Source organism: Notamacropus eugenii, chromosome 3 (assembly GCF_028372415.1).
Source record: "Notamacropus eugenii isolate mMacEug1 chromosome 3, mMacEug1.pri_v2, whole genome shotgun sequence".
NCBI classification, from domain to species: Eukaryota; Metazoa; Chordata; class Mammalia; order Diprotodontia; family Macropodidae; genus Notamacropus; species Notamacropus eugenii.
In genome coordinates, this window is record NC_092874.1 from 298,239,674 (window position 1) to 298,382,569 (window position 142,896).

The following is a 142,896-nucleotide window of genomic DNA, read 5'->3' on the forward strand; positions in this document are numbered from 1 at the left end:
CAGACACTCCCAGACAGGTTGTCTTGGTATCAAGGCCAAAGCCATGAACATAACTTGATTTAACTGGCTATGGCCAATGGCATACAGAACAGCTCTGACATGTCATCCCTAGACATTCCTCTTCCTTACATGATTGTCACAAAGGCTTTATCTTTAAAGAAGGGGAAGAAAAAAGTCCATACTCTAGACACCCAAGTTCTGAATTCTGCTGTCACCATGGCAACAAGGCATGGCATTATTGATAGAGCTCTTGACCCAGAGCTCTTGCTGACGTCATCAGCTGTTACCAGGGCAACTCAGACTTCTGCTGGTTCCAGCTGAATAACGACTGAAACGTCACCGGGTCCTTGGGGAGGGTGACTGTAATCAGGTGGTGGAGAAGGGAGGAAAGGATTGTTTTCTGCTCTTGAAATTCAAATGTGCTGGTTGGAGAAAGGACTGTGGAGCCTGGGGGCCTTGGAACAATAACTCCTATGAAATAAGAAATGGCAGTGCCAAGTCTCTGACTGGGGGCCAGAAGGAAGATGAGATTGGGAGAGGCCAAGAGATGGGAAGAGGAACAACAAAGAAGGCTAGGTTTTGTAATGCAACTTGTAATTAGTCAAAGTGCAGTCAGCCCCTCAGGAGGTATTCCTCTGTGTCAGGATCCCTGGGTTCAATCATTCCATCTGTATTATGTGTTGCTCCCCATCAATGCCTCAGTTTCCCTTGTGCCATGGAGATGTTTCCTAGTGGGGGTGGGTGCCAAGGCTGGGGGTTATACTAGAAATACATATGTTCCTGTTGCTAGGCACTCTGGTTTCTTAAGATCATCATTCATCCAAAGCCCCAAAGTCCACACAACTTCATGTGTGGGAAAGGGAACTGGCCAGGTAAGCAGTTAGTTTGAGTGTGAGCCCTGATATAGCCCCAACTCACTGTTAGCCCTCAGATGATTTAACTTTTTTGGCTTCAGTTTCCCTTCTGTAAGGCAAAGAATGAAATTCCCCAACTAGCTTGCTTGATTCCCTTGAGGGGCCAGCCCCAAGTGAGACCACAAGACTAGATATCCTGGGAGATCCCCATCACCTCCAAGATTCTAATGGGGGATTTATGTTCTCTACAATCTAGTTCTAACATATCTTTGTACCCTTACCTCATACTACTTCCCCTTACTCATGCCAGCTCAGATTATTGACCAGCCTACAAACTCATCTTGTACTTTCTCTGTGCCTTTGTCCATTTTGTTCCCTCTGCCTAGAATACCACCTCTTCACCTCAACCTTTACTTGCTGAAATCCCCTCTATCCTACAAGGCCCAGCTCAGATACTATCTCTGATCAATGTTCCTAGCACTTATTCAGCTCCATCTGACAAACATTTATGAGGTCCCTGCTGTGTGCAAGACACCAGGGGCACAAAGCCAAATCAAAAGGTGATTTCTGCCCTCAATAACTTGGTAATGCTTCCTTTATTACAGTTCACATAGTTTGCTTTGCAGTTAGAGTTATTTGCATATATATGTATGTGTGTGTGTGTGTGTGTGTTTTCCTCCTTCTAGACTCTATCCTCCATGAAGACAGGACATCTTATCTTTAGAGTTTCTTCCATACTTAACAGCACATTGTGAATAGCAGGTTTTAATCAATGTTGACTGAACAGATGGATTTTTCTACAGCATAGTGATGAGGTCTGGTAGATGGGGCTGAGGCTTCTTCAACACCAGTACAGAAACAATGGGATTGACCTGGAGCTGAGAAGATAGAATAGATGCTAGCCTTAGAAATAGCATTGCCCCCTGGAGCTGTCCACGGTACTGGACAGCCTCTACCTCTGCCTCTGGACACAGTGACCTGGGTTCTCTATCTCATAGCCAATTCTCAAACCTCTGTCCACCTAGAAGCCTCCTCTTTTGACTCTGACAGCTCCCTAAATTAAGTCCTACTGATAGTATCTGATAGATCTTTGTGTTGTAAGTGTGAAAGTTTTATGAAGGTAGAATCTGTCTTATCTAATCTTCAAATCCAGACTTTGTATGCTTTATGAAGGCAAAGCAGACAGACAAACAAACCTCCTAACTGTCCCTTGTCCCTGAAGAGAAATGAGAAGGCTCCTCTTCTTTGTAGAAATGGTGGTGGGGGACTGTGCATACACTGTCAGACTTGGTTTTGCCTTACGATTTTACACTTTTTAATTCTTCGTTAGAAGGCATGACTCTCTGGATGGGGAAGGAGGGATATATTGGGAAATGAAGGTGATATAAAACAAAAGATGAAGGATTTTTTAAAAGTTTGTCCTCCTTCTGCCTGATCAACATTTTCTATACCAACATTGCCTGCCCTGACCTCTGTGACCACTCGCTGCTATAACTTGCTCCTGCTTTGCTCTGACAAGCTCTGTAACAGTAGATTTCATTTCCAACTGGGTTCTTTAAAGCTGGTTCTGAGGAAATTATAGGATATAGAAACACATTAACACTAGTTCAAGGGCTAGAAATTCCCCACATCCAGAAAGATGCCTGCCATCTGTATCTCTTGAAATGAACTGAATTGTATGTTACTTCATGGAGGCTGAGCACCAGTGGAGAAAGGCCCTATCTCTGACCTGCCTGTGAAGTCTGATGGAGCACTTGAAAAAGAGGGAGTAGGTAAGTTGTGGTAATGTGGTGACTGCCAGTGTAAATGAACATCCACAAATGAACATCCCCTGCTCTTGTCCTCTGGGACATCTCCGAAGCAAAAGAGTTTGTTAAGCTAAAACTTCAAGGTGGTTAAAAACTCATTATTCGTAATGTGATGAGTTTAAGTAGCTTCACAGTCACCATCACCATTACCCTCACCATTGTGCCTTCAGGTCTTTACAATGCATTCTCTGTTGTCCAGCACTTCAAGTCTGATGTTTCTCATCATTCCCTTAAATATCCATCCCAATGACAACTGTCATCACAGGCTGGCATGTCAACAAAATTCTGGAATCTTGGATCAGTCACCCCAGATTCTGACAGATTGGTTAGACTAAAGCCCCCAAGGATTGTTTCTGTATCCTCATCTATTCAATGAGGGTTGAATTACCTTTCACCTGCTTAAGAAGTTGTCATTTCAGAGCTTATTTAGTGCTGTTGGATTTGGAGTCAAGAGGGAAATGAATTTATTCTCTTTCACTCTCCTTCTCCCTGTGTCCCTCTCTGTCTCTGCTTCTCTCCTAATTCTTTGACTATAGTCAAATCCCTTAAACTGCTCTAAGCCTCAGTTTCCTCATCTGTAAAATGGAGTTAATACCCAAAGTAAATATGTACCTTCTAGAGAGACTGTGAGGATCAAATGTATTCATTTATGTAAAGCCCCTGGTGAAACTTAAAGCCTTAAATATTAATTGTCCTTAGCTCAGAGATGCATTTCTATTAAATGGGCACTTGTAGCCTCTTGCTTAAACAGAGGCAAGAATGCTTCCTAGTGGATTGTTTCCTTGCCCCATGGTCCATATCTCACCTCCTAATCCAGCATTGAATGATCCAGTGGACTTCATCCAAGTAAAGAAACAGACCTTTGAGGAGCCACAAGACAGGGATGTCAGCAACCACCACACCTGGTGGTTACACCAAAAAGCTGGCACCCTTTCCTATGACTTCACTGCCTTCTGTATGTTTGTCCAAGGACTGGAAAGAGCTAGCCCTGAGTGACCAAATATGGCAAGGGTTGGGTGATCCCATTCAGGTGAGCTTTGTAAAACACAGGCTAATTTGATAGATCATTGTCTTTGAACTGAGGAACAGCATCACCCTAAGGATAAGACTTCATGGTAGGGCGTTGTTTGTTGACCTTACCTTCCCATGCAGGGAGCCCAAGCTAAAGACTTGGGAAGTGGCCACTCCAGACTGATCCCAGTGAAGGATACATTTCCAAGCCAATGTTTGATCATCCTGTGGTCTACTTGGCTTCATATATACCATTGCCCAATTAAATAAAGGTCCACCTTTAGCCAACATGAAAACTCACTAGTTTTTCTGAAGAAGGAATCACCAGAGATTTGGACCTGGACAGTAAGGCTATCCCTCCTCCAGTCATCAAAATATTAGTGTGTAGGCCATAGTGAGTTCTGTGACTTTAGGAAACATTATGGACCGCAGTTTTGTAACACAAACCAACATACCTATATGGGCAAAGGAAAAGCCAATAACTGAGGAAATATTAATAACCAGCCAATAGCCTTTAGGTCAGATATCTTAGTGCCTGTTGGGAGTGGGCACAATCTTATTATTCATTGAGTAGAATTTAAACTCCTTTGTCTGGCATTTAAAATTCCATACCACCTGATGCCACCAAACTTTTCCATCCTAACCTCATAACACTTTCCTCCACATACTCGATGCTTCTGCCAATTTCATTGGTGCTCCATTTCTTATATATGGTAATCATCTTTATACCTGAAATTTCCTCCTTCCTCCTCTAAATCCATTGAGTTCCTGACCATCTTCTGAGACCTAACTCACATGCCAACTACAGTGCTTTATTTTGTCCCTTTCTGTTGCACTTGACAGCTGATACTATGTATCACAGTTATCTGTGAGTCTCATTTCCCTATTAGACTATAAACCCCATCAGGACTCCCAATGACACATAGCACTGTTGGCAGGAACTTAATAGGCCTTTATGGGACTGAATTGAATGTGACTCTCTTAGCCTAGTTTTCTGTCATCTTGCATGTCCAGTGGTCAAAACTATGGCATCCACCACCTGTGTCCCTCTTCATCAATGGTGGGGTTTCAGGTGATCATCACCACCTTAAGTTCATCCTTCCTACAGCTGCTCAAATAATCTTCCTATAGCCTGGGTCTGATGGTATTACTCCCTAGCTCAAAAATATTGTGTTTCAGAATAAAATATAAGCTACTTAGCCAGATAGCCTTGACCCTCCACAGTCACATCTACCCTTCTGGTTTTATTTCACACCATTCCCCTTCATGTACTCTACATTCCAGCCAGACTGGAGTTGGAGGAATTCGCCAAATCAGACAAGCTGTCTTTCATCTCCATGCATCTACACAAGACGGTAGATGGGGGTGAATTTTCTCTTAATCTTTGTCCTTTTTCTTTCATATCCCTTGTTCTTCAAGGACTATCTCAGGCACCAGCACTTACATGAAGCTATCTCCAATGCTCTCAGATGAAAGCATCCTCCCCCTTCTCAAATGCTCTTAGATCACTTTGTCAAGAGAGATGATGATGATGATAATGGCAACCACTCCAAGGTCATGCCAACTGACCAGCAGAAGGACAAATGCCCTGCATTTCTCAGAACGACCAAATCACTTCTAGATCTACTGGGTCCCTCTTCTTTCTTGTGTTCATTTCGAGAGTCCTCAGAACTCCAGGTGCTAAAAACTGGAGAGCCAATGCCCACCCGGCTTTATAAATAATTTGGCCTCGAAGGAGGATGACCCTTAGCCTTCTCATTCTCTGTAAGAATTTTTGCCTAGTACATCCTTGGGAAAATAGCTGCCTCCTTCTGGGCCCTAGTTTCCTGCTATATCAAATGAAGAGGGCATTGCATCCATTCTTTGTATTCATATCCCCAGTGCCTGACACATAATAGGCACTTAATACTTAAGATTGATAGATAAATAGATAGATGGTCTAAGGCCTGAGGCAGCTTACATCTTGGTTACTTAATTGAAGGAAAGTGGCAAAAAGATCTCTTCAACTTGGGAAAGATTCAAGTCTACCATTAAGCAAATGCCCATCCCCTCTTTGGCTCAAAATGGGCTTCCCATAAGACAGGTTTATAGACACAAGACCCTGCTCAGACATCCCTGGGGATCCTGGCTGCTCTAGGTCATGGACCTGGATCTCAGCAGCATGCCTTTGACCTGTGTCTGGTCCAAGATCCTCTATGTGACAGCCTGCGATGCATGGTGGCTTAGTAAATGGAAGGATGACTCATACATGAGTCAGATATGGCGTAGATAAATGCTTACTTATGTGATTTCAGGGTCACTATGAAGAGAACAGAGATCTGCACTACCCTGGCTGAGTGATGTTTGAAATCCTTTAGAGTTATGATCTAGTAAGAAGACAAATCTGCCCAGGATGGGTACAGAAGGAAAAGGGATTTGGTCAAGGTTACAGAAAATCCCTGGACCCTGATGCACCAATGGCCTGTTCCTATAAACGTTAGGTCCAGTGGAAGGCTGCATCTGTTGGCAGTGCTCAGGGGAGCTCATGGTAATGAGCTCCTTGGGAACAGAGGGATGAGTAGAGATGGGCCCTCCAGTGCTTGGGGTAACATTGACCCTGGCACCACACATCTGATGGTGCCCAGACACTGTCTGAGGCCTTGTGTTGGGGTAGTTGACAAATGGATGGAGGACCAGAGAAGAGGCAGATGGATATGGAGTCACAGAAGACTTGGGCTCAAATTCTGGCTTTGCCACTTACTATGTGGGCAGTAATTTAACCTCTCTGGGACACAGATTCCATTTGTCAAATGAAGAATGTGAACCAGATATCAAAGTCACTTCTAGACCTGAATCTATGACCCTATGTTCAATCATTTCAGCCATGTCTGACTCTCCATGACCCCCATTTGGGGTTTTCTTGGCAAAGATACTAGAGTACTTTGCCATTCCCTTCTCCAGTGTTCCCCCATTTTACAGATGAAGAAACGGAGGTAAACAGAGTTAAGTGACTTGTTTAGGTTTACACAGTATCTGAGCCCAGATATGAGCTCAGGTTTTCCTGACTCCAGGCTCAGTGCTCCATTCACTGAGCCACCTAGTTGACTCTATGATCTTAGGACACATGATTTTGTCAGGGGGTGAACTTGAGTAAGTCACTTAAATTCTTTCGGCCTTAGTTCCCACATCTCTAAAATGAAGAGATTCCAGTCGATGACCCTAAAGTCCCTTCTGTCTCTACATCTATGCCTTTGTTAGACTGGTGAGCTCAAGCAAGTCACTTAAATGTTCTGGGCCTCAGTTTCCCCACTGGTAAAAAGAGAGGGGATTAGAGTAGATGGGCTCTAAATTCCCTTTAGTTGTGGTCTAAGCCTCCATTCTGGTCAGTTGTTAAGTAGAGATAGTTAGAAACATGCCCAGGATGAGTGGGCCTGGCAGTGGGCCCCTCCTCCTGCCCACATTTCCCCAAGACTCACCCTGCGCTTGACAGAACAAGCCACAGTTGCTGAGAATCACCAGATGTCTCTCCTCATTACCTGGAGAACATGGTAAAGTGGAGGAGGAGGGGGAAAGGAGGGAAGCAATGATGTCTAGAGTCTAGCAGGGAAGGGTTGGAGGGGTGGGGGTGGGGTGAAGGGAAGAGATACTGCCCACCTTGTGCTCCTCTGGGGAATGGCCTAGGAAGGAGGAGGGGGAGGCTGGGGCTGCTGGCCCTCCTCCAAGCCTCATGCCTTGGCCTTAGCCTTGGCCTTGCTCTTGCAGGAGTCAAAGGGCATCTTGGCCGCACCCCCAAAAGCCTCTACCAGCTTGTCATCCCAGGGGATAATGTTGCCCAACAGGGGGGAGGTGCAGTTGGCAATGCCCAGGATCTGGGCTGGAGTCAGGATGTGGTCCCACAGGTTGAACTGGGCGATCTCGCCCACAAAAGCCTGGGTGGCATCAAACCGGCCGCCCAGTGTGTCCTGGTCAGAGGACGAAGGGGGAAATGAAGAAAGGAAGGGAGAAGCAGGGTGAGGGAGGAGAGAGACAGATACAAATTCAGTTAATACAGCACTGTCCTTGGTGCCAGCTTTTCTGGAGTGAGCAGCAGGGCTTTGTGGGAAGGGCCCAAAGTCAGAAACTGAAAGACCTGGGTTCTGGTGTCAGCTCTGTTACTAACCCATTGTATGAACATAGGGAAATGACCCCCTCCCCACGTGTGTCTTACTTTTCTCATCTGTAAAATGAGGCTGTTAGACTATAACGTCCAGGGCCTCTTTCAGCTCCGACTTTAGACATCCTAAGGGCTTTTCCCCGATCTAACATTCCCTGTTCTGAACCCCTCCCAGCCCTGACACTCCTTGTTCTAAGACTGCTCTCAGTTCAGACACTGCATGTTCTAAGAACCCTCCTAGCTCTGACATCTTCATGTGGCTCCACAAAAATGGTGTGTACATCATCTAATAAATAAGTCAGAGTACTTGGAAAACCTTAGAAGGGCAACTAAGCTTGGAAGAATCATCACCGCCATTATTTATTATTTTAATAACACAGAGGTTTCCAAGGCTTAGTCCCTGCTGCTCCTTTCTCCAAAAAGGCCTCTCCTTCTTTCCTCCCTTTCCCTCCTCTCCTTCCCCACTTTCTTCCCCCCTTCCTCCCTCTTTCTTTTTTCCCTCCCTCCCTCCCTTCCTTTCTTCCTTCCTCCTTCCCCTTCTTCCTTCCTCCCTCTCCCTTCTCCCCTGACTCTCTTTCCTTCCTTTATCCCTTTCCCCCTCCCTTCCCTCCCTTATTTCCTTCCTTCCCTCCTTCCTTCCCTCTGCATTTCCAAGGACCTAAGTTCTCCTCACCTGTTCCTGCCCCAGGATGATGACCCCATGAGGCTTAATGGGATGCCAAGAAGCCAGGTTGTCACTGGAGCCACGTAGCTGGCCATCCTGGTAAGCTGACCACAGGCCATCCCTCGTGGTCCATGAGATGCAGATGTGGTGCCAATGCCCATCCTTCAGATTCAGTGGTAGCTGGGCTACCTGGGAATGGACACAAAAGATCCCTCCATTAACAGAGGCTCCTGCCCATGGCTGATACTCAGGTGTTGACCAATTGACTTCAGCACTTCATTGAAAACCTCAGAGCTAATGAGGACGTTGGAGGACATCTATTCCTCCTCACATCAGAACTAGTCCTCTCTATGACATCCCTGATGGGTGGTCATCTAGCCTCCAGTGATGGGGAACTCACCACCTGTACAGGCAGCTCATGTCTATTTAGGGCAGTTCTATTTCTTAGGAAGTTTTTCATCATATCAGGAACTGATTTCAAGAAACATCTACTGAGTACTTACTTGTGAGGGACCAGGCATGGTCGGGGGGTGGGGGTGGGGTGGATTCTATTTGTTCGTCCTTCCTTGCTGAAGAAGACCATGCCATCAGAGAAATGATGACATGACTTGCACTTGACTTTGTTTTGAGTGAGAGAGGGCTGTGCAGGTCACCAGCCTCACTTCTCCCCCAGGGCCATCTGAATACAGTGACCAGATATTCATCAAGATGACTGGAGATGACCCAGGATGAGGCAATTGGAGTTAAGTGACTTGCCCAAGGTCACACAGCTAGTGAGTGTCAAATGTCTGAGGTGAGATTTGAACTCAGGTCCTCCTGATTCCTGCACCAGTGCTCTATCCACTGCACCACCTAGCTGCCCCTTGGTGGGGTTCTATTGCTATGGGAAACTCTTAGTATAAAGTTTCGTTCCACTGATGATTTACCCCAGGCAGTAAATAGAGAACTTGTACTGCATCCATCCTAAGTACTGTGGAAAGAGTCACAGATTTTGATTCTGAGAACATGGGTTCAGATCCTGGTCCTATGTGACCCTGGGCAAGTCCCTTTCCCTCTCCAGGTTCAAGTTTCCACGTCTATAAAATGAGGAGGTTGGCTTGGAAGGACTCTGGGGGGAAAGTTCTAGGGGAAAGTGCTTTGGAAGCTGTGTAGCATTAAGGAAACGTGGGTGGTTGGTTGAAAGCCCCGGGTCAGAGATCAGCCCAGTTAATTAGCATAAATCCATCCCCTGCCCTAGCCCTGATACCGCCCCTCCCCCGGGAGAGCAGATGTACTCCAATGTCTGAAGCTAACCAGCCAGACTCCATGGGGTACCAGGAGACTTCAGTAAGGAGAGACAGTGTGAGTAGCTGGCTTTTTGCTCCTCTTCCCCCACTCTTCTTAACCACTGAGGACTCCCTGTTCAGCATGAATATAAAACATCCTTCCTCCATCCTTCCCAACACTATCCTGCCCACCCCCCCCTTCCCCCACCACACACAGCCAGACTGCCCTGCTGGAGAGGAAATAATCCTGCCTTCCTTGGGGCAAAGGAGATGACAACTCTTGAAGAAACTGGAGGCTTCTGTTAGTCACCTCCCCCACATGCTTCCCTGGGAACAAGAGGAGAGCAGGGGTCTGCTCTAAAAATGGGTATCAGATCTGGCAGAGAAAAGAGAGAGGCAGTGGAATAGGAGATGTCCAGGTAGTTGGCTGGAGGTGAATGGCAGAGAAGAGGACCCTTCCTCTCTCTTCTCTTGGTCTCTTTCCCCCCAAACCCCTTTCTTCTCTGGTCCTTTCCTTTCCTGTCTCCCTTAGGTACCTATCATGGTGAATAGAACTCTGGACTTAAAAGTCAGGAGAGATCTGGCTTTGAATCCTGGCTCTAAAACTAGTTAATTTTGTGACCCAGATAAAGATAGCTTGAGCCTTGGTTTTCTCATCTGCATGCTAGGGATGCCACTACCTGCCTTATGGGACAGTTGTAAGGAAATCACTTATGTCCTCTGGAGTGATAAACTTACCTGAGCTCATCTGGGTCCTTCTCCTCTCCAACTCCTTTCCTCCTTGGCTCCTGGTCCCCTCCTTCCTCAGCCTTCTCCACACCTAATCCTTTTCGGAGGACCTCCTCTACTGAGTGCTCTTTTCCTTCAGCCCCAACCCTTCCAGCCCCTCTTCCTTCCTCAATCTCTAGCTACGTTTCTTTTCTCATAGGCTGTCTTCCAAGCCTAGAATGCACTCCTTTCTCATGACTGCCTCTCGGAAACCCTGGCATCATTCAAGTCTCCCCCCAAATACCATCGTCTCCACTCTGCTTCCTTTGGTCCCCTCGGATGCTAATTCTCTCACCACCAAATGACTATGATTTTCCTTTGTATAGATGTTGTGCTTACTGATTTGTGTGTATATCTTCCTTATAGAATGAAATCTCCTTGGAAGCAGGGCTTATTTCACTTTTTTTGCATCTCCAGTGCCTAATATACAGTTGACTTTTGATAAATGCTGACTGAACTCCATTCCACTCCCCAGCTCCTCACCTTGTCATTGATGAGCATCTCCATGGGATCATGCCCTGCCTCCATCAGTACCATCTCATTGGACTGGCCAGGCACTGAGTAGGAGAAGGGCGTGCCTATCCCCATCCCCCCAGACTTGGACTTCAGCCACATGCAGATGGTAAAGGCGTATAGCTCTGGCAGGGTCCTGCGCACACGGGCATACATGTAATTATTCTTCACCGGGATGTTGATCTTGAAGGCATCTGGGGGGCTGTAGGCTGATGCCCCTGAGAACCAAAGGGGAGGGCACAAGAAGCAAAGAGAAATCAGGAGGAGGAGATGGTGGGTCACAGGGGAAGTGACAGAGGCAGACTCATCCTGACCATCCTCCAAGCGATTGGATACAAGGAGTTTGTCCATAAATTGAGGATGCCATGATTCTAAGACTCTATTTGGTCAAACAATCACAGACTCCTAGGAGCTCCAAGCTGGATGGGACCTCAGAGTTATCTCTAGATAAGACCAAGAGCTAAACTAGAATCTCCTTTCACAACACCTTCCACAACCAGTTTTATCTAGTCAAAATCCTAGATGATCTAGGATTATAGGATTCTAGTTACCTATGTAAAACTAGAATGTTTCTAGAGGTACTTAGTGAGCTAATAATAATAATATCTAGAATTTGCTTAATGTTTTAAAGTTTGCAAAACACTGTACATTATATGTTATCTTAATATGTTTTATATATTCTGTTAAATATTTCCCATTTACATGTAAATAATTTTAACATTCATTTTTACAAGTTTTGAGTTCCAAATTTTCTCCCCATCTTGAGAGGGGCAACAATTTGATACTGATCCTACACATGAAGTCATACAAAACATATTTCCATATTATCCAATGTATATGTTATATGTTTATATATTACATATATTAAGTGAATTGGTTCTATAAACATAAGCTCCTTGAGGCCAGGCTTTCACTTTTGTCTCTGCATTCCCAAGCACAGTGCATGGCACATAATAAGGATTTAATTATGGATTGATTGATTAACTTTCCACTGTCTTGTTAGCTCCCCCAACTCTATTTAACCCCAGACATCTGGATATTATCATTCTCCTTCCAACTGGAGAAAATCATGAAAACTGTGCTGGCTGTGTTCACTATGAGTTCATGTCGGCCAACCTCAAGTGGGTCCTCACTGCTACATGTCAACCCTTTTACTGGTCTGTTTCTTTAATGTTACACTGTTATTAATTGTGTTTTATGCTCTCTTGTTGACTCACTTGCACATTCCCCATAGCAACTGCTCCAAATATCCTTCTTAAAGTCCTTTCTCAGTGGATGGTCCTGCTTCCTACTTTACTGAGAAGCTCCAGACCATCTGTCATTATCTCTCCTCCTACAGATACCAAAACCTGTTTGTCTTCTATCTTCTCCTTTCCTTCAGCATCTGGGAAAGAGGTGGAAGAACCTTGACAAGACTAGCCCTTCTAACGTGTCCCAGATCCATTTCCTTTCTACTCCTCCAGGACGAGACTCCAAATAGCAACCACCTTCCCCAGTACCATTTAAAGTCTCTCCCTCAGCAAGGGCTGTTTGCTTCCTTCCTACAGATACTCAGAGGTCTCCTCAGTCCTTGCCCTGCCTCATTCCCCTCTAGGAAAAAAAAACAAGACAAAACCCTTTCCTTGGTCCTGGGCCTCCTCTCAGGTTCCTAGTTCTGGAGCTGGCCAGCCATTCAGCCCAACTCCTTCCTTTACCAATGAGGAAACTGAAACCCAGAGAAGATCATAGATTTCAAGCTGTAAAAAGCCTCAGAGGCCATCTAGCCCAACCCCCTTTACAAATGAGGAAACTGAGGTCCATGGAGTTTAGCAACTTGCTCAATCACATAGCTAGCATCTAAGGTGGGTTTTGAACTTTGACCTTCCTGATTCCAAATTCAAATGCCCTCAAAGTTCCCCTTCCCCACCTCCACCTTCTTGATTGAAACTACTCTTTCCATGAGCTCCTGACCAGAAGATCCTAGGATTTAGAACTGTAAGTGATTCTGCTCATCACCTAGTCTTACCCACCTCCCACCCCCAATTTTGCAGATGAATTAACTGAAGCCCTGGGAAATGGCTTGCTTAAGGTCATACAACTAGTAAACATCAGAGACAGAATTTGAACCCGGGTCTTTGACTTCAGAGCTCTCTCCTCAGTAGCCTGTTGCCTCCCAATGACCTTTACCCAGTCCTCTTTCTCGTCAATATTTTGGCAGCATTCATCACTTGGCCAGCATCTCCTCCTGGCTAATTTATCTCTCTTTCCTTGCCTTCTGGTCTCTCTTGGTTTTCTTCTTCATCAGTCATCTTCAATGCTGCTTCTTTCTCCCATCAGTAAGTGTGGCTATCTATCTCCCAAGACACTAGCTTTTTCTCTTTCCTCTCCTTAGGCAATCTCATCTAATTTCATGACTTCAAGGATCACCTCTATGAGGATGTCTCCCACACTATAGCTCCAGTCCTGACTTCTTCCCTGAGCTATAAATCTGAAATCTCACCCGACTGTTGGACAGTTCCACCTGGACAGCACCTCAAACTCAACATATCCCAAAAGTAAACTCATCATCTTCATTTGAAAAACAAATGTATATTACTAATACTTTATGCATTTATGTCATTGCCATTTACCCATCATGCCCTTCTTTTTGACCCCCAGCCCCAACTGAGCAAAAACAGAGACCCAACCTCCTGACACTGTATACTTTATCCTGTCCCAGTAGTCCACTACCTCTCTGCTGTGGGTATGGGAGGAGGCACGTTTCATTATCCCTTCTCCCCAGCTTTTCCATTACTCAATAAATTTATCCTCTTTCCCCAAAATCCTTTTTCCCCATCTTCCTACCTGCCCTAGCTCTGTTGAGGTTACTGCTATTCTTGAGGTCACTCAGGTTTGAATCCTTGGAATCATCTCTGACTTCTCTCCTACTCATTCTCTATCTCACCAGTTGCCAAATCTCCATTTTATCTCCACAACATCTCTTCCATGTCTCTTCTCTCCACTCATGTCACCATTATTATAGATCATGCCTTTATCACCTGGAGTATTGCATTAGCTTTCTAAGTATACTAGGCTATATCCATCATCCTGAATCTCCTCTCTTCACATAATTGCCAAAGCAATCTATTTAAAACACAAGAAAAAGCCCTGACTCTGTGGTCAATTGGACCTGGTTCAAATCCTCCCTCTGCCCCTTCCCCTCCCTAGGCCTCAGTTTCCTCATCTGTAAAATAAGGGGTTTGGAGATGGTCCTCTAGGTCTCTTCCAACTCCTTGAGGATTGATTTTTACCATTCTTTGTATCACCAGTGCTTAGCACAGAGCCTGTAACACAGTAGGCACTTCATAAATGCTTATTGACTAACAGACTGACCATTCAACACCAGACATCCCCTTGGCAAGACTGGCCACTTGCTACATGTCTGCCTAGACAACTCCATTTTAAAGTTGGGAAAACTGAGGCCCAGGGAGGATAAGTGACGAAGCTGTGGTTCATACTCCATCCCTCTGTCTTTTTGCTAGACTGAATCATTCCCTTTCCTGCCCACCAGCACCTAGAACATCAATCCATCTTTGTGAAGCCTCCCTTCCCCCTTGCCATCTCTACTTTGCTCCTGACATCAGACATCCCCACACCAGTCCATGGCTACCCAAGCAGCCTGGGACCTAGCCAGTGCTTGCTGCTCCCTGCCCCCAATATCCATCCTTGGTAGTTTCCCTCCAAGTCTCACCATGTTCCAGCTCTGCCACCCGGTCCTGCAAAGCACTCAGCTCCTTCTCTACTGCCTGCTGCTGCTTGTGATTGCTGTTACTCAGAGAAGAACGCTCCTTCTCCAGGGCCATGACCTTGGACAGCAGCTGAGCCTCCAGGGTCTCCATCTGGGTGTGGAGAGGGTCCTGAGCTGGGAGGGGCCGGGCTGTAGTGGTGGAAACGTTCCCATGGACTGGTAGCTCCTGCTGTATGGGAGGAGAAAGAGACAGGAGGGAAAGTCATTGAGAGCCCACTTAACAACCTCTGTTCTGACATCATTACCTTCTTCATCATCATCATCATCGCTCTCTTTTGACAAATTTGCAAAACATTTTACCTTCGACCAGTGGTACGATATCTAGAGCCTCATCCCTTCAGTCATAAAGTCCTGAGCTGGGTCTTACCTTGGACATTTACATGCTGTGAGACCTTGAACAAGTCACCTAAACTCTGGCTGGTTGTTTCCTTATTGGCCAAATGGGAATAACAGCCCCTCCCTCCCCAGAGTTGTTGAGAGGATCTAACGAGATATTTGTAAAATCCTTTCAACACTATAGAAATTCTGGCTCTTATTAACGTTATTTTATCCTCACAACAGCTCTGCGAGGTAGGTATTATTGATATATATATATATATATTTAAAATGGTTATATTATGATACATATATATCATCTGTCGCATTACTTCAGCGTCTTTTTAAAACACTTTATTGACATCTTTTGATTTTACATCATTATTATTTCTGACTATATTCTTTAACTGTCCATTATATAAAAAAATAAAAAAAAGAAAGAAGGAAAAAAGTAATTTTTCAGAACTCACCAGTATATCAATGGGGTATGAGAGTTTACACACAGTATTCCATGCCCATAGCCCTCACCCTCTTCTCTAGTATCTTTTTCTTTCTAACTTTTCCAAATCCCTTTCACTGACACTTGAGTTCTCTAAGTATTCCTGTGAGGTGGATGGCTTAGGGAAGATTTTAACCATTTTACAGATAAGCAAACTGAGGTCTGGAAAGCAGAGTGATTTGTCAAAGATGGCAAAACCCAGCCCAGAGGCCAGGTTTCCTGAGCCTTTGTCAAAGGCTTTTTGCACTAATTCAGGTCCTGGGCCACCAAACACTTGTTTAACCCTTGAGGAGCTCCATCAGCAACCCTTTCATCCTAATGCAGGGATAGCTACTACCTGAGCAGCTTCTGTCAGACTGGGGGGAGAGGGAGGCAGAATGAGGACAATGATTCTAAGTGTTTGGACTAGGAAGGCCCTTTCCAGCTTTAATGATCTATGGTTCTTATAACTCACATTTATGTGCTGAATTATGGGCAATAGAAAGACAGCTTCTCCAGTGGCAGTCACAGAGCCTCTGCTTGATGGGAGATCTACCCCCTTCTGTAGTCAGTGTAGGGACAATCACCCTAGAGCTGGCTTTCTCCCTTCCTTCCTTGATTCCTTCTCTCCCTCCCTTCTTTCTTTCTTTCTCTCTTCCTCCATTCTTCCTTCTTTCCTTGCATATTTCTGTGCTGGAATTTGATACCAGGCACTCTTTCTACTGTACCATATAGATTCTTCTCCTCTTCTCCCAAACATGGCAGACTAGAACTAGTAACCTATATGTGCCTGGCATTCACTTCCTTCTTAACCCCCATTTCTCAGTAGTCAGTAGTTTACTTCAAAGCTTTCTGTCCCTCTCCCTCCCCTTTCCCTCTCTCTCTCTCTCTCTCTCTCTCTCTCTCTCTCTCTCTCTCTCTCTCTCTCTCTCTCTCTCTCTCCCTCTCTCTTCCTTTCTCTTCCTGTCCTTCTATCTCCCTCATCCTCTTACTTTCATCCTCCCTCCCTTACTTTCCTCTCTCCCTCCCCCTCTGTTCCTCTCCCTCTCTCCCTTTATTTATTCTCCCCACTTCCTCTTCTCTTCCCCTTCTCTCCTCTCTCCTTCCCTCCATGATTTCTACCTCTTTTTGAAGGCATAGAGGGCTCATTATCAGCCAGAATCATTAAGAGGATGCTTAATAATTCAGCACACTTCTCAGAGACTAAGAAATCCTTTCTGTGTCTTTCCATCCTTCCTTCCCTCCCCCCACTCCCTATGGGTCCAATGTACTTTCTGGTCCCCAATTTATTCCTAGTTTCCAGCAGGCTGGTAGAACTGACATTGCTCCAGTAATTCTGACCAGCTGGTGTCTCCCTGATGGAGCCTCTTGTCCCAGCTCCAGCCTTGAGACCATGTAGGCAGTCCCAAGTCAGGAACTCAAGGTGGGAGGGAGGATGGTACTGTACAACAGAGGGCAGGACACTGATTACTTCTTGCCCCTTGTGATGCCAAGAACAGATGGGAGGGAGGAGAAACTGAAGTAGACAGAATGAAATTTTCCTCAGTCTTCTTGCCCAGGCAGAGTTCAGAGCTCTCTCTACTGGGAGCCACAAAAGTAAACAAATAAACAAAATACACTCAGGCAGGGGCAAGACTAGACCCCAAAGGACAGGGTTCTAGGCACAGTTCCATCGAGACAGAAAATCTCAGATCATTGCATTTGAGGGCTAAGAATTCAAAATCCTATGTAGATGAAGTTAGGGGTGGGGGTGGGGGGGTGGAGAGTTCATTTCATTCACCAGAGGCAGCAAGACAGAGTACAAAGTGGTCTGGGAGGAGGGGTTACTAAACCTGGGTACTATCTTTCTAAGACATAATTTACTGTGACATCTGGGCAAATTATCCTGTTTCTCCTTATCTGTGAAATGGTGATAAGAGTCCCTCCCCCACCTCCTTCCCAAGCATATTATGGGAGGGGAGGAGAGTAATTGTAGAATCCAAGATCTGAATGTGGAAGAAGCCAACCTCCCCGCTGTGTCACAGTTTAGAAAGCTGCTTCCCAGAGAGGTGAGATGATGGATTATTTAGGACTTGGATCTAGACCTACAGGGAACCTCAGAGGCCCCTGGGCCCCTGTTACAACTTTCCACCCTCATTTTACAGAGAAGGAAGGAAACTGAGGCATAGAGAGAGGAAGAGACTGAGAATCATAGATATACAGCTGGAAAGACCTCAGAGGCTATCTAATCTACCCTCCTCATTCTACAAATGAGGAAAGTGAGGCCCAAAGTGGGGGTAACTCACTTGAGCTCATACAGGAAAGAATGATCAGATGTGGGATTTGGACCTGATTGCTCTGGTTCCAGAGCCAAGACTCCCTTTAACACTGTGCCCTGCCTTGTGTGAGAGCACATAAACTGTAAGCATCATACACCTGTGAGGGGTGATCGCTCCCTTTCATGGGACTGCTACTGAACCATCTGGAGCTATGCCCAAAGAGCTAGAAACTGTGCATCCCCTTTGACCCAGCAATGTCACTGCCAAGTCTGGATCTCAGAGAGATCAAAGGAAAGGGAAAAGGACCTGTTTGTATAAGGGGATTTGTAGCAGCTCTTTTTGTGATGGCTAAATATTGGAAATAGGGGGGGATGCCTATCCATTGGGAAATGGCTGAAGAAGTTATGGTGCATAAATGTGATGGAATACGATTGTGCTATCAGAAATGACAAGCATAAAAAAACCTGGAAAGACGTATGTGAACTGATGCAAAGTGATAAATAGTAACCACAATATTGTAAACATGATCAACTATGGAAGACTTAGCTACTCACATTCAAGTTAATTTCAAAGGCTCCATGACGAAACTTCCTATTCACCTCCAGAGAGAACTGATGAACTCTGAAGGCAGGTTGAAGTAAACATATTTTTCTTTGCTTTTCTTTTTGCAACATGGCTAATATGGACATATGTTTTGCATGACTTCACATGTATAACTGATATAATATTGTTGGCCTTCTCAATGGATGGGGAAGAAGTAAGACAGGGAGAGAATTTGGGATTCAAATGTTTAAAAATGAATGTTAAAACAATTAATTTTTAAAACGGATTCCTATCAGCTCACATGTATAGATGTACACCCCTTTGTGTAAAAGATACATTCCTAAAAAGATTGGGTGAATCAAATCTGCTTCAAAGGCTCTTTGTTGGCATGCATTCTTAGAATTAGAGAATCCTGGAGTTGGAAGGGACAGGAGAACCCATCTAGTTTCATTCCTGTCTTCAGGTATGAAGCAAAAATCTTCTCTGTAGTAACCCTGACAGAAGGACTGATCTGGCCATTTCTTGAACATCTCCAGAAATGGGGACATCACTAATTTCACAAGTTAATGCTATTGCATTGTGAACTGGTTTGAACTGTTGCAAAGTTTCTCTTAATAGTATGCTGAAATATCTTTCTTGTCATTCCCCCACTTCGAGCCTTCACTTCTGAGATGATTTTCCATCCACATATCTTGTAGGTATATTTTTGCATTGTTCTTTTTTCCTACCCCCTACTAAGCTGTGAGCAACTTGAGAGCAGAGACCATGCTTTATATCCCAGTGCTTGGCACAATGCCTGACATATAGTAAGTAAATACTTAGCAAATGCTTTACCTGTCCAAAATTTAAACTCCTGATATGTTCCTCAACTGGGCAATGGCAGAACAAGTTATGAATGCGATGGAATGCTATGGTGCTGGAAGAAATAAGGAAGGGGAAGTTTTCAGAGAAACCTCGGAAGACATATATGATGAAGAAGGAAGGGATCAGAACCAGGAAAACAATTTCCCTAGTAACAGCAATATTGTAAAGATCAACAGCTCTGAAAGCCTGATGGTCAATGCAATGTCCAACCAATGTCCCAGAGAACAGACAATAAAGTCTGCTTCCGATCTCCTGATGTTCTCTACGTGGTGCTTGACTAGGCGTGTTTCACATAAAGGTTTTGTTTTTCTTTTCTAATGGGAGGGGAGGAGGGGAGGAGGAAAAATGAACGCTTGTTAATTGAAAAAAAGATGATACAGGCTATAAGCTCCTTGAGATAGAGGCTTTCATTTTTGTATTAATATCCACAAAACCTAGCACGGTACCTGGAATAAATGTTTTGTCTCTAACACTTGTGCTAGTCTTGAGAGTCAGATTAAAGGAATCCCTCCTCTTAATGGGGAGAAGGGAAGTGTCTTCTCTTTCCTCTTCCCCTATACCCAAGAATACGATTCCTGTCTTTTCTTAATTTATTTTATTTGTTTTTTATTGTTATTGGATTAGTAGACCTGCCTAATATCCTTATTTGTTGCTACAAAAACCTAATGAAATGCACCCTCATTTGAAAGGAGGGGCATAGTTCTACGAGGGGTTGGAAACAGAGCCCCAAAAGGAGCTTAGCTTAGCCTACCATCAGGTAACTTTCTGGCTTAGCTAGTTATTGTGACTAACTCAGTGCTAATGTTTCTATGTTGACAATTTGCCACAGGTGCTGTCAACTTCCCTAGTGCCCTGGGGAGGCAGTCCCTATTGTCCTACCCTGGTTACAGCTCTTCCCTCAGAGCATAGAGCTCTCACAGAATTTTGTTTGGGTGTCTCTGATGCTTAGACAGTAATATCCAGAAGCAGAAAATCTCTAAGCTAAAAGGGACCTTTAGGGTCCTCTAGTCTAAACTCCTCCTTTTATAGATGAGGAGACTGAGGCCGCAGGTCACATGAGATTTGAAGTCAGGTCCTTTGACTCCAAAATCCAGGGCACTTTGCAATTTGCCACAATGTCTCAATAGTAGATATTAGCAGTAAATAGTCTTTAAAAGTTGTTGAAGACAAAAAAAAAAATCAATCTTCCTGCTGCCATCCTGGTGATGAACTTCTTTAAATATAGCTAGATGGAGTATGGGATAACCCACATCTAGGCCTAGGACCATAGAACCTTCTGGATTGTCTCAACGCCATGAGAAAGCTTCAAAGCACTACCTGAGTGAATGACACCTGCAATCTGTGATTGCTTGGAAGCCAGAGGATCCAGATTCAAGTCCTACCCTGGACTCTTGTTCCCTTGTCATTTTCAATTGTGAGATGTTACTTGGATTAGATGGTCAGCTCTAGACCTTTCCTGAGGAGGCATTTATCTGTAAAATGAGGGGGCTTGGACTAGATGACCCTCAGGTCCCTTCTAGCTGTACAGCTAGGGTTCCATGAGCCTGTCGTCCTCCATGAGAGGGGTACCTCCACCAATGCAGATTGAAACCTACCTTTGTCTACTCATCATTAATAGCATTCATCCATGATTTCGCCCCATGATACCACTACTAATAATTAGCTTACATTTATATAACACTTGGCTGTTACAAATTGTGCTATATAAATGTCAATTATTAGCATGATGATTAGTCTCATGCTGGTAATATAAGCAGGAGAGGCTCTGGCGTAGGGGTGGAGGGAGAAAAAGTGGCTAGCTGGAGCACACCATGCTCCTAACTGTGGTAAACTGAGGGAGAAGCCCTTGGGTCCCTGGTAATTTCCCCTGAGACCATAGGACCTATTCATCAACTAAATGCATCCTGTCTGAGAGAATCTGGCTGATGCCTGCTTTGGCTTTGTGTGTCTCACTCTGGGCCATCTGTTTAGAGCAGGGGTCTTTAATCTGGGGTTCATGGATGGATTTCAGGGGGTCCAAGAACTAAGATGGAAAAAATTACATCTTTATTTTCACTGGACTCTAATTGGAATTCAGCATTTCTTCCAATTATGAATGTCGGCAACAAACCAAAATAATGCCAGTGGTGTCTGGGACCTTGTCACCAAGAGAAACCACAGATCTTTTCTGGTCATACTGTAGCTTACTGAGACCTTTGAACATCACATATGCTATTGTTACCACTCCTTTGAAATTACTGCAGTTATGAAACCCTCTGTCAGATTAAATAACATTAAGTTACAAGTTTGTTTTTTAAATATTTTGACAACTGTATTTTGATATAATTTGTTTCCTCTGCAATCTGATTTACTTCATAATTTAAAAACACAATTCTGAGAAGAGGTCCATAGGTTTCCTCAGACTGACTGCCAGAGGGGTCCAGGACATGAAAGAGGTTAAGAATGTATATGTATGTATGTATATAAATGTATATGTAGAACCTATATCAAATTGCATGAAATCTTGGGGTGGAGGGAAGGGAAAGAAAGGGAGAAAATTTGGATCTCAAAATCTTGTGGAAGTAAATGTTGAAAATTAAAAATAAATAACACTTTTAAAATCTAAAAAGAAAGAAGAAAGTTCTCAATATTAAACAATATATACTGACCGCTTTAGAGTTTTAAAAAAAAAAAAGATCCCTGGGTCACAGATCATCTCTAAGGTTCCTTCCATCAATCACTCCTGGGTTCTAAGGACCTTCCAGCTCAGAACTCTCTGTTCCAGAATTGAATGAAATATTATTTGTAAAGTGTTTAGCACAGTGCTTGGCACATAGTAGGCAGCTAATTAATGCTTATTCTATTTCCTTCCCTGAGGTTCCTCCCATTTCTGACATTCTCTCTGAGATTATAGGACTCAGAGCTGAAAGGGACCCTTTTGTTTAACACTTCTGCTTTACACCAACAGGTATGAAGGAATAAAGCAACTTCACTGGATAAGTGCATTGGAGAAAGCAAACACCAGGTGAGAGGACCAAGGGTGAAGAAGCCATTTCTAATGGAGCAATCAGGGAAGGCTTCCTGCAGGAGAGGATTTAAAGGCTGGGCAGGAATTCAGCAAAGGAAGATGGAGAGAAAGGGACAAGCATTTTGGGTCTTGCAACAAGGTGAGTGAAAGCAAAAGCAGACCAGCTATGAAACAAGGGCATTAGCAAGCCCCCATGAGAAATTGGCTGGAATGATGATGATGATGAAGATGAAGATGAAGATGGTGATGATGATGATGATGAAGATGAAGAGGATGAAGATGAAGATGGTGATGATGAGAGAATTTTCACAGACATGATGTCATCGGATCTTCATAACAGCAAAGGAAGGGAGATGGTGCAGGGATGGTTGTCTCCTTGTTTTGAGAGGAGGACCCCAAGAAGGTTTAAGTAGCTTGTTCGAAATCACAGAATCACAACATTTTAGAGCTGGGAGGAGCCTTAGAACATGGAATATCAGAGCTAGGAGGGAACTTAGAAGTGGCTATTGGTTAGATCTGGGAGGAACCTTAGAAACTGCAGAATTGTTCCCATCCCTGATTTTATAGGGGAGAAGTGAGACCTGGTGCCTTTTTCAAGGTCACAGAGAGATTCAAGGTAAGAACTGAGACTTTCCCAGAATCAATGACTTTCAGAGCTGGAAAGGGACCTCAGAAGAACCACCCTGTTCCTGAAGTCCAGATGCCCTCTGTTATGCCCCAGAAAAATGTAGGCAACTGTTTTTGTAAGACCGAGATTCTAAGTGTTCTAGGTTCCATCTCGGATATAACTTTGCTTGAACCAGATCTTCTCACTCCTCACCCCCTTTGAACCAAGGCTGGCCTCTGCCCAAGCCAGTCTGGAAGCCTGGTCACTATAAAGCTGAATCAAATCCCCAACTCAATGGAAAAGCCCACAACCCACTCAGGTTAGTGAAGGTGCAGAGATGGTTCAGCAGCTGCTGTTGGGAATGTGTCTGACTTGTGAAGTCTGTTAATTTCCCTCTTGAGGACCTGACCGTCTGCAGCATCCATTGATCTGGAAATCTCACCCACCTTGCTGCATGTAGCTGATGGCTACAGAATCCTTACTTCCTTTCTGAGCACCAGATCAGCCTTGCCAATTCCCTACAAAAAATCTCCCTCTGCCTGGATCTCCTTCTCAAAACTCAGGCTCAGTCCACAGAACCTCAGCTTCTTAGCTGCTTCCTAATTCCCATGCTGATGTAGAGTCTGGAAGACCTCAATTTGAAATCTGTCTCAGACACTGTGTGACCCTGGGCAAGCCACTCTACCTCACTGATCCTCATTTCCCCCATCTGTAAAATGAAGATAATAATCCCTATAATGCCTGCTCTATACAGTGGTGTTAGGCTTGAAGGAGATGTCTCCAAAGTCTTGGTGCTGTTTGAGCTACTAAAGATTGTGCTTAAGTCTCTTGTGTTCACACCCCCTGGGATCCCTTTATTGTTCAGAGACTAAAAGGTATGTGAAGGGGTTTCCACTGGACCAGAGGTTTCCAAGGTCTCTTTCAGCTCTATCACAGAGAGGTTTTAATGTCCTTCCTAACTCAGGTTCCTTCTCTAAGCTCTATCCAGGCACTAATGTTCCATGTTCTAAGTACCATCCCAACTCTGACCTTCTGTGTGCTACCAGCTTTTTCGGCTCTGACATTTCAGCTTAAAAGCTCCTTCTCAGCTCTGACATTCCCTTTTTAGGGTTCTAGGGTCCCTCCAAGCTTTTATACTCTAGGTTCTAAACCCCCTCTGACATCTGACATTTCCTGTTCCAAGATACCTCCTAGCTCTGACATTCCCTGTTCTAAGCTCCCTCTCAGCCCTGATATTCCCTGTTCTAAGGCACCTCCCAGTTCTGGCATTCCATGATTCCAATTCCTCTTGCAAGGATTTAACTGAATGTATGCTCACATAAGAGGTCTGCAAAGACAACCTATCATTTCTGACACACACAGAACCCAGCTCTCCTCTCCCTAGCATATCACTCCATCAGTCACTCCACTCTCACTCATGGGGAGAAACAAAGAAGCAGTAAAGGCAGGGCTGTTGGCTGTTCAGGAGTTGGCTATTTTGTTCCTACCACCTGCCAAGGTGGGCTGGGAAGATTTGTCTGGGGAGGAGGTGGGAATGGGGGGTTGGGGTTGCTGGAGGCAGGTGGCATTTGGCCAAACCAGCCTGGGAAGGCAAACTCATCAGATCCCATTCCCCTGATCCAAAATCTTGGCATCTGGAGGGGAACATGGCACGGGACCTCTCCCCCACCCCCTGCCAAATTCCCCATCTGCCATCCCAGTCTGATGCTCACCAGGGTGGAGGAACTGACTGTCTTCCAGAAGAACCCACTCAGAGTTTATGAAAAGATGAGAGGGGGTGGATGGAGAAGAAGGGAGGAGAAAAAAAACAACACTTTCTCACCACGCACCTACTAATGGATTGGAAAATCTGGTTCTGCTTGGCTTCTTCCTGGACTCCTCCAACTCCTTCCAGCCTCCCTTCTTTCCCCCTAGCAAGGGACCAATGTACAGATCGAACATCTTCCCAGTTCAGAGTTTGGGAAGCTCCCATGTGTGGCCAAGCTGGGAGTCAGGAGACTTGGGGACAAAGGGTCAAATCCCAGATCTGCCACTTACTGCCCACATGACCTTGGGCAAGTAACTCTGCCACCTTGGACCTCAGTTTCCCCATTTTTAAAATAAGAGTTGGACTATCAGGGGTTCCTTACATGGATTTCATAGACTGTGGACAGACTTCAGGGGACCTGTGAACTTGAATGGAAAAAAAATAGATCTTGATGTCCACTAACTGAAATTTAATTTTTCTTTTTATTATGTACGTAAGCAACAAACTTGATTCTGAGAAAGGGCTCTCAGGCATCCCCAGGCTGACTGCCCAAAGGGTCCAGCACACAACAAAAGCTAAGAGCCCCTGGTTTACTAGATGTCCACAGAGGTCCCTCATAGTTCTCCATCTAGTATTCTCTGATCAAATGTTTGGAAAAGATCTGAGTCTGAATACTAACCTTGACATGTCTTACCCGGCAACCACAGGCACGCTAATTTACTGATCTGAGCCTTAGTTTACTCATTTGCAAAATGGGGATAATAATCCTTGTAGCCCTTGAAGTACTGCTGAACTAGGAGTGGCAATCCTGTCACTACATATGACCTTGGGTAAGTCACTTACCCTCATTGGGCCTCAGTTTCCTCATCTGTAAAAATAGGAGAATTGGATTAAGGAATCATCTGTGAGGCAGGAAGGTACCCCAAAGACAAGGAAACATTAGGACTAAAAAAGAGAATATACATACACTGGCTACAATAATGGGGATGAAATAAAAGGGAGGTAAACTGTGAGTTACCCAGCAATGATCCTGGAGACCAGTTAATGAAAGCACAGCCCCTGCTCTCAGTAGAGCATGAGTCTTGAGGGTGGGGTGCTCTATCCACTGTCCCACCAGCTCAAACTATAACAGTGTGCTTTTGTTTCACTGTTTTTCTTTGTTACAAGGACAGGTTCGATCTGGAAGAGAGAAATGGGAGGTTGGATTTCCAGGAATGATAATGATCCAAGAACAAAAAAGGATCAATGAAATGTATTTTTAAAAATGGAAGTGGGAGACACGGACAAGAGGTAGATTTAAACTGGTATGGTTTTAATACTGATGCCAGATGCAGCTATAGCAGGTCCCACCCTCTTCTCATTGTCTCTGATTTAAGGTCACCCCTGGGGGACCTTCCCCCACATCCCACCCCCAGTTCTGACATTCAATGCTCTAGAGCAGTGGTACCAGATTCAAATAGAAATAGATCCTGCAGGTTGCATATTGATTTAGAAAATTCAAATTAACTTGGTGTGTACTGTATTTTTATTTATTTTATTAAACATTTCCCAATTACATTTTAATCTGGTTCTACTGTAAGTCTGACCCCCTGAGCTCTGCTCTGCTCTGATACTCAATACTCTAGGATGGCTCTCCTATTCCCATCCCTACCTCTGAGATGCTATTGCCTATTCTGAGGTCTCCTCTAACCCTGGTATTCTCTATTCTAAGTTCCCTCTCAACTCTGACATCCCCTGTTCTAAGCTCTCTTCCACCTCTGGATCTATGATCTTATGATCTTACATATAAGACCTTTGGCAAGAAAGGATAGATGTTCTTATTCCTGGTTTACAGATAAAGAAACTGAGGCCCAAATGCCTCACATGGTCACTAAGCAGCAGATCCAGAACTTCCTAGATCAATGACCAAAAGCGGCTGCCTCTTAAGGTAGTGAGTGCTTGAGTGGCAAATGGACATCCCATTTGTTGTGGGCCTGTGATTCCTGCTCAGATACAGGTTGAGTTTGACACCCTCCCACGTTCTTTCCAGCTCAGGCATTGTTGATTCTCATATGCTTTTAGGCATTTGGATGGCTGCCTGTAATTCTTTACTAGGCTGGACCTCTCCTGGCAGAAGCCCTGGGGCTAGAGACTTTTCTAAGAAAGACAAACAGAACCCTTGGGAATGGACTGTAGTGAGGAAGGGAGAGGAGAGTTAGCAGTAGCAGCAGCTTCCTAAAGTACTTTCAAACTTCCAAGCTCTTCCCTCCTAACTGCTATGGGAGTCAGGGGATACAAGTCTTCTTAATTCTCTTGGACAGATAAGGAGACCTACCCAGGGCTTCCCAGTCCCAGTCCAGGGTTCTTTTAGCACCAAGCTTCCAGATTTAGGAACAAAGGATGTCAGAGATGGGAGGAAACTTAGAGATCATGAAGTATAAACCCCTCATTTTGCAGGGGAAAGGACTAAGACACAGATTGGGGAAATAACCCATTTGGGTAGCGACAAAGCTAGCCTCCTCATATCAAGATGGACGTTTTCCAGGAGTTCTAAGGAGATTTACTCTATTCAGATCAGAGATTCGTAGACTGAGAGCTGAAAGGGAGACCTTAGAAAATAAAGTGACTTGCCCAAGGTCAAACAAGTAGGAAGTAACAAAGTTGGGATTTGAAGCCAGGTCCTTTTAGTCCAAACCCAGTTAGTTTACTTCCTAGTGTCCAACATTACCCAGGTCATAGATAACTCCCCAAGTTAACAAGAAAACTCAGCATCTCGTACTCTTCCCCCCTCCATACCTACCTCCCTTTTCCTTTCCTGGTTGGAAGCTCTGGGCTTCTGGCCTCAATCTAATCAAGGTTGGGAAGGGGGAGGGAGGAAAGGGGAACAGAGAGGGCTGGATTGATTTCCCCTGCCTCATCACCCAATTCCAATTTGGAACTGTAATTAAAAGAAGATGAATGGGGCCTCCCAGAGCCCAGGTCTAGCCAGCTCAGGATAAATGGATGGGTGAGAGCTATGGAACAGTGGTGGTAGGGAGGATGGGGCAGAATCCAGCTAATGCATAAGAAAGGCAGCTACATCAGCTGTTGGGACAGAGGCAAAGAGGCCTCAGACACCCCACCCCTTATGTGCACACAGGGCTTTCTGGAGGGTATCAGAATGTCTGATTTTAGAAGGCAAGTCCAACTCCATCATCTCAGATGAGGGGAAACTGAGACTTCAGGAGGGAGAAGTGACTGATCTTATGGACTCACAAGTTAGTGGCAGAAAAGCAGGTCTCTTAGCACCTTCCCTGGTATTTCTCCCCTTCATAGTAATTTTCCCTCATTGGCTTCCCCAAATTCTCATCCAGCCCCTCCCATAAATTGATGAGGACTAATTTATTCCCTTTTCCTTCAGTTGCTACCTCTGGAAGGTCAGGGTTAAACTCACTGGAAAAACAGGTAATAATGCAAGAGGAAGAAAAAGAAAGAAAAGAGGACTGGAGAGTGGACAAACCCCTGTTGGCTAGTTCCCCTAGTGGTCCATGCCAATGGACAGTGTTTGGGGGGGGTGGTCAGGCTGTGGCAACATGGTGTGGTGGACTTGGATGTTCATTGTGGTCAGTAAGTCACCTCATCTCCCTGGGCCTCAGTTTTCTCATCTGTAAAACAGGACAGTAACTGTCCTTAAACCAAATTCTCCCAAAATCATTGTGGAGCTCAAATAAGAGAATGCATATTCACAATTCATTTGGCAAACTTTAAAGCTCCATAAAATGTTAGTTGTTGTTATTACAGACAAGATCCTAGAGCTGGAATATCTGATCCAAGCTTCTTTTTTACAAATAAGGAAACAGGTTCAGAGAGGTTAATGATTTGACGAGCTTGACAACCCTCCTAAGCAGCAGAGCTGATAGATGAGTCTAAGTTCTCTAAAGTCCAGAGATCCCTCCACACTGCCTCTCCTGGGATTTAGAGATCAAAGGTAGCTCATTTTACATACAAAGAAACTGAGGCCCAGAGAGTCAAATGGAAAAACCTAGGATTCAACCCCAGATCTCTCACCTTTTCCTACTTTGCGTTGCTCACTCCCTACTCAGAAGGGACAAAGGGGCAGAATCCATCTGCTTCCATCCTCATCATCACTCAAGATGAATATGGCACCATCCCATTCCATGAAGTGAGCATCAGTGCAGCCCAGTCCCTGGCTCTGTTCCTTCCCTGGCAACAATCTCCTCCCCTTTTGCAGCAAATTTTGAAAAATAAATCAAAGTAAAATCAATGGATCTCAGAAAAGACTCCTCTAAACCCCCTTATTGGCTCAGCTCCTCTTCAGATTTACCTGAGTTCTGGGAGAGCCTGGGGGAGAGAAATACCCTTGTGATTTATCCTGTGGCCCCAGTCCTCCAGAGTTATCTCTGCAGGAGACACACTGACCAAAACATAATTATAGTCAAGAGCCAGATGTTAAGGGAATTGTTACAGTCAAAAAATGCAGAACTTCAGGAAAACAGAAAGTCAGAGGATGGAGGGCCCTCAGATGCTACAGAGGGAGCATAGTATAGGGTTGAGTTTGGAATCACAGGCCATGGATTCAAAACCTAGCTCTGCTATTTAAAACTTGTCATTTCTCTGAGCCTCAATTTCCCTATTGCTAAAATGAAGGGACTAGACTCTTGGACCTCTAAGTTCTAAGTCTGTGATCCTGTAAATGTGGAACATCACTGCTGGGAAGAGCCTTAGAACAGGGGATGTCAGAGCTGGGAGGAGCCTCAGAACAGAATCTCAGAGCTTTGAGGGCTTTTAGAGATCCTCCAGCCCAATACCCTGATTTTACAGATAAGAAATAAGCCCTAAGGGGGCCAGGGGTTTGCCCAGAATTGCACAACTATCCTTTCTTTTCTGTTATATCAGCAAAGCTTTCCTACTTCAAGGTTAAAAGTTAGAGAATGTCCAAACCTCAGAGAAGAAGGGGACGCCAGAGACGCTCTGATACTGAGCAGGGCTCTCACTAAAATCACCAAAGGGCCATGAAAGGATAAGCACCTCCTCCCATGTCAGTCCCTTCTCCTTTGGGTCACCTGCTCAAGACACCTCCATTCTAGTACCAGCTCTGTGCCTCACTAGTCATGTATGCTTGGCTAAGTTAGGTCGTTTTTCTCTGAGTCTCAATTTCCACATCTGTAAAATGGAAATAACAATATCTGCCTTTCCTGCTTCAAGGGATAGGGCATGTTAGATGATCCTGCCTTCAGAAATTATTTGTGAGCAGCAAATGGGTGGAAGGGGTTGGTATTGTTAATGACATTAATTCTCTTACCCAGTTTCTTTTTTAGAGCAGAACTAAACACTATGCTCTGGTGAATAGAGGTACCCAGAGCTGGAAATAGGAAGTGTTGTCTCCTGCCAGGGTCATAGACTTAGGACTGGAATTAGGATTAGGGGTCCATGGCCTCTTTCACTGAGTCTAATCACCTCATTTTACACATAAGGAAACTGAGGTTCAGCGACATTAAGTTACTCTCCTAACTTGTGAGATTCTGAGGCAGAATTCAGAGCCAGGTCTTCCTGACTCTAAGCCCTACTCACCACACCATGATTCCCAACCTAGAACCTATCTGGGATTATTCCTTTCACACTCTATCCGGGCAAAAATCTGAATCATGACACAGAGATAGGGGTGTCCTGAGCACAGTATATCCCACCAAATCCTGGGCTTCATGATCTATCTCCAAGGCTTGTGTTCCCAATAGAGAAGAGAAACAGATTTCAAGAAGCAGCTTGGAATGGTCAGAAAGAAGCCTAGACTTAGAACCTGAGGACCTGGGTTGAAATATGGTCTCTGCTATTTGCTATCTGTGTGTTCTTGGGTGGATAATTTCCCCTCCCTAGGCCTCAATTTCCTTTCAAGGTTCCTTTCAGCTCAATGATCCTTCCATGCTTCATGAGGATTTAGGACCCTGGGGGCCATCATGACATAGGGAGATTTAGGCCCAAAGTCTCCACCCAGAGTTTCCTTCAGAAACAAAGTCCAAGAGTCCTGTTTCCAGCATTATCTCTATGTACCCACTTTCTGATTCTGCCAGTTACTAGCTCTCTATGTCTCTTCTCTCACCCTCACCTCTTAGGACAAGAAACCTGCCTCACACTTTCAGAAGGTATCAGGCCTGGGGAAGGAAGGAGAGAAAAGCCAAGTCCTCTTGTAAGGAGGTAACATTGAGGCCCAAGGTTGGCCAAAGTCCACCATGATCATCTACCTGAAGTGATGTGACATAGGTAGCAGGTCCTGCTGGGAGGGCCTTTCCAAGCCAAATCCTGGAGGCATTGCCAAGTGTAGGCTGGGAATGAAGCCAACCCCTTTCCGGCTCCATTATCTTGGGATGCCCAGGAAGGCAGGAGAGCCAGGAGCAACCCACCAGTACCATCTGCATGCTGCATGTGCTGTGGGAAGTGGGGAGGAGGAGAAGGAGAGGAAAAAACCTATTCTTGGTCTCCCTTTCCTTCCACTTGGAAATTGGGTGCAGCTCAAATTTCCAAAGAGGCATCCAAGCTTTCAGTGGTATCCACTCATGTAGGAACTTTGGCAGGACCAGTACTACACATTGATGGAGTAGAAAGCCACTTGCTGAATATGTAGAAACACAGAAAATCCCATGAATCTTGTCCCCACCTGCTCCATCTGGTGACAAAGCTTTTCACTCTACAGTGAGAGAGCTAAGGAAGGGCCATCTCTAGATATCTGTCCCCCTGGCATGTCCATGCTGTTCCTGGAATATTCTCTTTCCTCACCTTGTAGAGTCCTAACCGCCTCCCAAGGTTCAGTTCAGGGTGACCTCCTGAATGAGGCCCTTCCTCATTCCACTACCTATTTTTAATGTTTTAATGTTTTCCTCTCCTCCTCCTTCTCCTCTCTCATGTTTCCCATCGCCCTTTCCTCTTTCTCCTCCTCCTCCATATTACTTTGTACTGACTTATCTGTGTACATATGATATCCCCACAGTAAAATATAAGCATCTGGAGGGCAGATACTGTCTCCCTTTTATAACTGTATCTCTAGCACCTAGCACTTTTATTGTCAGGCACAGTAAGGTCCCAGAGGGAAGGGGTTGTGTTTATGTCTTGGTATCTTTAGCACCTAGCAGCACATACCTACTCTATATCTAAAAAATGCTTGTTAAATATCAGTCTAGTGGACTTAATTCCCTTCTGTGCTTAAAACTGGAAGGACCCATAGAGATCACTTAATAATAGCTCACATTTTTCTAGGGATTTAAGGTTTGCAAAGCATTGAAAATACGATCTCATTTGATCCTCCCAGCAACCCTGAGAAGCTAGGTGTCATTATTATTTTCATTTTATAATTGAGGAAACTTTGGCAGGCAGAGATTGAAGGCCTTGCCCAGGATCCCACAGATGAGAAGTATCTGAGATCAGATCTGAACTCAGGCCTTCCTGACTCCAGGTCCAGTGCTTTACTCACTGTAATACCTAGTTGCTTCTGAGCCAGAAACGTTATCTGTAAAACAGGGATAAATCATCTCCTTTCAAAGTTCAGTGCCTTGCACAAAGGAAGAGCTTAATAAATGTTTGTTAAATTTCGAAGCTTTGATTCCCCAGCCTCCAGCCTGCCTACCTATAAAAATGTAAGGAATTAGAGGAGGCTTAAATTGCAAATCCTCTATTTAACCCTGAAGGCAGGGACTTCTTCTATAACACAGAGATTTCTTTGTGTGAGGCTAGTGATTTCCTAAAAGTTCAATGAAATGAATCACAGAAAGATAGATTTAGAGTTGGAAGCAATCTTAGAGGTCATCCATTCTAAGCTTTTAAAAGGTGGAAACTGAGGCCCACAGTGACTTGTCCCAAGTGACTTGCATGATGTCCCTAAGGTGTCAGAGTCAGGATTGGGATCTGAATCCTCTGGCTCCAATTCCCATTCCTGACCTTTGAACCCACTCAACTGAGAAGGAGGCCTGATGGGACAGAGAACACTGGGAGCTTGGGGGAGAGGAGGAGTGAGGGAGGAGTGGAAGGAGGCAGTCAAAGACAGGGGCTGTACAACTTTGCATCAGGTATCAAAGACCTGCAAGATGCCTGGAATAGGAGGAACCAAGTCCAACCCCCACTTCATATAGATGAGGAAACTGAGGCCCAGAGAGGCAAATCACTTACTTAAGGTCACACAGATTGTGGCAGAGCAAAACCCAGGTTTTAGGGTTTGTTTTTTTTTTTTGTTCATTTTCCCTACTCTACCAAGATACACCACGGCAAGGTAGGTGTGTCTCTTCATCTGTAACTTGATAATAAGACTATTATTTGAGATAGTCTGATGTTCCGTGGCTGCTGTGACCACTCCTTAAATGCTCTCTACATAAATGGCAGTTCTTTCTCTTTCATTCCCCTCCAGGTGAAGGTTGTGCCGTATCTTTTTTTTTTAACCGTCTCTCTTTTCCCTGAGAGGCCATTCTGCGCGCACAGAGAGAGGAAATGGGGAGGGAAGTCCATTGTCCAGAGGCAGGAGGCTGGAGGCAGCAGTCCCTGTGAAATCCCGGGCACAGAGCCCAGTATTTCTCGCTCTTAGCTCCTTCTCCCTAGGGGAGGCAAGGGTAGTGGCTGGCTCTGAGATCATTCAAGACCAAATTCTCAGCCCTGCCCCTCTGGGGAACTAGCAGGAGCCCCGAGAGGGGACCTCTTGGGCTCTGCCAGCTTTCCCTAAACCTTAGTCTGCTCTCCAAGGCAGCCTCTGGTCCCTCTGGCCCCACTAGGGAGGGCAAACAGGGAAGGATGGAGGAAAGGGATTTCTATATGGAGGCTGTCCTTGGGGTCTTCTAACAGACTCAGTCCTGCGCCAGCTCTCTTCCACGAGAAGGGAGTTAGCAGGAGAAGACCCTGGACATCCCAAGGCCTCCCTCTAGTCCTTGGGGGATCCCGAAGCTATGAGGATTTAGAACTAGCCCAGACCTTAGAGATCTCGCCCAGGCCCTTGCATTTTACAGAGAAGGAAAGTGAGGCGTAGATAGCGAGGAGGGGACTTGCCCAAGGTCACACAGCGGTGAGAAGACTAGAACCCTATTCTTTCCCTCCAACCCTCTTTTCACTCCACAACCCGAGCTTAGTTCTGGCACCCCTGAAATGCGTTTGCATGGCAACCCTGCGGGGCTGCGGAGAGGCGAGCGCTCTGCAGACCTTGGAGAGCTCAAGCAATTCATCAACCAACTGGCGCTGAGGAGGCCCCTCCTCCTCCTCCGAGTGGGGCTCAGCGCTGGGCGCGTGGGATACAAAGACGCGAAGGCGCCTGCAGTCCCTGGCCTCCGGGAGGGAGCTCCGGGTCTGCGGCTTCTAAGCACGCGATTCTCCCCGGGTCCCTAAGCCCGAAGGGGCGGCCGCTCACCTCGATCTTCTCGATCCTTTCCTTGAGGGCGCGCACGGCCTCCTCCAGCTCGCGGACCACGGCCGGGGAGTCCCAGGCGGGGCCGTCGCTCATGGTGTCCTGGCGGCCCGAGGGCCCAGTGTCCTGGAAGGGCAGCTGCAGTCCGCTCTCGCAGCGGCCCAGCTTGCCCGTGAGCTCGCGGATGGCTTCCTGGTCGGCCCGGATCCGCGCCTTCTGCTGCAGCGCAGTCTGCCGCAGCTGCTCCGCCGTGCTCTGGAGGGCCAGCAGCTCCTCCTCGCGCTGCCGCTGCTGCTGCTGCTGTCCCGCGCCCGGCCCGTCGCCCTGCACCGCCGCCCCGTCCGACGGCGTCGGGCACTCGGTGGCCAGCGGCGTGCACAGGAAGCGGCTGAAGAGCAGCGGGTGCTGCAGGGGCCGGGCGCTGGCCAGCAGCTCGCCGCCGCCGCCGGGCAGGGGGAGCTCTTGGGGCCCGGCCGAGCCGCCGGGCCCGTGCAGCGCGCTCAGGCTCTGCTCCGGCCCGGGGGGCAGCAGCGCCGCGGCTCCGGCGCTCGAGTCATTGTCGGCTGCCGCCCCGGAGGGCGCCCGGGCCGGGCTGGCCGCCGGGTGCACGCTGGCGATGATGCACACGATGGCACCGAGGAAGGCCAGCATGCCCGCGGCCAGCAGCACGGCCAGGAACTTCAGGGTGGCGCGGGCGGCGGGGGGGCCGCACGGCCCCGTACACGCGGGCTGGGGAGTGAGGGGGGAGACGGACTAAAGGACGGACGCGAAGGGACGTACAGGAAGCCCGGCACGCGGCTGGAGCTGCTGCTACTTCTGCTGGTGCCGCTGCTGCCGCTGCTGCCGCTGCTGTCGCCACTGCGCTGCTACCGCCGCCGCAGCTCTGAGCTCGGCTCTGGCTCTGAAAGGGAGTGGGAGACTGCGCCAGCCCCGCCCCTCTCCTCCCCGCCCCTCCCCTCCACAGCCCCGTCCTGCCCCACCTGCCAGGCCCACCAGCCTCGAGCTAGCGGCCTTGCGCCCCCGCCGCAGAGAGCCTCGCTGGTCTCTGCAATGGGAGGAGGGACCCCCACCAGAGAAAGGGGGACTCAAGGGCACCCCAGAGAACCCTCTCCTCCCTATCCAAGCCCAGGTATCCCTTTCCGGACTACAAAGGGAAAGGTGACATCCAGTCTTCTCCAAGCTTTGGTCCTCCCCCTCCACATAACACAGTAGGGGTTCTTTGGCACCTTGCTCTGCACAATTCACCCCATCCCTCTCCGTCAGCACGAAAGAGGAAACGGGGACTTTCATGCATCTTCAGAGATTTCCTTCCCTTCTACCCAATGCCAGCTCTCCTTTCCCTTTCCTTGGGCATAGTCCTGGCTTCTCTTCCATTCTCCCCAGGGTCAGAGATTTAAAGTCGGAAGGGATATTAGAGACCACCCATCCAATCTCCCCATCCTTGGCGAGGGTCACAGAGTTAAAGTGTCTAATTCAGGGTATGAACTCGTGGTTTCCTGACTTCAAATCCAGTCCATCATTATACTAGGTTACATTGTCTATAATTCACTCTCTTCTCCCCCTGTGGGCACATCCAAAGGGAGAAGGGTCTTCAGGGACCACGATGTCCTGATCCTAGCTCCCCACCTTTCCATAACACAGGGGCAGGAGTGGGGGGGCACATTCCTATGGTCTCAGGAATGCCTCTCTCTCTACGTTCTACTCTCACTCCCTTTGGGCCCCTAATTCTGGCAGAAATTCAACCATCATGTGTCCTCAGGGCACCCTCCTTCCTCCACTCTAATCCCTTCTCCTTCTGTTCAAAAAGACAAGAAAGAGAATGCTCATTTAAGCTGTTGAGAAGGGGGAGAGTCCTGCCCCCCTCTATTCCACAATTTCTTTTACTGGTGACATCTTTACTCATTTCCCTGAATCCTTCCCCCTAAGCCACCCCCCCACTCACTCCTCCCCCACCCTCCACACTACTTCAGGACTTGTATAAATGGTGGCCCAGAGAGTTGGGGACCACTCCATAACTCCACTGTGCCCATGTAGGCTGGCAGCCAACTATTCCCTTCTGGGGAAAGGAAAAGGAAGGCCTCTGTGAAAATCCTCCTCCTTCCTTCAAGGCCCAGATCAATTTATTTCACTAGGAAGACCTTTGCCAACCTAAAACAATAGAACTTTCAGAGCAGGAAGGGCCCTTCTAACAAGCATTCCAACTCCTTCATTTTGCAGGTGGGGAAACTTGCTTAGAGGAGGTTAAGAGACCATACTGGTTCCCCCTAGACTCTGGGAGCCAACAAGAAAAACTGATGAAGCTGATGGAGATTGGGTTCAAGTTCATTCCATCAGTGATTTGCTGTGTGATCTTGGGCAATTATTTCCCTTCCCTGAGCCTCAGTTTCCTTCTCTGTAAAATAAAGGGATTGGATTGGATGGCCTACAAGATCCCACTTAGCCCTGAGAATCTCTATCCTATGAATCATGATTGTCATGCAGTCGCTTCTCATTGTGTGCTGGACACATAAAAATCCCTTCATAAATGTTGACTGACATTCCAGGGGAAAATGAGATTGATCCATATAAATATTAAAATACAGACATGTGTAAACTGAAGCAGAACAAAAACCTTGGAAAAGAGTATACACAGTGAGTACAACAATTTATGTGGAAAGAACACTGAACTGAAGCTGATGGCTATGTCTCTGTAGTGCCCAATCCTGACAAGATGAGGGTATTAATTTCCTTTCATTAGCTGGAGAGGTGGAGGACTATGGTTGCATAATACTGTATACACTCTCAAATTCAGTCACTGTATTGGCTAGTTTTGCTTACCTGATTTTCTTTGTTATATGAGAAGGCTCACTGGGTGAGTGAGGTATATTCAAAAATGGTTATGTTGTAAAAACTAAAGACATCAATAAAACTTTTACAAAAAGAATAGTACAAGACAGTCCAAGAAATACTGCAGACAGCAGACAGTTCAGTATTACATGAGGACCTCAGACATTCTATTTATAGCTCAGAGGAGAGAGAGCTCAGCTCAGGCTGGGGTCATTAGCAAGGCTCCTTGGAGGGGTCTGCATTAGTGCTGATACTTGAAGGATTGGAAGACTCTGGATTGGGGCTCAGAGGGAAGATGATATACTAAGAATCTGCAAAACAGTAATTCTAAAATAGCTTTGCTATTCTGAAAATGCTTTGCTTTCTGAAGTAGTTTCAAGAGTACCCAGCAACCTTGCTTATAGTATTGATTCATATGAGAAGGATCCAGGATTCTGGGCAAGGAACTCCTAGTGTGGGAATTACCTTCAACAAGTGCCTCACAACCTGTCTCAGTAAATTAGTAAACAGAGTCTGGTGATCTGCCTTAGACACACCGAGGTTATGTGATGTGCCCTGGGTTACAGGGCTCTTACATGTATTGAATGAGATTTGAACCCGGGTCTTCTTGACTTGAAGCACAGCATCCTATCCCCTTGCACCATGCAATTCACTCAGTCTAACCACCCCCCTCCCCCCATGCACACACACTCTCCTTCCCCAGAGTTCTACCATAAACTTCAACCTATCACTTGGCTCAATGGCCAAAGTGATGTCTAGATAACTTACCTCGTCATTGAAGCACAGATGACTGGATTTGGAAGGGACTTCAGCAGGCATCTAATCCAACCAGTCGATACCTGAATGGGAATCCCCTCTACAACTTCCTGTCAAGTAATCCTCTAGTCTTTTCTTGCTGACCTCCAGTGACAGGAAACTCACTACCTATCAAAGCATCTCATTCCACTTTGGAATGGCTTCAATTGCTAGAAAGCTTTTCATTACATTAAACTCAAGTCAGCTGGTAGCAACATCATCCCATACTGTTCCTTGCTCTGCCCTCTGGGGTCCAAGAGAACAGTTCACCTCTCTCCCTCCTTATAAAAGCCTTTCAAATAAGTGAAAATTGCAGTCATGTTCTCTGGTCTTTTCTTCTGGATAACCATCCTCGATTCTTTCATTGAACCACATTTGGCAAGATCTCCAGCCTCTTTCCCATCCTTGCTCTTCTCTGCATTCACCCCAGCTTAACAACTTTTTTTGGTGGGAGGTGAAGCCCCCCCCCCCCCCTAGGAATACCGATGGACGACGGATCCAAACCTTACAGACGCAGAGTTACTTGAGACACTGAGACTTAGTGTCAGATGCAAGACTGGAATTCAAGTCTTCTTGATTCCAAGGCAAGCCTCTCCAGCATGCTGCCCATATCATTCCAGAAACAGGTGGCAAGAACTGAACAGAATATTCCAGATGGAACCTGCACAGGGCAGAGCACATTTTATTTTTAACATCATGTGTGTCTCAATGCAAATTACAATTGTGTTTTGCCTTTTCTGGTAAGGGATCACTGTCTACTTGTAATGAGCTTGTGGCCTACTAAAACCTTCAAAGCTTTTTCAGACAAACTGTTATCTAGCCATGCCTCCCCCATGTTATATCATTACAATGCTCATTAACAGCAAGGGACTGTTTCGGCTTATTTGTATCCCCAGCACTTGGCTCAATGCAAGCATAGCACATAGTAAGTGGTTAATAAATGCTTACTGACTGATTATATGTGATTATGGAGTTGATTTATGAATCTAAATTTGAGACTTTACATTCATCCCAGTAAAATCTGATCTTATTAGATTCTGCCACTCATTCTTTTTTTTTTGAATGTAAAATTTTTATTTATTTTATTTTTTTTATTTTTATTTTATTTTTATTTTTTAATGTTTAACAATCACTGCCATACAATTGAGATTTTATTCCCCCCCCCACCTACCCCCCATTACCCCCCTCCCTCCCCACGACTGCATACAATTCTGTATAGATTCTACATATACTTTCCTATTGAGTATATCTGCCACTCATTCTTAACTGCTTTTGGTGTCCTGGCCCCCTCTGGCAGTCAGTCTGGTGAAGTCTATGGACCCATTCTAAGAAACATGTTAGTAAATGCATAAAATAAAATACATTAGGTTATAAAGGAAATGGATCATATTTTTAATAAGTTTTATTGAAAATGATCATATTAAATTAGAATTATCCGAGTAAAAAAAACAAGTTTATAGACCTCCAAGGTCAAGAGTCCCTGTTTATATAGCCCAGGAGAGGCAATTTTGTGAATCTTCATTTTGTTACTCAATGTTTCAGCCACTCCTCACAGCTTTGTGACATCTGCAAATTTGCTAAGCATTTCAGAGCAGCACTTGGAGGCAAGGGGAACAAGCAAGTGTAGCAATCAGGGGTCATAATACCAGAGTAAGGGAGAGAGATCGAAGGATCAGAAAGTCCAAGCTGGAAAGAACCTTGGAGTTGTTACATTTCCTGAAGATCCAAAAGCAAGGTCCACAGTTGTGATGTTCAAAGTCAGTCATGGGGAATCTCTGTTGTTCCATCACACCTAGTTGATGTAGTCACAGTATTTATTGCTAACATCCTGCCTGCATTAGAGGTCAAAGGACAAATGCCCTAAAAATTGTCTGAAGCTCCTGAGGATGTTGGCACCACAAGCCAGGGGATCCTCAGCTGGTCCTCAAAACTCTGTTTCCACCAACTTGCCCAGCACTGGGCAAGTGGAGCTTTGTGCCTGGGGGGAGGGAGTGGATTTAGAGGGTACTAAAAGCAGGGTCCTGAGGGTATTTCTCCCCCTACCTGCCACTTCCATGCTTCAATAGGCTCAATTTCCTTACCCTTTGGTAGCATCCTAAGACTCCCTCCCCACCTTGTCTCAGTGCAGAAATTCCCCCTATGGCCATGGAGATGAGTAGAAGTCAGTGTTCAAATCCCACTTCCCACATTCATTACCCATGTGACCTAATGAAAGTCACATAATCACTGTAGGATTCAGTTTCCTCATCTGTAACGTGAGTAGGGGTGGGGTAGGTTAGTTGGCCCCTGAAGTCCCTTCCAGATCTGGAGCTATGCTTCTATGAACTCTCTGGGCCTTGGTTTCCTCATCTGTAAAATGAGGTGGCAGTTGGGCTAGATGCCCCCTGGATCATCTTCCAGCTCTGCAGCTAGAATTGGATTTTTTGGTGACTTCAGCACTTAGTACAAATCTACAGCACACTGAACCCTCCTATCACTCACTCTGGCCAACAAAGGCCTATCTGAACCTCCACATCTTTGGTCCCTGTGATGCCATGGGACTGCCTCTGCCAGCCCTCCCTGGGAGGGTTCTGACCCCCATTTCTACCTCCTAGAAGAATGGGCTCATGCATCCTTCAGAGGAAACCTGGCCTTAATATCTTCCATATGCCTTCGTGTAGAATATTAATAATACCAGCTCAGTACAAAATGTTCCGCTGCTTTTCTCCAGGGGAATAGGCCTTGTATCCAGGAGACTGACAAGAGGCATTGAGCAGCCCTGCATCAGGCAATCTTTCAAAGAATGGTAGCTTTAAAGAAGGCTAAATAGAAGCCAGCATGTCGTGAGGGTTGTGGAGAGAACACGAGGTCGGAAATCGGTATAGCAGGGTTCTGGGCAGGGCCAGCACTGTATGTGACTGCTGAGAGCAGATGCCTGCAGGATGGAATAGCAGGCCCCCTGCCCACAGTCTCTCTCCACTGGCCTGCCTCCATGCCTGGCAGTCCCCCATTAGTCTTGCCTCCCTTTGGACTAAGGCGCTCAGGTCCCCAGGCATTCTCTGGGAAAATGAGGGTGGAAGGTTTGTTAAGTAGGAGGCTGAAAGATGAGAAAGGCTTTGGGAAGGCTAGAATGCTGGCAGAGGCAAAGGGTGCTCATTAGTGAGATATCTCCTGTGGTCTCTGACAGCCTCTTCTGGCTAGATAGATTTCTCTTCTGTGCAATGGTGGCCAGAGGGAGGGCTGCCCTCATTTCACATATTCTCTCTCTCTCTCTCTCTCTCTCTCTCTCTCTCTCTCTCTCTCTCTCTCTCTCTCTCTCTCTCTCTCTCTCTCTCTCTCTCTTTCTCTTCCATGCTGACCTTTTCCTATGGCTTTATGGATGATCAAACCTGCATCTCCATCCTGACTTCTCCCAAGCTCCAGATTCATGTCTCCAACTACCCACAGGTCATGGACTAGCTGCTCTCCAGGGTGTCTCAAAATCCTATGAACTGTACCTAGAATGGTTCCCCAAATGGATTCATCATCTCCCTTTTCCCCCATAAAATGTCTCTTCCCACTCAATTTTCTCATATATTCTTTGTCTTTATGTCCCATTCCAATGTCTGGCATATAATAAGTACTTAATAAATGCTCATTGAAAGCCTGGCCCCACAGAACAGGTATGTGAAGATGACCCTTCCTAATCCTCTATAAAGGTGAGGGAAAGGGGTCCATGGGAGCAGAGCTTTGGATATCTTGTCAGATTTTTCTTGATATATTGATCAGTTTTACTGATATTTTTTCCTTTTTAAAAATTTAATTTAATTTAAATTTTTGAATTTCCTCTTTTTAAAAAAACTGTTATGTGGGATAGTTGTGGGAGGGAATAGGGACACAGGAAAATGTAGGTGATGTAAAACCAAAAATATAAATGAAAATGTATTTTAAAATGCATGTTGATTGATTTATTCTTCCTCTCCACCACTCAGATTTGAAATGTCACAATACAACCTTTTCCCTGAAACTCCATCCCCACTCCACTGTGGTCTCTGGTATGCCTCTTCATAGGCAACAAACTAGCTTTCATCTGAAACCTTGTTCTTCCATTCCTTCCACCTTCTAATACTCCTGGATCCCTGACTCCTTCCTGGTAGCACAGTCTCCTTGGCTGTGACTTTGAGCACTTGTCCAGCATTTCCTCATCTTCTCTCCTCCCCCTCCCCACCATCATGGTGAGGGAACTGGAATTCCTTGCTCCTCATTGGAACTTCTAGGCTTTCCCTCTACCATCATCACTTAGTAACATCTTCTCTTCTGAGCTTCACTCAATTCATATTTATCATCCAGTCAAGATTCCAAAAACTCTAGTCTACCAACCTCCAGGCATCATTCCTCCTTTTCCTACTCCGTCTCCTCCTTGTTCTCCTTCTCTTTCTACTTCTTCCCCTTCTTCTCCTTCTCCTTCTTTCTTCTTCTTCTTCTTCTTCTTCCTTTTTCTTCTTCTTCTTCTTCCTCTCCTCCTCCTCCAAATTCTCCTCCTCCTTCTTCTCAGGATTAAGTGACTTGCCCAGGGTCACACTGTCAATAAGTACCCAAGGTCAGATTTGAGTCACAGCCTCCTGACTCCAGGGCTAGTGCTCTATGCACTGTGTCACCTACTTGCTCCCTGGCTTTCTTTCTTCAATGAATTCAGTGTCTGTCTTAAGACCACAGGGGAAAAATGAGGCCATTCACCTAGAGATCCTTCCTATCCCCTCCTCTTTATCTCACATCATTCAGATGCCTTCTGCTACTATCTACTCTTTCATTCCTGTCTCACATGAAGACATAACTCTTCTCCTTGCCAAGACAAATCCCTCTCCATACACAAGTGATCTCATTCCATCTCATCTTTTCTAACAGATCCCTCCCTCCTCCTCATCTCGGTTTTCTTACTAATTTTCAGTTCTCTCTCTCTCTCTCTCTCTCTCTCTCTCTCTCTCTCTCTCTCTCTCTCTCTCTCTCTCTCTCTCTCTCTCTCTCGTCTCCTATTGCTAAAAACACACCCCTGTTACTCCCATCTTCAAAACATCCTCATTGATCTGTCCATCTCCCTGGCTATCATCCGTTATCTCTTCTTCATCTCCATCTCATGGCTATACTTCTGGAGAAGGCTGTCTACAGTGGGTGCCTCCACTTCTTTTCTTCTCACTCTCTCTGCAGTCCAGCTTTCAACCTCGTCATTCAACTGAAACTGCTCTCTCCAAAATTACTAATGATCTCTTCATTGTCTTTTCTCAGTACTCATCATTCTTGATCTCTCTGTAGTTTTCAATGCTGCTGATCACACACTTCTCCTTGATTCTCCTCTCTCCAGGTTTCTGAGACACCATACTCTCCTGGTTCTCTTTCTATCTGACTGTTCCTACTCTGTCTCCCTTTTTGGATCTTTATCCAGGTCACATGGGCTGGCTGAAGGCTCTGTTTCATATCCTCTTCTCTCTCTCTATTTTCACTTGGTCAACTCATCAGCTCCCCTGGATTCAATGATCACCTCTATGGTGATTCTCACAACTAACTTTTCTTCTGATCTACAATTTTTCATCTTCGAATATCTATGGAACATCTCAAACTAGATGTCCATAGACATCTTAAACCCAACATTCCAATACTGAGCTTGTGATCTCTCCCTATTGCCCAACTTTCCTATTACCATGAAGGGTACCAACATCGACCCAGTCACCTAGGCTTAGGTGTTATCCTTGACTCCTAACTCTCTCACAATCACCCCCATAACCAATTAATTACCAAGTCCTACAGTTTCAGCTTTCCTAACAACTTTGCTGTATGACTCCTTCTCTGCTCTGACAATGTCACTATCCTGCAAGCCCTCATTACTTCCCTCCTGATTACTGCATTAGCCTGCTGACTGGTCTACCTGCCACAAGTCCTTCCCCCCTCTAGTCTATCCTCCCCTCTGTAATTAAAGTGATTTTCCTAAAGTTCAAGTCTACACACACACACACACACACACACACACACACACACACACACACACACACACACACCCATTCCATAAACTCCAGTGGATCCCTATTTCTTCTAGGATCAAATATAAAACATTGGCATATAAAGCCCTTCATAATCTGCCCCTTTACACATCTCTCTGGTCTTCTTACACCTTACAACCTCCCCCGCCCCACCCCTTTGTACTCTGGATAGTTCAATACTGGTCTCCTGGCTGTTCTTTGCACAAGACACTATCTCCTGACACATGGCCATCCGTCATGCATGGAATTGTCTCTCTCTTCATTTCTGTCTCCTGCCTTCCTTCAAGTCCAAGATAAAATCTCACCTTCCATAGGAAGTCTATCCCTACCCATTCTTAATTTTAAGGCCTTCTCTGGAGTGTCCCCTATATATAGCTTGTACATATATTAGACTTGGAGCTCCTTTTGAACAGGCACTTTTTTTGGTCTTTCTTTGTATCCCTAGTGGTTAGCACAGTAGCTGAGCACTAAGTAGGTGCTTAATAATGCTTGTTGACTGACTGACATTAGGAAAACAACGTCCAGAGAGAAAAACAAAGATAATCTTTTCCCTGTCTACTTTTGAAGAAAGACCAGAAGAGACCATGTAAAAGGATCCTAAGAGCTGAAACAGGATATAAGGTGTTACTGTGACCCTGGATCAGGTCCTCAATGATGATGGCAGAGGAGAGAAAGGCACTAACTTCATCAATGATCTGCAAATGACATGATTTATTGTATGACTGAGAAATCAGGGTTCCTATCCCTTATCTTTGTATCTTTTGTGGAAATCTCTAAATGTGCCATTTGTGTTGGGATTTAGGTCTGTGTTCAAGCCTCTCATTTTACAGATGGGGAAACTGAGACTCAAAAGGGGAAGTTACTTAGCCCCATCATACAATCACTGGAGTGCAAGGTCTGGAAGGGAAGCCATCTAGTTCAACTGACTCATTTTACAGATGAGGAAACTGAGTCTCAGGGAGGTTGCCACTTGTTCAAGGTCTCTCTTTGCTTTAGAGCAAAAACCCATCCATCAATGTTGGCCATCTTTTTCACACAAAGGTCCAGAAAGCCAAATAATTTAATCTAGATAGGGTTGAAAGGGACTTTATGGATCCTTCATTCATTCCTGCTCACTTACAGATGAGGAAACTGAGGCCCATTGAAGTTATTTGAGTTGTGCAAATTAGTTATTAGAGCTAGAATTCAAACCCAGGTCCTCTGACTAAACTGTGTACTTTCTACGATTTGCCCTTGTTCTAAGCTCCCTCCCAGCTCTGACATCCCCTGTTCTAAGCTCCCTCCCAGTCCTGATATCCCCTGTTCTAAGCTCCCTCCCAGCTCTGACATTCTAGGTCCTAATAGTCTCCTTGACTGGCATCTTCTATTCAATGTTCTAGTTAAGGAAAGAGAGGAGTCTGCAATCCATAGTCTGAGCAGGGTAGACCATAAAGGAAGGAAGCCAAAGTTGGGACTGATGTTGGTGCAGTCTCCTGGCTTGGGGTCCATCCATACCTTCACAGGTATCATGGTGCTTACTCCCAAGATCAGAATGGAACCATTAAGATGAAATCGAGTCAAGGAGCATTTATTAAGGTGCCTACTATGTGCCAGGCACCAGGATCTGTAGAGATGGGAGACCCCAGTAAGTCCACCCTTCAGAAAGAAAGGAAGCCAGAGACAGGCCAGCAGCCAAGGCTGGGGCCAGAGGAAGCTGGAGCTTTGGAATGTAACAATTTATTGGGGGGCAAAAATAGGCTTTTAACTCCCCATTCCTGGCATTGATACAATACGGAAGAGCAGCAGGAAAAACAAAATGTACAATACAAGAGTAATTAGCACAAAACAACCAGGAAAAAACCCCAACAGAACCAAAAAAAAAGTCCCCAACCCCAAGACCAACCAGCTTTTCCACCCAAAACATCAGCTGGGCAAGGGAGGGTGTGGCAGCTGAGGTGCAAAGCGGACAAAGGCAGGGAGGTAGGTCAGGAGTGGGCAGGGGCTCCCTCTCCTCCCCTGGCCCCAGTCACTGGGGGAGGGGGCAAGTTTAGCCAGCTGGGAGCTGGATGTTCAAACATCGAACACAGGAAACCAAGCCAACACACTCCATTTTGGAAATGAAAAGATGACAGGACCACCTCCCAAAATATATAGAGAGATATGTATGTGTATATATTTATATATAGAATTCATTCGTGCACAATGCTTTTCATTAAATGCGTTTTTCTTTAAAAATCTAAAAAAAATTATAAGATACATTATTCCTTTTAAGGGTTGTTTCTTTTTTTGTTTGTTTTGTTTTGTTTCAGCTTTTAAAAATGAAAGCAAAGCCTCCACCTGGGCTGGGCCTGCCCGGGTCCCTCAGGAGCTCACCTGGATGGAGGGTGTTGGCACACAGGAAGGACCAGGCTGGGAGGTGGGCCTCATGTCCACCTCCTCATCTCCTCCCTGGTTCTCCCTGCCCAGCCCTCCCCCAGGCCTTGCTCCTAAATCCCAGGAACAATCAGAAAAGGGGAGGACTGGAGTGGGGGAAGCCTCAGCTTTTCCCTTAGTACCAAGCTTCAGGAGGACGGAGAGGGACGGTTTTCATCAGAAATCCAGGTGGAGAAGTTCCTTCCCTTACAAGGTTCCTCCCAAGGTGGGGGTTTGGAGCACACTGTGGGGCTCCAAGAGCCCCAGGGACGTGACCTTGGGCCAGTGCATGAGAACTGGGAATAACATGGGGTGGAATCAGACCAGTTGGGTCTCTCCAAGGCAAGAAGTGCAAAATGGTGGAAGGGATGGGGGTGGGGTGAGATTGGACTAGAAGAGGCACAGGCCTCAAGCCTGATCCGGTCTGCCATAGAGAATGGGGACAGGCCCTGCCCTGGAGAGAGGCACCACCCCTGGTCACAGTCAAAATGGACAGATCCCCTGGGGCCCGCAGCTTCCTTCATCCATCTCTTCCTAGCAACCCCCTCTGAGGAGGCAGACAAGAGGGTAAATGAAGGCAGAACAGCCCAAGTCCATCACTGGATGCCCCGAGAGCTGACTGGCAAACCCCAGGGCTGATCGCCTCCAGTGCCCAGAGGAGTAGGTGGAATAAGGGTGTCTACCCTCAAAGCCCACTCTGTCTCCTCCCCTTCCCAGACCTCCTTTCTTTTTCCCCTCAAAGAGCAGCACAAGGTAGGGCAAAGAGTCCCCGACTTGGGAGCCAGAAGCCCCAGGTTCAAATCCCAAATCTGCTATTTACCATGTGGTCCTGGGTAAGGTGCTTTCTATCTCTGGGCCATAGTCTCCCTCACCTTAAAAACATTTTTGGGGGACTGCATCTTGATTTCAATGATGTAGGGAACTAGAGCTGAGGAAACCAGCACAGAATACTGAGCATCCTGGTCTTAGAGGGTTAGGTAACTTGCCCAGGGTCACACAGCCAGGGTGTGTAAGAGTTGGGACTCGAACCCAGGTCTTCCTGACTCCGAGGTAGCCTCTCTATCTGCTATACCAGGCTGCCTATCAATTTTAAAATAGTAGTAACAACACCTGCCTCCGCAGGACTGAAAGAGGCAACAGATGGGGAAAGTGCTTTGAAAATTGTAAAGCGCTAAAAAGAATTATAGGGATAGGGCTGCCCCAGGTCCTCCGCTGCTCCTTCCTTGTCCCGGTGGCAACAGCTGCAGGCTGGGGTTGCTGGATAGCGCATGGGAGCAGGATCAGGTCCCCAGCAGGGATGGCCCAGTGATGATCCCTTCCTCTGCCCAGTCTTGGGCCCCTGGATATCCCAGCTCCCACCTCCCATTTACTGCTTTTGAAAAACACATTTCCCCCAAACCAGTTCAGAGATGGGGAAAAGAGAGAAGGCGATCTGGGGGATATGGGAGGGAGTCACACAGTTTGGATAGGAACAGTCTCGCACATAAGACCAGACCTTGGTATCTATGACAAGTGCGGACGGGAGAAGAGGAACCCAAAAGGCTCTCGTGACAAAATCAGGCTTGGGAAAATGGGGTTTGGGGGAGTTGGCGTACAAAAATAAAGAGAAGTGGGCTGCAGCTTCTGCCTGGTTATGGGGCAAAGGGAAAAGCTACTGAGGCCTAGGGGGACAGAGCACCCCTCTTCTCAGAGCCACCCTAGGAGAGGAGGTATTCAGTCCCGCCAGGGGCACTAGGGACCTGAGACCCAGAAAGGTTCTGCTTTTGGGCCTAGAGGGTTTGGGTGGATGGGCATCAAACCATGTAGGCCATGGGTGGGCATCTCCCTATTTGAGGAGAGCAGAGAGAAATTGACATGACCTACCTCTAATGCCTATCCTCCTCCCTGGACCTCTTCTACTGTGGTCCTTCAGGGGTTTGGGGGGGGTCTCTCTCCCCTGAAGCATGGGACTCTGCTATTCAGGGGGCTGCAAAGATGCCACACCCACCCTGATCCTCATGCCCTGGGCTCTTGTTCCTGCTCTCTACAGCCCCTTTCTACCTTCTGGGGCACGGCCAGGTTAAGGGTCCCTCATCAAGGTCTAGCCTACAGAGGAAATCACCCACCGTCTCCCCTTCACTCATAAACTCTGGCCTTCTCAAGCCAGCCCCCTACTCAGCACCATACAGCTTATTCACCCATGTCCTACCTTCAGAGGATAAAGTAGGGAGGAAGACCTTGGGGACTATGTCCTATCATGGGTGAACATTGTAGGACACTGAACTTTCTCCCCTTGGCCCAGGATGGGGATAGTTTGTGGACCTCTTAGGGTTCCACACTAGCCTCTAGTCAAGCTGAGAGAACAGGAGAGTGATGAGCAGCATGACCCATAATGGGTTCCCCACCCACTCTGGAGATCAACAATGTTATCCTCCCATCTCCTGGCTTTCCCTCCACAAGGCTGGCTGACAGCCCCACCATTGTGCAATCACAATTAGTAGTATTATTTTTTTTAAATATCTCTTTCTTCCCCGTCCCTGTAGGAATTCCATAATATTTTTTCTTTTTTTTCTTTTCTTGTAAAACTAGTTCTTTCACTCTCCCATCATAAAATCACCTTTGAAAACACAACTTTCCCCCCCACCCCCACCCTTTTTTAAGAAAAAGAAAAAAATTTCACGAATGACAGACTCTCAGAAAACACATTTCTAGTGTCCCCGGGAAACAGCCAGATTTGGATGCCCAGGTGAACTTTCATCAGAGGGGTGGGGAAGGAGGCCAGCTCTTCCAAGAGGGACAGCCAACCGGCACTTGGACGGCCAACCAGCCAATGGAGGGTTCTGGTCCTTTTCACCAGGGGAAAGAAAGGAAGGGCCCATGTGTCCCATGCCCCAAGAACCACTGTCCCCTGACCCTCACAGGCCAGTGGCCCTTACTTCTAGCAAGTCCTGAGGAGGGCCAGTGGGCACTACTGGGATGGCCCTGAGGGTGGGGACAGATGAGAGTTTCCTATTTGGGTTCTCTTTCCATTTCTCTGTTTCACTTTCTATTTTCTAGAGTCATTCTATCCCTACCCACACATGTACACACACACACACACACACACACACACACACACACACACACACACACACACCTCAAACCTAGAATCAAACAACAGCCATCTTGGACGAGACACATCTACTCCCCCAAACAATTACCCTCTAACCAAGCACAGTATATTATCTGGAAAAAACATGAGCCCCCCTTTGCTGGCTCCCCCTTCTTGGGAGCTCTATCTTCCCCACCCCCCACCCTCAGATAAGCCACTTGAAAGAGGAAGGCCTAGGGTCTGCTCCTGCCCATGGAGAGTGGAAGGGACTTGGGGAGCAGAAAAGATCAGGATTCCTGGGGGAAAGTGAAGATTTGGGGTCTCTGTCCTCCTGGAAGGAGGCCAAGCTCTGGGGCCAGCTCTCTGGGTCTTAGAACCAGAGAGATTGAGGAAAAGACCATGATGGTCCCAACAGGCCGCCAAGCATGCAGGAGGACTGGATGAGAAGACCAAAGATCTCCAGCGACCTTGGGCTGGGGGCGGGGATGGGTTGGGGGGTGGGGCAGGCCCCATGGGATGCTGGAAGATTTGCTACAGGCAGAACTGCTCCACAGCCAATGACGGTCAAGTAGAATGAAGCACTAGCCTTCTACACACAGAGACTGAAGCACCAAGACAGGGTGTGCGGGCAGCAGCGGGGAGGGCTAGGAAGGAGGGGGAATGGCCCGCACCCCACAGTACACACGTACACACAGGCACATACACGCCAAGATGCAACAGACACACACAGGAAAAACAGTGTCCCCAGAAGGCTCGGCTAGCACCTTTGGTTGGCGAACTCTAGGAGCCCACTTTGAATCCTGGGTGTCTTTGGAGGGGAAGGAAACCCTCTCAGTCCATCTCCCCCAAAGAGGAACTAGGAAGGAGGCAGTCTAGCAGGGGATAAAAGGTGGGCCCTGGTCCCCAGTCTGGATGTGGACAGCAGGCTGAGGGGGTATCCCTGCCACACAGGGACCAGAAGTTGGACCCACTATTGATGCTCAGGCTGGGGACCACACTAGCGATCAGAGCCTTGAACCCTGGAGCCTCAGGTCACAGATGCTGGGGACAGGGACAGCCGCAGCCTCCATATCTACCCACAGCAAAGGGAGGTGGGACCCTGAATGGGTGGGAAGAAATTGCTCCCCCATTCCCAAATCTAGGAATGGAGGGTAGCGAGGAGGACGGAGTTAGCACCTGGGGTAAGGGGAAGAGAGGAGAGGTCTCAAGAGCACCCCTTCAGCTGCCAAGTTAGCACCTAGAGTGAACAGATAGGAGCTCTGGGTACCCAGGTCCTGGCGGTGGGGGAAGGGCAGAAGAGAGGGCCAGACCTAGACCCTCAAGGAGGACTTGGCCAGACCTGATGTGGCCAGGACAGGTGACATGTCAGAGGCAGCAGCCCTGGACAGGGTGGGACCCAGGAAAAGGCCTGAGCCAGGAGCCAGGAAGAACAGGGAGCCTCTTCCTCATTTCCACCCATCCTCCCACCCACAGAATCTTGCTAGTCCTGTGCCCACCCGTGCACACTCAGCTAAGGCAGCCCTAGTGTGTCTCAGGCAAGCCCTGCCCCATCCTTCCTGTTCCCTCCTAGGGTTGGGGGTAGGGGTGGATCAGAGAGAAGTGGGGTACCTGTGAGCCAAACAAAATCAGCAAAGGACAGGCAGGGGGTGTGCACAGGTGCAGGAGGGAGCAGAGATCAAAACAATAGTGAATGTGGGCATGAGAGGATCCCCAACCCATGCCCAACGCAACCCTCCCCTCTGGGTGGAGACCACCGACTCCCTTCATTTGCTCCCCCCGCTGTTTCCCCCACCCCCACCCACAGCCGCCTGTGCCACCTTCTCAAAATCCTCAGGGTTGCAGAATTCCTTGATGGTGACGGTCAGGAGGTTGCTGGTGACATCTGTGACCACCACATTGGAGCAGGGAGACATCTCGGGACGCCAGTCCCCAGCCTCCTGCTCGGGGTCGGAAGAGGAGCGTGGGGGCGAGGATGAAGAGGGAGTTTGGCCCCCTTCCCCCCCTCCGGGGGGTGACCGCTTGCTGGTGGCTGCAGACTCAGGAGGGATGGACAGGTCGAGGACCTCGGACTCGCGCCAGTCGGGGACCGCAGGGCTGAGGGTCTCCGGCAGAAGCTTGGGAGGCGAGTCGTCCGGATCGGAAGACGAGTGCGGGGTCGGGGAGGGGCATCCTGAGGAGCTGGAGCTACGGATGTCGTAGGGGGCAGCGGCCAGGCTGAGCCCCCGGGGTGGCGGGACGGGGCCCTGGGAGGACCCAGCCTCGGGCTTGCCGGCGGGCACAGGGGGTGGGGTGGGGCTTGGAGAGGGCTTGTTGTAGATGGAGAAGGCCCCAAACTTCATGTGGCGGATCTGGGTGCGCAAGATGCTCTCGCTGAATTTCTTGCTCTTGCCAATAACCCGGTTGCGGGAGGGGATCTTGGGGCGAGCCAGGGCCCCGCTGCCGGCGCTGCCTGCAGTGCCTTTGGCACCCTTGTCGATGACCTTCAGATTGAGAATGATGCGGCTTCTCTTGGGCTCCCTGGGCTTCACCTTGCGGTTGATGATCCTTACGGTCTCGGAGAAGGGCGAGATGGGTGGCCTCATACCTGGGCCGGCCCCCGGGCCTCCGCCGCTCTGCGGGTCTGGGCGGGGTAGGGGGCGCCGGGACATGCGGTGGCAGCGGCGGATGTCCTTCTTGAGACGATGCACTGCGGCGCTGGAGTGCAGCTTGGGGGAGGTCGAGCTGGAGCCGGGCTTGACAGAGAAGTGGACGTCGCCGATGCGCAGGGCCTCAGCCTGGGCGCGGGCCTGCGGGTAGGCAGAGGGGGGGACACGTGGGGGAAAGGTGAGAAACCCCCTCTGGGGAGCAGAGCCAGGAGGGGGGAGGGAGGAGGCCAGGGTTCTGGAGGCGCCGGCTCTGCCTCAACCTCCCCTTCTGTAAAACAGAGGAAGGGAAGGGAAGACCTCCCTTCAGCCTCTGGCAGTGACCAGGTGAGGTCCAGGCTTCTGGAAGAAGTCGGAGACTGCCTCACCTGGCTCTCGGCTGCCCTCTGGTGGAAAATCCGGGCGATCTTCCCTTCCTGACTTCAAGCTTGGAGGGGGCCCCCACTGTGAATGGTTCTGTCCCTCCTGCGGGTGGGACAGCATCTCCCCTCCAGCCTCGGGCTCTCTCACCCCTTCCCCCACAAGCCCACTCATCTCTAATTAGACAGCTCTCCTCGCCCAACAGTAATAATAGAGAGCTGGTGTTTTTATAGCGCTGTAAGATTTGCAAAACCCTCAAACAGCCCTGGGAAGCAGGGGCTACCATTTTACAGATGAGGGAACTAAGGTCGATAGAGGTTAAGGGACTTGCCCAGGGCCACACTGCTAGGAAGTATCTGAGTTCTGGCTTCTCAGGAGTCTCAGCTCCTGCAAAAAAGCTAATTAATTTTAATGGTGCTTTCTTCCTGGGACAACCTCCACCCCCAATTTCTCTTGTTTGTACATAGTTCTTTTCAGGGTCAAGTAAAATCATATCCCACCCTCCCCCCCCCCCCCACAGGAACTTCCTTTGTATCTCTGGGAGCTAAAACAGGACCTGACACTTTAAGCAGGTGCTGAAGAAATGCCTGATCAATACCTTGGACAGGTCCCTTCCCTACTCATAGGGCCCCAGTTTTCTCATTTGTGAAACATAAAGGTGGAATAAGATGTCCTTACGATTCCTGTCAGTCAGAATGGTCTCTGGTCACAGGACCACAGACCTAGGGCTCAAAAGCCATCTAGCCCTTCATTTTACAGATGAAGAAATTGAGGCCCAGAGGGAGGAAATTACTTAGGATTATAGCTTGGAAATTACAAGAAACTTTAAAGATCTTTCAATTCAAGCCCCTCAGTTTTACAGATGACAAAACTAAGGCCAGGGACATGATAGGATCATAGAAAGCTGGAAGGGACTTCAAAAACTATCAGATTCAACCCCTTAATTTTACAGATGAGGAAACTGAGGCACAGAGAATCTAAGGGACTTGCCCAAAGTCACATAGCTCATAAACATCAGAGTCAAGATTTGAACTCAGGTCTTCGGAGGACCCCAGAGCTGGGACTCTGTGCTCTGCTGCCCCCCAGTTCTGATATTCTATGATCCTGCAGAGACAGTGACAAAGTGGAGGAAAGTCCAGATGGGAAAGGGGGTGAGGGGCAGGTACCCAAAGGTGGCAGCCGACTCTCTCCCCCTCTGAGCCTGTGCCCCATCAGTGCGCAGCGGGCCCCAGGCCAGGCTACCAAGGGCTTGGGAAGGAGCGATCATAACAACCGCTGGCATTCATGGGAGGCGTCACCCAGACTGGGCAGACTTGCAAAACACGTCACTCTGAGAACCAGCCAAAGGCAAAGATAAACTACCCCAGGAATTTGGCCCCCACCCCCAGCTTTGTTCTAGGACCAATGGGGAGAGATTCTTGACTGGTCCAGTTCACCGTGACCATGCCCCCTCTGGCTTCCAGCAACATTGACTGACTAGGGCCATCACTAGACAATAAAAAGAAATCAAGGAATGTCAGAGCTGGGAAGAGCCTTACAACTGGGAACCTCAGAGCTCAGATGAGGCTTAGAACACGGGATGTCAGAAGTAGGAGGGGCCTCAGAAAAGGGGAGGTCAGGGCTGGGAGGGACCTTAGAACAGGGGATGTCAGGACTGGGAAGGAGCTTAGAACAGGGAGATGTCAGAGCTGGGAGGGAACTTAGAACAAGGAATGTCAGAGCTGGGAGGGAGCTTAGAACGTGGAGTTGTGGGATCTTAAAGCTGGATGGGGCCTCAGAGACTATCTAAACCCCCTCATTTTACTGAGGAGACTCAGAGAGTCTCAGGAAGGGGCCTATCTCAGGCCAGGTGGGCTGCCTGGCAGAGCTGACCCTTGAGGCCAGGTCCTCTGATTCCCTGACCAGGAACTTGCCAGGGCTGCACAGGCTGCTGAATGCTGGGTCAGGACATGACATCAGGATGTCTGGGGGCAGCCTGAGACCAAGCTCCTCTAAGGAGTGGTCAGAGGAAGGCCAGGGTGACTCCTCCATGGAAGAGAGGTGCTCACCCCACCCCCTAGAAAGGTCCTGGTGACACAGAGCCCACAACTAGTTCAACCCCCTCATTTTACAGATGGGGAAGCTGAGGCTCATCCCAGGTGAGCAGGGGCTGATTACTTTTTAAGTGCCAGAGCCTGGAGCCTAAGAAGGTCTTCTCCCTGCCTTGCTCCACTCCCCCTACAAGGATCATCAGGGAAGGCTCAGGGCTGGGTATGGGCTTCCCTTCTCCCCCACCCCTATCCCAACGCTTCCCTTTGCAATTATCCTGCTGGCCACATGGTGGCGCCAGATGCCCCACTGGCAGCCAGTCCTTATCAAGGAGTCTGTGCCATCTACACAATCCAGATCCTCTCTAGCGCCTGCACTGTCATAGGGAGGACAACAAGGAGGGGAGAATGAGAGAGGGGGGAGGGGAGAGGAGGAGACAGGAGAAATAGGAATGGGGAGGGGAAGAGAGAAAGGGGAAGAGGAGGGAGGAGGGAAAAGGGAGAAGAGGAGGAAGAAGGGGGAAGAGGAAGGGAGAAGGGAGAGGGGAGAGGGAGGAGGGAGGAGAAGAGGAAAGAGGGAGGAGGAGAGGGAGGAGGGGGAATAGGGAACGAGAATGGAGAAGATGGAGGGAGGAGGGGGAAGAGGGAAAGGAACAGGTCCCATTGCTAAATGCCCATTTACAAAGTGTCTCTCAATGCTTGTTAGATGGGGGTGGGGGGGGGTGGGCAGCTAATGTTAGAAACAGAAGAGACCCTCAAGTCTCTCATAATGTGTTCTCCCACTTCTCAGTGAAGAGATCACTGAGACTCCAACCGAAGGAGGGGCTTCTGCTAGATTTGGGAGTCCTGGATTCCAATCCGAGCTCAGATGCCAGTGACAGAACAGGGTCTGTTTTTGCCTTTCTTGCAATCCTTCATATCTAGCCCAGAGCCTGGCATGCTGTAAGTGCTTAATGAATGCTTGTGGATTGATTATGAACTATGAATTACCCTCTGTGGACCTCCCTCAGCTTCCTCTTCTAGAGATAAGACCCATGATACTGGCCCCCCAGGAGATGAGGTCTTTATATCTGCTATCACCATCATCGTCGTCAGTCCCAGTGTAATGTGATGGGAGAGACTCTGTGAACTCTGTGCTCCCCAACTCTGAGCCTCAATTTGACCACCTGTAAAATGGGTGCTTTGCAGGTAGATGAGAAGAAAACTTGTAAACAGTGAGAGCTCTAAGCATCATTCCTATTTTACAATAGAGGAAACTGAGCTCTCAAAAGCTGGGTGACAAAAGCCTGGGGCCACAAAGCCAGGAAGTGACAGAACTAGATTGTTTTTTCTACCCCCAATCGGACCGCCTGTGTCCCTTAGACCCAGGGATGTAAATACAACACATCCAACATTTATTAAGTGCCTACTACAGAATTCCATGTTCAGGGTCAGGGGAGATAGGTGAGATGCTGTTCCTACCCTCATGACACACACAATCAGCCATTCAACAAACATTTATTAAGCACCTACTGTATTCAGAGGGCCCCATCTCTGGAGCTGGACAGAATAGGAGCTTAATAAAGAATATTGTTGGTTGACCAAGTGATGGCATGAAACTATACATCTGAGGGAAGGAAAAGGGAGGGAGCAAACTCCGCCCTCTCCCTTACTTTCCCAGGCTGATTCTGGGTTCCCCTAGCTCACTAGGATGTAGAGGGAGAAACCCTGGCTTCTGGTACCACTGACATCTGGGTGAATATGAGCAAGCCAGTGGCTCTCTCTGGGCCTCAGTTTCTTTTTCCGTAAAATGGAAGGGTTCAGTACAATGATCTCTGAAGTCTCTACCTACTCAAGCATTCACTGTCTTCAACAAACATTAATCACGTTCTACTTGTGCGCTTAGTAACCTGGTCCCAAAGATCTTTCCAACCTCATTCTTCATCATTCCCCTTTTCATCTTGTGTGGTCTAGCCCAACTAACATTCTTACTGTTGCTTTCATGTGGCGCACCTTTCTCCATGCCTTTGCCCAGGCAGTCTCTCCTGCCTGGAATGCCCCCCCCCACCTCTGTCTCTTAGAATCCACTATTTTTCAGAACTCCGCTCAAGCACCAGCCCTCTCTGATTCTCTCTCCTATTCCAACTGTTAGTGTCCTCTCCCAAACTGTCTAGTATTTATTCTGCATTTTAATAGAGATACATGCTGTCTCTCCATAGAACATACACTTCCTGAGGGCGGAGACAGTTTAATTTTTGTCTTGTAACCTCTGGCACACAGTAGGTGCCTAATAAATGCTTGTTGGACAACAACAGGTTGCCTGATGCTTAAGGGATACAAAGACATAAGAAATGCTGTATCTGTCCTCTCCCTGTAACCAATACTCAAGACAGAATGTGCTAAGGGCCTCAGGAGGAAGGAATTCTGGTTCAGGGCTTCCTGGAAGAGGTGATTTGAAGGAAGCATAGTTTCCATAGGAAATGTTTGTTACGTCTGAGTTGTGGGTGGGGACAGGGTGACTCCAAGGCTCCTACAACCAGCTCATGACACCACTTAGAGGATCAAGGGAAGGGCCCTCAAAAGACACCCCATTCATCTCCATTTTACAAAGGGGGAAAGTAAGGTGCAGAGAAGGGAAAAGGACTAGTACAGGAGCTAGATCTCCCAAGGCTCTTGGGTCATCTCATCCAACCCTCCACTTTACAAATGAGAAAGTAACATGCTCTGGTTCAAACAACCATCAAGTGTCAGTGGTGGGATCTGAATGCAGGTCTTGCCAACTGCAAGTCAGCCTACAGATCTAGAGCCTAAAGGGGCCTTGGAGGGCAGAGACCAATGACAGTTCACATTTTTATAACTCTTTAAGGCTCAATAATAATAAATAATAATAACTAAGATATTGATAGCCATTTAAAACTTGGGAGATCCCTTTACAAATATTTTTTCATTGGATCTTCACACCAAAACATGTAAGGAAGGCATTATTAATTATTCCCATTTTACAGATGAGGAAATTAAGGCTGAGAGGTGATTTGCCTATGGTCACACAGGTGGTAGGGATGGGCAGAGGCAGCATTTGAACCTAGGTCCTATGGTTCTTTCAGACCCTCATCCAAGTCTTGAGATGGGAGAAGTCTCTTTTTTCCCCCAGAAATCATGCTCCCAGAGACAGTTTGGCTCCATCCATGATGGCTTTGCCCCTTCACCAGGTAGTTGCAAAAGTGTTGGTTTTGGATTCAGAGGACCTAGGTTCAAATGCTAGCTCTTGTGCCCTTGATCAAGTCCCTTCCTCACTCTGACCTACAGTCTCCTCCTGTGTAAAATTATAGTTGGGCTAGATGACCTCTGAGGTCTCTTCAGGCTCTGGGATAGCAATGATCTAAGTCACTTTCCCTTCCACTCTGACCCTCAGTTTCTTCCTCTATAAAATGAGGGGGCTAGGCTAGATGGCATCTGAGGTCCCTTCTGGATGTCCAACTAGAATCCTAATTCCAGGGATCTTTTCCCATTTCCCAGCCCTGGTCTGAAAAGACAAGAAAACTTTGGATCTTGTTCTTGTGAAAGCCCCAAGGAAGCCCCTCCCCAGCTCAGGCCCCAGGGGCTGGCCTTTCAGTCCCAGGTTATCTGACCAGGGATGGTCACAGCCTTGTTATCTACCACACCTCTCTTTTCATGAAAAACAGGTTTGGGACTAAAGGGCTGGGCATGCCCTGGGGAGGGCTTGCAGGTGAGAAGGATCCCACCACTCAGCAGCTCTGAGATATGTAAGTCTGGTCCTTTTCTGATTCGACTGACCGGCCTGAAAACTGGGAAGAAGAACCGGACCTGGGTTTGTCTTACCAACTAGGAAACTGGACCAAAGGTTACCTGAGAGCAGAAGCTGTGAGACTCAGCATCTGAACTCTGCAGCCAGAGGGGGCCTGAGAGATTTTTACAGATGGGGAAACTGAGTCTCCAATCAGGGCAGTTACTTAGGCTCACCATTCTAGAGCTGAAAGGACTTTGGAGGTCAACAATCCAACCCAATTCAGAGGTGGAAATGGGGCCCAAAAAGATCAAATGCCCGCAGCTAGGAAGTGGGAGGGCTGGGATTTCAATTCATGACCTCTGTCTCCAAAGCCATCCCCCTTTTTGCTGGACCACACCAGAGAGATTCTCAGGACAAAATTAGTGCGTGTGCCTTTTCACTTAAAGAGACAGATACATGCTGAGGAGTCCCTTAGGGAGAGCAGTGCCTCCTCCCCTGCCCCCAAAAGGAGGCTGGGAGACACTACTAGAAAGAGAGTCACGAAACCCCAGAAAGGGACCTTAGGGTTTGTCTGAGACATCTCATCTAATGCAAGAATCTCCAACTACAGCATCCCACATTGGGGGAGTGGGGATAGGAGCAGTCACCTAGTCTTTGCTTGAACACTTGCAGTGATGGGGAGCTTACTACCTCATAAAGCGGCCAGGTCCATAGCTGGACAGCGGCCTTCTTCCCCAGGACAGACAGGTAACATGCTGCTTTCCCAGTCAGCTTTCTCCAAGAAGGACCATCATGTCTCACTCAGGTTCTTAATTCAGTCTTGGGTAAAACACCCAAAAAAGGGACCTCAAATTTTGGTATGGTGGAAAGTGTGCTGGCCTTGGAATTGGGAAGCCTGGCTTTTCCTTGGGCACTGACATTTGCATCTGTGTGGTGGTGAGAAAGTCAACCTTTCTGAGCCTCACTTTCCTTCTGGGGATAGGGTTGAAATAAAAGCATTGTCTGATTGAAAAAGAAAAAAAAAGGGCTAGACTTGATGGCCTCTTTCTGCCTCTAAATCTATGATCCACTGCTCTGGATCTCAGTTTCCTCCCCTGTAAAATAAGGGTGGGGCGGTTTGGAACATAATGGGTGTTTGATAGATGCCTACTCTCTCCTCTCCTCAAACCATGAATAAAGCCCAGGTTCTGATCTCTACACTCTCTCCCTCACTTCCCTCTTTGAGGTACTAACCTACTTCTATCTCTGTGTACCAGTTGCCATGGGCATCCCTTACCTCTGCCAGGGCAGAGACCACGTTACTCCCCCCCAACCTTCTGTGTACCTTGTATTACAGCAGAGCACTGGACAGGAGTGGGGAGGCCCAACTCAGCAATAGAATAGCTGTGACTTCCTCCCTGCAACTCTTTCCTCATCTGTAAAATGGTTCTGAGGCTGTCTGGATGACCCAACTTACTGGGCAGGGCATTCACGGCTGAGGCAAACCGTGCATACCATAAGCACTAAATAAATACAGAATTGCTTCCAAACCCAGACTTTCCTTTGATACTCAGATGGGTCTTTATTAACCCTATTTTTCAGACTTGGAAAGTGAGGCCAAGTGAAGCCTGAGGTTGTGGCCAACTATGGCAGAGTTAGGGCTCCAAACTCATTCTACTGCACCATAACTGGGGTGCCTTCCACACAGCCATGATCCCTGCTCACACCCCTCCTCCTGTACCTTCCATAGCTCCAAGAACTTACTCTGGAGCTGGGGGGTGGGGGTGGCCCTCCGGGCCTCTTCCTGTGTTCTCCCCCAAAAGGCAGGACCTCTGAAGGAGGGATTCCTGAACCAGTGATTTCCCTAGAGAGGAGTCTAGAAATAGTCACCTAACGTCAGCACCATCATGGACCTTGAAACAGATTATTATAGCACAGAGCCAGCTGAGAACGTCAGAGCTGGGAGGGGCCTCAGAACAGGGAATGTCAGAACTGGGAGGGGCCTTGGAACTGGGGATATCAGAGCTGAGAGTTAGAACAGGGAATGTCAGGGCTGGGAGTGGCCTTAGAAGAGGGAATGCCAGGGCTGGGAGGGGCCTGAGAACAGGGGATGTCAGAAGTGGGAGGGGCCTTAGAAGAGAGAATGTCAGGGCTGGGAGGGGCCTGAGAATGTCAGAGCTGGAACAGAACCTTAGCACAGGGGATGTGAGAGCCAGGGTGAGGAGGAGTTTAAGTCTTTCGAGTTGACTTAATTCAGAACTTAGGTGAAGGAATGAAGGCGTGTTAGGAGGTCTTGCTTCCAGGGTCATGCAGAGTGTAAAAGGCAGAAGGGGACATGAGGGGCCTGACTCGGGTCTTCTCTACAAGCTCAGCGTCCGTTCCTCTAACCATGCTTTCTCCCATGGAAGCACAAGTCAACCCAAGCCAGACCCTGTTCAGCCCCGGGCCAGAGGGAGTGGGTGGGTCTGTGCGGATGTGCCAGAGGGAGGGGGATGAGCAGGGGTCTCGAAGTGGACCAGAAGGAGGGACAGCTCCCAGAGCCTTCCAGAGGCTGCCCTCTACCTTCCGGCGGGGGAAGCCGCCTCCTCACAGGTGGACAGCCCCATCTGTCACTGACCTCCTGACGGCTCCCTGGCTAGGGGTGCCGCTTTCTCCCCGGTTCTCTGGGGTTTCCAGAGCTGCCCCCTCCAGTCCTCACAACTCTGTCCTACGCAGTCTCTCTCCTTTACCTCTCCTAGACCCTCCTCCTCTCTTTGCTCCCCTGCAGCCTTTAGGACCCCCCAGACCGTCCTTGATGACGTGCCTCCAGCCTCCTTCCCGGGGACTCCCTGTACCGAACACCATAGTTGTTGCACGATCTGGCTAAGGGCCAAGGTCGAGCCTGGGCCATATGGGAGGGTCTCTTCGCCCAGGACTGCCCCAAGTTCCCACAAGAAACTTTGTTTCCGATGTTCACCTACCCCCACCCCCCTTTCCTGAAGAGCCTCAGAGGGATCGAGCCAGGTTGCAGTCCTGGAGTCCCGGAGGAGGGGTCGTGGGCAGGAGACAGAGGGACCCTAGGAGGGTGTTGGGCCGCATTACCTTCAGCAGGAAAGTTTTCGGCTTGGGTCCTCTCTTCTTCGGCCCATAGAGCTCCCGCTCCCTCTCCCTGGAGAGGAGAGACCCGGACATGAATTGAGAGACCCCCCGACCACCTCTCTCTCCTTCCACGGATCCTAGTGCCACGCTACTCCGGCCTCTCCCCTCCCCCCTACTCCCACCCCCCAACTCACTTCTGCTCGAAAGCTGCGATCAGCCTGGAGTCCAGGATGTTCTCCTCGGGTTCCCAAGTGCTGTACCTGCGAAAACACACGCAAAAAGAGGGGGGGCAGTGGGAGAGGCGCGCACAGCAGGCCAAAAGCAGAGCGAGCCCCCGAGGCTCGCAAGAGACCCCCTGGAGCGCGGGCAGCCAGCAGCCAGTGCAGAGCTGGCCAGAAGGGCACTGGGCACAGGGCTGCTGCTGCTGCTGCAGGAGGGAGGAAGGGAGGGAGGAAGATGGAAAGAAGGATGAGAGGAAGGCTGGGAGGGAGGACCGGTAGCTTTGCAACGAGCGGACCCCGCGACACTCACTTGATCGCCCAACCTTTCCATTTCACCAGGTACTCGATGCGTCCCTGAAAAACAGAGAGCAAGCAGATGAGGAAGAGGAGGAGGAGGGAGGGCGCAGCAGGGAGGGAGACAGGCAGCGCCGGGCAGCTCAGCGTCCGGCTTGCAAGGCACTGCCCCGACCCCCACTGCACGGGCCCGGGCCCGGGGCCGGGGTGGGGGCGGGGCGGCCGCTCACCTTGCGGATCCGCCGCTTGATGATGGATTCGGCCGCAAACACCCGCTCTCCCACTGCAGACAGCTCCATCTTGTTCAGCAGCGCCCACAGCCCATAATACTTGAGCTCCCTCCTCCCGCGGCCGCTGCTGCACCGCTCGCGCACGCGCGCCCCGAGCACCCAGACCCAGACACGCTCCAGCCCCGGGCCCCCGCCGCTCCCCGGCTCGCCTTCAGTGGCTCACGCGGCCGCGCGGGCACCACGTGACCGGCACCGTTACCAGGGCCTACACCTCCCCGGGGGCGGTTGCTAGGGAAAGGGAAGAGCGCGCGCTGGCTCTTAAAGGGATCCCGCCCCCGAGAAGACTTGGGGGGGAGGAGGAGAGAGAGGAGGAGGTACGACCCGAGGAGGGAAAGCAAGGAGGAGGGAGAGGAAGAAGGAAGAAGAGGAGAGGGGTGGGGGAAGAAAGGAGGGAAGGAAGGAGAAGAGAAGAAAAAGGAGGGAAAGGGGAGAGGAAGAGGAAGGAAAGAGGGGAGGGAAAGGCAGAGAGAAGGAACCAGAAGGATGGGGAGAAGGGAGAAGTCAGAGGAAGGTGGAGAGGGGAAGGCAGGAGGGGGAGCAAGAGATGGGACTCCCTGGCCTTTGCCAAGGACCCCGGGCTGCAATGCTGCAGTATAAACAGGTCTCCCAGCCCCAGCCCGACCCTCCCCAGGCTGCAAACCTCCGCCTCGGGCCGCCTTGCCTTTGAGCAGCCGGGGCCTCGAGCCAGGGAGTCTGGGAAGGCAGCGGGGTTTCCGGGCCCCTCGGTGGGGCTGAAAAAGGAGAAAAGCCTCCAGCCCACGTTTGCAAACGGGGACCAGCGAGGCAGCCAACATGCCTGCCGATTTTCCAGCTGCTCTTTTAACATCTGCATTTATTTATGTATCAGTAGAGAAAGGGGATGCGGCCAGTGCAGACGCATTAAAAAAAACACCCCACCAAATCCATACCCTGCACCTCTGCCCTGGGAAGGAAGGGAGCAGGGAGAGAGTGCTTAACTAGGCACGATCGGAGGACATGTCATGTCGGCGCCTTAACCCTTCGGCTTCCGGGAGTCCACTGACTTGCCCTGCCAACGGTACACAGGCCTAGGCACTGAAGCTCAACGGACCCCTCCCAGCAATCCCAGCCTGGGCCTTCTCCTCGTTTTTCACCATCAAACCTCATAAGACGACTGAGAGGGAAGCAGAATGGGGAAACTGAGGCCCAACCACGATGACTTGCCTAGGGTCCCATAATGATAGAGCCAGGTCTTTGGACTTCTCGTTCAGCACCCTCTTCATACAGAGGAGAGGGACCTAATTCGAGTCATAGGGAGGACCCAATTAGAATTTAAGCTCAGAGCAGGGCTTCATAACCTGCAGATTTTAGAGTAGATTTTAGAGGGTTCATCAACTTGGATGGGAAAAAATTGCGTCTTTATTTCAATATAATTGGTTTCCTTTGTAAGCTTATGTACTTATGCATCCATAGACATTATTCATAAGCCTCACCACACTGCCAACAGAGGTTCCCCAACCCAGAAAAGGTTAGAACATGGGAGGCAATAAATGCTTACTGTGTCCTAAATGCTGGGGGTACAAAGAAAGACCAGAACATTGCCCCACCTCCAAGGAACACACAAGATACATATAAGACATAAAATACTGAGCACACAGAAGATAATCTCAAAGGGGGGGAGGTAGGGGATGGGACTAAAGGGCTCCTGTAGAAGTAGGAATTGGAGGTGAGTCTTGAAGTCAGAGACAATGGTCAGAGGGGGAGGGAGAGTATTCTCCGTGTGAGGGACAGTGGATTTGAATACAGGGAGAGGGGAATGCCATGTTCTAGAAGCAGCAAAAAGCCCAGGTCAGTGGATTGTAGCATATTTGGGGAAGGAAAGGGACAGATAGGAAGAATTCTGCAAAGGTAGGAAGGGCCTAGGTTGTAAAAGCAACCTTTGGGGTGTATTGAGCAGAGGTGAGGGAGATGTGGTCAGATCTGGGCTTTAGTGAAATCCCTTGGAGGGTGGAGTGGGGACAGATTTGAGAGTTAGGGAGCTCAATTAGAAGGCATCACTGATGAGGGCATGTATGGGAGGGGTGGCAATGTGAATGGAGAAGAGAAATATATTAGATTTGCATCCATGATGATGCTGAGGAGCCTGGGGAATTGGCAGGTCTGGGAGAGTGTCCTCATCATAATGAGGAAGTTCAGAAGGGAGGGTTTTATGGGAAAGATACTGAGCTCCATTTTGGGCATGCTGAATTTGAAAAGGCCATTGGTGATGCTGGCCCAGAACTCAAGAGAGACTTGTCTGGATAAATAAAGAATTTGACTGGACAAAGGTGAGAATCGTGGCTTAGAGATGATGGTGGAAGCTAGAGATAGAGATATATAGAGAAAAACAAGGACCAGGACAACACCCACTTAGTGGGTATAACATGATAATAGCTCATTGGATTAGCTAGCATTTTCATAGAGCTAGTGATATATATGTGGTCTGGAGACTGCATGTGGCCCTCAAGGTCCTCAAGTATGGCCCTCTGACTGAATTCACACTTCACAGAACAAATTCCCTTCATAAAAGTATCTGTTCTGTAAAACTTGGACTCAGTCAAAAGGCCACCCTTGAGGACCTAGAGAATCACATGTGGCTTGGAGGCCACAGGTTCCCCACCCCTGAGTTAGTCTAAGGTTTGCAAGGGGTTTTATAGATCTTGTTTCACTTTAACCTCATAACAACAAGAGGGAAGGAGAGAGTAGGTGCTGTTGTTAGCCCTATTTTACAGATAAGGAAACTGAGGCAGAGAGAAGTTAAGTGACTTGCCCACACAGTCAGTAAGTGTCAGAGGCAGGATTTGAACTTGGGTCTTCTGGATTCCAAATCCAGTAAAGGAACAGAGGAGTAGTTAGACAGATAGAAAAACCAGGTAAGAGCAGTGTCATAAAAACCTAGAGGGGTAAGGGTACCCAGGAAGATACAGTCTCAGAACTGAGTTGGAAGCTTACAACAGAATGTTAGGGCTTGGAGGGCCCTCCCAGTGGTGACATTCTCTATTCAAACGTCCGCACTGTTCAAAGGTCCCTGCCAGTATGGACAGTCTCTGTTCTAAGGCCCCTCCCAGCTCTGACATTGGCCTTAGAACAGGAAATATCAGGGATGGAGGGGCCTCAGAACAAGGGATGTCAGAGCTGGGAGGGGCCTCAGGTCATCTGGTCTAACGTTTTCATTTTACAGATGAAAGAGCTAATGCCCAAGGAGGGGAGCTGAGCTGCCCAAGATTCCTCAGCTCATCCTCAGGCCTGGTGGGATTTGGTGCCCTGAGTCCAGAGCCAGAGTTCCTCCTGCCCCTCCCCAATGCCTCCCAGTGTGAAGGCCCCCCTCACATTTGGGAAGGGAACCACAAAGATGAAGAATCAGCACTCTGGTCTGTTGTCAAATTGTTTAAAAAGAAAGAAAAAGAAAAAATTCGTGAATGTGTAACAATAATATTTATGTAAAATCTGTCAAAAAAGAAGCAAGGTTTAGGTTAAGCGGGCCATCTGCTAACTCTGTGGGAGGCCCAGCTGGGAAGGCACCAAAGCTGCCTCTCTGGGAGCCCTTGGTCAACGGCCTAGAATAGGGCTTCTAGCTGTCAGAGTTAACGCTCTGCCCCGCTCCGTGCTGAACTCCCATCGGGCTGCTGGACCCATTGGGTCCGTGGTCACAAAATAGAGAAAGAAGCCAGGCTAGCTCCCCCGGGCGAGGGAGCCCCAGATCGGGCTCTGGGTCGGGTTCTGTGTGCCTGGGGGCAAATGCCTCCCGTCTCCCCCGCCCCCCCCGAAATACTTTGTATATATTATGTAGTTGTTTGGTTACATTGTTTCCCCTAGTAGTCAGTCAAAAAATAATTATGTAGCATCTACTGTGTGTCAGCCCCAGTGCTAAGAGCTAGGGATACAAAAAATGGCAAAAGACATTCCCTGACTTCAGGGAGTTTACAATCTACTGGGGAGACTGCATGCAAAACACCTGTATAAACAAGGTAGAGACAGAATAAGTTGGAGATGAATAGCAGAGGGAAAGAAATCACTTTGATCTGAAAACATCAGCGCCTGCAGGGCAGATACTGGTTAGTCTCTGTCCTCAGGCTCCTCCCAGCTCTGACATTGGCCTTAGAAGAGGGGATGGCAGAGCTGGGAGGGGCCTTAGATCCCTAGCACCCAGCACAATGCCTGGCACATAGAAGGCACTTAATAAATCCTTGTTGAATGAATGAATGTCAAATGCACCATGGAGACTCAATAAACCTTGAGGTCTGAGCCAATCTAACAAACATTTATTGAGCAAGTGACCTTTCTAAGTCAGATACTAGGCTAATTCCTGGAGAACCAGTGTGGTCCAGTGGAAAGAGCCTTGACTCTAGAGTCAGGTTCAAATCCCACCAAATCTGACACTCAGTAGCTGTGTGACCTTGGGCAAAGTCACTTCCCTTTTGTGAGACAGTTTCTTGGTTTGCAAAACAAAGGGGTTGGACTCTCTCTCTGGCCTCTGAGTACCCTTCTCCTCTGTCTCTGACTCAGTGGTAGTATCCTGTTCTAAGAGGGATGCAGGCTTCAGCCAGGACTGCCTAAGGGGGTGGATGCACTTGTCACTGATGACTATCCCTGCCTTGGAATCATGTGGATTTGTAAGGCTCTTATCTTACCCAAATGGGTGCTATATTCCCCAGCACGATGCTCTGTGCGAATTAGGTACATTATAAAGGCATGATCTGTAATTCTTATTGCTCCTCTAGTTAGTGGCCAGACCACTGAACACTTCCCCTGAAGTCTGTCTGAGAAGCCACCATAGGTTCATGAGACTTAAAGGATCTTAGAGACCATCTACCCAACCTCCCCCCCCCCCATTTTGCAAAAAAAGAAAACTGAGGTCCAAGGAAGTTAAGTGACTTGCCCAGGGTCACACAGGAAGTGAGTGGCAGTACCTAGCCTGAACTAAAGTCCAGATTCTCTGTCTCAAAATTCAATGTTCCCTCCCCTGCTCTGACCTTGCCCCTCTACCCTCATTCCCCTACCCTGCCCCTCCTTTTTGGACCAGACCCTTAACTTCATTGATAGAGACCTCCCAGTGATGAAAGTCCCCCAACCAATGTAGCTGTTTAGTGACTTTAGAAATTCTGCTGGGGGGGGCAGTGACTTGTCCAGGGTCACACAGCCAGTGTGAGAGACAGGATTTGAACCTAGGGCCTTCTGACCCTGAGGTTGGCTCTTTCTCATCCCATGGTTGTAGGTCACTCCCATGACTCCAGTAGCCTCAAGGCCAGAGTCCCCTTAACACATTCTTCCCTAACACATTCTCTTCAGTCCTTTCCACCAAACAAGACCCTCCATCTCTGCTCCCAGCATTTCCTCTGATGGTCTCCCATGGCTGGAAAGGAATCCCTCCTCATCTCCTCTCCTCCTCATTCCTCCCCCCAGCTTCCTTTGAGTCTCAACTAGAACCTCACCTTCTGCAGGAAGCCTGACCCAACCCCTCTTATTCCTAGTACCTTTCTTCCTGTCCTATTTATTTCCCATTTACCCTGTAAATAGTCTGTTTGTACATACTTGTTTGCACATTGTCTCCCTGTGAGCCTGTGAAGTTCTTAAGAACAGGGACTGTCTTTTGCTTTCTTCTGTATCCTTAGTTCTTAGCACAGTGCCTGGCACACCATAGGTACTTAATAAATGCTTACTGACATTCTCCAATCTTAAGCCTTTTTTCTTAAAAAATATTTTATCAATATCTCATTTTCTATATCCCTTCCTCCATCCCCCCCCCCCCAGAGAGCTATCTTTCACAAGAGATAACAATGAAAACAGGGAAGCTTAAGTCATTTCTCTTTTTAAATAAAAATTTAATAAAAATGTAAAATTATTTAAAAATAAATTCTTTTTATGATACAAATATGGTTTTGATACCTAAACCAGGAAGAGCCAAAACAGAAAAAGAAAATTATAGACCAGTTTCTCTAATGAATATACATGCAAAAATTTTAAATAAGATTTTAGCAAAAAGAATACAGCAACTTATCATGAGAATAATACATTAGGATCAGGTAGGATTCATACCAGGAATGCAGAGCTGGTTCAATATCATAAAAACTGTTAGCATTATTGATCATATCAACAACAAACCTAACAGAAACCACATGATTATTTCAATAAATGCAGAAAAAGCTTTTGACAAAATACAACACCCATTCCTATTAAAAACACTGGAGAGCATAGGAATAAATGAAACTTTCCATAAAATAGCAAGCAGTATCTACCTAAAACCTTCAGCAAGCATTAAATGGAATGGAGATAAGCTAGATGTATTTCCAATAAGATCAGGGGTGAAACAAGGATGGCCATTATCACCACTATTATTCAATATGGTACTAGAAATGTTAGCAATAAGAGAAGAAAAAGAAATTGAAGGAATTAGAATACGCAAAAGAGAAACTAAGTTATCACTCTTTGCAGATGATATGATGATATACTTAGAGAATCCCAGAGATTCGAGTGAAAAACTACTTGAAATAATAAACAACTTTGGTAAAGTTGCAGGTTACAAAATAAACCCACACAAATTTTCTGCATTTCTATATATTACTAACAAAGTCCAACAGCAAGAGATAGAGAAATCCCATTTAAAGCTAGGGTAGACACTATAAAATATTTGGGAATCTACCTGCCCAAACAAATCCAGGAACTATATGAACACAATTACAAGATATCTTTCACACAAATAAAGTCGGATCTAAGTAAGTGGAAAAACATCAGTTGCTTGTGGGTAGGCCAAGCCAATATAATAAAAATGATAATTCTACCTAAATTAATTTACTTATTTAGTGCCATACCAATCAAACTATCAGATAATTATTTTCCAGAGCTGGAAAAAACAATATCAAAATTCATCTGGAAGAACAAAAGGTCCAGAATATCAAGGGAAGTAATGAAAAGAAATGCTAGGGAAGGTGACCTAGCTCTATCAGCTCTCAAATTGTACTATAAAGTAGCAATGATCAAAACCACTTGGTACTGGCTAAGAAACAGAAGGGTAGACCAGTGGAATAGGCTAGGTACTCAAGACACAATGGTCAATGAATATAGCAATCTACTGTTTGATAAACCCAAGAACCCCAGCTTCTGGGATAAGAACTCACTGTTCGACAAAAATTGCTGGGAAAACTGGATAACAGTGTGGTGGAAACCAAGCATAAACCAATGCCTGACACCATACACAAGAATAAAGTCCAAATGCGTACATGATCTAGGTATAAAGATTGATACTATAAACAAATTAGTGGGGAAAGGAATAGTGTATTTATCAGATTTATGGAGAAGGGAAGAATTTTTGACTAAACAAGAGCTAGAAAGCATCATGAAGTGCAATGGATAATTTTGATTACATTAAACTGAAAAGTTTTTGCACAACCAAACCCAATGCAACCAAGATTAGGAGGGAAGCAGAAAACTGGGAAAGAATTTTTGCAACTAGTGTCTGTGATAAAGGCCTCATTTTTAAAATATAGAGAACTGAGTCAAATATACAAGAATACAAATCATTCCCCAATTGATATATGGTCAAAGGATATGAACAGGCAGTTTTCAGAGGAAGAAATTAAAGATATCTATAGTCATACAAAACAATGCTCTAAATCACTATTGATTAGAGAGATGCAAATCAAAACAACTCTGAGATGACACATCACACCTATCAGATGACAAAACAGGAAGATGATAAATGTTGGAGAAGATGTGGGAGAGTTGGAACACTAATTCATTGTTGGTGGAGCTGTGAGCTGATCCAACCATTCTGGAGAGCAATTTGGAACTATGCCCAGAGGGCAACAAAAATGTGCATACCCTTTGACCCAACAATATTGTTTCTAGGACTGTATTCCCAAGAGATCATAAAAATAGGAAAGGGTCCCACATGTACAAAAAATATTTATAGCAACTCTCTTTGTGGTGGCCAAGAACTGGAAATCAAGGGGATGCCCATTCATTGGGGAATGGCTGCATAAATTGTGGTATATGAAGGTACTGGAATGCTATTGTGCTATAGGAAATGATGAACAGGAAGACTTCAGAGAGGCCTGGAAAGACTTATATGATCTGATGCTGAGGGAAAGGAGCAGAACCAGGAGAAATTTGTACACAGCAATAACCACAGTGTGCGAGAAATTTTTCTGGTAGACTTGGAACTTCATTGCAATGCAAGGACTTAACAAAATTCCCAGTGGTCTTTTAAGGCAAAGTGCCTTCCACTTCCAGAGAAAGAACTAGGGAATTCAACCATAGAATGCAGCAGATCAATTTTTTTTGTATTACGTTTTGGTTTGTTATAAGATTTCTCCCATTCATTTTAATTCTTCTATGCAACATGACTATGGTGAAAATGTATTTAATAGGAATGTATGTGTAGAACCTATATAAAATTGTATGCCATCTCAAAGAGGGAGGGATGAGGCAAGGGGGAAGGAGGGGGAGGAAGGGAAAAAAATCTAAGTTAAAACAATATTGCTGTTGCTGTTTGCAAAAAAAAATAAAAATTTAACAAAAACGTAAAATTATTTAAAAATAAATATTTAAAATAAAAATTTTAAAATAAATTCTTTATTGATATTGTTGGCTTTTTACATCACTTATGTTTCCCCCTGCATACAACCCTAATCCTCCTGGAGAGACATTCCTTCCTTATAACAAAGGATTCTTTTTAAAGAGGAATAAGAAAAATTCAGCAAAAATATACCGAAAAATCTCACATTATATGCAATGCTCCACATCTGTGCCCCCTCACCCCCTGCCTCCTGCATCAAGCTCCCTTCCTAACAAGCCAGCCCAGTACCCTGTTTCTCCCAATTTCAGACAGATTTGGGCCTTGTGGGAGCAGGAAGGTTGCCATGTAGATGACCTGGGTGTTTTCCAGCAGTTTGGAGCCTCTAGTAGCCTGTTAAGCTGCAGAGGAGACTGAACCAGGGGCAACCCCTAGGCCTTCCTTCTCTAGGCCACAAAAACCCATAATAGGTTCTAGTGGGCAGAAAGGGCTTTTCAGTTTGCATCCTGTCCCTGGAACTATCTTATTGATCTTGGAAGCTTCTGGAGGCCTTGGCCTGAGGTAGGCACTAAACAGGGAAGGTCTTTCTGGGCCTTCTCCCCTCCCCCAGCTACTTCCCTTCCCCTCTAAGATTTTGTCCATCTACTCTGTGGGTATCACGGATGTAGAGACGTATATGGAGGCTTCAAAACCAAGAGGAGTTGTGTTCCAGTCTAGCCTATGATGCATCCTGTCAGAGCTCTAGGAAACTCACTGAGACTAAAAATTCCCAAGGAGGTGCCTGCCTTTACTGGTGGAGGGCCTGTGTAAACTTGGGAATTCCCTAAGAACCAATGAAATCACAAGTCTTCATCCTTATAAATTCTTGCCTATCCCATTGAAGTCACAGATTTAGAGACCATCAAACCAAATTCTTTATTTTACAGATGAAGAAACTGAGGTACAGAGGTTAAGAGACTTGCTGAGGTAGAAATGTAAATTGCTTAAGGGCAGGGACTGATTTTTGATTTTTCATTGTGTCTCCAGAGCTAGGCACATAGTAGGTGCTTAATAAATGCTTATTGATGGATCAAGTAGAAAGACCTCTGAACCTGGTATCAGAAGGCCTGGGTTCTAGTCTGGGCTCTCCCCTCTTGCTTGCTGTGTGTCCTTTACTGAGCTGCTTTCCCTCTCTGACCATGAGGGAGATGAGAGATGATCCCTGGAACTCAGAGGATCCTTGTCAGGTACACTGAAGGGGTCTTTGCTGTAAGCAGACCTTGAAGCAGACTGACAGATGAGCTGGAATCATAGTCTTGAACCAGGAAGGACCCCTTCTTTGGAAGTCAAGACCAACCTACTCATTTTACAGAAGAAACTGACCACCACATAGGGAAAGGGACTTACCCAAGGCTACACACACAGTAAGGGAACATATGTGATGAATGAAATTTTCTGTGGTCCCTTGGAAGGACAATGAAGAAACAATTTTGGAAGTGAAACGAAATACTACATTTTTTTCTCCAAATCATCTTTAATATTCTCTTCAATAATTTTTTTGCCACATATACCAGATAAATCATCTAAATAAATAGATGCGATACAGTCTCTTACTGAGAGCAGTACAAAAATAAAACCACATTCTGCATCCATCTGAACTCCCCCCTGCCCTGCCCTCCCACCCCAGTCTGACCAGCTCCCGGCCGGTCCTCCCTCACCTGCAACAGGCACACGTACCTGGAGTGACCTCGTCCCTGGTCCTGGCCCCTCCCTCCCCTCCCCCCTCCCCAATACATTCATTTGTCTGTACAAAGCTATAAGCTCATTCTGTGCAAAGAAAGCTTTCCCAGGCTGAGACTGGTGGGGCTGGAGGTGATTCAAGGGGAAGGGGTTCCATCAGCTCTCAACCTGCCCAAAGGAAAAGCCCCAACCTCATTCATTCCTGGAGTAAAAGGGGTGGAAAATTGGCCACTGTTAGAAATATTATTAAGAGTAATGCCCCCAAAGCAGGGTGGGATGGGGCCCTGCTGCCCACCTGCACACCCAGGGGGTGAGGATGTTTGCTCCTTGTCCTTTTAACTTTAAAAAGAAAAAAGCTAAGTACCAGACCTGGATTATAACATTCAAAAGTTAGTGTGGTGTGAGAGGGGGGAGGCAAGGAGAAAAGGCCAGCACTGTGCTACCCACACAGTGCCAACTCTAGAAGCCCAAGGCATGGGAGTGAGTGCCTACAACTTTGTCAGCCCCTTTGATGGAATGTCCAGAGTCAGGAGTGGGAGGGGAGGGCACAGGCTGGGCTGGGCTGGGCCCCCTTGACTGTCACCCTCTCCATATTGGAAACTGTGAGCCTGACCCTCAGCTTGGCCTCTTCCTGGGCAGGTCTTGACCCTTGTGCCAAACCCTGCATTCTCTTCTGGTCTCTCTTCCCTTCCTGAGCCAAGCGGGTCTTCCAGCAACCTGGTAGAGTCTCTAGGGGGAGAGTCCCTAGGGGAATCCTGGGATCTTCCTCCTCAACAGGGGCAGAAGGGGATGGGGACAAGTTGGGGGCCCAGAGACCTCTGTATCCATGGGAACAACAGTCACAGACTCTAGAGCCAGATGGGAGGATCCTCAGAGGTCAGGTTCAGCCCCCTCATTTTACAAAGAAGGAAACTGAGGGCCACTGATTTGTTCACGGTCATACGTGTCCTAAGTGACTGAGCTGGGGTTCAAACCCAGGTCCTTTGACTTCAAATCCCAGGTTGTTTCTGACATTGCCCTCTCCAACTGGGGTGAGCTGGGCCTTTAGGTGGTGGAAACAGCAAGGGCCAGACCTCGGAGCAGCCATGAGCCCACCAACAAAGCCTTCAGCCTGTGGGAAGGGGAGCAAATTCCTCCCTCCTCCCTGCCTCATGGGCGGGGGAGGGTGGGCAGGAGGGCTTGACCTTAAAGTGCTAATCTGTAGGCTTGTTTATTGCAGACATCAAGGCAATCACTCCCTCCCCCCTCCCAGTCATATATACTTTAAATTTTCAATCATGTCTTTGAAAGAGCCCATACAGGAGAAAGGAGGTTGAGGCAGAGACCCTCTCTGCAGTCCAGTGAGAGGGTGTGTGTGTGTGTGTGTGTGTGTGTGTGTGTGTGTGTGTGTGTGTGTGTGTGTGTGTGTGTGTGTGTGTGTGTGTGTGTGTGTGTGTGTGTGTGTGTGTGTGTGTGTGTGTGTGTGTGTGTGTGTGTGTGTGTGTGTGTGTGTGTGTGTGTGTTCGAATCCTTTGGGGTTTGGGTAAGTCATTCATCTTCTCAAGGTCTCCAGTCAGCCTCCTTCCCTCTCTCTTGTGGGTAGAGGGAGTGATTATAGGAAGCATGTGAAGGTTGAAGGCAAAGGCTTTGGAGAAAATGCCCTGTAACTGGAAGGAGCCAGGCTGGGTCCCCAGAAGCAGTAGCAGCTGGAGGCCTCCCTGATTCCCTCAAAAAGAGAAAGGGGTGTATTTGTGGGTAACAGAGTGGATACAATGAATTGGATGCTTTTCTGAAAATATCTTTGGTTTGGAAAGTCAGGCTGGAAGGAAGCAGGGCCAGAAGGGGCGGGATCCACTCCAAGAGAGCAAAGATTGTCTCCTCTCAGCCTTTTGTCCAGTGCCTGCCCATCACAGCTCCCCTGCTAAGTGTCCCAGCCTGGACCAGGGAATTCCAGGCATCTTAAACCCCAGAATCTCAGCCAGAAGCCTTTTTATAGCATCCATCTGGCCCTCACTTGGAGACCTCCAAAGACAGCAAACTCACTACCAGCTAGCCTCAAGGCTGCTCTGAAAGGATCTTGTCAGGAAGGTGATGAGGCCCAGAGACTGGCGGAAGGTAACTGTACTTAGGAGAGCTGACCATCTTTCCTGCTATTCCTAACCCTAAATCCTTTCTGCCCAGGAAAGGAAGGGAGTGAAGCTACCCTGAGAATGGGGGACCCCTTGGGAAAGATCGGGGCTCCCACCAACTTTTGTCATAAAACAACCACTTTCTCTGCTGGCTCCAACATCATCCTTGTATTAGAGATGGGGTGACAGTTTAGGGAAGAGCCCACACAAAGGGGGTTCAAAAGGATTGTAAGTCACCTGAGTCAGAGATACAGAAAGGGAATTGTGATTTGGAAAGATCTCTTCCTCTGAGGTCAAAGGGGTGGGGCCGGATTCACAAGCCTGGCCCCACATGCTGTCTGAGACCAAACCCCCAAGGCTCAGTCACCCTGGAAAGGGCCTTCTCTGAATCTCCCCTACATTCAGGCCCAAGCTTTAGGCAGGAGCCTGTGGGCTGACCTTCCCTTGATGACAAGTGGGGGAATCCTAGGGGACTTGGACTGAGCACTGAAAGGGATCCTGGGAATCACCCTACTCCAACAGCCTCATTTTACAGATTGGAAAAACTGAGGTTGAGAGGAGGGCAAGAGACTTACTCAGGGTCACAGAGGTCATAAGAGGCAAAGCTAAGATTCGAACCCAGGATTGCTCCCTCTAAACCAGTGTTCCTTCTACCACCCCACAACTGAGAATGGATGGTGTATGTAAAAAATCCTTTGTATGTGTGTGTAGAAGCAAATCACATCTTTTGCTGTTGTCTTTGGAGTGGGAGTGGGGTCTAGAAATAAAATAAGCCATGAGACCTTGGGCAAGTCACTTATCAAGGTCTCAGGTTTCTCCAAACAGGGATGGGGGGGAGGGAAGAGATGGAGGAGGAGGACTCCCATGAAGGGAACTACACCTGAGCTATGAGGTCACAGATTTCGTTAGAAGGGACCTAAGAGGTCTAGTCCAACTCCTCCATTTTAGAAATGAGGAAACTGAGGCCCATGTCTTGTCATCCTTTCACACTAAGTAGGCAATGGTGGGGTTCCTTGGAGTGAGGCCAACTTGGATAGAGGGGGGAGGTGTAACTGGCTTCCCATGGCTCCCAAAGGCAACTTCTAACTCTCTCCTATAGACAGGTGGCTCTGACTCTTACTGGAATCAGGATCCATCCCCACTTTGGGGTCTTGGTTTCTTCATCTGTAAAATGGACCTACTTCTGCTTTCCTAGCCCCCCAAATGCCAGACATGCAGAACAATTGTTTGTGCCGTAAGCTAGGGATTTAAAGGGCTATTTCCTTCACTCTTCCCTCCCTCTCCTAGAATATGGGCCCAAAGGGAGAATGAATTATTCACCTGGAGGCCCCAGGGGGGCCAAGCAGGCCAGGCAGGTGCTGCCTCCCAGCCCAAAGGATCCTGGCTTCACGCCCAGCTGCTGTGCAGGGTGTGGCGTGTACACAGGTGTGTGCTTACAGGGCTGGGGAGACCTGAGGGAATGGCTCTTGGATCATCCCCAACCCCAAGGACCAGAGGAATATCTGAACAGGAGACTAGGGACTGTGGGATCTGGCATCTCCTTGGCATTTCCTCTGGCCTCCCTTCACCTGCCCCCACCTTTCTTATCTCTGCCAACCCTATGAAACGAAGCTGTGTCGCTGCCCACTTCCTTGTGCTGCCCAATGATTCTGTCATGGAAAATTCAAAACAACCCAGAAACTGGGCTGGAGGGCCCCAGAGGGACCTCACCAAGGCCCCATCAAGCCTCCATGTCACCAGGCCCAAGAAGGCTCCCTAATGTGTCCAAGGCCACCTGAGGAGCAAGCATTGGAAGTGAGAGCCTCTGACTCCAAAGCCAGATCCACACTCAAAGGCCTGGCTTGGACAGTTAAAGCACTTTATTTCCTTTTATGAACTCTCAGTGTTCCCATCTGTAAAATCGGGGAAAATATAATACACTCCCTAGAGACTATGAGGAACAATGCTTTGTAAACCTTCATGTGCTTGAGGAATGAGAGATGCTATGATGGTAAAGAATCAGTGTGTGTGTGTGTGTGTGTGTGTGTGTGTGTGTGTGTGTGTGTGTTGGAAGGGGAGACAACCTAGCCACAAAAGGCAGGATGGTTGGAGATCTGGCCTTGGAGGAAGGAAGACATGGGTGCAGGTCCGGCCTCGGACTCACGCAAGCTGGGCAGGGCAGTCCTCGAGTCAGCATTCCTGGTGGCTTTCCAACACTAAATGTTTCTCAGTTTCAGAGGAGGTGCCAATAGGACCCAGAGGAGGAAGTTTCCATACTAGGGGTTCCCTCCATGGATGTGGATCACAGAACTGGATTTTTTTTTTAAATACAACACTGGAAGAATCCTTGCCTTTTCTAGAGTGTAAGTAGATAAATGCCCCATTTAAACTGAGCTGTGTGCACCTGGGCAGAGAAGGAGGCAAGTTTCTGTTTTGGGGGAGTCTCTTATCTGCACTGATGAATGGGAAGGCCCCACTTCTTGCTTCCAGGCAGCAGATCCCCTTTCGGCCCACCCCTGCATGGGCCCCAGAAACTGGCCCAAGGGCCTCTGGGAAAGGCCTAGCTCAGAGCATGGATAAACTGTCATCAACTCTGGCTGAACCCTGGAGCCCCAGGACGGTGAAGGTCCTTTGACCTCACCTGATCCTCTGCCTTCTCCCTCCTCATTCTTCCCTGCCTGGGCTTCTCCAATCCGAGCTGTTCAGCTCAAGCAAGGTCAATGCCAGTGACCATCTGAGATCACTCTGTTCCTCCCCACTTCCCACCCCAGCAGACTTCTGTAAACATCATTGTCCTAGGATCCAGGGTGATGTGGAAAGCGGAGAGGGAGAAAGTCTCTGCTTAGCTCTCTTTTTCTTTCTTAGGTTTTTTAGGAGTTTGTCTTTTAAAATAAAATAACTGTGTTGCCTTCCTCCCATACCTCCTCTGGCCTGAGCCCCAAGCCCTCAGACAAGCATTTAAAGAGGGGTCAGGATGGAGAGGTTCAGAACTGCCCGCTCCGGTCCCGGAAGAAGCCTTCGGCGGCCTGCGCTTCCCGAAAGGTGACGGTGATGGAGTTGGCTGTGATATCAGTCACCGTCACTTCGGAAGGGGGGTGCGTGGGGATCCAGGGAGGGCCCCCTGCAGTCAGGTCACCACCTACCACCGCCATGGAGGAGAGACAGAGACAGATGGGGGAGAGCTTCATTGGACCAATGGCACAGCAGGGAAAGGAGGGGAGTAGGTGTAGAGCCCCAGCATGCCCCCAAATGAGGAAACTGAGACCCATAGAGGCTAGGGGACTTGGCTGACCATAAAGCTTAGCAAGGAACAACAATCTGGGTTCAGTCATGTCCTGAGACCCCAACTGTCAGACACAAAGAGGTTTGGTTTGGTAGCTGGACTGGGAGAAGGGGAGAGATCATACCCCCCACTTGCCTTTTTGGGGCAAAAGATGTGGCTTGGGGGTGAGGACTCATTTATGGCTATGTTATAAACCCTTCCCACACTGATCTGGGGGGGTTGATTCCCATTGATTGATTGATCCCACATTGATGATAAGGGATGGGGGGTGGGCAGAGAGAGAGCTTGAGGCTGGAACTTGGGGGGCAGCTGGAGTTCGGTCCACTAGCTGTACGACTGGAAGCCATTTCCTTTCACTCTCTGGGCCTCAGTTTCCTCCTCTGAAAAGGGGGAATATTAAGCCCTGCTGCACAAGAGCATTTGGGGAAGGCGATAAAAGTACCAAATAGGTAGGGAAGAGCTCAGTGACAATGATGGGACTAGAGATGATGGAGGCTGACCAGGGCATTGGCAGGGAGGGGACAGCTGACTTCAGGGCCAACCAACTGGCAAGCCTGCTGTTCTAGCTACACATCTGAAAATCTCTGAACCCTGATTGCTATTAACAACAATTTTGGAGGGGACCTAGGATTACATCAAGAACTTCTGGTATGGAAATTCTCTTCTCCAATGAAGATCTGCACCTGCTCTCCCATAGCTATACAGGCCCACCTCTGCTCCTCCAGCTATAGATGGAGGACTAGAAGAAAGGCTGCCATCTTCACTGGTCTCTTTCCTATTAGACCCACAGTGCGTGACTGGACAGGGTGATGCAGTAGGCAAAGATGGCTGGATTTGTGATTAAAAGACCTAAAGCTGGATCCAGGCTTTGCCAGCCACTCCTTATCTCTAGATGCTCCCCTTCTCTCTGGGCCTCAGTTTCCTCATATGTAAAATGAGGGGGTTGGGCTAGAGGATCCCTAGTGTCTCTTCCAGCTCTGGAGTAGTGAATAGAGCCCAGGAAAAGCTGGGATCAAATCTTAACTCAAACACTTGATAGTCGCTAGGTAACCTTAAGCAGGTTGCTTCACAGCCCTGAGCCTCAGTTTCCCCAGGGGTATAACAGGGGCAGGGCTTACCCTCTTTGCCAGGGTGCTGCTCAGCAGGGGGGGTGGTGGCTGTGGCCTCGTCCCACTGGCCGGCGTCCTGCGTGGCCTCTTGGGCAGCGGGTTCCTCCAGGAAGGCCTCTCTAAGCTGGCCTCGGCCCTCCAGGCGGGGTGGAAACTTCTTTCGGGACAGCCGCAGGTACTTCTGGGCCTTGCTCTGCTTCCTGAGCGGGAAGGGCAGGGTGGGTACGCCGCTGCTGCTCTTCTCCTCCAGCTGTGCTGGGCCCGCCCTACCCACCCCGTCGGGGGCGCCGCTGTCGCCACCACCGCCGCCGGCCCCACTGCCGCCAAACTGGCGGGCCAGGGAGAAGCAGAGTTTCTCCTTCCCCTTCACCTGGTGGGCGCTGCGCAAATCCATGCTGTACAGCCTCTGCAGGTCAGGGATGGGGGACCGGCATGGGGAGCAGGGGAGAAGAGGGAAGGGGGTCAAGGAGCTGCTAAAGACGGCCCCAGCTAGGGGCGGCCGCTCCCTCTCCACACTCTTCCCTGCCTCCTCACCTGGGCAAGCTTGCCACCTGGGACTCTCTGATTCCCCGATGTGCTCCACAACTACCTTTCCCCTCCCGATCAGGATGGCCTTTCATGGTCCCAGGTCTACATTGCCCTAAAGCTCAGCTGACAGAAAAGGGGCACTTCATGCCCTTACCAAGGGCAGGGACTATCTGGTTTTCTGTTTGTATTCCGGTGCCTGGCACACAGTAGGCATTTATACTAAATGCATACTGGCTTGGAATGGGTCGAGTTGGAGGACTTGGGTTCAGATCTCAGCTCTGCCACTATCTGTGGGACTTTGGTCAAGCCTCTTCACTGCTCAAGGTTCTAGTCTCCTCAGCAGTGAAGATGTAGGGAAAGGTGACCTGCGGTATTCCTTCCAGCTCCAAATCAAGGGTTCCACTCGGGTCTAAATCCTGGCTCTGCTACTTCCAAAGTGTTTGACCTCAAAACAGTGGCTTAATCTCTCTGGGCCTCAGTTTCCTCATCCGTAAAATGAATAGGTTGAGGTTGATCTTCCCACTCCAGATCCTAAGATACTTCCCACCAGACTGTTGGTCTCATGAAGACAGAGCCTGGGTCTTATCTAAAATTTCGGTATCCTAAGAAAGCTTCCGCATACAGTAAGTATATAATTATTGTCTGATGAATGAACAAAGCTTTCCCAGCCTCCAGCAACACTCAGCCTCTCGTTGAATACACCACTTGAGATTGGAAGCCCCTAGAGGACAGGGACCATAAATGCTTATTCCTCTTTCCTCTCTCAGATCAGGCACAGTCCTGGGCCCTATTATGTGCTCCCCAAACTAGCTGCTAGTTATTTATCTTGTATCTGCATCCATCTTGTCTCCCTCCACAGAAGGTAAGATCCTTGAAGGCAGGAACTACTTCATGTCCTGGCTCTGTATCTGGAGCACTTCACACGGAGGAGGGTTTGTTTGTTCATGGAAAACTTGATTGCAAGGAATTGGAATTCTGGGATCTCTCAGTGGTCACAGAGCTTCTATGTGAAGCCTCCTAGGGAGGGAGAGACTCAAGACCTGCACCTTCCTATCTCACTTGCGCGGTGTTGTTACTGTTGGGAAGTGTTTCTGGTATTTGCCTGAAGTTGCTTTCTTCTACCACTCCCATCACATTCACCTGCTGGACCCAGTTCTCTCCACATGGGCCAAGCAGAATAAGCCTAACTATTGATTCAGGAACTGGAATGGGACCTCACAGGCCCTCTTTCCTTTCTTTCCTCCTTCCATCCCTCTTTCCTCTCTTCTTTCCTCCTTTTGTCTTTTTCCTTTTCTCTTTTCCTTTCTCCTTTCTTTCCTTCCTCCCCTTCTCTCCTCACTGCCTCCTATCTTTCCCCCTTCTTTCCTCTTTACCTTCCTTCCTTCCTTCCTTCCTGTCTTCCTTCCTTCTTTCTTTCTCTTTCCTCCCTCCCTCTTTTTCTTCCTTCTTACCCTGAATTATACCTACAATTTGAAAATGTGTGCCCTATGTTTTTTTTATTGTCTTTCGTGAACAACTTGAGTAATCTGTACCTGCTACTGTTCAGTAGGATCATAGATTTAGTGGATCTCAGAAGTCATCTAGGTGCTACTCCCTTTCCATTTTACAGCTGAGGAAACTGTCTCAGAGAAATTAAGTAGAGCTGGGATTCAAACCCAGATCCTTAGCCTCTAATTCTCTTCCCACTACACCATATTGCTTTGGCCACCTTCAGATACCCGAAGGTAGTCATCATGGCACCCCCCCCCCCCCAAGCCTAAACTTCCCAGAGTTCTTTAACAAATGCATAGACCAAAGTGACTTAGAGAGACATCTCAGTCCTCAAATGAGATTCCTTTAAAAAGAAAACAAAAGCCTAATTCACCAATGAAAAATCACCTTGGCTTTCTGTTGCCTGATGGATTTTATACAAGTCAGATGTGGGGGAAGGAGACAAGCTGTTTTGGGACCTCAAGCATCACTGTTTTTAGGTCTGACTTTAAGTCGGGAGAGACCAGGATTCTAATTCCATCCACTACAATTTCCAGCTGTGTGACCCTGCACAAGTGATTTAACCTTACTGAGTCTTAGTTTCCTCAACTGTAAAATGCAGATAACCATACCTGGAAAGAACACTCTCTTTCCCTGAGTTGATTACAGAGTTCCAATAAATTCATGTGTATAAAATGCTTTGCAATGTTCATATTGATTATTAACAGATTATTTTCACTTTATAGAACTGAATTTGTCCTCCACTTAAAAAGAAAAAAATCTTCCATGACTCCCTATTGCCTATAGGATAAAATTCAAACTTCTGATTCTGGCATTCAAGGGTCTTTCAGGTCCTCCATCTCTAGCCTCATCTTCTGCTACTCCCTTCCCGGTTACATTTGGTGAGCTTTTATATTCTTTCTCTCTCTCTCTTTCCCTCCCTGCTCCCTTTTATTTGTTTTTAATTGGAAATAAAATAATTACACCATAAATGATTTGCTGTGACCATCCAGCTAAGCCTCTCCCCAGGGCCAGCTGCCCCCTGCCTTGATTTCCTGCCCGATCCTTAGGGCTAAGCTCCAACCTGAGGCTGCCCTAACCCACCTTCTTCCCCACAACCACCCACATGAGGGAAGTGATCTCTCCTTCCTCAAAATCATAGATCTAGAGTTTGAAAGAACTTACAGGCCGAGTCCCAAGGAGGGAAAGGGACTTGTCTAAAGTCCCACCAGCAGTTTGCTTCAGATGCAGGAGATGAACTGTCTTCAAAGCCTGTGTTCTTTCCCCTATATCACAATGCCTCCTAATAGACTTGAAGTCAGGAGATCAGGGTTTGAATCTTGACTGTTATTTACTACCTATGTGACTTTGGGCCCGGTTGTGCAGTTTCCCTCTCTGTAAAAACAGGGTGTTAGGTTAGATGGCCTCTAAGGGTCCTTCTACCTTTAGATTTAGCAGTCCTTCTTCTATGCATTTACCATGTTTGATTTTGTCACATATATAATCACTGTGTCCATAGCTTATCTGCTGTACTAGACTATAAACTTCCTGAGAACAGGCATCAGCCATCCATCTCCCTGGTACCCAGCAGAGGGCCTGACTCACAAGAGCTCACAGGAACACAGAGTTAAGGATCTTCCAACCAGAGGCCATCTCTTCCAGTCCTTTCATTTTGCAGAGACCTTCTTTGAGGGCATACTATATGCTAGCCACTCCCCAAATCCAACAGCCCCTGCCCACAGGGACCTTTCATTCTAGCACTAAGAGAAGGTGCCTCTGGCCACTCTAAAAATGGGGCCACTGACCAACCAATCCCCAGCTACATGACCAGGGGACAGTCAAACCAGGTTTTAAAACTTGAGTAGAAAAATTGAGAGTTGACTTTGTAGACAGCAGACTGGGCCAATCACAAAAAGGCTCTAGACTGGTCATGGCAGATTCAGAGAAAGGGACTGGGTTGGGGAGGGGATGGAAGACCAGGCCATGGGAGGATTGGGTGAAGGACCTCAGGGTGTTTCAAGTGGAGAAGAAAAGGTTCAGGGGCACATGATTGCTGTCTTCAGGTAGCATGAAAGAGGGATTAAACTCAATCAGCTTGGCCTTAGAGGACAGAGACAGAAACCACAGGTGGAAGTTATAAGGAAGGAAAATAATTCCTAAGCAAAGAGTGTCACAAAGTGGAATGGACCTCCTGGGTAGGGGTGTCTCCCACTGGAAATCTCCAAGCAGTGAGCTGGGTGGTCACTGGTCAGAAGCTTTAGAAGGAATTCTGTTCAGGCAGGGCTTAGACCAGGTGTCTTCCAGCTGGGAGCACTGGTGTAGGCTCCACCACCAATGGCTCTATAGGCCATGACCTTGTCCCATCAGAAGCCAAGGGGAAACAGAAAGATGAGCCAGCAGGTGTGAGGGGAGACACCTCCAGGCGACAAGGAAGCTGCTGGTCCTGTTCCCCCTTCCTTCTGCCTTCTGTCTTTAGTCAGGGAGGTGAGAGGAGTCCACCTTTCCAACGCAAATGGAGATTCTGTGAATCTAAGATTCTCAAACCCCTTCACAGATAACAGGACCACAGATCCAGAGCTAGAAGGAACCTAGAGGGACCTTGATGCTAGTCAGCTCATCTGGCAGATGAGGAAACTAGGGCTCAGCAAAGCAGGGACTCAAACTCCAGGTCCTCTGGCCTAGTGCTCACACCACTGAACCACACTGCCTCTACAGACCAATTCACCCAAGCTTCTTGACGTCCCTTGCATGTACACCTTGGGACAGAGATGGACCAAGGACCACATTTCTGTCTTCAAGGAGACTACAGCCAAGCAGGAGGGACAAAGGAGGCCCAGGTGACATCCAGACCCAGAGCATGAAGAATCCAAGTCCAAGGTTCTCCAACCCTCCCGTCATCCTGAGTTGTACAGAGTATAGTTTCCACACCCAGTACCCTCGACCAGGAAATTGGGTTCCATGGCAATCACCACTACTGGTTAGATCAACAGCTCCCATTTCTATTCTGCCCTCCTCCTGACCAAGATCAGCATGCCCATTTTATACATGAGAACACTGAGGCCCATGGCTAGTGGGGGAGGTAGGATTTGAACCTTGGTCTCCTGGCACCAAGAGTCAAGTGCCTTTCTCCCTGAACCAGTCTAAGCATGCAGGAATTTATAATTCAAATGCTATTGTTTGTTGTTTCACACTTGTTTCTCAGGTTGTCCAGAATGCCATGGATTTAGAGCTGGAAGTGATCTAGGAGGTCCTCTGACCTCATTTTACAGATAAAGAAACTGAGGCCTAGACAGAAGTGACTTGTCCACTCTTGATGACAAAACACCCCATCAGAATTGGCTTTTTTAAATACTGGCCTGTCCTTTGGCCACCAAATCCATGTCCCATTTCTCCCTGAGTCCTGTTCTGTTAGAAAGTAGGGCATCTTCTGACAAATGAATCTGTACAAATGTTTGTTTCTCTGCTTGGAAATTCCCATTGCCAATGGGATAAGTGTGGGGCTCCTGATTCTGGCTTTCAATGCCCATGCCAACCTTCATTCCCATGACTTCCCCTTCACATCCTCATTGCTATCCTCTGACTGCAGGCTGTATTTTCTCCCCGCTGGGCCTCTGCTCAGCCTTTTCTTGTATGTGAAATGCCACCCCCTCTTCTCCTTGGTGGATTTTTGATGCTGCTGGTGGTGATAAGCACCTTCGCCTGCTGGGGGAGACCTTTTGGGCTCTCCACCCCTCCCACGGTGACTTGGGCTAGTCTGAAGGCCTGGGGGGGACCACGGGAGCCCCATCCATCCAACCAGTGCCCAAGGCCAGAGTCAAGGGAGAGAGGGCAGGGGCCCGAGGTTACCTGCAGCAGCAGCCGTTTGGGCTTCGGGCCTCTTTTTCTACACCCAGACGCACGATCTTTCTCCTCCCTGGGGGGCATGAGGCAGGTGGAGGGAGAAAAGGAAAAACCAATGATGGATAGAGCAAGAATAGCTGAGCATGTGTGTGTCATCTGGGCCCTTGGGCTGACTCTTCGGACCTAAGGAACATTGGCCCCAGAAGCTCATCTCATCCACCTGCCTGCATGTTACAAAAAGTGAAACTGAGGCCCAGGGGGAGGTGCCATGCCCAGTGACTGACAGCAGAATTGGGACTAAAACCCAGGTCCTCAGGCCCCAACCCAAGGACTTCCCTGTCCAGGGATGTCTCACTGTCATAGGTGCCCTCCTGGATGGCACCCAGCACCAGGTTGCCTGGGCCACCCAGCAGAGTCGTGTGTAAATTATATATATATTTTTTAAAAGCCCCAAGGGAGGGACTTAACTGCACCCAGTTACAAACTGAACAATGGCCCAGCTCTGGCTGGCAGAACAAGAAATGGGTGACTTTGGGAAGTGGTGAGCTCCCCATCACCAGATGTCTCCAAACAAAACCCTGGACCTCCACTTTGAGGGCATATTGTTGAGGAGTTCTTCTTGTTCATTCAACAAACATTTAGTAAGCATCTACTGTGTGCTTGGTGCTGGGGTGCAAATATCAGGTCCTTTCTCCCTTCAAGTAGTTTACGTTCTATTGGGCTGGGCTAGATACTCTGGGGTCCCTCTGTCACAGAGGTTCTGGGTATTTTATGTTGAATCTGTATGTACATTTTCTTTTTCTCTCTTCACCCTACTCTCTCCTTCTTTCTCTTTTTCTCTCCTTCTTCCTCCCTCCTTTTCTCTTTCTTCTTCCCTCCCTCCCTCTTCCTTCTTCCTTCTCTCCTTTCTTTTTCCCTCCTCTTTCTCTCCCTTCTCCTCTTTCTTTATCCCTTCCTCTTTTTTCTCTCCCTTCCCCTCATTCCTTCTCTTTTTCCCCTCTCTCCCTCTCTTTCCTCCCCCTCTTTCTTCTCTCTTCTCTCTCTCCTTCCCTCCTCTCCTTTCCCTACCCTTTCTCCTCTCTTTCTCCCTTCTCTCTCTCCTTCCCTCCTCTCCCTTCCCTTCTCTTTCTCTCTCCTCTACCTCTCTTTTCCCCTTCTCTCTCTCTCTTCTTCCCTCCTTCCCTCTCTCCCTTCCCCTGTCCCCTCCAGGTCGCTCTAGTTTTCTTTCTCTCACCATTCCCCTCCCCTCAATTGATCAGTTTTAAGAAATTCTGGTTCTGCCGGACACTGCAGGGGGACACACTTGGCCGCTGCCCTCAGGGAGCCTGTCATCCAGAGAGCCCAGACTGGGCCAGTGGAGATCAGACCCAGCCCTCCTGCTGGCCAGGGTTGAACAAGGAGCTGGCAGAGCCCCCGGACTGGGAAGGGGCGAGCCCACAAGCACACAACCGTGGCCTGGCAGCTGTTAGAATAGAGAGAATGAAACTTGGAAGGGCTGGGCTGGGGGGCGTCAAAAGGGAGTGGAGGAAAGAGGCCCACGAGGGGAACTTGGATCGCTCTGTCCTGCAGTCAGGCGCAGGCGGGCCCTCCAGAGAGCCCCGGGGTCTAGTGTGGGATCTGTGAGGACTGCCAAGGTGACCTTGAGAAAGGAAACCCACGTTCCAGGTCTGAGTTTCTAAAGTGTTCAGAATGAACAAAAATATCTGAGCTAGAAAATGCCTTTGAGATGACCCGGCAGGCTCCTCAGTGCCCGTACAGGATCCTTCTACCAGGGAGGTGGGGGACTATTGGTGCCAGATGTTACATGCCCCATCAGACGTCACTGTTGTTATTTGTTGTTGTTGTTTGTTATAAGAGAAAGCTCAACAGTGGGACTGTTGTTGGGGGTCTAAGAAGTGTTCTGATGTAATAACTTAAAAACAGAAGAAACCCCAAACTTTCAAATCCCAGGACCTGGGTTCAAGTCTTGGCTCTGCTACATATTACTTGTAGGACCTTGGGAAAATCAGAGACTTCTGGGCCTCACTTTCCTCTTCTGTAAAATGGACTGACCCAAATGCTCACTAATCCTAGGATATGACCAAGTGTGAATCCACTCTATTGGATCACTGGTACAGCAGAATAAATCTTGGATTTGGAGTCAAAAGATTTAGGTTCTAATCCTGCCTCAGATACTCACTAGCTGTGTGACCTTGCCCAAGTCACATGCTCTTTCTAGGCCTCAGTTTCTTCCTCTGTAAAATAACGGGGTTAGACCAGGTGGCCTCTAAGGGCCTTTCAGCTCCAGATCTGTGCTCTATGACCTTGGATTAACCACTTAGCCATTCTGAACCTCAGTTTTCCTCACCTCTAAAATGGGAATAATAATTCCTGACTCTCTCAAGCTCTCAGGAGTGTTATAAGTCTAGATAAAGACTGAAGAATGCTCTGAAAAGTGCAAAGCACTCTGGGAGCAGCCCTGGGACTGGCTGGAGAGGGATGGGGAGTGTCAATTCCATGGAAGGGGTGAGGGCAAGATCAAGGTCACTGGTGATCTACCTGGGCTGGAACAGCGCTTCTGAAGGGGGATAGCTCTGGGCCACAGAAGAAGGGATCTGAACTGAGGTTTGTCAGCCTCATTCTGGGGCCCAGCCCGAAAAATCCCCCAACGCCAGAAACTTGAGACTCCAAAGGCTCAGCACGTTCCCAGACAGACATGCCCCAGCTGCAAGCCTGCCCAGCATCTGCTCCCAGCTCAGCCCATGGTGGAGGGGGGTAAGTAAGGAGAGTCCCCCAAAGGGCCACAGGGCCCTGCCACAGTGGCAAGGCAGCCCCAGTGGTAGAGGCTGGGAGAGAACAATCTCCCCAGCAGCCACCCTCAGCCCTGGCCCCTCTCTTCGGCCCCTTAGGTAAACAAGCTGTGTGTGCCCTGAGCCGGGCTGGGCCCCCTGTCAGCACCAGGATGTCCCAGTCCCAGCACGCACTCAGTGTTCCAGCTGATGCAAGCAAGCTGCCTTGTTCTCAGCCTGCCCTCTTGTGTGAGTGTGAGTACACATGGGGAAGGGCTGGGGTGTGAATGTGTGCCTGTGAACATGTTGTATGTACTGTGTGTGCCAATGAAAGCACATGTGTGAGTGTATGTGAGTGTATTGTGTGTATGTGTACAATATGAGTGTATGAGTATGTAGAAGGGTATGTGTATCATGAATATTGTGTGAGTACATATACGTATGCGTGTGAGTTATACATGTGTGGGTATGTAGGTGTGTACTGTGTTTGAGTGTGTGTGTGAGTGTATTGTGTGTGAATATGTGTATGAGTGTATGCATATGAGTATGAGCATGTCTCTGAGTGTGTGTATGTATGAGTATGTGTATTGTGTTTGTGTTAGTGTGTGAATGTGTCTTGTATGAGTGTACATGCATGTGAGTATATTGTATGTATGACTGTATTGTGTGAGTGCACTGTATGTGAACATGTAGTGCATGAATGTGTGAATTGTGTGAGTGCAAGAGCATGAATCTGTACATGTGTGTTGTGTATGTATGTGTATGAATGTATGACATTGCATGTATGAATGTGTTATGTGTATGCATGTGTGTGTTGAACCCAGAGCTTGGAATCCAGGGCTAAACCCAGGTCCATGGCCCCAGCAGCACCCCCAGCCCCGTTGGCCCAAAGCCCTTCTCCCCTTTGAGGCTCAGCTCAGTGAAGGTCAGGTAGTAGGATGCAACAGAAAAAATTCTGGGTTTGGCATCAGAGAACCTGAGTTCAAATCCTGGCTCTTGAACTGTCTGGGTCTGTTTCCTCCTCTGTAAAGGGAGGGGCTTTGATAAGATGGCCTCTCAGGTCCCTTCTACATTTAGTCCTAGGATCCTTGGGCCAGTCACTTCCTCACCCTGGGCCTCAGTTTCCTCATCTGTAAAATTACTTCTAAGGTCTCCCCCAGCTCTGATCCTTTGCTCCTTTGTAAAAAGGAACATCAAGGCAAATCTATGAGTCAGGTTCAAAGCCTGGACCTTCCAGGGCCTCCCTGTGTGACTTTAGGCAAAGCACTTTTCGCCCTCATGGAAGCCTCAGTTTCCTCCTCTATACAGTGAAGGATAAGGTGGCCTCTTAGATCCCAAGACACTGCTTCCTCCAGGAAGTTTTCCCTTGGGAGTGGGGTCTTCCTCCTCAGGTTTCTCCTGGGCATGTTCTGCCTGGTCACCTGGATGGGGTCTCAGGACAGCCTTCATTCTTGTTTTAAATGAGCTGAGTCAAGGAAATTTTGCTAGGTCAAGTCCAAACCCAAAATTCAGAAAGAACACGTTCCAAAAAGAGACAGCCTTCTCACCTCCAGAATGCCCTGGGGTTTTTGGTTTTTTCTTTTCTTTTTTTTTTTACTGCTGCTGTTATTTTTAATGGGCCCAGCTTGGCAGAGAGGTTGGGGACAGGGTGGAGGGGTCCAGAAGCAGATTCTCTGCTGAAAACTGGCCCAACATGCTGTGCCAGGCTTGGCCCCAAAGAGTGGAAGAGAAAATGGCTTCCCTTCCCTCCTTTGCAGAGTCTATGGACGCAGAACATGGCATATGCCACTCAAATGATGCCTCCACTAGTTTCCTTGAGCTATTTTTCCCCTCCTCTTTGCCTTTTGTATCCTCTGTCACTGGGGATGGTTCTCTATGGGAGAAGAATAATTTGGAAATAAAGGTGACATAAAACCAGAAGATACCAATTAAAATAATATAAAGTAATGCGAAAATGAGTTAGAAATGGAAATTAAAGACTCTAGTAAACGACAAGTCAATGGAACATTAGATTTGATTTATACCACATTTTCTGGACCATCTGCTACAGATGAGGCCCTCCTGTGAACATCTGGGTAGTGTCTGTCTGCCCTCCTGGCCTCTGCAGTGTGTGTGTGAGTGAGTGTGAATGTGTGTGTGTATGTATGAGTGAATGAGTATATGTGTGTGAATGTGTGTGTATATATGAGTATATGTGTGAGTGAATGTGAATGTGTGTGAGTGTGTGTGTATATATGAGTATATGTGTGCGTTTAAGAGAACATGTGTATGTATGAGTGTATATATGTATATGTGTGTATGAGTGTGTGTGAATGTGTATATATATGTATGTACATATGTGTATGAGAGTGTGGGTATGTATGAGTGAATGAGTGATATATATGTATATATGTGTGTATGTGAGCATATGTAAGAGTCTGAGTATGTCAGTGTGTGTGTGTGTGTGTGTGTGTGTGTGTGTGTGTGTGTGTGGCCAGTCTCCATTCTGTACCACCCTCCTTTCCCTTTCTTGGCATAGTGCCTATCCTAGCACAGTGTTGGGCCCCCAGCAAGTGCTGGGCAAATGTTTGTGAATAGAAAACAGTGAAACTTCATCTCTTCAAGTGAAAGGCCAAAGTAGGCATAACTTGAAAATAAAGTCATTTGACAGATTTCATATAGGACAGTGAAGATCTAGACTGAGGCAGCCAGGAAGGTCCCAAGGGGAAGCTCATCTGCAGGGACACGCCTCCTGAGATGACTACAAACTCCCTGAAGGTGTCTTTATAGCCCCCATAATAGCTTAAAAAAAAGCATAAAAGCTTCCTAATGGTTGCTGATAATCCCATTTAGGCTGGAAGAGGTCACCCCATGCAAACTACTCATTTTACCAAGGAGGAAATTGAGGTTCAGGGCAAAGGGGACATGGTCAAGGTCCCTGGCAAGTGAGAACCAGAACCAGGACTTTGGTTACAAGACTCTTTTCCCTTTATTCCTGTGGGGTCCTGGCCACTTAGCCACAAGCAGGGGGAGGCTAAGGCCAAAGTCATGAAAACAATGAGAAAGCCAGCCTCAGTAACATACAAACCATTCTGATGTCTAGAGCTCCCCCCCTCACAGATGGGCCACTGAGCTAGCAGAAGGGTATCCCTTGCTGGTGGGCTTCAAGCAAAAACTGAACGTCAGAGAGGGATTCCTATCCAACCCCCTAGAAGGCCAGGATGATTCCCAAGGCCCCTGCCTACCTTGGGATTATAAACCCGGGACTTCAGCTCCCAGAGTCTCCTCAGTTTCCCCTTCTGTACAACAGAGTAGGACCAGGTCATAGGATTCTAGCTTTTCAAATGAGACTTTAGGGATGATCTATCCACCTTGCTCGTTTCACAGAGTAGGAAACCGAGACCCAGGGAAGTTAAGGACTTGCTCAGGTAGAAGTGACAAAGTTTTAAGACTTGAACCTAGGTTCTCTGACTCCAAATTCAGCACTCTCTCATAACTTCAACATCATGGGCTCTGTGACTGCTCCCAGGTCAGACCTGAGTTCTAAACTCCCTCCCAATACGGACATTCTACACTCCAAGTTCCCTCCAGCTCTGAAAACTTGTGCACCTGTGAGCTAGGAGGGATCTTAGAAATCAAAGGAATCCAACCTCCCTATTGTACACATGGAAAGACTGAGACCTAGGGAGGAAGCAGCCTGCCCAAGTCACACATCTGGACTGAACTGGAACCTAACTCTCATTACTCTTAGACTGGTGCTTCTTGCCTTTAAAGATCACAATATTCTACGAACTATTTTCACCACAACCATGACTAAAAAAACAAAACCAAACCAAAAAACTATTGTTGTGTTTATATTACTTTCCCCTGCAGGGAAATTGAGGCACAGGGATACTAGGTGTCTGGACCAATGCACCATAGTGGGCCAGGGATCTGGGAAACACCAGTAGAGGGGTTATCTCTAGGTAGATGACTAAGCTGCTAGAAGGCAGGGACTTTCTCAGGTTTAGCCAGAACCTGAACTCAAGTCTCCTGACTCCCAAGCAAGTGCTTATTCCCCTATACAGGGTTGGGGGTGACAGCGGAGTGATCTCTCACTGATAAAAGAATATCCCTGGCTTAGTCTATAGAAGTAAATTGAGGCAAATTTACAGGAAGTAGGAAGGCAGAGTGCTCCATGAGGTCTCCTTCTCCCCAGGAGGGGCATGGGTTGTTTGGGGCACTGGTTGGCCCTCAATCAGAACCCCTTGTGCAGCTGCTTACATTTTTATGAGTATAAGTTGTATGCCCAACAAGGCTGAAGTGCACTCTCTTCTCTCCCAATCTGCTGAAATCATGACCTGTCTTCACAGTCCCACTTGGATGCCAACTCCTCCATGAAGCCTGCCTGGATTCCACCCTGACCCTCAGATGTCCCTGATCTTTTCTGTCTGGGCCCAGGTCCAGGCCCATGTTGCATGCCTTTGAGGGCAAAGCCCATGACATTTTTCATCTCAGTATCCCCAGGGCCTAGCACATAGTAGGTGTTTCATAAATGCTGGTAGAAATGATTCCATTGTGAGCTTGCTGAGAGCAGGGACCTTGCCTGGGGCTCCTCTGTACTTTGGGGCTGAGGGACAGAAGCTCAGAAATGCTTGGAAACAGTGGTGTGGGCCCCCTCCCCACACCAGCTGGGAAAACAAAGGGCCCGCTTACTTCTCCTCATATGCCATGACAAGGCGGGGGTCCAGGATGTGTTCCTCTGGCTCCCACGTGCTGTACCTGGGGAGAGATATGAAAGGTAAGTGGCATCAAGAGGAGGCTATGCTGGGGAAAGGGGCACCCTGGCCACGATGGGCATGGTTCTGCTTTCCTTCTCCCCTGCCCAGACACACCTTCTTAGTTCCCTGCTCTTTGCTTCTCTCCTGTCTGAGCCTGAGGTTTGCTAATGGCTCATGCAGCAGCCTTCAAGGCCCACCTGGAAATCTGACTCCTCCATTCTCAGAATGCCCCTATACTGGGAGTGATCTCAGAGCACTCCCAGCCCTGCTGAGCTACTTATCATGGCCTGTGTATCAAGATTGCCCAAGGATTGTGTCACAGCCTTATCACCCTGCTAGACTGGAAGATTCCTAAGGGTTAGAACTGGCTAGAGAACCCTTGGCACGTCAGTTCAGCCCTTCGGGTTTTAATGCCTTCATCTATAAAAAAGAAGGGGTTGGAGTAGGTAATAACCAAAGTGGCTTCCAGCTCTGACATTCCCTGTTCTCAGGCCCCTCCCAGCTCTGACATTCCCTGTTCTCAGGCCCCTCCCAGCTCTGACCATCCCTGTTCTCAGGCCCCTCCCAGCTTTGACATTCCCTGTTCTCAGGCCCCTCCTAGCCCAGACATCCCCTGTTCTAAGGCTTTTTCATCTAAGCACTCCTCCTACTTGGTCCCTCTCACGCCTTTTTCACATTCTTTCCTGAATTACAGTTATGTGTCCACCCCCACCATCAGGCTCCCTATCAGCCAAGAATGGTCTTTCTCTCACTATTTCCTACCACATGGAGCCCGGGGCCTCTTCCAGGTAAGTCACTCAGCACATCTTGGTTGAATGAACCATTCTCTTGCATGAGGAGGTGGAGAAAGTTTTGGGTCTGGCCTCTGGAAGACCTGGTTTGAAATTCCAGTTGAGATACTTCCTAGCTTTGTGACTCAGTTTCCTCCTCTGTAAAAGGGAGATGATCTTCACACTCTGTGCCTCAGTGGGTGCTTTGTGACAACTTTTTAAGACTCTGCTAGATAGCGACAACCCTGATTCCTGAGGACTAATGAAGACCCCTCCTAGTCACCTCCTGATCCAGGTCTGGGACTCAGGGTCCAGGGAGACATATCTGGGGACACGGCCCATGTGGGAATTTGTTTTTGTTCCACTGCACATTTGTTATTGGGGAATTTTTCTCCTGATTTCCCCCCAACGTCAGGGAGAGAAAAATAAATGTTTGTTAATTGAAAATAAAACAAAATTTCAAAAGAATATGTAGCCAGGATTTTGATGTTAGTTTGAGGGTTGGTTTTTTTTAACTTTTAAACTTCTTTCTTATCTGAGCTGTCTTTCCAGGAGAAGCTGGGAGAGAGACACAGGGACAATGTAGCTGTCAAAAAACAAGAGATCAATAAGATTTTTAAAGGTGCTTTATAAACCTTTAAGAAACAGGAGCACTTGTTCGTGTTGTGATACCAAGTCTACAACACCCTAGACAAATGTTATCTGTGAGTCACAACCCTTAGAGGCAGGTACTCTAGATACTACGGCCATCGCAGATGAACAAACTGAGGCTCAGAGAGTTAAGGTGGTTTGCTCATGATCCAGCTGCAGGGAAGGATCTGAGAGAGGATTTGAAGTCAGGTCTTCCCGAATCCAGGTCCAGTGCCACCCACCCCTGCCCTGGGGACCACACTGCTCCTCAGAGTCAAGCCAGGTCAGAGGTGAAAAGGACCCTAGAGACCAACTGGCCTAGTTCTCTCAGTTTATAGATCTGGAGATGAATGCCCAGAGAGGGAGGTGACTCCCTCAGCCTCCTTCCTCCTTTGTACGAAGTGATCTTAAAACAGATCAGGGGCTGCAAAGATGAGAAGATGGGGGGCACCTAGCATCCTGATCTAAACTGGTTCCCTGCTGGGAGGGGCCTTAGAACAGGGGATGTCAGAGCTGAGAAGGGCTTTAGAACAGGGGATGTCAGAGGTGGGAGGGGCCTCAGAACAGGGGATGTCAGGGCTGGGAGGGGCCTTAGAACAGGGAATGTCAGAGCTGGGGGGGGGGGGTACAGTCTATAGGGATCCTTTAGTCATCCAGCCCTTTTGCAGAAGAGGAACATAGGCCCAGACTATCCATGAGTTGCCCAAAGGGAAGCCAACCAAAGGTTAACTCAGGCAGAAAATGTCACCTTCTTCCGATTTCTGTAGCGCAGGGGCCAGACTGAAACAAGCAGGATGAGTCAGCTGCCTCAGCCTGGCTTTCCTCAGACCCAGCCCCCCTCTTGGAGCCTTTCATCTGTGCCCTTGCCCCCCAACCCCCACACAGTAATGCCATTTGAAGCAGGAAAGTCCCTTCCTCCTGAGACAGATGGAGGACAGCCAAAGGCCCCCCTGGGGGGTGAGGATCAAATGGGGACATATTTGTAAAGCACTTAGCACAGTTCTTGGCATATCCTACTTGATTCATACCTGCATGCTCCCTTTGGGGATACTGGGAGTGGGTCAGAGAGGGAGGAATTGGGGAGACCAGGCAGCAACTCAGCCAAACACTGACCAAGCTCTCCTGGAGGATCTGGGGGATAGGAGGACAAGGGTTAGGGGGAAGGGGGCTGGTTATCCATTAATGTGCAGGAGGGGGAAGGGGGAGGCCACTGGCTGTAGAGGAAGCACCACTGAACACCTGACTGCAGGTTCTGACTCTGCCAGTGACTTGCAGTGTGATTGTGGGTGGGCTACTTTTCCTCCCTGGGCCTCAGGTCCTCCATCTGTAAAATAAGGAAGTTGGACTGGATAATCTCTTAAGGTCTCTCAACTTAGACATAACCTGTTCTAAGGTCCCTCCCAATTCTAATATCTCATGTTCTAAACCTCCCAGGTCTGACATCTCACATTCTAATGATTTTTCTAGATCTGATATCCCATGTTCCAAAGCCTCTCCCAGGTCTGACATCCCACGTTCTAATGACTCTTCCAGGTCTGACATCCCATGTTCTAATGGCTCTTCCAGGTCTGACATCCCATATTCTAAAGCTTGTCCCAGTTTTGACATACCAGGTCAGAACCCCTCTAGAGGAAGGTGGGCAGGGGGCGAGCCCCTGAACACAGATAAATCCCCCAAACCTCCTGGGGCATCACCCTTCGGTTTGACAGATCTGGGTGGGGATGGGATGGTGGGGGGGAGAGGCTGCATCGGGCTCTGTGATGGAGGGCTGCCGTGGGAGAAGCTGAGCAGCCGGAAAACAGCAGGCCACGTGACCCAGGCTCCCTCCAGGCTCCTCCTTCTCCCCCACCCCACCTCTGGAAGGAACTTGTAAACAAGCATGCTAGGAGCTGACTCAGAGCCCAGCCTGGCACTCATGCCAACTAACAGGAGGGGGAGGAGGAGGGCACACTTAGCGCAGCCTTGGCACTCCCATCTCCAGTGGTGTGCAATGGGGGCTAAGGCAGAGGAGGAGGGGACACACAGGGGTCCTAGAGCCCTGCTCCTCTGTGTTCCCTAGTTCGAAGATGCAGAGACATTGTTGACTGATCCCAAATCAGACTCAGGATAAGCAGGCCAGGTTTCTGGCTAGCTTTCCAATGCGCCCACGTCTGTCCCTCTATAGTGAGCAGAGCCGATCAGCAAGATGGGAGAGACCCCTGCAGTCCTCCCTCTGACTCTCCCTTACGGCGTCACCCACAAAAGCTCCTTTCCCTCTCTGGGCCTCAGTTTCCTCATTTGCAAAATGAGAGGCTTGGACTAGATACCTTCCAGCTCCAGGGCCAACATCCTACCATGAAGTCCAAACTTCTTATCCTGGCATTCAAGGCCCTGCACAAAATGACTCCCCCTCCTCTCTAGCTTTCTAACTTCCCTTCACATGCTCCAGAGGGACTTCACAGTCATCTGTCCAGCTTGTACCTCAACAGAAATGCTTGCTCAACCTTCAATGACAAGTGGTCATCTAACCATTACTTGAAGACAGTCAGTGACAGGGAGCTCACTACCTTAAATGCACCTCAGATTCTATTCCATTTTGGGACAGTTCTCATTGGTAAATAGAAAGATTCAAGCCCATTATAATGAACCTAAATCTGCCTTCTGAAGCTTCCCCCCTCCCAGAGGTCCTAGATCTGTTCTCTCTCTCTCTCTCTCTCTCTCTCTCTCTCTCTCTCTCTCTCTCTCTCTCTCTCTCTCTCCTGCCTGACCTTCAGACACTGGAAGAGGGGGATCATGCCCCTTCCCATGTGCTCCCTTCTTCAAGTGGGGAGTTTCTAGGACCCTCACCATCTTGCTGGAGGATTATTTAATCTGTGTTTCCTTATTTGTGCTCTGTCCCCTCAACTCCTGCCTTCACTTTCTCACCTTCAGGACTTTGTGACTGAGGTGCCCTATACCTGGAATGGCTTTTTAAAGGTATTTTTAATTAATTTATCAGTTAATTGATTATATCATCTGCACTGGAATGCCTTCTGTATTCTGTGGCTGAGTCCTCCACTTATTAAAATTATTCAAGGTCAAGCGACTTCCTCCATACTCAAAGGGATCATGGGAGCCTAGATTTAGAGTTAGAAGGGATGTCTACCCTTGATGCTGTCACCTCTAGGAGAGAGTCCTTGTCCTCTCCTGGACTGGGTGCTGGGAGAGAACCCTCCAATTCAGAATCACCAAGCCAGGGTGGCTGCTGCTCTGCTGGACAGCTCTCTTCCAGGATTTCCAGGAAGAGTTCAACTAGTGGCCATTAGGAGGCGCCAGAGTGCACAGAATGCTCAGCCTGGAGTCTGGAAGTCCCGTGTTCAAATTCTGCCTCAAACATGTACTAATTGTGAGATTCTGGGCAAGTCACTGAACCACCTTCTGTCTCAGTTTCCTCAACTGTAAAATGGGAATCATAATAGCATCAATCTCTCAGACTTGTTGTGAGGATCAATGAAAGGATATTTGTAAAGCATTTAGCAAAGTATCTGCACATAGTAGATTCTAAATAGATGCTTTTTCCCTTGGAAATCCTTAGCAGGGATCCTGTTCATCCCCTTCAGCGAAGGTATCAAACTTGCCTCCACCAGAACTCCTCAGCTGTGCAATCATTGGATGTCACAAGAAAATGTTTAACAAAATGAATAGAAATACAACAAAGTATAGATAATGTTAGTTTGTGGTTTTCTAAGTGTATGTGCAGCTAGTTTTATTTGAGTTTGATACCACTACCCATCAGAGCCCCTTGGCATAAGCACACAGTAGGTACTTAATAAATGCTTAATCTCTCCTTCCCCCTTCAATAATACAATCTTCCCTAGCATAGGGGTTCCAGCTGCCTGGGAGCCAAGACAAGTCAGGATAAGGAGCTAGCCTTGCAAAGATGGGCTTTGACAGAAAGCGATCCAATCCAACACACATTTTTGACCTCAGACACTTGACACTCACTAGCTGTGTGAGCTTGGGTAAGTCAGTTAAACCCAATTGCTTCATCCTGGGTCATCTCCAGTCATCCTGATCTGGTCACTGGATTCAGATGGCTCTGGAGGAGAAGTGAGGCTGGTGACCTGCACAGCCCTCCCTCACTCAAAACAAAAGTCAAATGCAAGTCATGTCATCATTTCTCTGATGGTATGGTCTTCTTCGGGCAATGAAGGATGAACACACATTTTTGATGCACTTACTATGTTCTAGGCTGCTGGGGATTCAGAAACAATGGAAAAGTAGTGCCTTCAGGGATCTTACATCCTACTGGGGCTGATGGATTGGAGAGAAACACTGAACTCAGAGTCAAAAGACCTGGGTTTCAATTCCCATGCTACTGCTTACTACCTGTGTGAGTTTGGGCAAGTGGCTTCATCTCTGGGCCTCAGTTTCCTCCTCTGTAAGATGGGACAGGCTGTATTAGATTACTTCTCAGGTCCCTTCTACCTTTACAGTGGGTGCTCCTTTGGAAACCCTTTGGTTATGGGTGTGGGGTGTTAGATGGCACCACAGGACTGGGTTTTCATGGCTTTTCTCACTAGGGAAGGTCCAAGAAAGTGCGGGGGGGGGGGAAGAAGAGGGGATCCTACCTGGAAATGACTGACCAAAACACAAATGCAAAAGTAGAACTTTCTAAAAAGTCCTATGATGTGAGTAGTATGAAAATGTGTTTACTACAAATGTATGTATAGAGCCTATACACACTGTCTTAGAGAGGAAGAGGGAGAAAATTTGGAACTTATAGAAGTGATTGTTAGAAAGTGAAAATAAATAAATTAATAAATTTTGGGGGGAAAATCCTATGATGCCAGGCAAGCTCCCTGAAGGCAGGGACTGGATTTTGTATCCCTAGCACCTGGCAGAGGTCATTGTACTTTAGTTACTGACACTCTGTAACCTCCTTGGTTAGATACTTGGTTAGTATCTTGTTAGAGATACTGGAGTGGCTTGCCATTTCCTCCTCCAGCTCATATTTCAGATAAGGAAACTGAGGCAAACAGGGTGAAGTGACTTGCCCAGGGTTACCTAGCTAGTAAGTGTCTGAGGCAGGATCTGAATTCAGGAAGATGAGTGGTCCTAACTTCAGGCCTGGCATTCTATCCACTACAGCGCCACCTAGCTGCAAGCCTGGCACATAGTAGGTGCTTAATAAAAGTTGGCCTGCTTGTCCTCCTCTGGGCCCTCCTGGGCAGGTCCAAGGAAAGCTTCTGCTCTCTCTCCAAAGGGACTGTTCGGAAAACTTTTCCTGTGTGCCAGCTTCCTCCCCCTCCCCCCCCAAACTTTGTCTAAACTCTGTGTTTGCTTAGCCGGCCCTTCCCCAAGGAGGTGTCTATACTAAGTAGTTACTTGTTTTTCTAGGAATTTGACAGCTCTGGGCAGGAACCACAGTCTGGTACAGGGAACCCGCCCCACATCTGACATCGACTCTGCAGGATGGGTGACCTTGGACAAATTATTTCACTTGCCTGGGTCTCAGTTTCTTCCTCTGTAAAATGAGAGGGTTGGTCCGGGTGCCAGAGGGGTAGGGGCTGGAGACATGATTCCATGGGCATAGGGGACTAAGCCTCAGATGCAGAACCTCCTTCTACTAAAGCAGGCTTGCACCTTCTCCTCAACCTACAGTCCTAGTGAACTTCCTGGGGGAAGCAAAAAGTTCAGTGACTTGTCCAGTGTCACACAGCCAGGATGGGTCACAGACAGGATTTGAACCCTGACCTTCTTGATGCCATGCTAGCTCTCCAGAGCATGGTATGTGCTTAGTAGGTGTTTGTTAAATGAGATACTGGGATAGGTTGAATGTGAAGGGCTTGCTATCCCCTGGTTATAAGAAAAGAAGGACTTTATGGAGATGGGAGCCTGTGGGGGCAGAATGTGGCATGTCCTGTCAGCTCTGGAGGGGGTGCTGGTTAGTTTTTGCAGAATTACCTTCTTTCCTCTCTCTCATTACTCTTTATACAGGATTTGGCTCTGGGGAAAGGGAAGGGAATAATCATTTATTAAATACTTACTATGTTCTAAACACTTTACAAACATCCTTTGATTCTCACAACAACCCTGGGAGGGAGGTCCTATCATTATCCTCATTTTACAGCTGAGGAAACACAGGCTGTAAACAGAGGCTAAGTGACTTGCCCAGGGACAAATAGCTATTAAGCGTCTGAAGCCGAATTTAAACACAGGTTTCCTGACCGTCTGCTGAACCACTTAGTTGTCTGAGCCAGGAATACAGGGGGAATAAAAAGGACGCACAAGCTAAAGAAATCAATTAAAAAAACCCAAAACTTTAAATTTGCCTGTCAAAGTCTTCTTCTTTCAAGAACATTGTTGTCTGGAGGAGCTGAGTTCAAACCCTGCTTCAGACAATTCTTAAGCGTAACCCAAGGCAGGTTGCTTCCTTTCTGTTTGCCTCAATTTTCTTCATCTGTAAAACGGGGATGATGATAATAGCATCGACCTCCCAGGGCTGTCGTTGTAAATGACTTTTTAAATCTTAAAGCACTACGGGAATGCTTTTACTGTTATTGTGTTGTCGAGAGGTCAACTCCTCCAGGAAGCTTTCTGTGATCTCGGCTTGGATCCTGCTCATATCTGTGCACCTCCCTGAGGGCAAGTCTATGCCTTCTTCCTCTCTGTACCCACAGTGCCTTTCAGTGTGCCAGAGGCAGGGAAGGGAAGAAGGGATGAGAAGGGAGTCTTTAGAGGCCAGGGCTCAGTCTGGGGTGGGCTGGTGTTGTTACTGTGACAGACAGACGGACAGACACATACACACAAACAAGGCTTACTTTGGGGGCCATCCTTTCCATTTGACCAAGTATTCCACTTTACCCTGGGAAGAGAGAGAGAGAGAGAGAGACAGGAGGGGAGGCAGAGAGAACACACAGTGAGCCCTCGACTGGAGCCAAACTGGGTCAACGTGAAGGGCTGAGGGAGGGCCGGACCCAGGCTCCTCTGTTGGGAGCGGACAGACTGATAGCCAACAAACCACGGCTCACCCAGCCCTTGGAGGGCATGGAGCTCCTCCAGCCTTGCCCTGGGCAGTCCCAGTACTTCCATACCCAGGGAACTTCTCTGGACTGGGAAAGAGCCTTGGGCTGAAAATATCCATTCTCCAGAGCCTCCAAAACTCTTTGTAAAAACTTATTTTTTTGACGTTCTAACAGAAGAAACTCCCTTCTTGGGATATCTGCTCTTCCCCGATCTCATCAGCACCAAGCTCAGCTCTTGGGGAAATGATGGGCTAGGGAGTTGGGGACCAGAACTTTGGGGGTTCCCAGCCTGTGGTTTGGATCTCAACCTCCCATTTCTGCAAAAGAGGCAGTGAGGTGTGGTGGAAAGAGTCCCAGGCTTGGCGCCTGTCTGAATCCTAGCAACAACATTCGATAGTTGAGTTTAGGCTAATCACTTAACTCCTGGGGACACCTCAGTTGTCTCATGGTAATTCACAATGTGCCCATTTTACTCTGGTAAAATGTGACCATAAGTCATGACTACTGGTGGGCAGATTCTGTAAGGAAAGTGCTTTGAAACTAAAGCACTCATGTGAGCTATTCACTGGAGTTGGGAGGGACATCAAGGACCATGTAGTCCAATTCCCTCATTTTATAGACGGGGAAACTGAGATCCTGGGAGGTCAAGTCAAAGCTCTGGAGCTAGGAGTAACCTCAGGGGCCATTTAATTGAAACCCCTCCCCCCACCCCCTCACCCCAATTTTTACAGACAAGGAAGTTGAGGCCCAGAAAAATTGAGTGATTTGACCTAGGTCACCAAGGAAATAAATAACTCAGCCAGAATTTGAACCCAGATCCAAATCTAGTTACTCCTATGTATGTTCACATTAACAAAGATTTATATTAATAGACACAGAAAACGAGTGACTATAGCTATAGTGGTAAGTGAGCCAGCCTCTGAGTCAGAAGACTTGTATTCCAATCCCACTTTTATTGGTTTCATGACCTTGGCAAGTCACTTGAAACTCCCAGAGTCCCCAGGCAACTTTGTAAGACTAAGTTACAGATAAGTTGCCTATGGCTCCTGTGAAGGGAACCACTACACTGGAATTTCCCCGTGAAATTAAAATCATAGTCATGGAGACCAAAAAGGGAGGCGGTCACACCCACCTGGAGAGTTGAGGCTCCAAGAGGGTGGAGAGAGAGAAGCTAAATTACAAGGACCCACCTTCTTTAAGGTAAGAACTAGGGGACCTGGATGGAGTTCGACCTTTGGCTTAAGCTCTCAGGGCTCCTCCCGAGTTAGCTCCAAATCTGATTAGAAAGGGCAATGGGACTCAATGTTTGTTTCTCCCTCGACTAATGAATGCTTGCTGATTGACTGCCTTACCAAATGGGTATCAAGGTTCGGTGGAAGGGAGAGCACGTCTATTCCCCTCCGTAAGACTCTGGAGGTGGGCCAGAGGGATGCTCTCAGCTTCGAGATCAGAATCAGTCCATTTCTCTGCCAGACCCCGGGAAGGAGGAGGAAAGATGGCCAGCATGGGATGGGAGGGGATGGGATTCTGCCGCTGGAAGCCAGGGGAGTTGGGAGACTTCTAAAGCGGCCCGGCGTGTTCGTTCTGCCCACAGCTCGGGAACAGCCCAAGGGCAGGGTACCAGAGCCCAGCTCCGCCCCCACCCCCGCCCCACCCCTCCAGCCTGGGTCACGGCTCTGAATGGACCTGGAAGGCCCAACCCTCTTCATCCGGGGGCCGGGTCTCTCCAAGAGGGTGGAGTTTGGGGGCCGTCCCAGGACCTAGAAGAGCTCCAAAGTGCTGGCCCTGGAGAGCTGGGATCCTCCAGGGAAGTCTAAACACGCGGTCTCGGGACATGCGGTCTCGGGACTCGAGGGGGTGGGGAAGGATGGGAGGAGAGGAGCAAGGGGTGCCCCAGGAGTCACGGCCAAGTTTACCTGCCGCAAACGCGGGGGGAAGAGGCACGCAAGTCTAGAGACCTTTATTTCCTCCCGCAAAGTTCCACCCCCAACTTGAGTACTTCGGGGTTCTCCTGAGCTGAGGATCTCAAAGCGCTCTATTCCTACTTCTTCAAGGCGGGAAACTGAGGCGGAGATCCGACTGAGATCGCTGAGCCAGCCTCCCTCTCCCGACTCCGAGCGCCTGGCTCCGCAGGAGAGGTGACGGCGCAGAAAGGAGACCCCCAAGCCCGCGGCCAGAGAGGGCGCCTCCGCACCCCGGCCGCTCCCCCACTCTCCATGCCTCGCCACTGGCGGCGGGCCCCGAGTGGCCACGCACAGAGGTGGGACGAGGAGGCCGCCGGCCCCTGGCCAGGCTCACCTTGCGCACGCGCTTCTTCCGGATACTCTCCACCGCGAACACCTGCTCCCCGATCGCAGACAGCTCCATGCGGGAGGGCGGCGGGGGCGACCGGGGTTCGAGAGGAGGAGGCCGGCGCCGCTGCAGCTGCTGCCACCCGAGGGGGCGCGGGGTCCCGGGCGGGCGCGCACACACTCACACAGACACGCACCCACAGCGCGCAGAGCCACAGCCACGGTCACGGCCACGGCCACACACCCCCTCGCGCTCACTCACGCCGCCGCCGCCGACGTTCCATTTTAGAACCTGCGCAACATTTTCCCCGGGACGCACGCGCGTCCGCGAGCCGCCCCGCCCCGCCCCCTTGCCCCAGGCCCCGCCCCCGCGCCCAGTGACATCGGTTACCCCTTATCGGAACTGCCCTAGGCCAGGGCGGGGCGAGCAAGGGAGGGGCCTGAGTCCCCGCGGTCACTGGGGGCCCGGGATCCAGGAGCCCGCCCCAAGCCCCTCAGCCCTCTCTCCGGTGCTGGGGGCAGGGAGAGGGGCTGCACCCTTGTCTCCCCCGGGACCGCCAGCTCTGGGCGGCAGCTGAGGCTGGCGGATGCACCGAAGGCATCCCGGTGGTCGGGCGGCTGACAGAAGGGTCCGGGGGAGACTAGGACACAAGACACAGTCCACCCTGACTTGTCATCAGCGCTAGCGAGCCTCCTGCCTGGGGTGGGGGGGGCCCGGACTCTCTTCCCTCTGTGCTTCTGGCTACAGGGGCTTTATTATCATCTTACTATCAGATTCTATCCGTCTGTCCTCTCTGTCTCTCTTTCTCCCCTTCCTTCTCTCTCTCTCTCTCTCTCTCTCTCTCTCTCTCTCTCTCTCTCTCTCTCTCTCTCTCTCTCTCTCTCTCTCTCTCTCTCTCTCTCTCTCTCTCCCTCTCTCCCTCTTTCTCTCTCTCTCCCTGTGGAACATCTATTTTGAAGTGTCCCATGGACATCCCAAACTCAACACTTACAAAATCGAGCTTATTACCCTCGCCTCTCACTCTTTGGACTTTCCCTCTTTCCGCCAAGGCCCCCACCCCCACTCCCTTCCAGTCTGTCGGCTTTATCTTTCCTCACGCCGCCTCACAATCCCGTCACTCGCTACATTTTCTTGCTCGGACCTCCACCCCATCTCTTCACGCGGTTCCTTCTCTTCTCTCACTCAGTTACTCGTCACCTCTCACCTTTATGATTATCATTGAACTCTTCCTCTCTGCTTTCTCTGCTTAAAATCACTCCCCACTTCAATCTATTTCCTACGTTACTGCCAAAGGGATTTTCCTTAACTGCAGAGCTATCACTTGAATCCCCTTCTCCAGGAGCTCCTTTGGCTCCCTATCGCCTCATGGATCAATGAAATATTTCCTATTTGTGGCCCGCGCTACCATTCCAACTCTGTTACACTATCATTCTCTTTCTTGCGTTCTATGATCCTTCCAAATTATCCTCTCCGTTCTTCACTTACGAAATGCCATCTCCCTCTTCTGTGTCTTTCCACCAGTCACCCTTCACGCATTGGAATGCTCTCCCTCTGTCTCTGCATCGTAGAATCCATGATTAATTCAGCTCAAGCACCATCTTCTACATGAATCCCTTTCTTCATCTCAGAAACTGTTAGTGACCTCCCTCCATGAGTACTTATTCTGTACGTACTCATACACTAGAGTGCCGTGTAGCCTCTTGAAGAGAGAGAGAGGGCCCCCTTTATTTTGGTCTATGTCCCCTGCTATGCCCGTGCTTGGTGCATAACAGGTAAACGCTTGTTGATAGATTATATCCTTTGAGAGCTTGCGTCTCTGTTCCCCAGATGAATTTTATTTTGTCTAATTCTGCAAAGTAACCTCTTGGTAATTTGCTTGGTGTGCCACTAAACTTGTAAATTAATTTAAGTAGCATTACCGTGTTTATTATCTCTCCCATTATGACTCTCTCTCCAATTATCTATCTTTCTTTGTATCTTCAAAGGGGTATTTTTGCAGTTATATGGCTGAGTTTGTCTTGGTAGGTTGATTCTCAGATATTTGATGTGCGTTGTAGTTATTTTGAATATAATTTCTTTTTTATCTCTTCTTGCTGGGTTTTGTTAGTGTAACCCACTGCCAGTGGGTTACTGGACTCACAGGTCAAATCTGATGCTGAAAGCTAATTCTTCCAGGTCAGCTAGATTCCATGCTGCTGCTGTCTAGTTTGAAGATTCCTCTCCCTCTCTATTTAGGAGGTTGGGATTAAAAAACAGTGCTGGAAACTCCTCTCATCCTGTACTTAAAGCACATATCTAGCAACACCATGTACTTCTCTCAGTTAGTTTACTGCTGTGGATTAGGAAGGAAGCTAGGTGGTACAATGGTTGGAGCATTGAGCCTGAAGTCAGGAAGACCTGAAATATGGCCTCAGACTCTTAATTAACTATTTGACCCTAGGCAAATTACTGCCTCAGTTTCCTCAACTGTAAAATGGGGATAATAATAGCACAGCAATAAAACTGAAAACTAGATAGCTGAATATCTGCAAAAATCTTCTAATATTCCCTCCTGGAATAGGAATGGAATAAAAATGTTCATTCCTTTCCTATTCCAGGAGGGAATATTAAAATATTGGCTGCCAAAGCTGGGAAGGAGAGACCTTTTATATTTTTGTAAATATTCAGATATTTAGTTTTCAGTTTTGTTGGTATGTACTTAAGTATAGTGGTTTCTAATAATTTCAGTTGTTTCCTCATTATCTGTGGTAAATTCTCCCTTTTCAATTTTATTCTGGTAATTTGGCTTCTTTCTCTCCCCACCTCTTTCTCTGCCCCTCTCTGTCTTTGTGTTTGTCTCTCTTTTCCTCTCCTCCCTCCTTTTTTCTCCCTCCCTCCTATCAAGTTAGCTAATATATTTTAGTATTGTTAGTATATTGTATTAATCTTTAAAGTTCTCCTATCTCTCCCTTTCATTCTTTTGAAAGGGGCTAGTCCACAGGTGTGAATCATTGCATATAATGTCAGATTTTTTTTCAAACTTCATTGATTTCAATATCTTTCTTCTCCTTTAATCAATGTTCTAAGGAATAGTGACCTGAGAGATAGAAACATGAGATTTATCAATAAAATGGTTTTAAAAATAACTTTTACATTTTCAACTCAATGGAGTTTTGTTTTTAATTTTGTTCCTCTTTGATTTTCAAAATTTCTATTTTTCTATTTATTTGTGAGTTTTAAATTTGTCGATTTTTAAAGGGTTTGTTTGTTACTTGTATTCATTGATATCTTCTTTCTGTCTTTTGTAATAAAATTGTTTAGACAGAACATTTTCCAACAATGCCTCTGGCCATATTCCAAAAGTTTTGATAGATAGTCTCAGTGTTATTTTTTGTTTTTGTTTTTACCTCTTTGATTTTTCTCTCTGATCCACTTATTCTTTAGTTCTTTATTACTTAGTCTCTAGGTCAAAATTCTTTCTTCAAATTCCCCTTTTGGCTTATAATTATTGTTGTGTTGCTGTCTTAAAAGGATATTTTTAACATCTACTTTTCTGCATTTGATTATGAATTACTTATGCTCTAACACATGGTCAAAATTTTGAAAGGTTTCATGAAAAGACAATTCACATTCAGTCATTGCCAGAGAGCTACAATATCTGAATTTTCTAAAATTCTATTGAGGGCTCTTAATGTCTTTTACATACATATGTTTCGGTTAGATTTACATAGGTCTAAAAGGATACATTTTTGTGTCCCCAGTGATGTCTTACTATCTATTTCTCCTTGTAGTTTGATTAACTTTTCCTTTAAGTACCTAGATGTTTTACCAATAATTGAATATAATTCAATTAGCATTGATATTGTTTTCTTAGTATCTAGAATGCCTTTAACCATAAGGATATTTTTTAATTTGTTTGTTTCTTTGCTATGCTTTTTCTGAGATAATAACTGATGGTTTCCTTTTCCCTCAGCTGAGGCATCATAGATTCAATTCCAACCTCTCATTTTAACTCTTGGAACTCTATTTTTAAAGTATGTTTTTTTGTAAATGATATATTGGGCTTTGCTTTCTGATCCAGTCTGCTACCCTTCTCCATTTCGTGGGTGAGTTCCTCCCACTCATATTAACAATTATGGTGGCTGTGTTTATCTACACCCCCTAAACCCATCACATTCTATTATAGTTTTTCCTCTCTTTGTACACTCTGTGTCCCCACCCTTTCTTTATAAGGAAAAATGGTAGAGAAAGAAAAGAAAAGGACTGAAATAAATACTAGTAGTCTATAGTTGGAATGGTCAAAAAAGTCTACTCCTATTCTTTTTTCCTACCCTTCTTCACCCTGAACAGCCCTAAATCACCCCCACACAGCCCTTAGTCCTATCTCTTCTTTATCTCCTTTTAATCCTCCTACATAATCAGTTCTTTATAGCTAAAGGCTGTTTTGCTTGTGACTATTTCGGTCACAGTGATCCTCCCCTCTGGGAAGCTTTCCTGGAGTCTGCCCTCTTCTAGTGCCATATGTGTTGTCCCTGGAGCTGGATCCCTTCTGGTGACACATTTGCCTTACCTCTTTCCAGTTGCATCCCTCAATAAAAGACACACGTAACCAGAGGCTTCTCTTTGGTTCCCATGTACCACCTACTCATCCCCCATGACAAGGGACTGTGTCAAAGAGGACAGGACACAGTCGCAAGAGCTGCCCACTGAATAGACTTTATATAGAGAGACAACTGTTCTTATTCTCTTCGTCCTTTCATCTGAATATGCAGCTCGGGACTCAGATAATTTTCTCTTGGACTTCCCGTGGTGGGGGAGAGTGTCCTCCTCCCTCCTTCCCCAACAGCTGTGACAGCTGCTTGCCCACGGCAGAGAAAGCATGTGCTCTCTGACTGACCTGTGTTTCTTTCCTCAATCCTGAAATGAACACTTAAAGCCTTGGCAGCTACTCCATGGACTCATGAAGTTTAGAGTCATTGGAAGTTCTAGGACCTAGACTCTAGGTGATTGAGAGCAGGAAGTGCTCCCTCTTGCTACTGCAATGTATCTCTGAAGAAAAGATGGCCCCAGATAGATGAATGAGCCCAAGTCATGCCCTGGATGGACAGAAGATAGAGATCTTGAGGAAGGTGTTCAGAGACAGCAGAGTCAAGGAGGAGGGTAAATGGTTGTTCACAAATAGTTTGTGTTTTTCTGTAGCATCCTCCTGGGAGAGTATACCGAGAGTTATTGGTTACAGTTCAGTTTTAGGTCTAAGTCAGGCATTCTTGTGAGTTATCTGTGTTTTAGCATTTCTTTTGTGATGTAAGAAATGAATAGCTGCCCTATACCTGATCTCCCTCATACATTGAGTATCTTTCTAGAAGACATCTTAGATATAAACTATGCCTAAGCTTTAAGTGATATTCCCTGGGGATGCAGAGGGAGGACATACAGGGTCAGAGATTTTAAAAAGTCTAATCCCTTTCTATAAGTGTCAAGTTCCTTCAGGACTGAATTTAGTCCCTGTGAGCCCTGAGCTGGGGTCTGTCTCTCAGTTGGAGAGAATGCTCCCAATTTCTTTAGACATTTTCAATACTTTAGTCTCTTTGTGACTCAGTTCCTCGTTTACTTTACTATTTCTTTCTTCTTTCTCCTCATACTTTCCTTGACAAGGTCAGGTAATAATGAGACCCTGGCTCCCTTCTTCCAAAAACACATTTGTATAATCTTCTGTCATGTTCCAATTACAAACTTAGATCTGATCTTCCCTCCTTCACCCTCATTCCTTCTTTTCTCTCCTAAGACAAGAACAAAATGAAACAAAAACCCATCAAAACCCTGAGTTTCTCTCTCTTTGCTTCTCTGTGACCCTTGAAAATGGTGGGGTTTTGAAGGGCCAATAGTCTCTTCTCTTTCAACTAGGATGTAAACACTGGATCATCATTTAGCCCTGTCAGACTTGTATACTCTGCTGCGATTTTCTCTTACCTGTGTTTGTGTTCCAAAAATTTTGTCCAGCACTGTTATTTTCAACAGGAATGACTGGAAATCAAAAAATTCATTTTTTCCATGTGAGATTATGCCCAAACCTGAAAGCTATTATTCTCACCATTTTATGATGATGCTGATGCTGGGGGTGATAAATTTAATGAAAACATAAACATTTCAATATAAAAAAAAAGGCAAAAATGAAGATAGTGTTATAGAACTATGGATAGGCCAATGTAAGACTAGTGTTTATGAGCATGCTTTGTGTGCTCAACTTGATGCACCACTGCCCTCCACCCCCCAGGAGAATTTTAAAGAATGTATGGATATTCTGTGACCATTCTTGGTCTACTTACCACTGGGAAAGGAAAAGCTTTGAAACTGATTTCTGAGCTGGACCTTAGCATGTATAGAAATAGCCCTAGTGACTAAACCTGGTTCTTTCTCCAACCTGGCTGTGTGAGTGAGGAGGCAAGTACTGTAATCCTCAGGGTGATAGAAGGGCCTGAGTGAAGATGCATTGGAGATAGAAAGAACTAGACCCTGAGACTCTGTGTTCTGAAAAGTCAGGAAAGCCCCACCAAGTCCATACTAGAGTTTACAAATAGCCAATCCCAGTGAGGAAAGGAAAGGGGAAGGGAACAAGGATTTATTAAGCACCTACTATGTGCCACACAGTGTGCTAAGTGCTTTACTGTTATTATCTCACTTGAGAGGTAGGTACTATTATTATTCCCATTTTACAGATGAGGAAACTGAGGCTATTCAGTGACTTGCCCAGAATCACAAAATGTTCCAATAAAATTGAGATAAAAAAAGAGTAGCAAAAACATCCTATTTGCTTCCCGTCCCTTTCTCAATTCTGTCTCTTTCACAAGTTTTGTTAAATTCTGTTGCTACTGCTGTGTCAAAGTTGCTGTTAATTTACATGGTTGTATTACATAATATGTCTATGGTGATGTCCTCTGGATGATCTTGCTTCCTAATGGCATTCTGCAGATTCCAAAAGGCCTGGGAATCTGAACAGAGCCTCCTAAGTGTGATCTATGATCCCTCAAAGGCTTTGAGAGGAAGTGTGGCCTATCAGATGGAGAGCTGGTCTTGGAGTCAAGAAGACTTGGATTCAAATTCTGCCCCAGATGTATACTGGCTCTGAACTTTGTGGTTCTCAGCTCCCTCAGAATTCTGCCATTCCCTGTTCTAAGGTCTCTCCCAGCTCTGTCATTCTTTGTTCTAAGACCCAGTTATCCCAATCTATATCTGGCCACTGGACCCACATGGCTCAGGAGGAGAAAGTGAGGCTGGTGACTTTGCACAGCCCTCCCTCACTCAATTCCAATTCATTTGCAAGTCATGGCATCATCTTCCTGATGTCATGGTCCTCTTTGTGAAAAAAAGGACAAAAACCACACTCCCAGCTCTGACATTTCCCTCTTTTTTTTTTTTTAGGTAATCAAGGATTAAATGACTTGCCCAGGGTCACACAGCTAGTAAGTATCTGACGCAGGTTTTGAACACTCAGGTCCTACTGACTCCAGAGCTAGTGCTCTATCCACTGCACCACCTAGCTTTCCCTTGTCATTCCTTCTTCTAAAGTCCCTCCTAGCCCTACCTATATTGTAGACATTCAGTAACTGCTTGTTAAATGAATGAACAAATGCTGTAGATCTCAACCTTCTTTGCCTCTGGGCCCGAGGTCCTAAGCTCTTCAAGGGAAGGTTCATCAAACTCATTTTTCCCTCTTTTGTTCTCAAAGAGGACCATGATATAGGAAGGTGAAGTTGAGACTTGCAAATGAACTGGATTTAAGTGAGGGAGCACTGTGCAAAGTCACTAGCCTCACTCACTCTTCTGGTACTATTTGGGTCCAGTGGCAAGACAGAGATCAGACTATTAGAGATGGCCCCTGATGCAGTGGGAGATGTTGGCCTTGTTAAGCTAAGGTTTTTCCCAGGTCTCAGTTTGACTAAGACAATACTCATTTAGTGATTCAGCTAGGTAAGAAATGAGACAAAGAATGACCAATTTTCCTGAGTCAAACAAATAAACAAAAAACCAAACTCAAAGTCAATCTGAGAGGAGAAGACCCTCAGGATTCTTGGCCAAAACGGAAACAATTACTATTTACAATCACTCTGAGCCATCAGATCCTAAAGAGTGACCACATGAGGCTTGGGCCAGGACCTATTACTGGCCAATCAGTAGAACCAGGGTGATTTGGGTTTAAGGCATGCTCCTTAAAAAAGAAGTCTAGCCCATAAATCCCATGCTATCTTTTGAGGCTTCAGTGATCAATATTTATATTCCTTTGGGCAAAGGCGGAGGAGGTGTTGCTCTTTGTCCTTCATTCTTGAAGAGTTCCATGATGTTTGGGAGGTGATGTCATGACATGCAAGAGAATTGGATTTAAGTGAGAGAGGACTGTGCAAAGTCACCAGCCTCACTTTCTCCTCTGGAGCCATCTGGGTACAGTGGCCAGATATGGATCAGGATGACTGGAGATGGCCCAAGTTAGAAGGTCCTGGAAGCTAATAGTCCACATAGGACTTTCTAGTATCCTATAAGTGAGGGCAACTTCTATTTTGCACAGCACTGGCACACAGTAGGCACATGACACATGCTTATTGATGAATTGGGGTGTTGGCAGTCATCTGATAGTTCTAAACTGGAGCCAAAGAGCAAGGTTATGTGAAGAGACAGTTACAAAAAACATAGACAAATACAAAAGAAGCTATACCAAAGAAGGCATGAGAATGACCAGGTGTGCTTTCAGACAGTGCGTTATGTTTGTGTTCCTACTAGAGTCAAGTAACAGCACCTGTGTAATAGCCATGCATATGTGCACAAAGCAGGGGATGATCTCCATCTCAGAGAAGAAAGGGGAAAGCATGAAAAATTGCCCTCGGTTCACTAAGTTATTGAGAAGGGGGCATTTTTTGGTGGAATAAATTAGAGAAGAACCAAGAGAAAAAAGAGAATCCAGAGACACAAAGAAGACTAAACCATACCAGGAAACTGGGGGGAGGGATGAGGGGTGGAACGTTGTGATGTAAAAGGACCTTTGGCCCTACATAAAAAGTATCAAGCTCTTTCTATACATGCACACCAAGACCTCACCCCCCCACAACACACCCCAGGAGCAAACAACTTGCTAAGCTCCAAGGAATGATGATGGTCCTTGTTATAGGAAGATTAGATAAATGGTGGTTGGCAGTTCCCTGCCGAGGCATGCCAAGGTCATACATTCATGCCTGACACAAACAGTTGAGAAGAATGCTATTTCTTCAGTGCAGGTAGCCAAGCCAGAAAGAACTGTCTGAAATTTATCAAGTCTGATAAGCCCTACCCAGTTTCATTAATTCATGTTGGGGCAAATGCTGCCATTTAAAGGAATCTGGAAAACTTTGGTTGGAAAGATAGGCAAGAAAATGAAGACTCTGGGACCGCAGGTGGTGTCTGTATCTCAGATGCTAACTGAAATTAGAGGATTCAAAAGAGAAAAATGAATTTAAGAAATGAACAACTGATTAAGAAGATAGGGAGATTTGGAATTTTGCATTTCTGGTCCACAGTTAAAGATATAGGAATGACAGGCTCTTGACCAAGGAAGGAGTAGATTTAACAAGGAAAATGAAAATATGTTTGCCTAGAGATGAGAATCAGGTCAGGAAAGTTTTCAACTTAAAATAGAAAATTTGGGAGAAAATTGTCCACATTTATCTGCCCAAGCCAGATATCACAGAAAATAGCAGGCATGATATAGGAGGAAAACCATCAATGGAAAGGACCAGGAATTCTCAGGAGAAAATATCCAAAAGAAGAAGAAGAAGAAGAAGAAGAAGAAGAAGAAGAAGAAGAAGAAGAAGAAGAAGAAGAAGAAGAAGAAACAGGAATGAAAGCCATGAGTTCTGAAGTCTACGGGGAAAAGTGAAAAATATGGCATTTGTGAGGTTGAGCTAAGAAGTGTTAACCCATGGATGACAAGCATTTATGCCTTGACTCACAGTTAGACTGTGGGTTTAAGAGAGCACACTTTAGTCCAAAGGAGCTGTTAAAGAGGAGGGGAGGGAGGGAGAGAGAGAGAGAGAGAGAGAGAGAGAGAGAGAGAGAGAGAGAGAGAGAGAGAGAGAGAGAGAGAGAGAGAAGAGGGGGGACATAAAGGCAAAGAAAGTACTGGCTATGGAGAAATCCACAAATCAAAGGAAGATGCGACGGTGGAAGGCATTTGGGTGAGGAGGGAGACTCACAGGGTCATAGCCGAGGGCTGGAATGGCGTTGATCCAATGCCGTCCCTTTACAGAGGAGGAAACTGAGGCCAAAGGAAATAATTTATGCAAGCTCATAGATGTATTAAGCTCCAAATGCAATGTTTTTTCCACTGCACCATATACTGTAGCAGTCTTATGTTGGGAAACACGCTGGTTGTTGCTGAGCCATTTTCAGTCATATTTGCCTTTTGGTAAGGCCATTTTGGGGTTTTCTTGGCAGAGTTATTGGAGAGGCTTGCATTTTCTTCTCTAGTTCATTTTGCTGATGAGGAAACTGAGGCAAACAGGGTCACACAGCTAGGAGGTGTCTGAGGTCAGATTTGAACTCAGGAAGATGAGTTTTCCTGACTCCAGGCCAGGCATGCTATCCACTGAGCTAATCTTGGACTTGCAGTTTCCACAGACCTAGATATGAATCCCATCTCTGGAACTTACCAGTGATCCTTGGTTCTCTTTTCAACAATCACATAAAAGGCTGATTTATGATCATTTGAAATGGAAAGTAGCGACTGATAAGACTCAACATTGATTGGTTTGGCAAAATCAGATCACAGGAGACCAATCTTATTTCCTTTTTGACAGTATCACTAGAATGGTAGATCAAAGGAGTGTGTGTGTGTGTGTGTGTGTGTGTGTGTGTGTGTATGTAAAGAATACCTGCATCTTCGTAAGGTATTTGATGAAGTCTTTCAGAATATCCAGAAAGATATGGGAAGGTGATAGCAGAGTTAGGTAGATTTGGACCTGACTGAATGACAGCACCCTGACCATAGTGCTGAATGTCTTGATATAAACCAGGAGGGATGGATGGATATCCACACTGAAGTGCCCCTAGTACCTGCTCCTTCTCATCACCCTTTTTCACCCTTCTCATCAGTGACTTGGATGAAGGCATAGATGATGTGCTTCCCACATTTGCCGATGGCTAAGAGCTGGGAGAGATCGCCGAACCAAGATCAATGGAAGTTCCAATTGGACAGAAATGATGACCGCATCTAGTAAGAGTAAATGTAATGGAGGTAAATGTAAAGTTCTACCTGTGGGTCCAAGAAATCAACTGCACATGCAAAGAATGTGAGAGACGTGGCCAGAAAGCAGTTCATGGGGAAAAATTCCATCACAATTAACAACTGCAGATCTGTATTGCTTGATACATCTATGAGCTTACATAAATTATTTCCCTGGGCCTCAGCTTCCTCCTTCTAAGTGTCAGGCACTGAGGATACAAATGCAATGAATGAAACAATAATGATTCAGTATGGATCCAGAGTGAATTACCTCTTGGGGGCCAACTCAAAAAGCCCATTATTGACTATGCTAACCAAAGGAAAGAGCCCAGCACGAGAGTTCTTCTCCAGAGTTTTATGTGTGGCTCTGAGAGCACCACATTTTATGAAGGATGTCAAAAAGCTGGAGAAAAGAGCAGCCGTCACAGGGAAAGGACTTCAAACCAGTCCAAAGAAAGATTAGTTTCAGGGTTAAGGACATAGGAGAGAACAACAGTTAGGAGGAATGTCATCTGTATTTTCAAATATATGAAAGACAGTCAATAAACATTTATTAAGCACCTACTGTGTGCTGGGTACAGTCAGTTTTCTGGTCCCAGATGAGAAGATGATTGTCCATCATTAGAAGCAATGGATGGAAGCTTATAAGAAGAATATTTCAGGTCAAAACAAAGAAAAGTGTCTCCAGTATCAGAGCTGTCCAAAAATGGAATAGGCTAGCTTGGCAGAGAGTGAGTTCTCCATCACTAGAGGACTCCAAGAGGAAGCTCATTGGGTATGTTGTAGGGAATGTGTACTTCAGGTCTGGGTGGGCCCAGAAGTTCCTTCCAGTTCTGACACTGTGGAGTCCTAGAGGGTGGTAATGGGGAATTAAATGACCAGGGGCTTCCTCAGTTTGGAAAAAAAAGATGGGACAAGGAAGTTGACGCAAAAGGTAGGCCTTTCTTCCTGCTAACTGACCCTCCAGTTAGGCTGAAGGCAGAGCCACTGCTGGCCCAGCTTCACTAGCCTTTCTGGCTCAGGCATTATCCCTGGCCAGCCCAAAGGAAGTGAGGGAAGGAGCCCTGACTGCAGAGTGCAGCCTTGCTCTTAGGGCTAGAACACAGTCCATGCTTGCCTCATTCTGACCACAAGATGGCACTCAAAGCCCACTTAAGCTGGCAAGTCTGGGACCAGGTCCTTGAAGTTTGTTTGGGTGTGTGGGTGAGTAGGACTTACTTAACCTCATGGAGGTGCTGAGGGATCTCCAGAGTTGTCCAGGCTTCCTGAGCAGGGTTGCGCGTATCCCTGGGCTGTGTGTGTAATATGTAATTGTTTGAGAAGGCATATTATAGAAATATAACGACTCCCCAATAACCCTTCTCTACCCCAATCACATCTTTGACTGACATTCCACCATTACAAATTCATTCCTTTGGCTTGAGACTTCTCACTTCCAATTCACTCTGTTGCGTTTCTGATTTCCTCAGGGAGGGTATTGCTTCTGGGAGTGCGGATGTAGTTTCTAACCTTTGTTCTTTTCTTGGTCCCCTCTGGTCCATGGTCTTCTACTACTAATCCTGCCTAAGGGTCTCCCCAACTCATTGGAGACCTTCCTCTGGGTCTTGGACACTGTGAATACCAGGGCAGTACTTGTCATATCAGTTTTTACTCTGCTCTCTCAGTAAGTGGCTAGTCTACCTCATCTAGTCATTCATCTCTTGGGTGATTTTTTTTTTTTTTTACCCTTCTCAAGTTCAAGGGCCTGTTGGCTAAATATATTGTAACCTATTTGTATCATCTATGAATCTTTCCTTTGTCCCTTGAGTCACCAGCAGCCTTCCCTGATCCTGGATCGTGGTGTTCCATGTTGTCTAGGTTCAGGGCTCCAGGGGGTCTCTATTAGCACTAAGAGAATATAAAAATTCTTCTGTGGGACATTCAAAACACTTCACTCTCTGCCTTATATTCTGCCATCGTGCAGGGAGGAGGAAGGATACATCCCCAGGCTGATGCTCTCCAGGCTTGGTGCCGAAGATGGTTACACACATCCTCTTGTCCAGCACAGAATGTCCCTCTCTTGCCTCCTCCCTCCTCTTCCCTCTGGGCAAGAAATAACTAGTCCCTTGGCTGAGCCAAATCTTTCCCTGGGGTGGAAGGAGGATGGAGCATCTGGGCTGTGATTCTTTTCTGGGATCCCTTTCCCTTCCCCCCACCAGAGAAACATCCTGTCCCCTCTGTAGGGGGAACGGCTCAGCTCAGTTGAAGGACATCAGCATTCACTGTGCTCAGAGATGAGGCCAATAAAACATAGGCCCTGACTTCAAAGAGTTGGATGAAGAGGACAAGAATCTTGTGATCGTAGCTGGAAGGGACCTTAGGGATCATCCAATCCAACCCTTTCATTTTACAGAGGAAGAAAATATGGAATAGAGAGGAGAAAAGGACTTATCCAAGGTCACACAGTAACCAAATCAGGATTTGAACCCAAGATGGAGGTCTATTGTGGGGATCCTAGTGAAACAAAATATAGTCAGGTGGTTCTCTGACCTCTTCATAGAATGCTCGGCTCCATTTTGAATTACGGAGCTCCTACTCAGGACTTCCTGAATACAAAACTAGCCTCAAACATTTATTGAGTGACCCTGGGCAAGTCACTTAGCATAGGTTTGCCTTGGTTTCTTCATTTGTAAAATGGGATAATAAAAATAATAATACCTACTTCCTAGGGCTATTGTGAGAAAGTACTCAGGATAGTGGCTGGCACATAGTAAACACTATATAGATGTTAGCTCTTACTATTATTTTGGAAGAGACTTCAAAGTTCATCAAGTTCAATCTGATATACCTAGGTAGGAGTCCCCCTACTACATTACTGACAAGTGGCCAACCAGTCTCTGCTTGAAGACTGATGGGGACTGATGGGGAACTCACTACCTCCCAAGACAGTCCATCCTCATAATTTCTCTTCGTCAAATCTAGTTGTTACCTTTATTTTAAAAAATTCACATAAGGCACTACATAGCTTGTTTTGCTTAAAACAATCTGATCTGGGTCACTGCCCATACTCATAGACACCCCCCTTCCTTTCCCCAGTGCAGATTTAGATCCCTGGCTTTGACTTCTACTGACTTACTTTTCTACAGATTTTCCTTGCCAAGTGCTGACAAGAGTGTGATTTAGGTGCCCTTTTCTTCCTCCATCCTCTCATTTATTTGTTCTAACGACCTTCACCTGTGGGTCCCCATTTCAAGAAATGATCATCTATTTCTTCCCCCATCTTTCCCCTTTCTTCCTCTAAGTGACATATTTCTACCTGATTTCTATCTGTGGGATATTCCCTCAAATTCCTATTCTTACAATTCAATGCAGAACTATACAGCAAGTATTCATCAAATTCCTCCTTTGTGCAAGGCACTGACCTACGTACAGGAGATAAAAGACAAAACCTCAAAACACAATTGTACCTGCTCTCTGGGGACGCGTTCTTTTGTTCCCTTAATGACTCTGCTAAGCAGGAACTTTTGACAGTAGGCTTCTCTTCCTGCAGTATGCAAACAAAGTTCAGTCACTTCTTGTTATAGGATTATTAGTATTATTTTTTGCCTGCTAGAATTTCTGACCTTTGATGATTTTGCAGGTCAAAGGTCCTGCTCAGCTCATTTTTTTTCTAGTAAGATTGAATTAAAGTGCTTCTCTGATGGATCTGGCTTTTCACCTGAATGAGGATGCTCAGCTTCCTCTGATAAGCTGTTTCTGATTTCCTTTGCTTTTTTTTTTTTTTTTTAACATATCCTAATTTTCTTTCATTTGTTATTGAGTATTATAGCCTGGTTCAAATGGTCAGTTTTACTTCCTGGCTGTTGGCAAGATTCCTTCTTTGCTGTGGAAATTCTGGTGGGCCAGCTCCTTGGGAGAGGCAATGGTTTTAGTAAGGTAAGGTAAAAAAAGATTTTAGTAGGGTAAAGAATGAAGGAGAATATGGGACTCTTTCAATTGTCTAGGGGCTAGATATACAATGGCTAGATTATCCAGACCTCGGATTCTCCACCTTTTCCCAGAATCTTAAAGGAGGAAGTAGAAATGTACTCAGTTTTCAGTATGAACTTTTACACTTCAGAAATGGAAATGACTGCCAACCAGAGCTTGATTATTTTAGTGACTGTCTAGACTTTTAGAAGTGATAGAGAAAAATTTAATAATGCAGATTAAATTGAAAGATGTGTCCTGGGCACATTTTGGAAAGCTGGTTGTTAAACGTTTACCCATACTCCCTGGATTGGAAAGGACCTCAGAGGACAACTTTACCTAACCCCAAATTTCCTCTATATTATCCCCAAGAAGAGGTCATTCTACCTCTTTTTGAATTCTTCCAGAGATGGTTGAACTCACTGCACTTCTCTGAAACAACCAAATCCATTTTCAAGCAGCCCTAATTAAGTGGTTTTTTCTTACATAGAACCTAAATTTGTCTCCCTGTAGCTTCTATCCATTAATGGGTCATAGGATTATAGAGTTGAAAGGGATCTTAGATATCATAAAGTCAAGCTCTTCATTTTATATATGAGGAAACAGAGGCTCAGGAGTTTGTACAAGGTCACCCAGCTAGCAATTCTCTAAGACAGAACTTGTACCCAGGTCTCCCCCACTCTGGGGCAGCTATGCAGTGAAGTACATAGACCACTGGACTGGGGGATTAAGAAAATTCACCTCCCTGAATTCAAATCCAGCTTCAGACAATGTAATAGCTATGTGATCCTGGGCATGTCACTTTACACTGTTTGCCTCAGTTTCCTCATCTGCATAAATGAGCTGGAGAAGGAGATAGCAAACCACTCTAGGATCTTTGCCAAAAAACCCCAAATGGGATCATGGAGAACAATAGCAACTTCTCAAGCCCCGGGCTCAATTCACTCTTGTGTGATGCCCTGGGGACAAGCAGAACAAGTCAAATCCCTTTTCTACAAAAAATCCATTTAAATTTTTGAAGACAGTTATCTTGTCTTCTTCAGACTAAACAGTCCTGGATCCTCTTAACGGCCTGGTCTTGAGCATTCTCATTATTCTCATTACCCTGATTTGAAGATTCTCCAGCTTGCTACTCTCATTCCTAAAATGTAATACCTAGAAGTTATGAGTAATAATCATATTCCAGATGTAATCTCATCAGGGAAGAGCATCGTTAGATAAACACTTCCGTTTTCTGGATACTATGCCTTGATTAATGCAGTCTAAGGTAACATTGGTTTTCTTGACTGCCCTGTCACATGATTGATTTGGTGTCTACTAAGACATCAAGATCTTTTTCACAAGGACATTTCTCTAGCCAAATATCCTTTACTTACCTTCTCACCTTTGCTTCACTCATTAGGGTCGTTCTGTTTAGAACCCTGAGCATGATCTTTGGTACCAGTTTAATAGACAAGAATGATAGGTACCTTTGGGGCTTGAAAGAGATTCTATGATTATTATTTCGTTAAGTTTACTTCCTTTCATCTGGTAGCACTGGTCTAGTGCTGAGAACCCTTCATTGTCAGGACTTCAGAAGAATTGGGACGCAGTCCCAGCTGATCTGAGGGAAAGGGCATCAGCTTCTCCTTAGGATCATTCCCTTGGCCCCAGGACATTTCCCTCCTTCCCAAGTTTGTAATGATCCCGAAAGGACAACGCAAGGCCTTGAATCTGCTCGGCTTCTCTGAATTCAAAAATCTGCCGACTCCATTCTGGCTCTGACTCTAGAGTCAGAGGATGTACATTCATTCCTACCTTTGATGCCAGCGAGTTACTTATGTTACCAGACTCATCCAGTTATGGTTCACTGCCTTGGTGTTCAGTAAGTTCTTTAGAATTCTCGTCATTAGTTACTTGGCCCCTGTTGGGGATGGGGGTGGTGGTGGTACCATTCACTGGTTCCAAACTCCCTTATGTGGATTGTTTTCCCTCCACTTTCCTTGGGGGCAGGAACCATTTTGTTTCTTTAGCCTAACGTCTGGCACATAGGACATGTTTAATAAATGTGCTCTCTCTCCACCTACCTACTTGTCTATATGTCTGTCTATCCATTTATCTGTCTGGCCAGCTATCTATCTACCTGTCTACCTACCTACCTGTCTATGTATCTACCTACCTATCCATTCTATATATCTACCTATCTACCTATCTATAAGTCTCCCTATCTATATGCTTATTTATCTATGTTCTTATCAGTCTGTCTATCTATCCATCCATCTTTCTATCCATCTATCTATCTATCATCTATCTATCTATCTATCTATCTATCTATCTATCTATCATCTATCTTCCTATCTGTCTGTCCATCTACCTGCCTACTTATCTATGTACTTATCTACCTACCTACCTACCTATCTACCTACCTACCTACCTATCTATCTACCTGTCTGACTGTCTGCCTATACTGATGGTGCCTGAGCTCTAGCCCTAGATCCATGGTCCTTTTTTCCTTCTCCCTGTTGTCTCCACAGCCTTCCTCCTGAGAGTGGGTTTTCTGAAGCTAATTTACGAGAGAAAAGTCTAATTACACACTCAGCTCTCTCTGACTCCAACAACCTTAGGACTGGTCAACAAGGGAGGAAAATAAAAGTCTTCCTATCAAAGGAATAAAGAAACCAAACTCTTTCTGAAGCTAAACCAAGATATTAAAGGGAAAAGGAACCAGTCCCAAAGACCATGAGACTGTCTTTCCCCACTCAGGAAAAGGTTTTTCTTTTTCTACTGTCTTTACTATCTTATTTTAAAAAGTGAAGAGAACATCTTATAATTAAGAGAAAATTCCCAGTAGATATTAGTGAGGAAGGGTGGTATAATAGAAAGAACATCGACAGTGGAGTCAGATTTGGGCCCTAACTGTGCCACTTACTAACTATGATCTTCTTGGGTAAGTAATCTGACCTCTCTGAGTCTCAGTTTCCCCACCAGTAAAATGTCAATAAGAATACCTGCACTGCCTACCTCACAAAGCTCATAGGGGTAAGGGGTGGGGAAGTGGTTTCATTCATTGTAATTTCACTATTTAAAGAATCTATGACCAAAATGGGGAATTACTGATATAGAAACTCCCTCCACCAACTCAGACTGCCCACTTATGAGCCAAGAGAAGAATTCTAGGATAGGATCACAGGATCAGAGAGACAGAGATGATAAGCAGGTTAGAGGTAATCTAGTTCAATCCTTTCATTTTTACAAATGAGGAAACTGAGGCCCAAAGAGATTAAGAGATTCACTAGAGGTCATACAGCTAACCCCGTAGATAATAAAGCCTAGATCCAAATAGATGGGTAGAACAATAGACCACATCTAATAAGAAACAATTCAATAAAAATAGAGATCAAGTCCGATTTTTGAGTTCTTAAAAATAAAATTCAGTTTGTGTCAAAAAGATAATGAGATTTTAGTTTACTAAAATCATTCTATCACCAAGTATTTATTATCTACTGTGTGCTAGTCTACAAAGAATGAAATGATCCCTACTCTCAAAGAAAGGGTACATATAAGGATATACAGCATTAATATAAAGTGAATAAATGAACATGTGTGTATATATATTTAAATGAACAAGACACGGGATAAAAGTTCAGTATGTGAGCAGCGTAGCATGATAGTCAAAAAACCTGACGTGAACTCCTGTTACACTGAGATAAAGGCTTAGTGTGGAAGAGGTGAGAGAATCAGGCACATGATAGAAAGAGAGAGGCAATAAAAAGAGGGAGGTGATAGGAACAAGGAACTGATAAAAAGAGGGAGGTATATGCTGATATACATTTTTGTTCTCTTAATTTTCTTTTTTATTAGTAATTTAACAATCATCAGCACTGATATTTCAGTAGTCAAATAAGACCCCCCAAAAGAGGACTGGCTATGAATTCCTGAACTTTATCATAATAGCTAGCATGTATATAGCACCTTAAGGTTTGCAAAGCACTTTAAACATATTGTCACATTTTATGCTTACAACAACCCTGGGAGTTCAACACTAGCATTATCCTCATTTTACAGGTAAGGGAACTGAGGCAGACAGAGGTTAAGTGACTTACCCAGGCTATTAAGTATCTGAGGCTGAATTTGAACTCAGATCTCTATCCACTGCACCACCTCACTGCGTGTTTTCTAAAGTGAATATTAAATTTAACAAGATTGCCCTGTTTGTATATTCTTCTAAATATCTTTTGTTTCATTCTCTTGATTTTTAAATGTTTGGTTGATTCTCTTTTCTTTGTTTCTTTTCCCATTTCTATCACTACTCACTAACTTATGCCCCCAAGAGAAACCCCCTTCCATTTTTTAAGTGGCATCAATGGTAAATCACATGTGCTTGGTAGTTGTCCAACACAGAATCTCAAGATGGCCCCCTTGTAGCATGGTGAGATAGAGGATCTGAGATTTGGTCAACTCATCTCCAAAGATGATTCTAGTTTGTAATGTTTCAGAAAACAGTGGGAGGGCAGTGCTGTCCCTGCCATTAGCCTTCTGGGGGAGAGGCAGCCAGGATCCAGGACAGCCATGGCTGGGCCATCTCTCCTTCAGTCTCCTTTCTCCAACAGGACTATTGGGCCAGAAAGATAGAGATTCAGAATAAAACCTGTTTTCCTTGATTGCTCTTGAGGGGAAGGAAACACTTAGTTTACTCTTGCCCACTGGCTTCCTTTTACTAAACACTAAAGAATTCATTCCATACAGACAATTATCAGTAATAGCTAGTACACTTTTTGGGGGAATGCTCTTAGCGGCCTCTTGGGTTTCAAGCACCAGGAAACAGGGAATTTATGAAATTCAGCTTCCTGACATGTCTGCAGCTCCCATCCACAATTCAAAAATCTTTACTTCCCTCACAGCTTGTGTCTCTGAAGTTCCTTCCCTGTAATGTCTGTCCCATACACAGATAGACCGCATTTTTAACTCAGAAGTCTCTCAACCAATCAGGAGTCATGTCTCTTTACACATACACATGTTGTAGAATGACATGTCCCTCAGGAAAACTGCTCCGTGCTTGGGTAGAAGTGGGATCAAACAAAACAAATCAAAACATTGGCATCATGTCCTTTCCCCAAAGAATATTTCAAAAAAATAGACAGCCTAAGTTGGAAAAGATAATAGAGATAGTTGATTTCAAATCTCTTATTTTAAAGGGGACACTGAAGCCAAGAGAAGGGAAATGGTTTGCCCAAAGTCATACAGAGAGTTAGTGCTTTTGTCAGTCAATCAATAAGCACTAATAAATGCTTAATAAAGCACCTACTGTTTGCCAGTAGAACCTAATGTCTCCTAACTCCTGAACCAGTACTTTCCCCACCAATCCACTGTTCCAAGATTTTTTTTCCCTTTTTAAAAAATAACTTTTACTGATACCTTGTTTCCCAAATAAAATTTTATAGTCAGTCACCTACCTCTCTGCAAAGAAGAAGGGTAAGGACTGAGAGGTGTGCTGGAACAGCTTTAACCAGCTTGGGGAGCTGATTGTTGAATTTTCAGTGTGAGCATCTTAGAAATCAGTAAACTCCAAATCAGGGCTTGATTTATTATTTTGTTGATTTCTAGACTTGAGAAAGTGTTGGAGAAAATGTTAATAGTACAGATTAAATTTATGTGCATTATGTGTACATTCCCCTCTTCCCAAAAGCTGATCATTAAACATTTAACAACATACTACTGTATAAAGTGCCTTCTCATACATCTTCCTTGGGACCAAGCTTGCCCGTTATTATTTCACAGCACTCAATTCCAATTATTTTCTTGTTGAACCCCACCCCAATTTCCATCATTGTAGTCATTGTTCATATAATTTTCTGTCTTTGCTAACTTCATTTGACATCAGTTCATACAAGTTTTCTCCTGCTTCTCTATATTCCCCATCTCCATTGATTCTTAGAGTTCAAATATTTTCCATTATATTCATGTATCACAGATTACATAGCTATTCTCCAAATCAATGGGAATTTCCCATGTTTCCATGGTACTACAAAAAGTGGTAATATAAGTATATGAAGAAACCCGTGCCCCCCATTTTTTTCATTGATCTCCTTGGAGTGTATGCATACTCTCTGGGCCAAAAGATATGGACATTTTGGCTACTTTCTTTTAATTATTCCAAATTGTTTTCCAAAAGGATTGGGCCTATTCACAGTTTCACCAACAATGTATTAGTATGCCCATCATTCTACAGCCCCTCTAACACTGACTGTTTCCATCTTTTGTTGTTTTTGCCATTTAACTGTGTATGAAGTGAAACATTATGGTCGTTTTGATTTGTGTTTGTCTTATTGGTATTGATAGAGCAATGTTTCATAGAGTTTTTTCTAACATTTCAATTAACCACTCTAAAGATAATAAAGAGTTCTAATGGGGCTCCATTGCAGAGAACAGGGTAGAGGAGATGGGGGCAGAATGTGGGAGAAGGCAAGGGGAGGGAGGGGACAGGAGGGACAGTTATGGGAGCAATGGGCAGGAATGAGCCATCTCTGAGTGCCCTTGGGTTGAGGGAAGAAGGCCTTATGTTTGAACAGGGGATATGGCCCAGGTGGCTAGGTGGGGGGAAAAATTGAGGAGCCATTTGCTTTCCTGCCTCTGAACCCAGGCTTACCAAACAAACATCTCCTTTGCCTTGGCTCTCATTTATTATAGCTTTTATTTCCTACTTCCTCTCCTACCAGCTCTCTTTCTTTTCTTCTTCCAACTCTCCCACATCTTCTCCAACATTTATCATCTAACTGTTCTGTCTTGTTAGCTAATCTGATAGGTGTGATGTGGTATCTCAGAGTTGTTTTGATTTGCATTTTTTCATATGATTAGAGATATCTTTAATTTCCTCCTCTGAAAACTGCCTGTTCATATCCATTGACCATTTATCAGTTGGGGAACTTTTCTTCTTCTAATACACTGAAACTACCTCAGCTCTCTATAGGTCTCACTGGGATCCATCAGTCACTCAGTAAGCATTCAGTCATCAAACATTTGTTAAGTGCCTACTGTGTGCTAAGCACTGTGTTAAGTGCTGGAGCAAAGAACAGTTTCTACTTTTATGAAGTTTATAGACTACCGGGAGAAACAATATGCAAATGATACCTTCCTCATTTTGTGAAAACATCCAGGGCTCCATTGTCTCTTTGAAAGATTAGCTCCAATCCACGCATTCTGGAAAAGTGCTTTTGCACTCTGCCCCCAAAGTCATGCATGAATCATGCATCCCTTTTGGCCCAGCAATGTCACTACTGGCCTACACTCCAAAGAGATCAAAGAAAGAAAGGCCCCATATGTCCAGAATGCTGATAGCAACTCTTTTTGTGGTAGTAAAGAATTAGAAATTGAGAGGAACGTCCCTTAACTGGGCAATGACTGAATAAATTACAGTATATGAGTATTGTAAGAAGAGATGGAATGGATGGTTTTAGAGAAACCTGGGAAGATTTATATGAACAGATACAAAGGGAAATAAGCAGAACCAGGAGAACAATGTATCCAACAGTAACACTGAAAGTAACAACTGTAAAAGACTTAAGAACTCTGGTCACCGCAATAATCAGCCATGATTTCAGAGATGCAAAGATGAAATGTGCTGGTCACCTCCTGAAAGAGAGAAGATGGACTCAGGACACAGATTCACTCTCTCTCTTTCTGTCTCTCTGTCTCTGTCTCTCTGTCTCTTTCTCTCTGTCTCTCTGTCTCTGTCTCTGTCTCTGTCTCTGTCTGTCTGTCTGTCTCTCTCTCTCTCACACACACAGTGTATATTTTAATTTTGTTCATTTTTTGTCATATGTATTTTTGTTTGTTTCTTGTTTATTTTTATATATATTCCTCACTCTCACCATATGAATATCCATCCCGTCATCTCTTTCCTTCATATGATTCTTTAGTGATATTCTTTAGCTGGGGATTCAGACAAAATGTGAGAATTAATTTTGCTTAACTGTGAATATTTTTGTTTTTGCTTTTCCCCCCATCAATTTGTGTATGTGGGCGGAGGGGTAGGAGAGAAAGTGGAAATAGATTTTTAATTGAAAAAGTTAAAATTAACTTTAAAAGGAAAGATTTCTCTCAAATCCCATCTAGTCCAACCCCATAATTTTATAGAGGAGGAAATGGAATCCCATGGAGAAGGGATTTCACCAGGGTCACACAGTAATGAGTAACAATAAATAAAGATTTATTAAGCGCTTACCATGTGCCAGGGCTTGGGCTAAGCACTGGACGCATAATGAAATCCTCTAGGGGTTCTGTGATCTCATCACTTCCCTCCAGAGATGCAGATAGCAATCTGTCCCAGCCTGTCCATTTTGTCAGACTCTCCTCTTTGTCTTTTCATAAGTTCACCTTGGGAGGTCCACCCAAGATGCTGGAGGCCTTTCTCAAATTGTCCTAATATTGTGAAAATACCAGTGGGATGCTTGTGGCTGTCTACATATCTCACTCTCACCATGGGTACATACTATTCTTTCTTGCATTGTACATATAAGTGTTAGCTGTGTGACCCTGGGCAAGTCATTTAACTTCTGTTTGCCTCAGTTTCTTCATTTGCAAAATGGAGATAAATAATAGTACTTATCTCCCAGAGTTGTTGTGATGAAATGAATCAAAGGAGATAATAATTGTAAAGCACTTAGCACAGTGCCTGACACATAGTAAGAGCCTAAGAAATGTTAGTGATGATGATGATGATAAACTGGTGTGTCCTTTCTGGTTGGCTTAGTTTAAAATAAAAAGTTCAAAGTAAATGACATTGACCCAAACAGTGAAGCAAATTAAGTGACAAGACAAAATTGCATGTGACCAGGGAACATACAGAAAGAGACCGCTTGGCCTAGGCCTAAATGTGAAGTGGCACACACAGAGAACATAGGCTTGGTTACATGCATGGAGTGGTGTACATATAGAGGTGATGAGAGTTCACAGCTCCAAAGTTCCTCAATGGCCAGTGTCCTCTGGAGATAATCAGAGGTCTGCTCTCTGCTGCTCTCTGCTGGGCATTTGCTGAACTGCTCTGGGTTACCATCTGCTGGGGTAGGCATGTACATCTCTCCTTTATCACATCCCCTTTGGTTGTTGTTGTTATTCAGTTGTGTCCTACTCTTTGTGACCCCATTTGGGGTTTTCTTGGGAAAAAATGTTGGCTTACCATGTCCTTTTCCAGCTCATTTTGCAGATGAGGAAACTGAGGCAAGCAGAGTTAAGTGACTTGCCCAGGGTCACACAGGTGGTAAGCAGTTGCCAAGGCCTGTGGATTTCACCTCTGCAGCATCTCTTGTCCATTTCACCTCTCTAGCACCTCTTGTCAGTTTCACCTCTCTAACATCTCTTGTCCATGTCACCTCTTTAATATCTCTTGTTCATTTCACCTCTGCAGCATCTCTTGTCTGTTTCACCTCTCTAACATCTCTTGTCCATGTCACCTCTTTAACATCTCTTGTCCATTTCACCTCTGCAGCATCTCTTATTCATTTCATCTCTCCAGCATCTCCTGTCAATTTTACTTCTGTGGCATCTCTCAAATATGCCCTTTTCTCTCCTCTGACAATGCCAAACCTCTGGTCCAGAACCTTATCACCTCACACCTGGACTATTGCAGTGGCTGCTGGTAAGTCTACCTGCCTCAAATCTCTCCCCACTCCAGTTCATCTTCCATTCAGCCACCAAAGTGATTTTCTTAAAATGCAATTCTGATTATGTCATCCCCTCTACAAACTCCAGTAGCTCCCTATTGCCTCCAGTAGCAAATACAAAATGCTCCATTTCACATTCAAAACCCTTCATTATTGTGACCCCTCCTACCTTTCCAGTCTCTATATCTTACTCCCCAATGTGTATTCTTTGATCCAGAGCCACTGGTCTTCTAACCAGTCTACGAACAAGACACTCCGGGCATTTTATCTGATGTCCCCCATTCCTGGAACATTCTTCCTCCTTGGCTCCAACTATTGACCTCTCTGGCTTCATTTAAATCCCAACTAAAATCCTCCCTCCCACAGAAATCCTTCCCCAATCTCTCCTAATTCCAGTGCCTTCCCTCTGTTAATAATCTCTCATTTATCCCATATACAGCTACATATGTATATGTTTGCTTGTATGTTGCCCCTTGAGGGCAGGGACTGTCTTTTGCCTCTTTTTGTAACCCCAGCACTTAGCATAATTAATACCTGGCACATCGTAGGCATTTAATAAATGTTTATTGAATGAATAGGGAACAGAAATGAATGAAGGCTCAAGATGTGGGTCAGGGTGGGAGAGGTCTTGAATGTTGGCTGGGATGTTGGACTTGACCCCATAGGCAAAGAGAGCTATTGAAGGTATTTGAGCAGAGGAGTGACTCCTATTTAGAAGAAGACTGGTGGCTATATTCAATCAGCTGAACAAATGGAGTCAGCTCATTCAGCAGGGTGAGATCTTTCTGGGGGCTATAGTGTATCTGGAGATCTCTCTGGGGAAGACTGGGAGTAAAACTGAGAGAAGGAGGGGGAAGGGGACCAGAGTGTTTAATAAGGAAATCTGGACACAAAGGGAACAGTTGCTACTGGGATCAGAGGCCAGATGGGGAATGTATCAAGTTAGGGGGATTTGGAGGGTGGGAAAGGGGAATCTGGAACAAAGAGATCAGGACATGGGGGAGCCACTCACAGGGGATTCAGATTTGGGATTTAAGTAATGGGAGGCTGGGGGAACTAAAGGAAAGGCCCTGTAATGCAGGGGAAAGAGGGTGGGCTTTGGAGTCAGGAGCCCGAGCTGAGGGGCCAATTCTGTTCCTTACTAACTCTGCCACCAAGGGCAAAGTTTTATTTTCCTCATCCCAGCCCTGACATTCCCTGTCCTAAGGCCCATTCTAACTCTGACATTGCCTTTTCTAAGATCCCTGCCAGCTCTGACATTTCAGGTTCTACTGATTCTTCCATCTCCAGCTCTGACCCTACCTATGACCCTCACAAATGGAGAAAGCAAACTCAAGAGAAAGAAAATTCAAGAGCATAGAATGAAAATCCAAGAGTACAGAACGAATTGAGTTACAGAGAACAGACTTTTGATCTTCTAGGGGCTGAAGTTGCCACAGTTGGCCTTGGTGGGCACTCCTGACCAGGTCTCTGCCTCATCTCTTGACCCAGTTAGACACTGGACAGATCTTGGGACTGATTCTGTCCAACCTAGCCCTTCGATAGCATAGCTGACACCTGGTTCTCCAGCTCACATTCAAAGACCCTGAGAGACAGAAGTATCCCTCACTATGTCTAGGGCAGACTCCTCCATTTGGGGACTGATAGGACTGTTAAGGATTTCTCCCCTCGTGCCCTAAATCTACCTGTCTACAATTCTCTTTCTGCCACGTTCACAGTCATTGCCCCTAGTTCGGACCTTTGGGACTTAGCTGAACAAGTCTAAACCATCCAAAGATGATGGGAAAGATCCTGTGATGTTCTAATGACCTCCCCCCTCCCTCCCCACCCCAGCTCAAATGTTGTCTGGTATTGATGATGGGAAGGAGATCTCTCTAAAATTGATTACAGAGAGGACTCATCTGATACTGATTAAAATGGACAAAGCAAAGATGACAGATGTAGCTTGAGTGCTGGATGGAGGTCCAGGGAACCAGCTCCCTTCACCTCATTCCCAGGTGCTCTCCAATGACTCATCCTTTTGTGACTCTCCCAAGGGAATGTCCCTTTGCAGAATCCACAATCACCCCAGGCTAACAATAGAAAAATGTTTGACACATACAGTCATGAAAACAGACAGCCCTGGGGGCACAGAAATACACAATGGTAATGATTTCCTAGCGGAGAGTGAACAATGACCTACTGTACTCACTCAGCACCAGGACCAACACAGAGGTGGGCGGGGTCCTACCCTTTTTCCTTTGACTGTCCCAGACAGACAGCTGGATGGGTAGACTGTCTGAGGGATAGATGGAAAACACCCAGGAAGGGGCGTATGGCAGAAGTTACAATGGTTTGGGGTGGGGGGTCCAGCTATGTGGGCTATCTTTGAAGTGACCCAGAGAGTCCATTAGGGTGGGAATGGAAAGAAATTTGGACAAAAGGGAGATAGGAGGGGAGCTAATAGAGTGTGAGGGCTATAGGAAGAGGGTCTAGAAGGATGGGGACTAAGTGGATGGAGCCAGAGAATAGGGAGGGAGGGATCTCTTTGAATGGGGTAATATAGCCTTAGATCTAGTTCAAGAGTAAGAAACTCTGAGGACGGAACTTTGAACTTAACCTTGAACTCCACAAATATGTACCTATATTATTAATGGAACAGCAGTTCAGTCGTGTGTGACTCTGTGTCCCCATTTGGGGTTTTCTTGGCAAAGATATTGGAGTAGTCTGCCTTTTCCTTCTCCAGCTCATTTTACAGGTGAGGAAACTGAGGCAAACAAGGTGAAGTGACTTGCCCAGCTGGTAAGTGTCTGAGGCTGGATTTGAACTCAGATTTTCCTGACTCCAGGCTTGGAGTATCCACTGTGCCACCACCTGCTCATATACTATATACATCATATAGTGGCATTTACATAGAGATTTAAGGCTTGCCTAACATTTTACATGTGCTATTTCATTTTATCCCCATAACAACCCCATAAAGGATATACTATCATTATCCCCCATTTTACAGATGAGAAAACTGAAGCAGACTCATCCAGGGTCACAAAGTATCTGTGGCAGGATTTGAACTTAGATCTTTCTGATTCCCAGTTCTGCATGTCATCTCACCACCTAACTGCCTGCGATATCTGTTCCCCTTGTGAGAGCTGAAGAGCCAAATCAAGTATTCAACAAACCTTTATTAAACACCTATTATGTTCCAGACAATGTGCTAAAGACTGGATTAGAGGGGAAGGGACTGGAATCAGATCAGTATTAAGAAAAATACCTGACATCCACATAAATGCTTGGAAAGTGTTCTTACACTTACTGAATCCTCCCAACAAATCTAAGGGGCAATTATCATACCCATTTTACAGATGAAAAAACTGGCTAAGAGCAGGCTACTCTCTGGACATCTTCACACCATGACTCCTGGCCTTGAACCAAGTTTGCCAGCTCCCACCCTGGGGCCCTGGTCTGACTGTCTTGAGTTCTCCACAACTAGTCAGACCCAGACCTACCAAGCCTCTGTATATTGAGCCATCTTGATGTTTGCTGATGGTCACATGAAATCCCTCCTCCCCCACCACCTTCTTGTGCTGCCGGCTCTGGACATAGCAGTCACTTCAACACTCCCATTGCTGCATAGGACATGGCAGTCAACTGACCTTTGACCATAATAATCATTCCCTCAGATATCTCAGTCCAAAATTCCTTGATGGGGCTGCTCTCCTGTCTCTCCTCCTTTTGTATCTTCACCTCCTCCACACTGGCTTCCCCACCTGGAGAAACTTCAACTTCCTCTCCACCTCACCATCAGCCCTGCCCCTGTTGGGCCCTTCCCTCCCTCCCTTTCCAGATCCCCTTGATGGGCTCTCAAGGTCAGCGACTGTCCTATTTGCTTCTGTTTGTACTTCTAGGACTTAGCACAGGGTGGCATCTATCTGTCTCCCCACCCACCTATCCACCTGTGTCTGTCTGCTTGTCTGTCCATCTGTTCATCCATCTTTCTCCTTCTCTATCATCTATCTATTTATCTATATCTATCTGCCTGTCTATCTATCTGTCTATCCATCCATCCATCCATCCATCTCTCTCTCTCTCTCTCTCTCTCTCTCTCTCTCTCTTTCTCTTTCTCTCTCTGTCTCTCTCTCTATCATCTATCATGTTGTCTCTGTTAGAATAGAGACTGTTTCTCGGAGAGAAACATTGTTTTTTACTTTTTTCCTATTTGTGCCCACAGGGCTTGGCACAGAGACTGGCCCGTGTTGTTCAGCTGTTTCAGCTGTGTCTAACTCTTCCTGAACCTCATGTGGGGTTTCTTGGCATAGATACTGGAATGGTTTGCTATTTCCTTCAGCTTATTTTACAGATGAGGAAACTGAGGCCAACAGGGTGAAGTGACTTGCCCAGGGTCACATAGTCAGTAAAGAACAGAGCTGGAATTTGAAGAGACTGAAGCTGTCTGGGACCTTGTTGCCATTCCTGGAAATGAGCAGATGAAATTCCCTCCCTCCCCACAATGCAGGTCTGGACAGTCCCTACCCTGCTCAACACAAATGCCAGGGATTCCCCTGGGGCTTCTCTGGGGAGGATCTCAAAGCACTTAGCAGGAAGTAGTAGGGGAGTCCTCAGTTCACTGAGTCGTCCCACAGGGCAAATATGAAAACAATGAGTGGAAGGACCAGAGAGACAGATTTCCAGGAAACCAGGAGACAGTGCCCACAATCCATGAGACAGGCTTACTTCATCAAGGTGGTGGGTTGGCTTTGACTTTGTCCTTTACCATCTGTGTTGTGACAAATGTGAATTTGTACAGATTGTACTCATTTTATTCCTATCATTTCTCAAAATTAATCTCAAATTAAAAAAAAAAAACACATTAGTCAGCTTCCTATTCCTATCAAACGAGCACTTCTCAAGTGTGACAAAGAGGACTGCGCCAAATGGAGTGTTTGCCAGGGCTGGCCCCCCCATCCCTCCCCTCCCCCCTTGTACCTGGGATGTTCTGCTTCCTCATCTCTGCCTCCTGGCTTCTCTGGCTTCCTTCAAATCCCAACAACCCTCCCTTCTCCTCCTTCTTCTACTCCTCCTCCTCTTCCTCCTCCTCCTCCTCCTCCTCCTCCTCCTCCTCCTCCTCCTCCTCCTCCTCCTCCTCCTCCTCCTCCTTCTTCTTCTTCTTCTTCTTCTTCTCTCTCTCTCTCTCTCTCTCTCTCTCTCTCTCTCTCTCTCTCTCTCTCTCTCCCCTCGGAGATAATTGAGATTAAGTGACTTGTCCAGGGTCACACAGCTAGTAAATGTCTGAAGTCACATCTGAACTCAGGTCCTCATGCTTTCAGAGAGCTCTATCCAGTTCACCACCTAGTCACCCCTCAAATCCCCCCTTCTCCAGGAAACCTTTCCCAATCATTCTTAACTCTGGTGCCCTCCCCTGACTGATTCTCTCCATGTCATCCTGTCTAGAGCTTGTTTGTACAGTTGTCTCCTGTATGTGGTCTTCTGCATTCGAACAGAAGCTCCCCTGAGGGCTTTTCTTTGTATCCTCAGAGCTTGGCACAATACCTGGCACATGGTAGGCTCTTAAATGCTAGTTGACAGACTAACCGTTAAAGTGTCTGCTAATATCATTATTGCACATGCTAGTCTTCTGAGTTTGTGTCTCATCTTCTTATAACTAGAAAGCTCTAATTGGGCAGTGACCACCTGGAGTCCTAGTCCACAGACCCTGCCCCTCTCCATGGATGATGGTGACTTCCCAATCAATCCATTCCCCTGGAGTTATGGAAAATCCCTTGGTTTGAGTCTTACCTTCAACATTTACTAATTCTGACCTGGGATAAATTACTTCCTTTCTTTGGTCCTCAGTCTCTTAATCTGTAAAATGGGGCTAATTAGCTTTCTACCACCTGTCCCTCCTGCAAGACTGTCCTGAAGAAAGCATTTTATAGACCTTCAAGGGCTGTCTTGGCATCTCAATGACAGAGCTAGATCGTTTGGCCAAGGTTGCCAGGGAGACCTCCCTGAGGTCTAGAATGTAGGGGAAACCCCCCCTAGAGTTGGGCTGAAATTGGAGGGGAGCATTGGTACTCCTAAACCAAGGAGAAAAGGAGTCTTCCTCCACGAGGAGTGGGGGAGGGGGCCAGGCCAGGTGCCCTAGGCAGCGCCAAGGCAGCTGGATGGGCATGCTGCCAAGAATCCCAGGAATGTGTCTCTGTTGTGTCCTCCCCTTCACTCTTCCTCCCTCCAGCCCCCCCCCCCCTTCCCCTCCATGCACCTCCCAGCCCAAGAGAGGACAGGATATTCCTAATACAAAGTGACCCAAGTCCATCCTAGTTATGGGAAAGCTTCGTTGTCGTGAAGGGGGACAGGCACAGCCATGGACCCCTCCACAATGTCAGGAAGAGTCTCTCTGTATGTGGGGTGGGGAGAGGATGCTGGTGGTTTCTCCCCAACCCCCATCTGGGGTACTTCTATGATACTGACCCAGTGTGAGCAGAAAGAACCAGGGTAAGAAGCAAACCTTTCATAGAATGTTGGAGTCCTTCAATAGTAGCACCATCGTTTCCTAGAATTTCAGAATCATAAAATCTTAAATTCATGCAAGCTCAATATCATAGAGTCACAGAATTTTAAAATCCCGAAGTTAGACCATTATTAGGACTGGAAAAAACCTTATAGGAAGATTATCCTCCCATCTGGGGTAAGAATCATCTCCACATCATTCCTGACACTTGGTCAGTCAGGTCCTGCTTGATTACCTCCACTGATGGGAAGTTCTTCTCCTTACAAGAAAAGCTAGTGGAAAAGCTCTACTTTATTCCTTCTACTAAGCCAGGTCCTCCAACATATAACTTGTGATTGCTTTGACTGGGTAAGGAAGGGCACCTAAATGTAATGTCCTATTTGGATTAAGGATGAACCAAAGGCAGGGTCCATCTACCTCTTCCGTGAAATGAGGAACACCCCCCTACTTCAAAGTTTCTCCCCATTACCCATATGTTGTAGCACCATCCATCTTCCCTTCTTTCCTAGCCTGAGATGTCCTCATTTAAAAACCATTCATCAGGGTTAGGCAGCAAAAGTAAGGACATTGTCTCCAGACAGCCCCAGTGAAAGTGGATGGCTTTCCCAGGAGGGGTATGAGCCCAGGCAATGAGGAATCTCCTCTAACCCTCTTCCAGGAACGTAGGTGAGTTATTAGGTGCTCCTTATTACCTCGGGAGACTAAAAAAGTCTAGCCCCGAGTGAGGGTGGCAGTGAAGTCATCACCTTTTGGGAGGAGGGGAAATGGTGCTGAAGCGGGGCAGGAAGTAGGCCAGAGTTCTGTTACTGCAACTCTGACAGGAGTTAAGTGCAGGGTTAAGTCCTTCTCCCTTCCCCCAGACCTCTCCCCATGCCTGCCCTAAACCTTAAATGGAAGGAAGGGGCTGAGGTTATTTCTGCTCTCTGTGGGTCAGGAATGAAGACCCTTCATCCTGGAGTGGAAGGGCATCAGGGGAGAGGAGCCATGCCAACCATCAGGATTTGGTCATCTGTGAACCTCAGACTAGGTCTGTGGGGGGACAAGGATTTTCCAATGTTCCCCTTGATTCGGGGTCCTGATGAGGCAGAGATGGGAGGCCCCCCAGGGGAAGATCCTCGGATTCCCTTATCACAGACTCAGCACGTTTGGGTGCATTTGGGTTTCATCTTCAACTCCCTCCTGAGTCAGGAAGGTTTCCCTGGCCGGGGGATGTCTTTAACACTGATGGACATGAGCTGACTTCAAAGTTGTGGTTCTGCCTTTAAGGCCATCCCAGAGTCACAGGCACAATTAGGAATTTCTGCTCCTGGAGCACCCTCACTGCGATGCCATGGAGTGGCTACTGAGGAGGGAGGGAGCTTGGGAGAACCCGTTAACTCCTGTGTACCACCACTAGCTTCCGATTTTAATTATCCTTTCTAAGTTTTAAGTTCTGTTGTTTATAAGGACTTTGAATGATGTCAGCACCCTCTAAATTTCATTGCCCTGGGGACAAGTCTGAGTCACCCTGTCCTTGTTAGAGTTCTGCACAGAAAGAAGCCACACCTGGCCTTAAGAGGCCTCTGGCTTGAGGAGGCAGACATAACCTCTGTTCTTGGGGAGTTCTTGGTCTGAGGGGAGAAGATTTCCAGGCAAATGGTTGTAGTGTGTTGGTTCTGGGGGAAGAGGGGGTTGGGGAGACATCTATCATGCCCAAGGTCTCTGGGCAGTGACAAAAGGTCACCACTGCCTGCTCCCAGACTCCAGGTCTCTCAGCGTCTGGCTCCAGTGGGTCCTTGTTCCCTGAAGTATGTGTCCTCAGCAGCTCAGCCTCCTGGGGTCCCAGGGGTCCAAGGGTCAGGTAAACAGGATCTTGGGATCGTTCAGTGACCTTGTTTACCTCCCCAAAAGAATGTGATTGGAATTTTTTTTTCCCTCTCAACAGGCTGGTGAGTCACCTCTCAGATATGCAGGAGTGTTTCCACTCTGGTCTGGTCCCTCAGTCTGCCCCCTGGTTCTCCCTTCCCCTCACACCATCCTCTGGGCCTCTGTTCTTTAGGTCTCCCGCCTTTTCTTTCCTAGTGCCCGGTCAAGGCCAGCCCAGAGCTGGGGGCCCCCCTTCCTGGTGACGTAAGCATCTCCTCCCCAGCTCAGCCTCGGACCCAGGACTGTGTTGCTACCAAGGGGATTGTCTCCACACAGGAAGGGAGGCCTAGTGACCAGGCCTTCTCGGCTTCGGGTCCAAACACAGGAAGCAGCCCGAAGTGGCCACCAGGCGGGCAGCATTGTCAGCCAAGGAAACAAAACAGAACAAAAAGACTTAATGAGAACAATTAGCCCAAAGAGAGAGGAAAAAAAACGCCAAAATACCAAACAAAGGCAGAGAGTTCCAAGCCAGCCTGGCCTGGACAGAGGCCAGGGAGCCGTGTTTTTGCCTCCCAACACAATACACATTCAATCACATTTCCTCCAAACCCGGAGGCTCCAGAGGCTGTGGGATTTTTGTGAGTCTCACTCCCCCTCCTTGTCTCCTCCTAGCAGCTAGGAGCCCCCAGGAGCCCCACTAAATGAAGGGAATTCATAAGCGATCCCCCAAGCTTTTCTCTGCTCTCTCCCAAGGTGGCCTGCTGGGACCCTGCCCTAGCCTGAGCCTCTCTCTGACCCAAGGCCCCTTGCCCAGAGAGCCTGGGATGCTGGTAACTGTAAGGAAAGGGGGTGCCCAGCCATGCCCTTTGGGGGTGACCTACCTATGGTTCTGGATGTGGTGTTTTCTTTGCTAGACGTTAAGCTCCCTGAGGGGAGGCCCTGTTCCATTATTTCATTATTTTTAACCAAAGAATTTCATTCTTTTTTCAAACTAAACCTGGGACTTTGATTTAGAGGAAGCTCTCTTTACCGATGCCAATCAGCACCTGCCCGTTGAGTTAGGGCCTTAAATTGCTGCCTGGTTCTTCTTGATCCATGGCTGGCTCTGCCACACTTCAGGCTTTTAATAAATGCTTGTTGATGGATGACTTGGTGTTTCTGAGGTAATGAGAAGGTGCCTGGACCCATTATATGGTCTGGGATTAAGAACGCTGGTTTGGAATTGGATGGCCAGAGTTCAAATCCTGACTTAGACACTTACTAACTGTGTGGCCTTTGAAAAATCACTTCCCCTCCCTGGGCTTTGGTTTCCTGCTCTGTAAAAGGAGGGGGCTGGACCACCCGGACTCTGAGGCTCCTTCCGGCTCTAGAGCTATGATCCATTTCCCTGTTTTCCTTTGATGGGGGGGAGGGGGTGGCTTTGTTTTCAGTTTGCTGGAAAAAGAATGAGATTTGGAATCCAAATTCTAATCCTAGCTCTAATCCTTCTGTGTTGTGGGTCCCTGGATAGCTTACTTCCCCTCTCTGGGTCTCAGTTTCCTCTTCTGTAAAATGAGAGGTCTTGATGGTCCTATACAACTGGAGATCTATGATCCTGTAATCCTAATCTCACTCTTAGACAATTACTAGCCCGGCAAGTCACTTAAGCACTACTTGCCTCAGTTTCCCTATCTATAAAATGGGATGATAATAGCACCTACCTTCCACAGTTGTCATGAGGATCAGATGAAATCATTTGCTTAGCAAACCTTAAAACACTTTAGAAATTCTAGTTGTTATCTCTGTCCCAAGGCCTACAGAAAACATGAGGCTCCCAGTCTCCAGAAGAGGTTCATGGACCCCACTGGGCTTAGGGACTGAGCTATGTAACAAGGGCAGGGTGACTCAGGCTTTCCCCCGGGGTGCTATCACTTATAGCTCAGTACAGAGACAAATGAGCCGTCTAGTAAGACTTAGTTAAAACAGCAAGCTGCCAGCCTCCCCACCCCTTGTTCATGCCCATCTTCCTCAACTGCCATGTTGGCTTCTGTATCTCTTTCTCTCCTCCTCCCTGCCAACTAAATTAGTCTTTAGAAGTTGATTTGGGGAAATTGGGGGGATGGCAAGATGAGAGTTTTCTGCTTCTAGGGGCAAAATGGACTGATTACATCCCATCTCTTCCTGGGGAAGTTTGTGCCAGGATCCAGGTGGAACATGGCCTTACTGCTTAGTCTGGGCCTGAGTGGCTTTCTTTTATCTGTGCTTCTAACTGTGGATTTCCCACTGCCCCCTGTCCCCTATGTTATTTCTGAATCTGTACCTTCACTTTTCCCTTGTAAATAAACCTAGATCTGGTACATACTTTTGTGGGCTAGTGCACGGGGAGACAGGGGACAGAAGGGAAAGTGGGAAATGGATGCTAGAAAGAGACACCAAGATGCAGTGGGAGGAGGGGGCCAGGCAGGTGAATGGGGATTGGCTCAAGGAATGATATAGATTCAGAATAAGAAGAGCCAGGTTAGGGATGAGAGGTAGATTCAGTGATGAAAGAAAGAAAGAAGAAAGGAAGGAAGGAAGGAAGGAAGGAAGGAAGGAAGGAAGGAAGGAAGGAAGGAAGGAAGGAGGGAAGAGAATGAGAGAGAAAGAAAGAGATAGAAGGAAGGAAGGAAAGGAAGAAGGAAGAAAGGAAAGAGTTATGAAAGGAAGGAAGGAAGAGAGAAGGAAAGGAAAAGGAAGAAAAAGAAAAAAGAAAGGAAGGAAGGGAAAGAGGGAGGGAGGAAGGAAGAAAGAAAACAAAGAATACAAGGCCACTTCCAAGAAAGGATCTGGTGCTTGGGGTCACTTGACTACCACTGCTGGGCAGAAATCTGAGCCAAGGCTCAAATTGTTTGGATCTTTCACAGTGTCAAAATAAACCCTAAATCCATGCTCATAGAAAATTAGAGGTGGAAGGGAACCTAAAGACATTCTAGTCCAATCCCATCATTTTATAAATGGGGAGACTGCTACCCAGAGGGGAAATGACTTACCCAAGGTCACACATCTCACTGGTGCCAGAATCCTTCTGCCAGAGATGGGCCTAACAGTTTTGGCAACTGGGGCAAGAACCCCAATGCATGCAACAGTGGTGGTCATCCTTTGACCTCGAGACCCAAGGCTTCACAGGTGGTGTACTGCCTGCTCCCCCCAAAAAGCTGGTGCTTGTTGACACACTGGTTATGTAGCTTCAAGCAAAGGCACTGGAGAAGAAAGGAGGAAAGTGGTCATCTAGTTTTTGAACTCTTCTTTCTAGCTAAAGGCTAAATTCACGCCTGTGTCACACTCCCTGTCCCCCAGGATCCCCAGCTTCCTTCAATGGTCAACTCAAAAATCTCCTTCAATATGAGACCCACGCTCCCTCCGTCAGCTACTAGTGCCTCCCCTAGACATTGTTTTTGATTTATTTTTAATTTGCTTATACATGTCTATGTTTCTTCTACAGCTGACTTAGAGAGTAAGCTCTTTGAAGCTGAGGAACATTTCATTTTGTCCGTATCCCCAGGACCAAGCAGTCGCTGGCACATAGTAGGTTCTTAATAAATAAATTCCTGATGATGTGAATTGAATTCAGTCAGGATCTGAACCCTAGTTCATTTACTTCCCTTGGGCAAGCCCCTTTCCCCTTCTGGGCCTCTGTTTCCTCCTCTGTCAGGCAAGGGGCATCGGAGATCATTAGCAACCCTACCAGCTTGGATGATGTGGGCTGTTTGTCAAACTGAGTTGATAATTGATCTCCCGGCTCTGGGTCTAAAGCTCTCTCTCCTCACACCCTGGCCTCTCTGCCTATCCCTCATGTAGCCAAAGAGTCCTTTGTCCATGGCCAGAGTCTGGACCCTGGACCCTCCTGCCCCCTGGACCTGTTGGTTTGGGGATGAGCTGGGGTCACTGAAGGGACACATGAGATAAAGCAGGATCCAGAGAGAAAGAGGGGGCCTAGTGTGAGAATCTGCCATCTCCCTTAGCAACTAGGGGATTCCTCAAACTTCCCCCCACCTTGACCCCTCTCCCTCGCCACCAGCTGGTCCCATATCTCAGACAATCCTTCCAGCTGAGGAATCTAGTCACAGCTGGGACAGACAATGACCTACTGTCTGCAGGGCCAGGCCTTCCCATCCCCCCAGAGCCTGGAGAGCAGCCTGGGCTACCTACCAGGGATGGAAAGTCCTGATCCTGGAATCTGCTTGTGTGTCCCTGGGGGGGATGTTGGAAACAGATACTTTACTGTCTGTGACTGTGGCTGCTTCTGTTGCCCAACTGGCATGGTCTTGGATTACAAACTGAGTAGGATAGAGAGAGGACGTTCTGGGCCCCTGATTCCATTTCAGAAAATCCCCCTAACTCAGTCTCTGATCCCTGCTCAACACCATTCTCCATACGAGAGAACAGGCCTTTGCATGAACTGGACCCCATGCCTGGAATGCCCTCTCTCCTCATCTCTGCCTCTTGGAATCAACCCCCAGTTGGTTTAAAGTTCCACCGTCTACTTGAAAGTGGCCCTTCCCTGACCCTCCTCCCCTGACCCCTTTGTTAAGGACCTCCCTCTTCCCTGCATAGTCATTTGTATATAATTTCTATTCACTTTTCTGTGTATATGTTCCCTCCAAATGGAATGTGAGATCCTTGAGGGCAGGGACAGTTGAGAGGCAACAGAGAGCCAGGCTCAAAGCCAGGAAGTCCTGGGTTCAAGCCTATTCTCAGACACATCCTGGCTGAGTGACCCTGGGCAAGTCATTTAACTTTTCGGTGGTCCAGGCAACCCTCTAAGACCAAAGGGTGTTGCTGAGAAGGGGCCGACCTGAAGAGTTTCCTCACTGAGGCATTCTCTAGGTGAGTGAAATCACAAATCCAGTCATTATCTTAAACTTTTGTTTCTCCAGTGTGTAGAACAGGGCCTGATATATCATAGGTATTTAATGAATACTCATAGAATGAATGAAGAATGAATGATGAAATGTTAAGAAAAAATAAACAATAAATTAAAAAAGAAAAACATGAATGATGAATGAATAATGAGTCATGAAATGTTAAGAAATAGATAATGAATTCAAAAATAAAAAAGGAAAAATGAATGATGAAGAATGGTGAATGAATGAATATTGAGAAAAAGTGTTTCCCAAAGAGAAGGGTGGTACCCTCTATAACCAGCCCTTCCCTGTGTTCCTCGCCCCCCCATTATTCTAGTTTCACCTATCTGTGAAAGTCGTCCCTTGTCCCCCTTTAGTCAAACACTTAGGGTGACACATAGGCCTAGAAGGCCTAGAAGGCATAGGTCTACTTTCTACCAGTCACAGTATTTTTCAAGTTATCATCAGTTGGAAAGCACTTCACTTCTCTCAGAGTGAATTAGATCTTATCTGCAGGTAGTTTATACTTTTGATTGATTAATTAATTGATTCAGATGTCTAAATCTTATTTTTGCCTGGCCTACACCTTTGATTGATTCTGTAACTTAGTTAAAGAAACTTTATCTTCCTTGATAAAGGTGCTGAGGTGTAGATCCTCTTCTTGGTCACATTTACTGGGATTAAGGGGTGTGGAAGACCCCTCTTACATAAGGAAATTGAGGCCCAGAGAGGAGAAATAAGAACTATGGCAAATAAGTACATATGATACACACCAAGTGGCACCTGAAGTCCATCATTAAGTGGACGTCTGAGGAGATTTCATGGACAAGACTGAGCTGGAGCTCTGAGGATGGCAGATAGGACATCTAGGATAGCAGCAGGAGAAGATGGCAGAGAGTTCCAGGGATGGGGAAGAGAAAACAGCATTCTTCGTATGGAAAATAGTGTGATTAAAGGTGTAGGGCTAGGACAGTGTAAAATAGGACTTTCAAAGGATTTGGGGATGGAAGGGAACTTAAAGACCATCTCACACAATCTCATTTTAGGGATGACAAGCTGAGGTTCAGAGATTAAGTGACTGACCCAAGGTCATTCAGCTAGCTAAAGGCAGAAGCCCTGTCTCTTTACTCCTGGCCTGGGGCTCTTTCCATTATACCATTTTGTGTGGTGGTTCCTACTCAGCCCTGCTCTACCCCACACCCCAGTTAGTCTCCTGCTGCTGCCTGAGACCTGAAGTTTTTAACTCCCTGGGAGAATGTAGCTCCTCGGGGGAGCCCTTAAACCCTTCTCTATATTGGGAGTGAGTGCCTGGCTGGCAAAATCCAGAAACAATGAGTGCCCATCTATTCAAATGATTCATTCATTTAATGGGCACTTAACAAGCAGCCTATTACTGGATATTAGGGAGGCAAAGACAAGAGAAGCAGGCATTACCCTCAAAGTGCTTATAGTCTACTGGGGAAAACAACATACACAGAGAAATAAATTCAGATTATGTACAAAGTGATTTCCCGGGGAAGAGAGATGGGCATCTTGGGAAATCAGGGGAGGCCACTCTGCCAAGAGTGATGCTGGAGCTGAGTCTGGAAGGAAATGCTTGATTCAGAAAGGAGCAAGGGAGGCCTGAGTACATTCCTAGCCTGGGGGCAGCCTATGTGAAAGCTTCACATAGGAAGATGACATGGCTTGTATGGAAAACAGCAAATACGGGTGGTGTCATTGATAGAGAGCTGGGCTTGGAGTCACAAACACCAGACTTCAAATTCTGCCTCAGATACTTATTAGATAAGTGACCCTGAGCAAGTCAAGTCACTTCTCTCTACCTCAGTTTTCTTATCATTTCAAATAAGCGTTAAGTTCCTACTGTGTTCCAGGCAATTCAATTCAATAAACCAAGCACTTATGTGTCAGGCAATTTGATTCAACAAACATTTAGTAAGCACTTACTATGTTCTGGGAAATTCAATAAACCTTTATTAAGCTCCCACTATGTGCCAGGCAACTGAATCCAATAAACCTTTATTAAGCTCCCACTATGTGCCAGGCAATTGAATCCAATAAACCTTTATTAAGCTCCCACTATGTGCCAGGCAATTGAATCCAATAAATCTTTATTAAGCTCCTACTTCATGTCAGGCGCTGTGTTCGGTGCTGTGGTTGGACACAGTGGGCTCTAAGGTCCCTTCTTGTTTTATATCTATGAGGAGTGGGCCAGTTTGGCCAGCCCACAGAGTGTCTAGAGTTCTATGCAAGGGAACACTGGCTTTTATTGTTAACTTGTCAATGTGAGCCTTTACACCTCTGAAATCAAAAATACTCCAAATCTGGGCTTGATTTATTGTTTGTTGATTTCTAGAGTTAAGAAAATGATGGAGAAAATGTGAATAATTCAAATTAAACTTAAAAATATGTCCTGCACACATTTTTTCCTCCTGGCAGGCTGATTGTTAAATGTTTCCCAGCACTATGTATGTAATATATGTAAATCTGTAAAAGTCAGCTGGAGCCAAATTGTAAAGATCT

At 46.8% G+C, this 142,896-nt stretch overlaps 3 protein-coding genes across 4 annotated transcripts; all 3 read right to left on the reverse strand.

Annotated features, from left to right (window-relative positions):
* Positions 1 to 7,241: 7,241 nt before the first annotated feature.
* Positions 7,242 to 34,835, reverse strand: NPTXR (neuronal pentraxin receptor). Its single transcript, XM_072656172.1, has 5 exons — positions 33,953 to 34,835; positions 14,725 to 14,950; positions 10,986 to 11,233; positions 8,479 to 8,658; positions 7,242 to 7,614 (listed from the first exon to the last, which is right to left on the reverse strand). The coding sequence occupies exons 1-5, from the start codon at positions 34,598 to 34,600 to the stop codon at positions 7,378 to 7,380; spliced, it is 1,539 nt and encodes a 512-aa protein (XP_072512273.1). The 5' UTR covers positions 34,601 to 34,835; the 3' UTR covers positions 7,242 to 7,377.
* A 10,419-nt stretch (positions 34,836 to 45,254) lies between these two features.
* CBX6 (chromobox 6) lies at positions 45,255 to 61,768 on the reverse strand. Its single transcript, XM_072656173.1, has 5 exons — positions 61,580 to 61,768; positions 61,366 to 61,409; positions 61,029 to 61,094; positions 60,838 to 60,904; positions 45,255 to 51,807 (listed from the first exon to the last, which is right to left on the reverse strand). Exons 1-5 carry the CDS (start codon positions 61,646 to 61,648, stop codon positions 50,785 to 50,787), a joined length of 1,269 nt encoding a protein of 422 aa, XP_072512274.1. The 5' UTR covers positions 61,649 to 61,768; the 3' UTR covers positions 45,255 to 50,784.
* A 7,338-nt stretch (positions 61,769 to 69,106) lies between these two features.
* Positions 69,107 to 102,706, reverse strand: CBX7 (chromobox 7). Of its 2 annotated transcripts, XM_072656174.1 has the most exons (6): positions 102,376 to 102,706; positions 99,874 to 99,917; positions 91,627 to 91,692; positions 84,191 to 84,257; positions 78,356 to 78,752; positions 69,107 to 77,093 (listed from the first exon to the last, which is right to left on the reverse strand). In XM_072656174.1, the coding sequence occupies exons 1-6, from the start codon at positions 102,442 to 102,444 to the stop codon at positions 76,939 to 76,941; spliced, it is 798 nt and encodes a 265-aa protein (XP_072512275.1). In that variant the 5' UTR covers positions 102,445 to 102,706; the 3' UTR covers positions 69,107 to 76,938. The 2 variants fall into 2 exon arrangements, with proteins under 2 accessions (XP_072512275.1, XP_072512277.1); XM_072656176.1 differs by lacking the exons at positions 99,874 to 99,917; positions 102,376 to 102,706 and adding an exon at positions 92,454 to 99,867.
* Between the last annotated feature and the right edge of the window lie 40,190 nt (positions 102,707 to 142,896).

Excerpts from the sequence above, each read along its gene's own strand:
- CBX7 (XM_072656174.1), bottom strand. The coding sequence starts at position 102,444 with ATGGAGCTGTCTGCGATCGGGGAGCAGGTGTTCGCGGTGGAGAGTATC. Across the intron at positions 99,918-102,375 it reads GGAAGAAGCGCGTGCGCAAG|GGTAAAGTGGAATACTTGGT; the intron begins GTGAGCCTGGCC and ends CTCTCTTCCCAG. Across the intron at positions 84,258-91,626 it reads GTCATGGCATATGAGGAGAA|GGAGGAGAAAGATCGTGCGT; the intron begins GTAAGCGGGCCC and ends CATGCCCCCCAG.
- NPTXR (XM_072656172.1), bottom strand. The coding sequence starts at position 34,600 with ATGCTGGCCTTCCTCGGTGCCATCGTGTGCATCATCGCCAGCGTGCAC. Across the intron at positions 11,234-14,724 it reads GGTGGCAGAGCTGGAACATG|GGGCATCAGCCTACAGCCCC; the intron begins GTGAGACTTGGA and ends TTTGGTTCTCAG. Across the intron at positions 8,659-10,985 it reads AGATGCTCATCAATGACAAG|GTAGCCCAGCTACCACTGAA; the intron begins GTGAGGAGCTGG and ends GTCCATTCCCAG.
- CBX6 (XM_072656173.1), bottom strand. The coding sequence starts at position 61,648 with ATGGAGCTGTCTGCAGTGGGAGAGCGGGTGTTTGCGGCCGAATCCATC. Across the intron at positions 61,410-61,579 it reads TCAAGCGGCGGATCCGCAAG|GGACGCATCGAGTACCTGGT; the intron begins GTGAGCGGCCGC and ends TCTGTTTTTCAG. Across the intron at positions 51,808-60,837 it reads CGAAAACTTTCCTGCTGAAG|GCCCGCGCCCAGGCTGAGGC; the intron begins GTAATGCGGCCC and ends GCCTACCCGCAG.